This window comes from Sminthopsis crassicaudata, chromosome 3 (genome assembly GCF_048593235.1).
Source record: "Sminthopsis crassicaudata isolate SCR6 chromosome 3, ASM4859323v1, whole genome shotgun sequence".
NCBI lineage: Eukaryota > Metazoa > Chordata > Mammalia > Dasyuromorphia > Dasyuridae > Sminthopsis > Sminthopsis crassicaudata.
The window spans coordinates 197,124,574-197,268,752 of NC_133619.1; the positions used below are offsets into that span (position 1 = coordinate 197,124,574).

The window sequence follows — 144,179 nt, forward strand, 5'->3', positions numbered from 1 at the left end:
AAGGATCTTGACTAGAGGAAAGAGAATCTGACTGACTCTAACTAAATTAAATTCAATAAGGATAAATGTAGTCTTTTATTTCAATGTAAAAGAAAATTCAGCTTAACAGGTAAATTTGAGGAAATCATGATTAAATGGGAGTTTTTCTGATAGATTCAGAGCATGAATTTGTGCAAAGGGGGAGAAGCATTTTTAAAAGATCTATCTGGTTGTTTAAAAAAAGACCTACTATATGCTTTCTACAATAAAATTTAATGGGGACTAAAGAGGGGCAGAGCCAAGATGGCGGAGAAGAAACACACGACTCTGTGAACGTCCTCACTCCCTCACAACCAATTAGATAAATTAAGCCTTAGAATAAGCCCAGTACTGATAGATACCACAAGGACTGGAAGCACGACTTACCAGCTGAAGAGAATCTGGAGTTTCAACAGAAAAGGTCAGTTCCCAGGGGAGGAAGAAGAGAGGCCAGCACAGACAGCTGGGTCTAGCATACTCTGCCGATTGCGCTGGGAAGGGCTCTGGGATCAGAGAAGCCACTGAGATAAAGGAATCTGGCACAGGCTATTAGCTCTTCTCTGCTAATTATTTAGCAGTTCAGAAGGTAAATCTAAACACTTTAAAAATTCAGATAGATTAGATTTTCCCCGGATCCTGGGGGTGACTCAGCAGATCTAGGCACCAGGGGGTGTGGCCTCAGCTCCCACCTGAGAATAGTTAAGAGATTGACAAGTGGGTGGATACGGCCCAAGGCAACACACACTGCCTAGCTTAGCTGGAGGGAGTGGAACTCAGCTCCAGGAAGTCCAAGAGAAGCAGAATCTTTGAACTAGGGACCATGGTTTCTGGCAGACACTTCCAGTTTGAGCACAGGGGCTTTTCACGTCACCTGCTGCAGACATCCACGCCCCACAGGGACGCATTGGCTGGGCTTTGTGCTGCCTTTACTGTTCAGCGCCCTCGGGGCACAGCAGCAATAATCACCTCAGAGGCACCTCCAGGGAGGGGGTGGGGAACTCTCTCCCAGAGCTCTATCTTAGCTCAGGTGCAGGAGCCGCTGCATCCATCCAGTCTGGGAGGAAGCTGGTAAAGAAATAAATAAATAATTTACTACCCCAGGGACAGACCCCAAAAGATTTTTTAAATATGAGCAAAAAAGCCAAAAAAACCATAGATTCCTTCTACACAGAGAAAGAGCGGGTATCCAACCCCGAGGAAGTTAACAGCAGAGAGACAGCAGATAACAACCTAAAGGGGAACAATTCTTGCCCCCCATCACATAACTCTCTCCTAGAAGACACTATTAAAAAATTAAGGGAGTTTGAAGAAAAATGGGGAAAGGAAAGGGAAGCTATGATAGAGAATAACAACGTCCTGAAATTGGAGTTGGAAAAAATAAAGAATTCACAGGAGATGCAGGGAAACAAAATTTATGAATTAGAAAAGGTTAAAAAAACACAGGAAAGTAGGATTTCTGAATTGGAAAAGATAAAAAAAGTCTCAAGAAAATAGAATTTCTGAACTGGAAAAAGAAAATAATTCTCAAAAAAAAAATTAGGGAAATGGAAAAAAATTCAATAGAGCAAAATAATTCATTTAAAAACGAAATTGGGCATTTACAAAAAAGAACTAAAAACTGTGAAAGAAGAAAATAACTCCTTAAAAGTGAGGATTGAACAAATAGAAATGAATGATTCACAGAGAACCCAAGAATCAGTCAAACAAAACAAAAAAAAAAAAAAAAAAAAAAATGAGAAGCTGGAGAACAACGTCAAATACTTACTGGGAAAATCTATAGACCTGGAAAATAGATCTAGGAGAGATAATCTGCGGATCATTGGACTTCCAGAAAACTATGACCAAAAAAAGAGCCTAGATTCTATTTTACAAGAAATTATCAAAGAGAATTGTCCAGAGATAAGAGAAACACAAGGGAAAGTAGATGTGGAAAGAATTCATTGAACTCCTTCTGAAATCGACCCTAAAAAAAGAACACCATGGAATATAGTGGCTAAGCTGCAGAATTACCACACAAAGGAGAAAATCCTGCAAGCAGCTAGAAAAAAACAATTTAAATACCAAGGTGCCACAATAAGGGTCACACAAGATCTGGCTGCCTCCACATTAAAAGATAGAAGGGCCTGGAACCTGATATTCCATAAGGCAAAAGATCAAGGACTGCAACCAAGAATGAACTACCCAGCTAAGTTTAGCATCTTTTTCCATGGAAGAAGATGGTCATTCAATGAAACAGAGGAATTCTATATGATTCTAAGAAAAAAACCAGAATTAAACAAAAAATTTGATCTACATCCACAAGACTGAAGAGAAACAGAAAAAGGTACACAGAACCCTTGAGAATTGTAACTCTGTTGTGGGTATATAAAAAGTACTCAAGGATAATTTGATTTTACTGATATAAAAGAAAAAAAGGGGGGTGTAGTAAAGGGAAGGAGGTCGGTTCAGAAAAAGGGGAAGGAATGATAAAAAGAGGGAAACTACATCCCAGGAAGAGGCATAGAAAATACACCATATCTGAGGGAACTTAGTGAGGGGGAGAATCATTGTGTGAATCTTACTCTCATCAGGAGAGGCTCAAAGAGTAAATAATTAACATATTTGTTTTTCAGAGAATTTTCTCTCACCTCATTAAAAGGGGGGAGAGGAAAAGGGAAAAGGAAAAGGAGAATAAGTGAAGGGACTTGGAGGGAGGGGGAGGGATACTAAAAAAAAATAAGGGAGGGTTGTGCGTCACAAGGGGGGTCTGTAAATTAAATATCTGGGAGGGGGATCGGGGGGTCAAGGGAAAAAGCATAATCTGGGGATAATATGATGGCAGAAAATACAGAATTAGTAATTTTAACTGTAAATGTAAATGGGATGAACGATCCCATCAAACGGAGACGGATAGCAGATTGGATCAAAAAGCAGAACGCTACAATATGTTGTCTACAGGAAACACACTTAAAGCAGGGAGATACATACAGAGTAAAGGTAAAAGGTTGGAACAGAGCCTATTATGCTTCAGGTAAAGCCAAAAAAGCAGGGGTAGCTATCCTTATCTCAGATCAAGCAAAAGCAGAAGTAGATCTCTTTAAAAAAGATAAGGAAGGAAACTATATCCTGCTGAAAGGTAGCATAAATAATGAAGCCATATCAATACTAAACATATATGCACCAAGTGGTATAGCATCTAACTTTCTAAAGGAAAAGTTAAGAGAGTTGCAAGAAGAAATAGACAGTAAAACTATAATAGTGGGAGATGTCAACCTTGCACTCTCAGATTTAGACAAATCAAACCACAAAACAAACAAGAAAGAAATTAAAAAAGTAAATAGAACATTAGAAAAACTAGGTATGATAGACCTTTGGAGAAAACTGAATGGCAATAGAAAGGAATATACTTTCTTCTCAGCAGTTCATGGATCCTATACAAAAACTGACCATATATTAGGACATAAAGATCTCAAAATTAAATGTAGAAAGGCAGAAATAATAAATGCCTTCTTCTAAGATCACAATGCAATAAAAGCTATACTCAGTAAAAAGTTAGGGGTAAATAGACCAAAAAGTAATTGGAAACTGAATAATCTCATCTTAAAGAATGACTGGGTGAAAGAGCAAATTATAGAAACAATTAACAATTTCACCCAAGATAATGACAATGATGAGACATCGTACCAAAATCTTTGGGATGCAGCTAAAGCAGTAATAAGGGGAAATTTTATATCTTTAGAGGCTTATTTGAAGAAAATAGAGAAAGAGAAGATTAACGAATTGGGCTTACAACTTAAAAGGCTAGAAAAAGACCAAATTATAAACCCCCAACCAAAAATTAAACTTGAAATACAAAAATTAAAAGGAGAAATCAATAATATTGAAAGTAAAAAAAAACTGTTGAATTAATAAATAAAACCAAGAGTTGGTTTTATGAAAAAGCCAATAAAATAGATAAACCTTTGGTAAATCTGATCAGAAAAAAGAAAGAGGAAAATCAAATTGATAGTCTTACAAATGAAAAGGGGGATCTTTCCACCAATGAAGAGGAAATTAGAGAAATAATAAGGAGTTACTTTGCCCAACTTTATGCCAATAAATTTGATAATTTAAGTGAAATGGATGACTTCCTCCAAAAATATAGGCTCCCTAGATTAACAGAGGAGGAGATAAATTGCTTAAATAGTCCCATTTCAGAAAAAGAAATAGAACAAGCTATTAATCAACTCCCCAGGAAAAAATCCCCAGGGCCAGATGGATTCACATGTGAATTCTACCAAACATTTAAAGAACAATTAGCCCCAATGCTATATAAATTATTTGAAAAAATAGGGGATGAAGGAGTCCTACCAAACTCCTTTTATGACACAGACATGGTACTGATACCTAAACCAGGTAGATCGAAAACTGAGAAAGAAAATTATAGACCAATCTCCTTAATGAATATTGATGCTAAAATCTTAAATAAGATATTAGCAAAAAGACTTCAGAAAATCATCTCCAGGATAATACACTATGATCAAGTAGGATTTATTCCAGGAATGCAGGGCTGGTTTAATATTAGGAAAACTATTAGTATAATTGACCATATTAATAATCAAATTAATAAGAACCATATGATCATCTCAATAGATGTAGAAAAAGCATTTGACAAAATCCAACATCCATTCCTACTAAAAACTCTTGAGAGTATGGGAATAAATGGACTATTCCTTAGAATAATCAGGAGCATATATTTAAGACCTTCAGTAAGCATAATATGCAATAGAAATAAACTGCAACCTTTCCCAGTAAGATCAGGAGTGAAACAAGGTTGCCCACTATCACCATTACTATTCAATATAGTACTAGAAACGCTAGCCTCGGCAATAAGAGCCGAGAAAGAGATTCAAGGAATTAGAGTAGGAAATGAGGAAATTAAACTATCACTTTTTGCAGATGACATGATGGTATACTTAGAGAACCCCAAAGACTCTGCTAAAAAGCTACTAGAAATAATTCAAAATTTCAGCAAAGTGGCAGGATACAAAATAAATCCACATAAATCCTCAGCATTTTTATATATCACTAACAAAATGCAACAGCAAGAGATACAAAGAGAAATTCCATTCCAAACAAATGTTGAGAGTATAAAGTATTTGGGAATCCATCTACCAAAGAAAAGTCAGGAATTATATGAGAAAAATTACAAAACACTTGCCACAAAAATAAAATCAGATTTAAATAATTGGAAAGACATTCAGTGCTGTTGGATAGGCCGAGCGAATATAATAAAGATGACAATACTCCCCAAACTAATCTATTTATTTAGTGCTATACCAATCAGACTCCCAAGAAACTATTTCAATGACCTAGAAAAAATAACAACAAAATTCACATGGAAGAATAAAAGGTCGAGAATTGCAAGGGAACTAATGAAAAAAAACTCAGAGGAAGGTGGTCTAAGTGTACCTGATCTAAAGCTATATTATATAGCAGCAGTCACCAAAACCATTTGGTATTGGCTAAGAAATAGAACGGTAGATCAGTGGAACAGATTAGATACAAAGGACAAAAAAGGGTACATATATAGCAACCTAATCTTTGACAAACCCAAAGATACCAACATTAGGGATAAAAATTCATTATTCGGAAAAAACTGTTGGGAAAACTGGAAATTAGTATGGCAGAAATTAGATATGGATCCACACTTAACACCATATACCAAGATAAGATCAAAATGGGTCCATGATTTAGGCAGAAAGAGAGAGATCATAAATAGATTAGAGGAACAGAGGATAATCTACCTCTCAGACTTGTGGAGGAGGAAGGAATTTATGACCAGAGGAGAACTAGAGATCATTATTGATCACAAAATAGAAGATTTTGATTACATCAAACTAAAAAGTTTCTGTACAAATAATACTAATGCAAACAAGATTAGAAGGGAAGTAACAAATTGGGAAAATATTTTTAAAAATAAAGGTTCTGACAAAGGTCTCATTTCTAAAATATATAGAGAACTGACCCTAATTTATAAGAAACCGAACCATTCTCCAATTGATAAATGGTCAAAGGATATGAACAGACAATTCTCAGAGGAAGAAATTGAAACTATATCCACTCACATGAAAGAGTGTTCCAAATCACTATTGATCAGAGAAATGCAAATTAAGACAACTCTGAGATACCACTACACACCTGTCAGATTGGCTAAGATGACAGGAACAAATAATGATGAATGTTGGAGGGGATGTGGGGAAACTGGGACACTAATACATTGCTGGTGGAGTTGTGAAAGAATCCAGCCATTCTGGAGAGCAATCTGGAATTATGCCCAAAAAGTTATCAAACTGTGCATACCCTTTGACCCAGCAGCGCTACTACTGGGCTTATATCCCAAAGAAATACTAAAGAGCGGAAAGAGACCTACACCCAGAGAAGAAACACTGGGAAGTGAATGTAAATTGTTAGCACTAATATCTGTCTGCCCAGGTTACATGTACCTTCGGAATCTAAAGTTTATTGTGCAACAAGAAAATGATATTCACACACATGTATTGTATCTAGACTATATTGTAACACATGTAAAATGTATGGGATTGCCTGTCATCGGGGGGAGGGAATAGAGGGAGGGGGGGATAATTTGGAAAAATGAATACAAGGGATAATATTATAAAAAAGAAAAAAGAAATAAAAAAAAAAAAAAAAAAAAAAGAAATACTAAAGAGCAGAAAGGGACCTGTATGTGCCAAAATGTTTGTGGCAGCTCTTTTTGTTGTAGCTAGAAACTGGAAGATGAATGGATGTCCATCAGTCGGAGAATGGTTGGGTAAATTGTGGTATATGAAGGTTATGGAATATTATTGATCTGTAAGAAATGACCAGCAGGAGGAATACAGAGAGGCCTGGAGAGACTTAAATCAACTGTTGCTGAGTGAAATGAGCAGAACCAGAAGATCACTATACACTTCAACAACAATACTGTATGAGGATGTATTCTGATGGAAGTGGAAATCTTCAACATAAAGAAGATCCAACTCACTTTCAGTTGATCAATGATGGACAGAAATAACTACACCCAGAGAAGGAACACAGAGAAGTGAATGTAAATTGTTAGCACTAATATCTGTCTGCTCAGGTTACATGTATCTTCGGAATCTAATGCTTATTGTGCAACAAGAAAATGGTATTTACACACATATATTGTATCTAGGTTATATTGTAACACATGTAAAATGTATGGGATTGCCTGTCATCGGGGGGAGGGAGTAGAGGGAGGGGGGGGAAATTTGGAAAAATGAATACAAGGGATAATATTATAAAATATATATATATAATAAAAAATAATAAAAAAAATAACCCTGTAAAAACAAAAAAAAAATAAAAAAAAAAATAAAATTTAATGGGAATCACAAAATTACAGAACTTGAGAGTTGGGAGTAGCCATCTAATCCAATCAATATCAGAAAAAGATAAAACACACCTATAACATACCAACAAATACTTATCCAGATTAGCTTACACATATCTCTTTTGATTCTCACAATTATCTCTCTATGAGGTATATGATATTATTTTCATTCTCATTTTTTTGATAGGCAGAATTAAGTGACTTGCCTAGGGTCACATAGCTACTAAGTGTCTGAGAATGGATTTTAACTCAGGTCTTCCTGACTCAAGGGGAATCACTATCCACTTTGTCACCTAGGCTGCCTCAGGAGTACAGTTCAATCTAAATCAGCAGTCTGCTGAAGCAGTTCAAAATGCAAAATCATACTTGGGCTGAATTAAGAGCAATATTGTTTCTAAGAACAGGGAGGGAATGGTCCTACTATATTATGTGTGCCTTTTTCAGACCTCATTTGCAATATTGTCTTAATTCTGGACACCACAATTTCAATTTAAGAAACAGACAATTATAAAATGACAAAGGACTCTAAATCCTGTCACATGAGAATTGTTTGAAAGAACCAGGCATGTTGTATCTTGAGAAAAGAAGATTTAGGGAAACATAATAGCTGTTCCAAGTATTTGAAGGGCTTTTATTTGAAGGTATTTGACTCGGTATGTTTAAATACAAAGAAAAGAATGAGAGCAAATGATAGAAGTTGCAAAGAGCAAAGATTATTGTCAAAGAAAAAAAAGTTTTTTCTTAATCGTTAAAGCCATTTAAAAATGGAATGGAGATAGTGGGTTCATTTAAGCAGTCTGGATAAGTACTTGTTGGTAAGCTATAGGTTGTGCTTTTCCTTTTTTTTTCTTCCCCTGATATTTGCTGCTCCCAACTCTTGAGTTCTGTAATTTTGTGATTGCCATTAAATTTTAATTAAATTTAAAGCATAATTCCATCCTATTTGAATTTGTTTTTAGATTTTAGCTGTAATTTAGCATGCTATCAATTTACCTTTACTTTTTTATCATCCACAAATTTGAAAATGCCAATTATCCTTTATTAATGTAGGGTGTTTTTTTTTTTTTTACATTGATCAGTCTTTTAAGTATTCCAACAATTGTAATTTTATACTTTAATACATTGATCTTCTGCTCAATTCACTTTGTATCAATTCCTACTAATCTTCTCAGGCTCACTTGAAGTTATATAATATGTGATTTCCTGTAGTACAATCCATATCTCATAACTTGTTTAACCATTTTATGATTGACGGACAACACTTCCATCTGAAACTTTCCATTAGTGATGTCCCTCTGAACTGACATTAAGTTGACATAGTGAACTCTTTGGGTCTGGTGATTTAATCACTTCTAAACCTAGATAATTAGCCTATCATTTAACTCATATGCCTCCATTAAGTCCATTTTGTGGCTGGTAGATTTTTTTTTTCTTTCTGAAGGGCCTTCTTGAAATTATTCTGGCTTCAAGTAACAAACAAGGCAAGGAAATTGGTACAATTTCATTTGAGAAATATTGTTGTAAGAAACATTTTATATAAATAAATATATAAATAAGATAGAAAAATATCTAGAGAATAAGTACAATAAATTCCTCAAGTGCAAAGGCAATAAAAGCTGAGTGAAAACAGTTAGAAGAAATATTTTGAAGAAAAATGGTCACGTTTAGAAAGTCTTTAATAACCAGTATTGCCAGGAGCTCCAAATAGTTTCAAAAACTAGCAACTCTCTTCACTACAAGCACATATTTGCCTTAAAATTGTTTACAAAAATGTTTGGACCATCTTAACTGCCAAAATAGTTTTGGAAACATTTCTGTCAGACAATCAGCAAAGTTCTTGCCAGCGTTCCTGGGCAATGAGAAAACTTGTAGGAGTAGGTGTGAGTAATAGCCAGTTTGTGAAAACTTCCAAGCCTTTTTTTCCTTCTAAAAGTAAACATTTATTTCACTTCCACAATGGTAATAATTTCTTTCACTTGAAAGTATTGGATAGAAATTTATTTGCCTTGGAAATTTACTCTTAAGCTGTTGGGATACTCCTAGATAATGTTTCTAATATAGAAAAGTCTATATATAGCAGGTATGGAAAATTCTAATATAAGAATTATCAAACAGAGTTGAAATGACTATGTTTTCATTGCTATTTCCTTCTGAGAGCATAAGATTCTCCCTGGTGTGAAAGGGAAGAAAGTAATGAAAAGAAGGTCATACTGTGATTTTGGTTGTTCTGATGGTAAGTCGATGCAGGAATTTTTCAAATCTACTTCTTCAAATCCAAATGGCAGGTGAAGAAGGCAATTAGGGGGGAAAGGGAATTAGAAGTAGGTAGATAGAAAGATGTTAGAAAAGGACTTGTGTCCAAATCCGTTGCTTTATTTATGAAGAGCTTGATGTGCATTATAGTTACCAGATTTGCATGACTAGAGAATTAAATCAAAATTTTCTAATTTCAGCTCCAGAATGCTGTTTTAAGAGAGGACATTGAAAAAGTTGGGCCAAAAGGAGATAAAAAGTGAGGAGGTAAAACGATAACTGAGAAGTTATATCTGAATTCATCAAAGCATTTTTCTCATTCCAAAAATATAAATTTATTGACTTTTTTCAAGTGAAATTTTGTTTTGAAAACAACAGATGTTTAATAATTGTTATAATAATTAGTACTGGAGGCAGAAAATTTGATCTCCAAATACAGAACAGAAGAAAAGCATAGGGGCAGCGAGGTGGTGCAGTGATTAGAGCGCCAGCCCTGAAGTCAGGAGGATCTTAATTGAAATTTGGCCTCAGACACTTAACACCTTCTAGCTGTGTGACATATATACAAACTAGTATTTAGGTAGCATTGTAATGTTGATAAAGTCCTTTTTGTAGGTTTTCTTCTGTAGTCTTCACAAAACCTTATGAAATAGGTGTTAAGAATCAAACTTATACTATTCTATTAAGTTTCTTTATAATGTTTTTAGGAATAAATTCTATTTTTACCTTAAATTTGATAAGATTTAGTGATAACATGGATAAAAGCAAAATATCTTTTTATCTTGACAATCCTAGCACATTCTCACCTGTCCATCCCTGACCTCTCTCCCCTCCACACAAATATAAAAGACATGAATGGACATTTCCCAAACGGTACTTATTAAGAGACATATAAGTAAAGAGCAAAAATAGGTACCAAATGAGTGTCACAGACATTAAGTGTCATTAGAGTTCCAAAGAATAAATGAAAGAATTGAAAGTCAGTTAGGCTTCATAGAAAAAGAAGCCTTTAAGTTGACTTTGTTTCACAAATGGATAAGATTTAAACATATAAATATTTGTATAAAGGAGAGGACATAGGTGAAGGTATAAAGAAAAGCCAATGGTTCAATATGCAAGCTTTATTCTGTAGTGTTTCCTCCACAGAAGTAAATATTTTAATGAATCTTTTAAAAAATTTATCTATTTTATTGTGGGTTTTTTTCACATCACCCACATTTTCTATATGTCCTGAAAGCAATCACTTATAGTAAAGAATAAAAAATGAGGAAAAAATACAGCCTTGTAAAACTAACCAACATATTTAAAGGTTCTGGAATTATTTGCCATATTCCTCTACATCTGCAAAGATAGACCTAAGGAGAGAAAGATGAAAGGAATTTCATTCTCATCACTCTTTCTCTAGGAGACCATACTCAGTATAATTTCATAGCACTAAGTTTGAATTTGTTTTTGTTCTTTTACTGTATTGTAGTCATTGTGTATATTCTTTTCCTAGTTTTGTTTACTTCTCCTTGCATGAGACAACAAAAATTTATTAAATATTTATTATGTGACAAATAGAGTTCACAGAAATCTCCCTATACTCCGTATTTGTTAATGTTTATAAGGTTCGTAAACAAGGTATACATTTTAACTAGTCTGTTGTCTTCTTATCCTAGTTATTTCATTTGTGTAAAATCTTTTCAATTTCATATAATCAAAATTGACTGTTATCTCTTATGATTATCTCTTTCCAAAAAAAGTAATTATTAATTGAGCAAATGAAAAGGATTTTTAAAATAAACATGTAGTGATATTCATTATAGTTACACATCCTTATCAGCATGAACAAATTATTTTTTTTTTGCATTTTATTTCTTCCCTCCCTCCCACCCCACTTTTAACAGGCATTTAGTATTCCAAGAATCCAATTTTATTTTGATAAGTAATTTGAGATGCAAAACAAAAGTATCTTCAATTCGCTTATATGATGAAAGGAAGCAAAAAGGATCCGGAATTATTGTTGCTCAAACAAGTCTAAAGGTGGGAATTTCAGTAGCATTGGCCAGAAATGCATATCTCTTTCCCTAGAGCAGTGGTCCTCAAACTTTTAAAATAGGGGGCCAGTTCACCATCTCTCAGACTGTTGGAGGGCCAGACTGAACAAATTCCTATGCATGTTGCATATATCTTATTTTGAAGTGAAGAAACAAAATGGGAACAAATACAATATTTAAAATAAAGTAAAATTAAATCAACAAACTTACCAGTATTTCAATGGGAACTGTGGGCCTGCTTTTGGCTAATGAGGTGGTCAATGTCTTGTTTCATATTTGTCACTGCTAGTCGTAACAAGTGATGCAAGTGTGGATCTGTTAGTCTTGATCTGGTTGGAGATTTCAAATGTTTCATTCTTGAAAAAGTCTATTCACAGACATAAATGCTGCCAAAGATGGTTGCCATTTTGAGTGCATGGTTTCTGAGATGAGGATATGTCTCAGAGGGGAAAGATATATAGAAATTATGAAGGCTGCTTCACTTGAATGCGTCTTTTAGAGAGTCACAATTCTGCAGTTCAGCCAGTTCTATTTGGTAAACTGTATCCACATTTTCAATGTCAATAGAAAATGGTTTACGGAAAAGTTGTATGTCCTATTCATGGAGATGAAGCTCTTTAAATCTAATTTGGAACTCCTTTTGCAATTTTTCCAATGAATCCACACATGTTTTGTTTGGGAATGCAATCAGAAGTTTTTCTAACAGATTTTGAGTTGTGGGGAGATGGCAGAAGTTTTCCTCCTTCACTTCCTTTGATGAGGAGGCCTAATTTTACTTCAAATGCCTTGACATGTGATTGCATATCACAGATGAGCTTCCCCTTTCCTTGAAGTTGCATATTGAAACTGTTGAGGAGCTCTGTTACATCTGTCAGAAAGGCAAGGTGCCATTTCCATTCTGCATCATTGAGCTCTGGTACTTCTTTGTTTTTTGAAAGCAGAAAAGTTGTAATCTGTGAAAGCAAGTCATAGAAATGTTTCAAAACTTTTCCTCGACTCAGCCTTCTTCTGTGTGATATAGAACATCTTCATACTCAACATTTAGCTCAGACAGAAATTCCTGAAATTGTCTGTGATTTATTGCATTAGCTCTAATGAAGTTAACACAAGATACCACAATTTTCATAACAGAGTCCCACTTCAGTGATTTACTAAACAGCACTTGTTGGTGGATGAGGCAGTGTATGGCTATTGGATGAGAATGGTTATGTCTGTCCATCTCTTGGTTAATGCGAGCAATTATTCCTTTCTTAAACCCCACCATGCTAGGGGAACCATCAGTTGTCACGCTGGCTAGTTTAGCCCGGTCCAGCTCCAAACCATTAATAGTTTGGCAAACCTTTTCATAGATATCCTCTCCTGTAGTTGTTCCTTTGATGCTTTGCAGTGCAGCAAGCTCTTCTGTGACTTCAAAATAATCATTCGTCCCACAAACAAAAATTAGAAGTTGTGCAGATTCACAAGTATCATTGCTTTCATTAAGTGCCAAGGAAAAAATATGAATTTTTTGGGGGGGAGTTTTGCAAATGCTGATGCAGATTGTCTCCCATTTCTTCAATTCTCCATGTAATTGTAGGTCCTGAAAGACTCACTGTACTAAATAAATCGGCCTTCTCTGGGCACATCTCTTTGGCAATAGAAAGAAGGCATTCTTTAACAAATTCTCCTTCCACAAATGGTCTGCCAGTGCGTGCAATTAGCTTAGCTGCTTCTGCTTCACAAAAATATTTTGTTGAGTTGTCAATGTATTTTTCAGTTTTAATATTTTATCTTTTCTCACTTCTCCAACCAAACAATCATATTTATCTTTAGGTTGAGTTTGATAGTGTTGACACAAATTATATTCTTTGAACACAGACACTATATTCTGGCATATTAGACATACAGCTCTTTCCTTGTACTGCATGAAAAAGTAATCATAAATCCATTGTTCTTTGAATATCCTACACTCCAAGTCAATTTTTCTTTTTCTTGACATCATTATTTCTAAGGCATTCCAAGTTGCTAATAGTAAAGTACATACATATATATATATATATATATATATATATATATATATGTGTGTGTGTGTGTGTGTGTGTGTGTGTGTGTGTATGTATGTATGTATGTATGTATATACATACACACATACATATACATATATATATATATATATATATAAAACAGCATTACAAAACCAACATACCAGCAATAACTTTGCCCACACAGAGACATACAGACTGCAAGGTCCAACTTCCTCCAAGCTACCTCTGTGCTATAGTACCTCCATTTCCCGCACTATCTCTCCCATTTCAGGCCTTCACTGCACACAAGTCACTGCTCAGGCTGCCTTCCCAAATGCCCTGGCTTCCTCTGAAGCCTGGGATCAATTCTCATGATCCAGTCTGGCTGCATGATCGACATGCTGCACTTGTAATTTATCATAATTGCAGCAAGACTGTGCATATATATATAAAACTGCACGATATATTGTATGTGCAGAATAAGCTTCAGTGACAAATTGTACATTGGGGCTTCCAGGGGAGGTGATCATGTGACTTGAAGCTGCACAAGCATATGGGGACCTTAAGAATCTGGAGGGGGATGAAGCAGTACACCAGCTCTGCACCCCCTCATACTCAGGATAAGTGGGGGGGCACTAAGGTCAGACCCTCAGTGATTATAAGGTGATGACATATATTAGCAATATTCCATCTCTTTATGAAACTACAGAACATACACACAATGATAAAACTGATGACCACAACAGCCAGACACGAGGTCTCTATGGATACAGGGCCACGGCCTGGGACCAGGAGCCTCACTCTGGGCGACAATAGCAGTCAGTACCGCAACATGCACTAGAGAGGAAGCCGTTACATTGTCATTACAGCATAATAACAATGATAGAGTCAAGCTGGGATTTGTACTAACTGTTACTATACCCGTGCACCAGATACAGCCCATATATTCCCCCTGCAGGGGCCGTTACATGCATAGTATGCACTGTACCTCCCTCATGCCTGTCTGTTGTGGTGGCTTCCGTTACTTTACAAGGCCACAGGCCATTAGTTCTCTGTCTTCTGCATTTCTCTCCCTTCCCCACACCATACACCCCGGCCTGGGAACTCACCTCACCTCAGTATCACTTGACACTCTGTCTCCAACATCTCAGCCCAGTGCCAGAAGTGTGTGTTGCTAAGGAGAGTTTAGGTCAAACGTCACTTCCGGTCTGATTTTGCCATAACCTGATGGGCCGCAAAAATATCCTCAGTGGGCCGCATGTGGCCCACGTGCCATAGTTTGAGGACCCCTGCTTTTTAGAGTGTTTCTCTTAATTCTATGCATATCATTTTTGCCAGATCATCTTAGCAAAATAGACCAAGTTCAACTTCTCTTTTGTTCTCCCCTATCCAAAATCCCCTACTTTTGTTTCACACCCCCAGAAAAAGGAAAAAAAAGTTAAAGCAAGCAGAAGAAAGGTTGATGATCACCACCAGAAGAATGTGGGCGAATCAAATGTGGGTGAAGAATGAAAACCTAGTTCCAGTTTCTTTCCTCTGTGGAAATGGAAATCTCAAAGGGGTTTGATGAACCTCAGAGCAAACATTTCCATGAAGAAACAGCAGCTGGGGACCATGAGAAGAACATTCTGCAGTGACAATTCCATCACTTCATTTACTCATGGGCTCTCCAACTAACAACCCCCTCATCCTCTTCTATCATCTCCCCCTTTCCTTACTATTTTCACCCAGGATACAAAATTCCCTTTTGTCTCTAAACCATCAGCCTTATCTCAAACACACTCTAACAGCTGCAAAAGTTTTCAGTAACACTAATCCCACTTTCCCTTCCATCTGCCTGCAGATGGTATAAATTTGACCCCTCAAAAAAAAAAAATCCTACCAAGAGGAAATTGCAGTGATTATTAATTTCCTATAAAGAAAATGACAGCTTTATGATTTTCTGAAGAACCCTCATAATATAGATTATGTTGAGGTTTTGACACTCTGTGGACATAAAGGTTTTGACACTCTTTAGGTCTGAGTTGCTAATATTCCTTTTAGATTTATTCAAACTGTCAATCATAGTCCCATAGAAAATACTCAGAAATGTCAACCTTAAATGCTGTAGGAATGTACTGTTTTCAAGGCTATTAATGCTGCTTTTCTTTCTTTCCTTTTTTTTTTTTTCTTTTTAAAAACATCTTTCGGGGCGGAGCCAAGATGGCGGAGAAGAAACACACTACTCAGTGAACGTCCTCACTCCCTCACAACCAATTAGATAAATTAAGTCTCAAAATTAGCTCAGGACTGATAGATACCACAAGGACTGGAAGCACGACTTACCAGCTGAAGAGAATCTGGAGTTTCAACAGGAAAGGTCAGTTCTCAGGGGAGGAATAAGAAAGACCAGCACAGACGGTGGGGTAGGGGCACACTGCGCCCATTGCGCTGGGAGGGGCTCTGGGATCAGAGAAGCCACTGAGGTAAAGGAATCTGGCACAGGCTGTTAGCTCTTCTCTGCTAATTATTTAGCAGTTCAGAAGAGAAAGCCAAAATATTTTAAAACTCAGATTAGATTCCCCCCCCCCCCGCCCCCACCCTGGGGGTGACTCAGCAGACTGGGCACCAGGGGGTGTGGCCTCAGCTACCTCCTGAGAATAGTTAAGAGACTGACAAGTGGGTGGATACGGCCCAAGGCAACACACACTGCCTAGCTTAGCTGGAAGGAGTGGAACTCAGCTCCAGGAAGTCCCAGAGAAGCAGAACCTTTGAACTAGGGACAGCGGTTTATGGCAGACACTTCCAGTTTGAGCGCAGGGGCTTCTCACGTCACCTGCTGCAGACACCCACTCCCCACCCGGACACATAGGCTGAGCTTCTTGCTGTCTTTACTATTCTACGCCCTCAAAGCACAGCAGTGCTAATCACCTCTGAGGCGCTTCCAGGGAGGGGGTGGGGAACTCTCTCCCAGAGCTCTCTCTTAGTGCGGGCTCAGGGGCCGCTGCATCCATCCGGTCTGGGAGGAAGCTGGTAAAGAAGTAAATAATTTCCTACCCCAGGGACAGACCCCAAAACATTTTTTAAGTATGAGCAAAAAAGCTAGAAAAACTATAGATTCCTTCTATACAGAGAAAGAGCGGGTACCCAACCCCGAGGAAGTTAACAGCAAAGATTCAGAAGATAACAACCTAAAGGGGAACGATTCCTGCCCCCCATCACATAACTCTCTCCTAGAAGAAGCTCTTAAGAAATTGAGGGAGATCGAAGAAAAATGGGGCAAGGAAAGGGAAGTTATGATAGAGAATAACAACGTCCTGAAATTGGAGTTGGAAAAAATAAAGAATTCACAGGAGATGCAGGGAAACAAAATTAGTGAATTAGAAAAGGTTAAAAAAACACAGGAAAGTAGGATTTCTGAATTGGAAAAGATAAAAAAGTCTCAAGAAAATAGAATTTCTGAATTGGAAAAAGAAAATAATTCTCAAAAAAAAAAAATTAGGGAAATGGAAAAAAATTCAATAGAGCAAAATAATTCATTTAAAAACGAAATTGGGCATTTACAAAAAGAACTAAAAACTGTGAAAGAAGAAAATAACTCCTTAAAAGTCAGGATGGAACAAATAGAAATGAATGATTCACAGAGAACCCAAGAATCAGTCAAACAAAACAAAAAAAATGAGAAGCTGGAGAACAACGTCAAATACTTACTGGGAAAATCTATAGACCTGGAAAATAGATCTAGGAGAGATAATCTGCGGATTATTGGACTTCCAGAAAACTATGACCAAAAAAAGAACCTAGATTCTATTTTACAGGAAATTATCAAAGAGAACTGTCCAGAGATAATAGAAACAGAAGGGAAAGTAGATGTGGAAAGAATTCATCGAACTCCTTCTGAAATAGACCCTAAAAAAAGAACACCACGGAATATTGTGGCTAAGCTGCAGAATTACCACACAAAGGAGAAAATCCTGCAAGCAGCTAGAAAAAAACAATTTAAATACCAAGGTGCCACAATAAGGGTCACCCAAGATCTGGCTGCCTCCACATTAAAAGATAGAAGGGCCTGGAACCTGATATTCCGTAAGGCAAAAGATCAAGGACTGCAACCAAGAATGAACTACCCAGCTAAGTTTAGCATCTTTTTCCACGGAAGAAGATGGTCATTCAATGAAACAGAGGAATTCTATATGTTTCTAAGAAAAAAACCAGACTTAAACAAAAAATTTGATCTACATCCACAAGACTGAAGAGAAACAGAAAAAGGTACACAGAACCCTTGAGAACTGTAACTCTGTTGTGGGTATATAAAAAATACTCAAGGATAATTTGATTTTACTGATATAAAAGAAAAAAAGGGGGGTGTAGTAAAGGGAAGGAGGTCGGTTCAGAAAAAGGGGAAGGAGTGATAAAAAGAGGGAAACTACATCCCAGGAAGAGACATAGAAAATACACCATATCTGAGGGAACTTAGTGAGGGGGAGAATCATTGTGTGAATCTTACTCTCATCAGAAGAGGCTCAAAGAGTAAATAATTAACATATTTGTTTTTCAGAGAATTTTCTCTCACCTCATTAAAAGGGGGGAGAGGAAAAGGGAAAAGGAAAAGGGGAATAAGTGAAGGGACTTGGAGGGCGGGGGGAGGGATCCTAAAAAAAAAAAAAAAAAAGAGGGAGGGTTGCGCGTCACAAGGGGGGTCTGTAAATTAAATATCGGGGAGGGGGATCAGGGGGGTCAAGGGAAAAAAGCATAATCTGGGGATAATACGATGGCAGGAAATACAGAATTAGTAATTTTAACTGTAAATGTAAATGGGATGAACGATCCCATCAAACGGAGACGGATAGTAGATTGGATCAAAAAGCAGAACCCTACAATATGTTGCCTACAGGAAACACACTTAAAGCAGGGAGATACATACAGAGTAAAGGTAAAAGGTTGGAACAGAGCCTATTATGCTTCAGGTAAAGCCAAAAAAGCAGGGGTAGCTATCCTTATCTCAGATCAAGCAAAAGCAGAAGTAGATCTCGTTAAAAAAGATAAGGAAGGAAACTATATCCTGCTGAAAGGTAGCATAAATAATGAAGCCATATCAATACTAAACATATATGCACCAAGTGGTATAGCATCTAACTTTCTAAAGGAAAAGTTAAGAGAACTGCAAGAAGAAATAGACAGTAAAACTATAATAGTGGGAGATCTCAACCTTGCACTCTCAGATTTAGACAAATCAAACCACAAAACAAACAAGAAAGAAATTAAAAAAGTAAATAGAACATTAGAAAAACTAGGTATGATAGACCTTTGGAGAAAACTGAATGGCAATAGGAAGGAATATACTTTCTTCTCAGCAGTTCATGGATCCTATACAAAAATTGACCATATACTAGGACATAAAGATCTCAAAATTAAATGTAGGAAGGCAGAAATAATAAATGCCTTCTTCTCAGATCACAATGCAATAAAAGCTACATTCAGTAAAAAGTTAGGGGTAAATAGACCAAAAGTAATTGGAAACTTAATAATCTCATCTTAAAGAATGACTGGGTGAAAGAGCAAATTATAGAAACAATTAACAATTTCACCCAAGATAATGATAATGATGAGACATCATATCAAAATCTTTGGGATGCAGCTAAAGCGGTAATAAGGGGAAATTTTATATCTTTAGAGGCTTATTTGAAGAAAATTGAGAAAGAGAAGATTAACGAATTGGGCTTACAACTTAAAAGGCTAGAAAAAGACCAAATTATAAACCCCCAACCAAAAATTAAACTCGAAATACAAAAATTAAAAGGAGAAATCAATAAAATTGAAAGTAAAAAAACTATTGAATTAATAAATAAAACCAAGAGTTGGTTTTATGAAAAAGCCAATAAAATAGACAAACCTTTGGTAAATTTGATCAAAAAAAAGAAAGAGGAAAATCAAATTGATAGTCTTACAAATGAAAAGGGGGATCTTTCCACCAATGAAGAGGAAATTAGAGAAATAATAAGGAGTTACTTTGCCCAACTTTATGCCAATAAATTTGATAACTTAAGTGAAATGGATGACTTCCTCCAAACATATAGGCTCCCTAGATTAACAGAGGAGGAGATAAATTGCTTAAATAGTCCCATTTCAGAAAAAGAAATAGAACAAGCTATTAATCAACTCCTCAGGAAAAAATCCCCAGGGCCAGATGGATTCACATGTGAATTCTACCAAACATTTAAAGAACAATTAGCCCCAATGTTATATAAATTATTTGAAAAAATAGGGGATGAAGGAGTCCTACCAAATTCCTTTTATGACACAGACATGGTACTGATACCTAAACCTGGTAGATCGAAAACTGAGAAAGAAAATTATAGACCAATCTCCTTAATGAATATTGATGCTAAAATCTTAAATAAGATATTAGCAAAAAGACTTCAGAAAATCATCTCCAAGATAATACACTATGATCAAGTAGGATTTATTCCAGGAATGCAGGGCTGGTTTAATATTAGGAAAACTATTAATATAATTGACCATATTAATAATCAAATTAATAAGAACCATATGATCATCTCAATAGATGCAGAAAAAGCATTTGACAAAATCCAACATCCATTCCTACTAAAAACTCTTGAGAGTATAGGAATAAATGGATTATTCCTTAGAATAATCAGGAGTATATATTTAAGACCGTCAGTAAGCATAATATGCAATAGAAATAAACTGCAACCTTTCCCAGTAAGATCAGGAGTGAAACAAGGTTGCCCACTATCACCATTACTATTCAATATAGTACTAGAAACGCTAGCCTCGGCAATAAGAGCCGAGAAAGAGATTCAAGGAATTAGAGTAGGAAATGAGGAAATTAAACTATCACTTTTTGCAGATGACATGATGGTATACTTAGAGAACCCCAAAGACTCTGCTAAAAAGCTACTAGAAATAATTCAAAATTTCAGCAAAGTGGCAGGATACAAAATAAATCCACATAAATCCTCGGCATTTTTATATATCACTAACAAAATGCAACAGCAAGAGATACAAAGAGAAATTCCATTCCAAACAAATGTTGATAGTATAAAATATTTGGGAATCCATCTACCAAAGAAAAGTCAGGAATTATATGAGAAAAATTACAAAACACTTGCCACAAAAATAAAATCAGATTTAAATAATTGGAAAGACATTCAGTGCTCTTGGATAGGCCGAGCGAATATAATAAAGATGACAATACTCCCCAAACTAATCTATTTATTTAGTGCTATACCAATCAGACTCCCAAGAAACTATTTTAATGACCTAGAAAAAATAACAACAAAATTCATATGGAAGAATAAAAGGTCAAGAATTGCAAGGGAACTAATGAAAAAAAACTCAGAGGAAGGTGGTCTAAGTGTACCCGATCTAAAGCTATATTATATAGCAGCAGTCACCAAAACCATTTGGTATTGGCTAAGAAATAGACCGGTAGATCAGTGGAACAGATTAGATACAAAGGACAAAAAAGGGTACATCTATAGCAATCTAATCTTTGACAAACCCAAAGATTCCAACATTAGGGATAAAAATTCATTATTCGGAAAAAACTGTTGGGAAAACTGGAAATTAGTATGGCAGAAATTAGATATGGATCCACACTTAACACCATATACCAAGATAAGATCAAAATGGGTCCATGATTTAGGCATAAAGAGGGAGATAATAAATAGATTAGAGGAACACAGGATAATCTACCTCTCAGACCTGTGGAGGAGGAAGGAATTTATGACCAGAGGAGAACTAGAGATCATTATTGATCACAAAATAGAAGATTTTGATTACATCAAACTAAAAAGTTTCTGTACAAATAATACTAATGCAAACAAGATTAGAAGGGAAGTAACAAATTGGGAAAATATTTTTAAAAACAAAGGTTCTGACAAAGGTCTCATTTCCAAAATATATAGAGAACTGACCATAATTTATAAGAAACCAAACCATTCTCCAATTGATAAATGGTCAAAGGATATGAACAGACAATTCTCAGAGGAAGAAATTGAAACTATATCCACTCACATGAAAGAGTGTTCCAAATCACTACTGATCAGAGAAATGCAAATTAAGACCACTCTGGGATACCACTACACACCTGTCAGATTGGCTAAGATGACAGGAACAAATAATGACAAATGTTGGAGGGGATGTGGGGAAATTGGGACACTAATACATTGCTGGTGGAGTTGTGAAAGAATCCAGCCATTCTGGAGAGCAATCTGGAATTATGCCCAAAAAGTTATCAAACTGTGCATACCCTTTGACCCAGCAGCGCTACTACTGGGATTATATCGCAAAGAAATACTAAAGAGCGGAAAGAGACATATATGTGCCAAAATGTTTGTGGCAGCTCTTTTTGTTGTAGCTAGAAACTGGAAGATGAATGGATGTCCATCAGTTGGAGAATGGTTGGGTAAATTGTGGTATATGAAGGTTATGGAATATTATTGCTCGGTAAGAAATGACCAGCAGGAGGAATACAGAGAGGGTTGGAGAGACTTAAATCAACTGATGCTGAGTGAAATGAGCAGAACCAGAAGATCACTGTACACTTCAACAACAATACTGTATGAGGATGTATTCTGATGGAAGTGGAAATCTTCAACATAAAGAAGATCCAACTCACTTCCAGTTGATCAATGATGGACAGAGGTAGCTACACCCAGAGAAGAAACACTGGGAGGGGAATGTAAATTGTTAGCACTAATATCTGTCTGCCCAGGTTGCATGTACCTTCGGATTCTAATGTTTATTGTGCAACAAGAAAATGATATTCACACACATGTATTGTACTTAGACTATATTGTAACACATGTAAAATGTATGGTATTGGCTGTCGTCGGGGGGAGGGAGTAAGGGAGGGGGGGTAATTTGGAAAAATGAATACAAGGGATAATATTATAAAATATATATATATATATATATATAATAAAAAAAAATTAAAAAAAAAAAAACATCTTTCAACTACAACAGGATGATACAAAGGCAGAATGTTTCTGTTTATTGAAATGCCATCTGGATTTTCTTTATTAATTATATAATTCACATTTTTAGAAGACCTTTCATTTGAGAATTGCAAAGTACTTTAAAAAGATTATGTCAATAATCATTACACTTTAAAGAGATTATCTCTTCAAGCTTATGTGACCAAGCTAATGTAGAAATCAAATAGAAATTGGACTCCACAGAATAGAGTTTTAAGTTGTTAGTTCAGCAAACAATCTTTGTGTTGCCTCCAAGGCAATGTGCTATTAGATATCAGCAATATAAAGATGACATAATTCTTCTATTCAAGGAGTTAATAATCTAGAAAGAGGTAAGTACAGCAAGCTCAAATAGATATAATACAAACTATAGTGTGAAAGTACAGAAGGTACAAAAAGCAAAGTATTCTGAGACAACAGTGCTAATAAGCATTTAATTTGAATCAAAATAATAGCTACTAAATCGCACATAAGGATCCCTTAAGGATGCCTACTGATTTAGAAAACCACACATTAACATCATCTATGTTTTATTTGAGCAGGAAGCAAGGTGGTATGGTAGATAGACCTTCAGGCCCGGAGTCAGGACTCATCTTTCTGAATTCAAAACTGGCCCCACATTTATAGCTATGTGACCCATGACAAGTCACCTAACTCTTTTTACCTCAGTTTCCTCAGCTGTAAAATGAACCAGAGAAGGAAATGTCAAAATTCTAGAGTATCTTTGACAATAAAACCCCAAAAGGGATCATGAAAAGATTGAAAAACTACTGAACAGCAAAAATCTCCATTCCTTCTTTTTTCCTTCACTCTCACAATCACTACCTTATTCCATATGCTTATTATTTCTTATGTAAATTCTTCACGTAATTTTTCTTCCTAATTTAATCTGAAAATTTTTCTATTTTTCATGAAATTTCTAAGATAATCTTAAATTCATAGTTGTGAGTTTGAAGAAACATTTGAAAGTTTCTATTTAACCCTTTAAAGTAAAATGGTTTTTTGTATTATTTATTTTGCTGAGTATTTTTCAATTAAAATTTAATGTTGTTCAAATTTCACTCTGGATTTTTATGGACCACATGCTGCTACATGCTGTTTGACACTTCTGATCTAATTGAGACCTCATTTTAGAGGTGACAAAACTGAGTACTCAAAAGTAAAGTAGCTACTCCAAGGTCACCAAACCTGTTAGTAACTGAGCAGATCCCAGAACACTGGATTGCAAGGTTAGGTGGGAATTAAATTATATTCCTAACCTAATTTTCCTTCCATTAGAGTATTTATGGGATGAATTAATCTTTACAGGCTTTCTTATTTTGCAATTTTTTATGGTTGTTTTATATATATATATATATATATATATATATATATATATATATATATATATATATATATATATATATATATATATATATATATATATATATATATATATATGCATATCTTATCTCCCCAACTAGACTACAAACTCCTTGAGATTAGGAATTTTCTTTATTAGCAATATTATATTATGAGCATAGATCCATAATTAAAAGAGACCTCAGAAACCATCTAGGACAACCTTTTCATTTACAGATGGAGAGACTGAGATCTAGTGAAGTTAAATGTTAACGTCAGATAGGTAGGAACGTTTGAAATCTAATCCTCTGACTCTGAACCTAGAGCTCTAGTACTATTTCTACTAGACAGCATCTTCATTCTAGTTTTAATTTTTATCATTGTCATCCTTATATTCCTTCTCAATATCATTCATCTACCACTAATACTATCACCACCATCTTCACCACCACCACCACCATCACCATCACCATAATCTTTCTAGCAACTAGAGTTCTAAAGGAGGAATAGGCTATATACAAGGAAGTAGTGAATTTCCCTTCATTGATAACATTTAAGCAAAAGCCACTTGTTAAGTATATTCTTGGTATTCTCATCTTAATTGACCTAGACTCTGGAATTCCTTCCAAGTCTGAGATTCTGTGATTATGAGCCATATCTTAATTTACCAGCCAAGATAATCTGATTATAAGTTTCTATTTTGTGCAGGACCTGTGAAATTCACTAAGAAATATAATTTCTTCAAAGGTATATGCCTTCAAGTGTTTGCAGGTTATCATGTAAAAGGGGTTTTTATTGGGACAGAAGAGCAGAAAAGTGAACAATTATGGAAGTTGCAAAGAGAAAAACTAAGGTTTTATGTCAAAGAGAAAACAAAACCAAAAAAAAAAAACCTTTCTAACAATTAGAGATATTCAAAAGTGAACAAGGCTGTCTCAGGAGGAATTGGGTCAGCACTTCAAACCAAAGTGGATCTATATTTGTGGATTATATTGAGGTGATTCTTATTTAGAAATTCATTCTTTCTCTCATCTGTGGCTCCAAGCTCAATAGCACCACCACTGTAAAACATCCTCTACAGCCTAGCCAAACCCAGTTGAGGATAACTGGTCTCAAAATCATTAATGCATTATGGAGATATCTATCCTGAAGATGTAAAAACTCCTCTGGCAGAATGGGTGAATGAGAACAATTTGTTCCAACAGCCATGAAAGGGGCTTGAGCAGGTGCTGTGGAGTGTTTAGAGCTTGGATATTTGGACAGATGTCAAAGATGCTAAGGTCATTCATTGCATCCTGGACCATCATCAGTTATCTTGATTTTTGTCTTGCCACTGGACTTTGATAACTCTGCCAGAGAGAGTCAGGCTAACAACTTTGCACAATTCTGCCTCATTTAAATCCAATTCACACAGAAGTCAAGACCATCCTCATTGGCCCACTTCAAGAATAAAAGGTGAATCACAAGAACAACAATTTAAACACAGAGTGGGCTAGATAATCTCTAAGAATCCTTCCAATCCTGAAGTCTTATGGGAATACCTAGTATCTACCATGAAAGAACTTACAGACTCTTAACAGCAAATGTCCTCAATGCAAGACAGATAAGTTCCAGTGCTGCTCAGTGAAAGCATGCCTCTAGAACACTTCTAGAAGATAGTTATATCTCCATTCTCAACAAATCTCATATGTATACTTTCAAAGCTCAGTGCTAGAACTCCCTTCTAGCAGAGCATTTAAGAGGTAGTTCAAGTGAAACCCTCAGTGCTAATTTGTTTGCTATATTGTAAATTACACAAAGTTTCCATCATTTGGCAGTTAGGAGGTATATGACAATGGACAAAGACTGAATTATAATCAAAAAGTGAAGGAGTGGGGGGGTGGAATGGGGAACATGCATTTATGAAGTACTTAGTAATTGCCAGTCAATTGTAAGTACTTTACAAATATTATTTCATTTGATTTTATAATAATCTTGTGAAGTAGGTGATATTATTATCCCTATTTTATGTTGAAGAAATTAGGACAAACAGAGATTACTTGACTTGCCCAAACCCAGTTTATAAGTATCTGAGGCTATATTTGAACTCAGGTCTTCCTGACTACAGGCCTTTAATGTACAAGAAGACTCCATTGCATCTCATGAACTTCCTTAAGACTATGATTTATAGATGGGAAACAGCTTTGGGACTCATTGTGGTAGAAAGAGCATAGAACCATGAAAATTTCAGGCTATTCACTTACATACTACCAACTGAGTAATGCAAATAATAAACACTATAAAAATAGTCCCTCTTCTCTTCATTCTCTCCCTCTTTCTTTTTTTCTAAGGTTCTAGACAAGACCCAAGATGAGACTAGAGATATACAGTAGGTGACCCACAAATTTGTTGAAAAAAAAAAGTCATAAAGATAACTAGGAAAATAATTGCATTTGGGGAAAACAAATAGATGTCAGTATCCTTATTCATCTTGGGGATACTCTGGAGAGCTCTATATAATCATTTGCTACTTCTTTTTTTAGATACTAATTTAAAATTTGATGAGGAAAATACTTGGGCTTTACCACCATTATTTACAGCATAAAATTGTTTTATATGTAGCTGATGTCAATTTTTTTTTTGATGAGGCATTTAGGATTAAGTGACTGACCTAGGATCACACATCTAGTAAGTGTTAAAGTATCTGAAATTACATTTGAATTCAGGTCCTCCTGACTCTAAGACCAATGCTCTATTCACTATGCTATTTAGCTGCCTCTCTGATAACATTTTCTAAGCTAAAAGGTTTCTTTGAAATCATATTTTTTTCAAGGCTATCTCAGTTTATTTCTCATATTCTCTATAAATGCAATACTTTTACACGAGGGTCTCTCTTAATAAATTGACACAAGGATCTCTCTTACTCTGCTTTCTAACTATTCTGTTGAAATATGAAATACATCATAGGTGAGTTCTGAAATCAGATTTGTTTGTTGTTGTTTTTCAATTATTTGTTCATTTGTTTTAGGAAGGTACAACAAAATGATGCAAGTCAGAGTCAAATAAAATTACTATGCCTTTTTGATAATCTTTGTTCAATTATTGGACAATTAATCAAATTATGACTTTTTTTGTCTATGACATTACAGACTTTTTAAATGAGTATAGCACTCATGATTGTAAGTTTTTTGAAGAACAGAAGTATTCTTAAACATTTTCTTCCTGACCACAAGCACAGTAGATGCTGATAAGATGATTGTTGATGGTAATATAAAATGCTCAACCAATCATTCCATTATTTCTAATTGCAAAAGTTCTCCATTGTAGTAATAATCTCAAACCAAGACTATGTCAAGGGAAGGAATATATTTATTTACCTCATATAATTGAGTAGATAATAATATGAAATACTGAGGTAAAAATAACTCCTATAATTTCTAAAGTTATTTTTGCTATTATTATTGTTCTAGTTATTTTTGCTATTATTATTGTTGTTTTCTTGGATGTTTTAAAAATTCAGATCTATGCAACATTAATATTTACCACATCCAAAGTACTATGCTAGGCACTGGGAATATGAAGACAAAAATAAATTGTTCATTGTCCTTTTTTGTTTGATCTAGCTATTTTAAGGAAGTGTTTTGTTATTAAAATTACCCTAGAAAGAAATGCAATGAACATTTTGAAACTGCTAAGGATATTATATTTTAGTATTTATTTTATATTTTAGTATTGATAGAACATATGCATGGGTAATTTTTGTAACATTGTCCCTTGCACTCACTTCTGTTCCAACTTTTCTCTTCCCTCCTTCCATCCCCTCTCCTAGATGGCAGGCAGTCTTATACATGTTAAACATGTTAAAGTATTTTTTTTTTTTTTTTGAGGCTGCAGTTAAGTGACTTGCCCAGGGTCACACAGCTAGGAAGTGTTTTAAGTGTCTGAGACCAATTGAACTCGGGTCCTCCTGAATTCAAGGCTGGTGCTCTATCCACTGCGCCATCTAGCTGCTCCCATTAAAATATATCTTAGATACTGTATATGTGTGCAGATCTGTACAGTTCTCTTGTTGCACAAGAAAAATTGGATTCAGAAGGTAAAAATAACCTAAGAAGAAAAACAAAAATGCAACTAGTTTACATTCATTTCTCAGTGTTCCTTCTCTGGATGTAGCTGATTCTGTCTATCATTTATCAATTGGAACGGAATTGGATCTTTTCATTGTCAAAGATATCTACTTCCATCAGAATACATCCTCATACAGTATTGTTGATGGAGTGTATAATGATCTCCTGGTTCTGCTTATTTCACTTAGCATCAGTTCATGCAAATCTCTCCAAACCTCTCTGTATTTGTCCTGCTGGTCATTTCTTACAGAACAATAATATCCCATAACATTCATATACTACAATTTATCCAACCATTCTCTAATTGATGGGCATCCATTCAATTTCCAGTTTCTAGCCACTTACATAAAGGGCTGCAACAAACATTTTTGCACCTACAAGTCCCTTTCCCTTCTTTAATATCTCTTTGGGATATAAGCCCAGTAGTAACACTGCTGGATCAAAGGGTATGCACAGTTTGATAACTTTTTGAGCATAGTTCCAAATTGTTCTCCAGAATGGTTCACAACTCCACCAACAATGCATCAGTGTCCCTGTTTTCCCACATCCCCTCCAACATTCATCATTACCTTTTTCTGTCATCTTAGCCAATCTGACAGGTGTGTAGTGGATATCTAATGGAGAATTTTCTAAATATAGATGGAAATAATTATACACATGAATGAGAGGAGGTCTGAATAACTTTTATCTCATTCACATTTTGTATACTGGCATAACTTCTCTAAGTAATTTATCAACTAAGAGTATGCAATTCATAAATTTTATTTATGTTTTTATATTTATGTTTGATCAGAGTTCATTGGCTAATAAAAGAAAATATATTAGACTATATTCATCCTTTATTTTTTCATGGCTATCAGTAATAATATAAAAAGAGAAATAAGATACATGCTAGATTTTAGCAAAGAAACAGAGTCACAGCATTTTATTAGCTTTGACTCTTACTGATCTGACTGATCTCAGCTGGTTGTTTTCAACAATAGCTGTTCTTATTAATAATGATACTATGCCAAGTATGTATATGACAACATCTTGAACAACTCAGATGATAAAAATAATACTAAATGAACAAAGTAGTAAACTTTTATATCAATAACTTTTTCATACAAATAGAATCTCAAAATTCTATAGATCAGTAATGAAACTCAAAGATAAGTGATAAGAATTGAAGTGGAGGGGAGATCATTCGAGATATGGACAAAGGAAACAATATTTTCAAATAACATTTGAAAAGTGATAGCTGACAGGGAGTGATGAAAAGAAAAAAATTATTATGATATAGAAAGAACTTGATCAAAGAGGAAAGTGATATTTGAAAGGAAGAGAACAAATTAACATATTTGAGGGTACAGGCTCAACTTAAAGTATACTTACATTTCTGAGACAGGGAAGGAAAAAAAATCAACCTCTTATGACAGATACTACAAAACCAACCTGTCACATACGTTATTTATGTACAATGGATAGAGTTCTGGTCCTGGAATAAAGAGGGCTCGAGTTCTTTCTGACCTCAGACACTTACTAGCTATGGGTAAATATCATAACTTCTCTCTGCTTCATTTTTCTTATCTGTAAAAATGGGAATAATAATAATACCTACATCATAGCATTATTGTAAGGATTTATATGCAGTATTTGTAAGGTACTTAGCATAGTGTCTGGCACAAAGGAGGTGCTAAATATTGGCTTCTTCCTTGTCCTTTCTATGTTCATGTGACTCAGTACAATTCCTATATTCAGACATAACCCTTCTCTATCTGTACCAATTACCTACAGTAGTTACTCTGTCTCTTCACTGTAAGCCCTTAGAGACTCAAGGAAGAGATCTCATTGAAAGAAATCTGTTCCTATCACATTTGTAATCTAGAACATGGGAACAATAAAATTTACCTTGCCTATAATTTGATTGTTAGAGAATAAAATAGAATAATACATGTAGAAATGTTTTAGAAAATAGAAATCAAATTTATAGATATTATTAGGGACACAGAGTTCTTGATAACTAGAATATATATTCTAATAACCAGAAAGATATTTAATCTATTGTGTATTTACAAAGCAGTATTCTGGCTTATGAATCAGTTCCCTCAGAGCCCAGGCAATACTTAAAATAAAATAAAATTTCTGAGCTTCCAACCTGAGAATGAAACCATAATAATACTATTAAAAACCATTCATCTCTGCAACTCCTTCATAAACATCTATGAAGCTCTTACCCATGCTAACTGTAACAGGTAGTAAATGAAGTTGACCAAATTGAGAAAAAAATTAACAGAGAAAAATTATTTCTATGATAATTTATGGATAATTGTTAATTGAGCTAGAAGGATCTTAAATATTAATATAAATGCTAAGAAATACTTTGGCTTTGGTGGTTTGCTAAATTCAAGGCATTATGTAGCAAGCACAAGAAGGCAGGGACTAATAAATTCTTAAATATATTAATGTCACAGAAATTGAGATAATCACACCATTTATTTATATGATCCTGAAAAGCTGTTCTAGGAGACTAGAGATCATACTGGCCTGAGAATGGGTTCTAATATGATTTTTTGCCTCACTAATATTCTTAGCAAGTCGTTTAAGTTTTTTACATTTGTTTACTTACTGGTATTTAACTGCATGCTCTTCAAGGATTTTCCTGTCTCTGTCTCAGTAGGATTTCTTTCTTTTGTGTATTGGGACAGCCTTAGCAAAACACTTTCCTGAAGGAAAGAAGAGAACCCCTTTTCCATTGGACTTGAGGTCAAATCCCACCTTTGATACTGATTCCCTGTGTAACCAAGGATGATTCACTTACCTCCCAGTTTCCTCATTTATAAAAACAAACCATTATTGCAGCCACAGCAATAACAACAAAATAATAGTCAGCACTAAAGTTTTCAAAGCACTATTTTTATCTTCACTACACTTTGAGAGGTTGGCACTTTACAGATTAGGAAACTGAGGCAGACAGAGATTAAGTGGTCTGCTCAGAAGCACAGTGTGAAACCAATTTGTAATGAAAGGGTTGGAATAGATGATATGTCTTTCAGTTCTAGATCTATAATCCAAAGAATTAAAATTCTATTTCATTCTTCTCTCCTTCACCCAGAGTCTAGATACCAACCTGAAAAGATTAAATCATAATAGATATTAGCAGAATTAAGGTCCCAGAGGACAGAACCCAATCCATTTTTGTCTGCATATCCTCCCCATCTACCACAGTGCTTTACTATTAATAGGTATATTTAATAAACATTTGCTTTATTTTTAAACCAGTGACTGCTTACAAGGCCATAAAGATGGTAAGTAATAAAATCCCTTCAGGGTAGTTGGAAGGAATAGTAGCTGCTACCATAACAAAGAAATTACTTACACAGCTGTTCATTCTGCATTTGATGCCCACTTGCCTTGTCTCTACCCCATTTAGGATAATGGGCTTGAAAGAGAACATAAGAATTTATGATTCTACAGTAAAATGTTGCTCTTTTGAAAGTGAGAGATAGACTGTCCTCCATAGGGTATATTGTTCTGGGCATAATATTTCTCATAGCCAATTTAAGAGATTCTATTCTATTTAGACTATAGTAGTCCTCCTATGTCCATGAAAAGATTAAACGTACACTGAAACACTGGAAAAAAACAATAATAAATTTTGAAGATAAAAAAAATCATGTTATAAGAAATGAAGGTAATAAAACATGACTATCAGAAAAATTACAAATAGAGAAAACTATGCTAGGGATCCATATATACTTGACAGAATTAGAGAAATGATAATGAAGAACATTTTTGGCATAAGTACTGTGTTCACTTAGCTTTTCCTGGACAGCACCACATAACACATGGGGAACAGGTAGGTGGGCACTTGATAAATGTTCTTTGATAATGATGATGATGGTAATGGTAATAATGATGATGATAAACTATTCTTTATGGCAAAAACTTGAAGGGGAAGGGATGTACTGGCATATGTTTTAAGCAGGAGAAATTTAAACTATCATAAAAGGTTTTTGACATTGAAATCAAGAAGATTATTATATGGTTTCCTAGAGGAAGTGATGGAGCCAGGTAACACGAACAGTTTGAAATTAGACTAGACAAATCACCAGAATAGCATATTATAAACAGACTATGCTTTTGTGGAGAAGCTCTGGCTGATCTGTTTTGTTTTTTCATGATATGTTTTCTATGAATGTGTGTGTATTGCAAAATGCAAACATATTGGAATTAATTAATTTTTTTGAAAAGTACATTTAAAAAAAATTCCAACACCATCCAGACTAGCCCCAAACAGATAAAATGGGAATGTGATAGGATGTGTCATCTTTATAAACTGTTTTTTTAAAAGGTTATAAGAAATAAATTCTCTAAATAATCCATGCTTTTGGGTTTTCTTTTTATATGATAGAAACAGAGAGTAGTTTTACAAATGATCTTAGTAGCTCTCATAGTCACAAAGGGACAGCTGAAATCTTCTCAATAACTGACTCTGAGATAGAATTCTCCTCTCAATTTTCTTCCAGTTTTCTCCTTCCTCCAAATAAAAGACTTATTTAGTTTCCTCAACAATGCCATCACTTCAAATATTCATTGTTTTAAGGTACATATCTAAGTAAATCCTAACTTAGTTTTTAAGGTTCTACTTTAAGGAATTAAATGATCATTTGTAAAACTCATCTGTGACTTGATAATCTCTTCCCTTACCCTGCTGGAAGTCTTTTTCCCTTTGGTTGCAGAACCCTGGAGAGCTTAGTCTAAGAAATAAAAAAAACAACCAAAAAAAAAGGTCATCCTTTTGATCTCAAATAACAATAAACCACAGATAATTGGAATAAAAATAATTAGAATTACAAAACAATTAGCAGTTGTAATGTCCAGGCTAGCTTTTTGGAGGGCCTTGGGACCAGCCCTGGTCTCAGCAGAATAATCACCACGAGAATAGTCAAGAATAGAGTCCAAAGTCTTTATTGTCCCCTTCACAGTCTGTGACTGTCATAGTCTGACCCAGTCTCCTCTGCCAGTCTCCTTTATAGTGCAGGAGTTCTGAGAGCCACCAAGAGGTTGGTCAAAGATAGAATGTTTCTCTTCCAGTCCTTCTTAGCTGTTATATACCTTATTATAATTACACCATTACAGCATACTGATTATGTGTGAACTTAGAAAACCATTACATCACCATATTAAGTATATATGTGAACTAGAGAACCATTATCTCATCAATTCCACCAAGTTAACATCTTGTTTCAAGTATACTTCTCCAGAGTTCCAGCTCTCTACAAACAATAATCAAGTGCAGAAAAGGAAATGGTTGTGTGTTTTTTTCCAGCTTCTCCTAATAGATGGAAGGAGGACAAAAGGGAGTAGCATTTCTCACCCACTCTCTTTCCTTCAATCAAGTTACTGCAATCTTTTCTAATTGCTGTGGATGCTGCTGCTGGGCATGCCAGAATTGTCCTGTTACTTTTTACTTCACTAAGCATTATCTGTCCTGCTTTCTGGTCCCCACTACAATAGTTGGAACTTCTATATAAAGTTGACTTTCAGCTGAAAAAAACTCTTTAGCTCAAGCTCTCTATGCTTTTAGATCATACATTCTCTTTATCTCAAACCCCATTGATTTCAACTCCTCTTGCTACAAGGATCTACATTCCTATCTTAGGAAGTTTATACACATCCACAGATGCAAACATGTACACACATACACAACACATATATATACACACACATATATATATACACACACATATATACATTTATATATATATATATATATATATATATATATATATATATACACACATATATTTATAATATGCATCTCCCTTTGGTTAATATTTTTCTTAATACTGTTTACAACATACTTTTTCATGAGAACTATAAATTAGGTAGCACATACCTAATTAATGCATATCCATTTTAAATGTGGAAAAATTGAAACTGAAATGTTAAATAACTTTCTCTTGATCATACAACTAATAAGTATTTAAGGTCGCATCTGAATTCATCTTTCTATATCTGTCTCTATCTTTGTGCTTATCTATCTGTTTCTCTTCTCTCTCATCACATTATCTTTTTTCACATATTCAACCAATCTTTTCAGTAATTTTTATCATCTAGTGAGTGGGGAAAAGGGTTCCTAAAGAGAAACCCACAACTTTTTCAAAAATAATTAGGAGCCACTTTTCCTAAGGAAAATTCTATCACAGAAGATATAAGATGTCCAGGATATGATCATGTCTACTCTTATTAACTTTTTACTCCTCCAAAACTCCTCCAGAGATCCTTTAGTTCAACTTCTATCTGATATATGTTTTATGATACCTAACTTCTTTGAGAAGTTAGTTCCTTAAATCAAAGCTTCTTAAATTGTGGGTTGTGACCCCATATAGGGTCACATAGCTGAATGTGGTCATGAAAAAGTTGGCAATAGCAAAAGGTTTTTTAACCCAATGACCAAAAATTAAATCAAAATCAAACAATCCTAGGTATTTCTGGAAGATCTTTCTCATGTTGTATTACATGACTTCACTACAGCCTTGGTTCTCAACCCATAACAAGCATACTTTGCACTGTGTATGCACAAACACTTCCAAAAACACCACAGCTCAGATTCAAGACTGGGTCATGTATAGATTTCTCAGGCAAAAAGGAGTTGCAGGTGGAAAAAGATTAAGAAGCCCTTTCTTAAATAAATGAGGAATTGACAGAAAACAAACTAAGAAATTCCTTTTAGTATCCTCACCACCACAACCTCCTCTGTGATATTAAATTCTATGCAAATAGCAAAGTCTATGCTGATTAGAGAAGATTAAAAGAAAAGGGTGATAAATTTTGTCCCACTTCCCCTCAAACATTCACACCCACACTCCTACCATAATAGACGGTTTGTCCATATATATATGGATATATATGGGAAATCTTATTGTAAGTAACCCAATCACAATTGCAGCTATATATCTGTCTTCATTAAATATCTCTTAAAATGTGTTCCTTTCAGATTTTGTGGATTATATGGAATGAAAGGGGCAAAGATAAAACAAATGTGAGACTTGTTTCTGAAAAACACCAACATAATAGCCTATAAAGATAATGCATTTATTCAGGGAAACGACCGAATTAGTACCTCTTTCTAACCAGATTCAATTTGTATGTGACCAAAGGGAAAACTTTGAAGTTGATGACTGGGGTACTCTGAATGCCAGGAATGTTTTGTTATTATTGGATAAATGTGGATCTCATAGTTTTAACATAGCTGGCATAGTTAAGGATTTAGTAATATACTGGTTAATCATTATTTACTATCTACTATATAGTCTGGTTTGGTAAAATCAGAAGATTAAAACATTTGGAACCATATATCAATACCTTTAGATATAACAGTTTCTTATCTTAAACCAAAATAACTCTTAATATTTTAATCACTATAATTAAAAGTCTTTATGAAAAAGTTATAAAATAAGCCATCTCATCAAGGTACTGGAGTAATTCTAGTTCCTTGTCTTTAACTCTATCTGATCTTCTAAAACTAAAACTAAAACTGCTGGAAGTTAGGGAGGGAAAGCCATAAAGTAAAGGATAATTGGAATTTCAGGTAGAAAGATTACTTTTTGCCATCTTATTGTCTGTCGTATTTTTTGTTGTTGTTGTTGTTTGTTTTTTGCTGAGGCAATTGGAGTTAAATGACTTGCCTAGGGTCACCCAGCTAGGAAGTGTTAAGTGTCTGAGACCAGATTTGAACTCAGGTCCTCCTGACTTCAGGGCTGTAGCTCTATCCACTGTGCCATCTTGCTGCCCCTGTCGTATTTTTAAAGTCAAATTATGCAACCTGCTATATTTGACTATCCCAAAGTGGATAGGATAGAGCTTCAAATGAAATAGAGGGAATTGGGTTCAGTGGGCAGGGACTGAAGAATAAGAACGATCCAAATTGATTTGGTTTAAAAAAGGCAATCAAATAATTCCAAATTACTTTTCAATCCAATTATATAGCACTTTAAAAAATAAGTAAGAACCAAGGAGAATACAAAACATGGGGATCTAGCTGTAATAGTTTAGCATCAGAATCATGCTTAATAGGACATTATACTATCTTCCTTCAGTAAGATCACTTCATGTATACAAAATCCAAAGAGTCTATCTTTGCTGACTATGGAGAGGAACAGGATACTTTCTATCTAAAGCTATGGAAGGCAGAAAAATCTTTCTGCTGCTCCTGGAGTAGTAATAGGGAGAAATAGAGACAATTCCTTGCTTAAAAACATAGGGACAGCTTTCATAAGTTTATGACAGCCTAGCTTTGAGCCACAAATTGAATTGATAGATGCTTTGATCATTTTGCTGTTTCTGGATAGTATTGCACCCATTCTACAGATAAGGAGGCAAATGCTTTGGTTTAGAGAGCATAACCCGCATAAGGAAGAGTCTTACTCCCATATCATTTCTATGGCTAAAATTCCAGGATGTGAAACAAAAAAACAACAAAAAACAAATACTACCCAATACCCATGTAAAGTGATAATCTCCCTTTACATAGCCTTCCTAATGTGACATTAAAAAGGAATAATTTTGATCTAAAGCTAGCCTTAATCTTTGAAAGAAAAGACTAAGAATCAATTACAAAGAGATTACTTTTAAACTGTAAGATGTTTCTAAATGTTGTATCTAGACTTTCCCCTTACTTAGTACCCAGTAGTTGCTTAATTAGCAATTGCCTAACTGAATTAATTTAGTTTAGAGGATTATTAGTATAGTAGAAGGAACTCTAGATTTAGGGATGGAGGAAAAGGTTTGAATCCCAACTCTTGTGCATACATACATTCTACTGTTTGTGAGTTTGGGCACAATTATGTTAACTTGTCAAGCTCTTAGTTTTCTTTTATGTTGTTGTTTCTTACTGTTTTCCCCTCATAATTATTTTTTTTTAATTTTTAAATTTATTTTTATTTTTTAAAGCTTTTTATTTTCAAAACATATATATAGTTTTCAATCTTCTTGCAAATCCTTGTGTTCCAACTTTTTTTCCCCTTCTTTCTCCTACCTCCTCCCTTAGAGGGAAAATAATCCAATATATGTTAAACAGGTGCAATTCTTCTCTATATATTTCCACAGTTATCATGTTCCATAAGAAAAATCAGATCAAAAAAGAAAAAAAATGAGAAAAACAAAATCCAAGCAAATAACAACAAAAAAGTGAAAATACATCATAATCCACATTTATTCCCCACAGTCCTCTCTCTGGGTGCAGATAGTTCTCTTCATCACAAGACCAGTGGAACTAGCCTAAATCACCTTGCTGTTGAAAAATCATGTAGGCTCTTAGTTTTCTTATATATAAAATGAGGGAATCCTATGATTCCTACATAGACTAGGTGGGCAGATAAAAAGACATCAAATCAATATTCAGGCATGATTTGGTTTACTAATCACTTATTAGGCAGTCCCTAGGGACTGAGGGAAGATTAGGGAAAAGTATTAAACCCAGTGTTTTTAATACGAAAAAGATTTGACTGAGGAAACTTTTTCTACCAATTCAAGAGCACTATTTGGTTTTTTGACTTACAAAAGGTCATTATGTCAGAGGCTTGCTCTATCTACTTTTCAATTAGGATTCTGAAAGCTGTTATAAACCAACCTCTAGAACTGCCTTTTTTTTTTTTCAGTGAGTTCAATGTTCCCCCCTCCCCAAGCTTAGCATACTAAATTTTGATATTCCTTCTAACTACCCTAACTTCCCAGATCCTTAGTTTATTTATTTTCCTATATTTTCCTAGCTTTTTCACCTTCACTATTTAGTGAATAAGTTCAATTTCATACTATCTTTTAATCTTATTTCTGATATTGTCTTGCTAAGCTCCAGTGCCTTCCCACTCTGTTCATATGTTGCTGAATAAATATGGAGAAAATTACATATCTTACTGAGCAGGTTCACTATAAATCTGTTATATCATCTCAATTGTAATATTTTAGCATACTTTAGCAAGGTAATCTTTTTATACTTTCCTAATTGATCCTTCCTTGTCTCTCTCCACTCTCTTCTTTGAGAATCTTGTTTCATATATCCCTGAAAAAAAGAATTAAACCATTTCTCAAAAGAACTGCTCCTTTCCTTCTTTCTCATCTCATATCCCCCACTATCTATTCCACTTTTACCCTCATTTAAACATATTCTTCAAAGCCAGATTTATTTACATTTTTCTTTCTTGCTTGCTTGCTTTCTTGCTTTCTTGCTTTCTTTCTTTCTTTCTTTTTTTTTTGGATTAGGGGAAAGAGGAGATTTTTTTGCCCCAGTTGCTGCTTAGCCTTAATCACTGAATGAATGTAGTCTCAGTCAAACTGAGACCTGTTCAAGACTAGCTTAAAAAGTCAAAGGTTTCCCATTTCCTCTCGGGCTATCTTTAGTCATTTCTGATTTATATCTAGCCATTGGATCCAGGTGGTCCTTGAGGAGAAAATGTGGCAGGTGACTTTAAATAGCCCTCCTTCACTTAAATATAATTCACTTGCATGTCATGGCATGACCTCCCTAATGTCATGGTCCTTTTCTAGAACAAAAAACAAACAACTTCAAAACCATTCTTTTCAATAAGCCATATCCCTCTACATTCCCAAGTTGGTTGATTGTTGTCTTTTATTCTCAAAGAGGATCACTTTGTTAGATTTATTGTGTACATTGCATTTCTGGTTCTGCTTGTTTCATTCATTATCAGTTGATGTAAATCTTTCCATGACTTTCTAAAATCAGGTTGTTCATTCTTTTGTATAGAACAATAATATTTCATTATCTTCATATATCACAACTTGTCCAGCCAATTCCCAATTGATGAGCTCATCAATCCAACTCATCTTCCAATTCTTTGTTACCACAAAAAGACCTGCTACAAACATTTTTACACATATGGTTCCTTTTCCATCCTTTAAGATTTCCTTGGGATATAGATTCACTAAAGGCACTGCTGGTTCAAAGGATATGCACAGTTTTAGATATGTTCCTAATTGCTCTCCAGAATGGTTGGATCATTTTACAACTCCACCAATAGTGCATTAGTGTTCCAGTTTTCTCATATCGCATCCAACATTTATCATTATCTTTTCCTGTCATCTTAGCCAATCTGAGAGGTATGAGGTGGTACCTCATAGTTGTTTTAATGTACTTTTTTCTAACCAATAGTGATTTAGAGGATCTTTTTTCATATAACTATAGATGGATTTAATTTTGCCATCTAAAAACTGACTATTCCATATCCTTTGATCATTTATCAATTGGGGAATGATCTGTATTTTGTAAATTTGACACTGTTTTTTATATAATGAAATCTTTATCAGAAATACTGATTGTAAAGATTTTTCCCCCAAAATTTGTTTAGATCTGACTTTGTGTGAGAAGTATTTTATAATTGTGTTCATGTAGTTCTTGAGTTTATCTTGGCAGGTAGGCCCCCACATATTTTGTCTACAATTATTTTTAATGTAATTTATCTTTCTATCTCTTGTTGATGAGATGTCAGTAACATATAGAAATATTGATGATTTGTGTAGGTCTATCTAGGTTGCTGAATTATGTCCAGATGGAGGGTTTACTAGAATCATCTACCAAAAGCAGATTTGGAATTTTAAATACCTTAAAATACTGTAAATAATACCTGATAAATTCCCTTTTAAAAGTGCAATTTCATAGCAACACAAAGTAGATGATAGCATAAACTGGAAAAATCGTAACTTTGTCTCAATCATGCTTTTGGTTTGTGTCAACTATTCATTGACTGTGCCCTCAACTTCCAAAGACAATTCTCTTTTTAGATATTCCCATGGTTTCCATTCTTCCTTTGTTAGTTTGAGAGATCGTGTGTGTGTGTGTGTGTGTGTTGTGTGTTTATATGGAAATTACCTTCAGACATAAAAAATAATTTACACAATCATAAGATTTAAAGCTTTTCCCAAAGCACTTACATCTATTCAAACATTAACAATAATTTTATCTATGAATTTAAGAAGGCAGTTATTATTGCTCCCCCTTTTTAACAAAAGAGGTAGAGAAGTAGATAAAGTTATTACAGTATTTGAAACGCTGTCATGAGGGAGAAAATTTAGACTTTCTCTATTTGGAGCATTTGAATAGAAACAGGAGCAGTGGGTACAAACTGCCAAAAGGAAAGATGTCAGGAAATAAATTTCCTTTCAATAAGAACTGTCTAAAAATATTATGAATTACTTGAAAAGTAGTAGGCTCCATTCACTGGAAGAGAAGGAAAGAGTAAGGGAATAAGTGTTTATGTAACATCTACTATATGCCAGGCACTTAAAAGATGTGCTTTTGTTTGATTCTGGACATATTCAAACAAAAGCTGGATACCCACTTGTCATACATGATTTAATGATTTTTTTTCCTTTTTAGTATGAGTTTGACAAAGTAGATTTAAAAGACCCTTTCAACTTTCAAATCTATGATTCATTAAAATTTCCCCTCCCAACCTTCAACTCCAGAACACTTTATGAAAACAAAATTCAAAGAGAATAGTAAAATTAGATTGAATTGCTTAGACAATATCAGGTGTCTGGTTTTTGTTAGAGCACTTATCATATTATCTCAGGTCTTCTCTCATTTTTCTTTTACCTTAGCTTCAGGAACACATACTGATTTTCAAGACAGGATGAATTTTCTGATTTTATGATACAAGATGAAAACAATTCTAGGAAGATTATTCCTTGTTCATTGGGGGTCATCACTGTTTAAGACCCATTTCCAATAAGACTTTCCTTTCCATTCTAATGACAAACTTTAATGGAATCTGGCCTCCAAATCATCCGGGTTGTGCACAAGCCTGGTTTTAGCACAAGTCCAAGCAAGTTCCCTAAAGTTCTGTCTTTACAACATCATGTAACTCAGAAAAATTCCTTCTAGGAACCACCTACCTTTTCCAGTGGGAACCTAGTAAAATAATTCTTTTGAAAAAGGTTTGTTGAAAGAGAAAGGACTGAAGGGGAAGCATTATGTGTATGGTGCTTGAGAAGATGGGAGAGAGGAAAGAGGAAAAATAAAAATGACCAGCAAAGATGAAAAAAAAATAACCACACTGCTACCAAAATATTCCACTCATGAATGAGAAAATACCCCCTACAGCTGTTAGAACTGTCCTGCATGTTTTACATATTTACATACATCAAGTATTTCCAAATAGCCTGGTGTTTATTTTAAAATCCCACATTGAGATGTCTTGTAAAGCAGTCACAGTGGAAATCTCTTTGCTTGGTGAGTGTACAAAATTGTTTTCAATATACTTCACATATACACAGAAGTCATTCCTTAATGACCTTAAAGCATTCTGAGAGTTTCAAACCCAGGAAAGTACTTTGTAAAGAAACCAGAAGCAAAGTTTAAATTGATATAATCAATTAATAGTAGTTATTCAAAACAAAATATGACCAGTGTGTAGTTTTCATTGCTTCTGTTATTGCTATTCCTATTGGTGGTGGTGATGCGGTGGTGGAGATAGGTGGTGATAATGATGATTTCAGAGGGGGCACCTAATTCAATTAAAATTGATTCACTTTATTGCTGTCCACATTCTGGGATTTGATTGTGATTTCTGATGAAGGAAATGACAGAACAGAATGTTGTCATATTCCTTTTTATAACATATAACCCACAAAACCACAGATGGGTCATTTGAAAAAGATTAGAGAGCTTCCAACAGAAGGAATAGAGTCATTTAAAGCTGTATTTTCCTTTTAGTTTGATCCACAAGAAAAGGATAGAATGTCATGCTTAAAGGGGAACAGATTTTTTTTATTTTTTTGGCAAGATACAAAATCCCCTGTTGCTATATTTGGCTCTCTACAAATAGTCTCTTTCTTATATAAGTGTAAAGAGAAAGCTCAATGCCAGAGCCCTTCATTTAGCCATAGCCAAACTTGGTATGGAAAATCAAATATTTGTATTTTACTAGTTTATGCTAGCTCAGACACATAGATTATGTATTGATTAGCAAAATTCCAAGACATGGATATCTGCTTTACACATTAAGTGGATCAAAATGTTTTCTTTGCTTTTCTTTAAAATTTATTTTTTCCTCTCTACTGGTTAATTCATAGCAGATGTACTGATTCAGTTTGGGTAAAAGTGCAAAGCTTTACAACTTTCTTAACAATTTTATCAATTGTTTATGAGAAGGCCAAAAGGGATGTTTGGGAATTTGGAACATTGCAGAATGGACATACATTCCCAAAAAAGGAAGCAAAACAATTAAATAGTAGTTGGTTATCCCCAGAGAAAACACACTTCAGCTATGAAGAATTCTCAACAGATGTCTTGATCTCCACCCTACTTAGCGCCTGTCTAGCATAAATACACTGTAACCCTTTGGATTCTGAAATATCCCTTAAAAATCATTTGAAAGAAAAATGAAATAGAGTTTTCTTTAATGAAGTAACTGGACATAAAAGCATCAAAGTTCCCTCTCCTCTCTTTTGTGGCCATACTCCATTTGTCTAAAATATTCACACTTTTGAAATGCTGACAGTATGATGAAAAGAACATCAAATTTATTGTCTGAATTTTGACTGTACCTTGTATGACATTTGTTAAATTTATCACTTAATCTCCCTAGCCTAAAATTTTCTCATCTGTAAAATGAAGCTAATTGACTTTTAAAATTCCCTTTGGCTATAAAAGAATGATTCTATGATTAATGATGGTTGGAAACATAATTGAAATTTTACATTAGCATAATAAAAAAGGAATTATGACAACATTTTATCAGAAAACCAACCAATGTATCTAAATTTATCTAAAATAAACTTTAATTTTTTCAATACACAGATTTTTACCTAATTAAATATTGATACTGTGAGGAGTTGCATATCTCCATGTAAAGAGTCTGAGTTCTGCAATTCTTGTGAACTTAGGCAAGTCTTTTACCTTCTCTGGGCTTCACTATTTTTATTTGTAAAATGAGGGCATTGGTTTTCAATTTCATCAAGTTTCTTGCCAGCTTGACATGCTATTATTCTTTGAAACCAGATTCCCCAGGATTTCAGTTCACTCCTTTACATTTCTATTGTCTTCTTTTGTGTCAGCAAATTATAGAAAAGGAAGAGTGATATTTTGGAATTAATTTTTATGGCCACAATGAACATTAGATTTAACAAATATAAAAATACCTCCCAAAGAATCAGCTCTTAACTTTGGAAGAACTCTCATGGAAGAACTTTAATTACAATGTCCCATATGTGATTTATATAGCTGAACCTCACTAATATTTCTAATGTAAAGACTATCTGCTTCTTTACTGAATTGGTTCTGGAATTAATCTTATCTAAAAAAAAGAACAAGACACTGCAACTTACAAAGATATTTATGAGTTCTTTTGTTGAATATGAAGAAAACAAGAGCTTAATAGCTAATTGTCAAGAAATACAGAATAAAACAAAATGTTACATTAAAATATAATCATTAAAAATTCACATTAAATTACTTATTAAACAATGACACTTTTTAAATACAAAGTTCTTCATTTCATATCATTTACACATACTAATGGCAGTTTCATTGAAGGGATGATCAGAATTTGTAGGGGCAAGGGGAATATGGAGGTGTTTTTTTTTTGTTGTTGGAAAAAAACCCGTTATTTGTAATTCAGCTTTAAGAGACCAAAAATCCTGTTGGTTTAAAAATGTTATAATTATAAAATTAATTTTAAAAAATCCTGTTGGTTTGATTCCATAGATATTCAGTGCTGCTGAGAAGTGCAAATCTTCCATCCTAGAAATGCAGACTTCAACTAGCACAAAAACTGTTTGTAAACCTAACTTGGATTTACTTTGTCTACCAATATTGGTAAATATGTTTTCTATATTAGCTTATAGCTTCCCAAAGTGATATAATATAAATTATAGCATTTCCACTGTTAGGTAGCAATTCCTTTTGCCAATTTTGGTTTTCCTACTCTAAAGTTAAGAACTAAAAAGAATCCAGAGAACATTTTTCCTTAAGAATAAAAAGGAAAATCTAATTCTGTGTTGTAACTTTTAAAATTATATGTGTGTATTTTAATTTGTGAATTAGCTTTTTTTCAAGATTCTAATTATTTTCAGAAATCAAAATCCATATAAATTAATAATTAGTGATTATTGGCCTAACCCATTACATAAAGAAATATACTCTATTAAGAGGGCAAAGAAAATTTCTTTGGATTATGTTTTATAAAATTAAGTTAATTTTCCTTCTAAAAGAGAGATCATCCATGAAATATATCTTTCCCGATTTTTTTTTCAAGAATAATGTTTGCTACTAAATAATCTCCAGTCCCCTTCATTTGTGTCCAATGTGCTGTTACATTGGCACATTATACTTAATGATCTAGGACTGATGCAAGCAAGAAGGAAACAAGAAGCCATACTGAATTATTGGGGCATATCAATTACACTAATAGGTATAAGAAGAAAACTAGTAGATGCAGTTTTTTGACACTTTTAGACAAAAATGAAAAAAAAAAGATTAAAACATTATTATGGAACATAAAAGAATGTCTATGCCTTCTCATAAATATTAATAGATTTTATATCATAGTAGAGAGAGTGCCTTTGGTACAATTAATTCTCAGAAAGGATTAGAGAAAAAGCCTATCAAAAGAATCTTAAATTTCAACTGTGTGAATGGTAATCTCACATAAATAATATCTTCAAAAACAAGTGTTTTCATCATGGGTCTAAAAGTGTTTTAAGATTATTTTATTACAGAATGAAAATGACTTTTCTCCAAAGATAATGACTGACACCAATGTAAGTAAACATATAAGAACTACTTAATCTTTCATAAAGATATGACTATCTCTAGCCCTGTTGAATAAAAGGGTTAAGTATTTGCTTGTATTATGTATTAAAACTGGTAAGGTACTTCCAATAATACTTTTAAAAAGATTTGCCTTCTCCTCTCTGTTTGAAAAGATGATTAATCATAGTATTTTTAACTGCCATCCTTTGGATGGCATCCTTTGGAACTGGAATGGTAATAGTGAACTCTTTCCATCTTCAATAACAGACCTATTGTATACATCTGCTTCTAATAGTTTCTTCTTTCCTAAATTTATTTATAAAATATTTCTCCCTCCCCTCTTATGGAGATTTTTTTCCCTACCAGATATTACCACCTTTCTTCAAGCTTGTAGATAAGCAAATTAATGGCCAATTACAAATGCACTAATTTTTGATTCAGCTGCCAAGAAAATCTAAAGCAAAGGGAGAAAAAAATCCCAAATCTTGATATGCTAAGTCAATTAATTGCATTAGCTACTTGAGGCAGAACTTTGGAGTCCCTAATGAATACAAGTAAATTACATGAAATACAGAATATATATAGAATATAGAATTATCCACCATGAAAGGATTCATTTCTTTATGAAGTCGTAGTTAAGAAACCAGAGCATACATTGTTGTTGGTTTTTTGTTTTGTTTTTTGTTTTGTTTTGTTTTTTGTTTTTTTATCTCACCTAGTAAAAGAATGGAAATTCAAGTTCTTAAAGTTTGACTTATAGAAAATAACCAGGAAATAGGGACTGACTTGTGATTCCCAAGATGAGAAACTTCCTTCTACTAATGTAGCATGGCACTTTTTCTGCAACCTATAGCTTTAGAGAGTGGCCTAGAACATTGTTAGAGTAAATGATTTGTCCAGAGTAACACAGCAAGTATGTATCAGAGACAATATTTGAATCTAGGACCTCTTGCCTTAACTATAGAATAATGTCTGTATTTTTTGATAGAATTGGAAAAGGGGCATTCAGAAACACTCTTTTATAATTTGTTTTGCCAAATTAATAATCCAATGATTAATTAGTGATATATTGTAATCAAGGCTCTCGTATAAATCTTTGACTTTTCCACTGCTAAGTAGAAATGATGTTAAAACATATGCTGAAAAAATATAAGGATATGTGTAAATGGTTATAATGTAGTTTCTTCAGAACATAGCTTCCACCTATCATTCTGAATAACAGAATCAACACTATTAACCAGGCTATAATTTCCTAAAGGGCAAGCCCATATCCTACTGAGTGGGAGATAGCTAAGTGGATGAGTAAGTAAGCACTGAACTTGGAAAGAGTTCAAATTCCATTTCATGTACTAGCATCACTTAACCTCTGCTTCAGTTTCCTTACATGTAAAATGAGCACAATAATGAAAATAACATATGTACAGCACTTTGTAAAAATTAAAGCAATATGTAAATTCTAGTTAATACCCATATATGGAAGATACCCTAACTTTGGACTACATCCCAGAAAGAAATGAAGGCAATTTAGAGCATATTGTATGAAAATTGTGTCTAGTTAGAAAGGAAATCATGAAACAGAAACATAGGAAAAAAAGGGAAGGGGATAAGGTAAAGGCCTAGAATCCAAACAATACTTTGGAAAGAATATACAGATTGTAAGATAAAAAGAAGAGTTGCATATAATCATAGATCTGAAAATCAGCTATGAAAACCCAGCCTAGATAAGTTTATGACAGTTTTAACAAACTAAGATCTATTTATCTAGATAGATAGATAGATACATACACACAGAGAGAGAAATATATGCTTCAAGCTTTAAAGTGGTAATTTATTGTACTTTGAATTTCATAAGAGAGAGGAAAATGAGAAATCATGTCAGCAAACAAAAATTAGAAATTCTTGGAGCTAATTTTTGAACTTCGCTCATCTCTGAGTCACCAAAGAAAGTAAACAAGCCTATATTTTAGCCATTGAAAAAAATTAGAAATATCAATGCCTATTTTCCTTTTGCAAATATTGAAGACATCATTCTGTTGGTTGATTCTCAATGCCAGTCCATGTTCTATACAAGGCAATAGCATAAAGTTAAAAATTCATCTGATTTGTTCTGTGCCTTTCCCTTCAGAATCCTCAAATTTTCAGTTTATTAACTTTTCTAAATTATCCTGATTAATAACCCAAATCAAAATTTTCCTTGCTTCAGATCATACCCACAGGTTTTCCTATTCACTTAAGAAAGAAAAGAATGCACTTCAAGAACTTCAAAACTTATAATGGAAATATTATAGAGTATATGTACCCTCTTTAGATGGCATGGACAGGAACTGGACCTATGACTTCACTGACATAGAGACTCCAAAGTGAAGACAATCCCTCTACAAATGCAAGTCAGCACCTTCTCTTCAAAATTTACAAGTTTTAGAAGCTCCTTGGAGCAATGAAGGGTAAAGGGATTTATCCAGGACCCCAGAACCAGTATGTATGAAATGGGACTTGACCCCAGATTTGTGGGATTCTGAGGCAAGGTTTCCATCTACACATCAAGCTATCTCTTGGTTTCAGATATCTGGGTGGGAAATCTCTCCCTCAGATATCTGAGGGAGAAAAAAAAAAGACAGTCTGGATTTTTGAATATTCTTATGAAATAACCATTAAGCTTATAGCTTTGTGATTTGTAGAGCACCTTGCTTACTAAACTTGCAAATTCCCTCTCTAAATCTCTAACAAGGAAAAAGAAATCCATTTAACACAATGGGAATTTATGTTAACAAGAACAGCTAATTTGAAACAATGGAGCTGATTCACTGGAACTAATGGGTTACCAGTCCTCTTGTGGGTCCACATGAATTTTGATACAGTGATGCAGGCTGGACTAGTTAAGACTATAATTACAATACTATAGGAAAACTCTTCAAATGGTACCAAAGAAATAATTCATTTTCTGTTCTACCATGAGCATTAAAGAACGTTTCTCTGAAACCTTATATGCATCTAATAGCTGTACAAGCTAGGGTAAGGGTTGAAAGTTTCAACCCTTCAAAGCACTGTTAATGTGGAAACCATATCAGATTTGATTGCCAATAGTGCTACTGTCTTTAAAAAGAAAAATATCAAACACTTGAGGTAACCTGTAAAAACATAGACACACATCACATCACAGATATCTACAAGTAAGCATTTTTATACATTGTTGCCAGTGCTTCTCTGAGAACAAGTTCTTTAAACAGAACTTAACAATTTTTACAATTAAAAAAAATACATCCCTCTAAAATAGCCCATCAATGCAAGACCACACTTCTGTATTTCTACAAAAATAGATGCACAGAGAGCTACAAAATTGTATTCCTGAAAGGATGAACATTGCCATTGTGGCTTGGCTTTTCCTGACAAACAAGGTGGTTTGTTTAAAATAACAACAACAACACAAAAAAATATTCAAAATTAAATGAAAGTAAACCATGCTGTTGAAAAGATCAAAGAGGAGGAGACTTACACAGACTCAGGTTTGAGAAGAATCAAACAAATAAGATTTTTTTTTCCACTGTTCTAGTCCCATTGAACCTTCTCAAGAAAAAAAAAAAAAAAACTTCAAAATAATATAAAAATGGCTGACTTCATCTTCTCCTTCCATGTATATGTATCTTGTCCTCAAGCAGAAACAAGAAAACACTGAGGACAGCTCCATGCCAGTTGTTCTGGGATTCCCAATTCAGCTTTATTTTGCTGCTGTTGTGTGCTTCAGAACCAAGGAGACTCCTTGCCCTTGTCCTGGTGCTGCAGACCTACATGTTAAAAAGATAAAGGAGGATGCAAAATAGGTAAAACAAGCTGTTCTTGGAAGTGGACATATACTATATTTAGAAATATAAAAAAGTCAAATACACAATATATATAAATTAAATAGATGTCTGTCATTCTTCTGTAGTGTCACTTCCTCTAATACATAGTAATGTGATTTTACCAAAGTCACATAATTTCTCTGTTTCCTTATTTTTAAAATGATTGAAATAATCTATTATTGCCTACTTCACAAGATGGATTTTGGGGCTAAAATGAAATAAAGTAATTTCACTTGTTTTAGTCATGTCTGATTCCTTGTGAGCAAAGATACTGGAGTGTTTTTGTATTTCCTTCTCCAGCTTACTTTATAGATAAGAAAACTGAGGCAAACTGAGTGTTAAATGACTTGCCTAATAAGTGTCCAAGGCTGGATTTGAACTCAGATCTTCCTCACCCCTGGCTTGGTGCTCTATTTGTGCCACTAGCTGCCCTTAGACACACAGATACACATACATACAATCTTTTTTGGGGGGATTGTTCCTGTGATCTAGTCATTGATAAATGGAATTCTCTATGACAAATCTCCATCTATCAAAGCAGGTCACCTTCTAATCTGCCACTTATAACTATAGGAAGTTATCTAGGAACACTAATATAATAAAGAATCTGCCAAAGATCACACAGACACAATATGTATCATAAAGAGTTAAACATAGGTCTTCCTGATTCTGAGACCCAGCGCTATTTCCACTATTCCATGTTATTGTACTGTTATATGCATACCAGTTATTGTGATTATACCTTCTAATATGCCAGAACATTTATTCTCCTATGGAGAGAAGAATCATGCCATAATTTTCAAAAAGATAATGAATTTGGAATAAGGATGAAACTGTTTTAAGAAAAATAGGTGGCACAGTGAGTGACACCAGACCTAGAATAAGGAATATCCAAGTTCAAAACTGGCCCCAGAACATATTAGCTGTGTGAACCTATATAAGTCACTAACCCCTGCCTGCTTCTTCAACCATAACATGGGGTTATTAATAGCATCAATTACTCCCAGGGCTACTAGAAGATCAAATGAGATAAATTTTATAAAGGGCTTTGAGAACTTTAAAGCACTATATACAAGGAAGCTGCCAACCCTTTGGGTTTTCTTCACTGGCGTAGGGTGTGTATAGAGTGGAGGGAGATTTTTAGCCATTGGCAAATTGAGAAAGGCTTTGCTTTCTTAGATACTGGGTCAATGACACCGTGCACAAATAAATAAATGCAAAAAATGTGTGATTTCTACATTTGAAATTCTTAATTGCTGGGCATTAAAGCAACAATCAACAGGAACCTGGAATTTCAGCATGCAAACTAGAGCTGTCACTGTTACTGGAACTGACAATAAAGCTATCAAATCTGTTGAGTAAAATGCCTCAAAAACCTACACTCCCAATTATTGACATTTAAAATAAAAATGGTTGGGGGTATGTGTAAGTATGTGTGTGTGTGTGTATCTCACATACACAGATATTTAGTCCACTGGCAACATGTAATGTTTAAGAAGGCATCAGTGAAAGAAGGGTCATAAAAGCGAATATGTTTCATTATGAAGTTAAGCCTATGGATTGATCAATTTAGACTAGTGGTATCAAATTCAAATAAAAATAGTGACTGACCCTCATCAGTACATAAGGATTCCTATGTGCCACATTTTGACAGTTTTAAAATGCAGCATTATCTATGTTTTATTGTATTTTTATTTAATTTGTTAAATATTTCTCAATTACATTTTAATCTAATGTGGCCACACTCAGGACTATTATGGGCCATGGATTTGGCACCTCTGGTTTAGAACATAGGAAATCAGGATGATAGTTGAAGTTTAAATGCTACTTGAAGCCACCATCTGTTAATCTTTATAATTGGGATGTGACTACAACAACACCATAAGACCCAGACTTTGATTAGTTTCTGTGGTAACATCTTTTGTGATTTGTGGTTTTATGGCCCTAAATACCATACAAGAGCAGATAAAATTGAGTTTATTGTTTTTGATGAACACTGTATTATTTTGCTACATGAAACAATGTCTTGTTATTCTAATATGTAAACTTTGGAATGTGATTGACAGATTGTTTTATGTCTGTACACTCTTTAAATGGTCACTTTAACTTTTACATATTCCCAAAACAGCTACAACAAATCCTTTTCTTATCTTAAGCTTGTCAAAGTATTTCTAAGACAACAGGGAATCATTACAAAAAAAGACACAATTAGTAAGTGCAATGGAGACATGAAAGAGATCTAAAAAGCACAGGGTGGGACTAGGAAATAGACAAGGGGAAAGGTGAGATGTAGAGGCATTGGATGCACTTACAAACACCATCTATGGATTGTGGCACTGATCTTTGTTAAAATCATAACTGCCTGAGAATTGTCTTTCAGAGAGATTGTTGCCACATATAGAAAACAGAAATAATAATTTGTTCTATCCTCTTCCCACATAATGGATCTTGTGCATATCAATCTAAGTTTCCTATATTCATTTTAAAAATCACTTCATGTCCAAAATAATTTGCAGTCTTGAAAGTATCCCAATTGAATAATCTATCCAATTCAAACTACTTTCACTGACAGTTGCTGAGTGCATAAATAATTTTCTCATTATCAAAATGTCTTCTGAATGACTTAGTGATTCCACATTTGAAGACTACATCAATTTATGCAATACTAGAAATACAAATCATGAAGGCTATTGATAATGCCAGGTATTGTGTTAACAATATTTTTTCTCTTTAATTCCATTAAATAAAAACTGCCTACTTATACCTTTTTATTTTTTATTGTTTTGCAGTATCCATTCATAATTCTTATTCAATCGAGACTATCTTGGCAAGTCATTTTGGATGGGTAAAAGTAGCTAAGAATATTACTTAAAAATTAATTACTGTTGTTATATATATTTTAAATGAAATAGTTAATCCTTTCTATAATTCATCAGAAACATTTGAAGCAGATTTCCGCCCCCCCACCAATTAATGATTTCCTTTCTTCTCTTGTTGCATGAATATTTATTTGCTCATACAAAAGCTTTTCAATATTAGGTGTGGTACTATATTGTACAATGTTGTATCTGCTATTATATAAGGTCAATATATTGGTTAGTTTAGATGAACTGATTTTCTTTTGTTTTCTTTTTTTTATTATTTGTTACATGGAATGGCTTAAGGAAAGTGAAAAAAATATATTAAAAAACAAATGTGATATAAAGACAAAGGATGATTAAAATTCAATACAAGTATAATGAGTTAAAGTTGTAAATATTAGACATAGGAAGGCAATATTTATTTACAAATATCTCAAAACCTGACTGATAGAATCTACTTTCCTCATCGTTACTTCATTACATAATTTTTTTTAACTTCTTCTCTTCACCAACTCACAAAAATATCAATTCATACCAGGGCTTGAATTGTCCTTATCAGATGCTCAATGTTTTCTTATAACATAATTTGGAGGAAGACTGGCTATGAGTTCAGATCCTGTGTGTTACTAAATACCTAATGTGAAATGTTAGGACTCAGTTTCTTCACCTGTAAATAAGAGCATTAAAGATCTCTTCTAGATTTCTATCCTATGTTCCTAATGATATGACAGAAACTATGTTATTCTTATACCTAGAATCAATTGTACACAAAACTTTTTATTTTATTTTATAAAACTCATATTGTTAATGGTGATGAGAATGAACTTCTACAAAAAGCTTGGGTTTATCACATAAACTTGACTGAGCTAATAATTGTTAATATGATCTATTTTAAAAAAAAAAGGGATAGCATGGTGGGGTAGCAAGAAAAGGAAAAAATATGAGGAGAGATAAAGTTACATTTTACCTGTGAAGAATGAATTTATGAATAAATCATGGACACTAACAATTTAAGAGCTCCTTCTCCATTATTAATGCTTCAGCACCAAATAAGCATTGTTTTCATTACCCATGAGATTTTTCAACCTTAATTGATCTAGAAGACAAATTACTTATCAGCAGAGAAGAATTCTAGATCCCTAGATTATGTTAATGATTTCTGTAGTTTGTTTGGATTATAATAATAGTCTCCCTACTAGAAAAATGCTTAAAAGTGTCTGAACTTTTTAAATAGACTTTTTTCATTTTTTTATTATAGCTTTTTATTTACAAGATATATGCATAGGTAATTTTTCAGCATTGACAATTGCAAAACCTTTTGTTCCAACTTTTCCCCTCTTTCCCCCCACCCCTTCCCCCGGTTGGCAGGTTGACCAATATATGTTAAATATGTTAAAATATAAGTTAAATATGATATATGTATACATATTTCTACAAGATTAGTATATATGTCCAAACAGTTATTTTGCAGTATAAAAAATAATCAGACTTTGAAATAGTGTACAATTAGCCTGTGAAGGAAATCAAAAATGCAGGCAGATAAAAATAGAGGGATTGGGAATTCTATGTAGTGGTTCACAATCATCTTTCAGAGTTCTTTTGCTGGGTATAACTGGTACAGTTCATTACTGCTCTATTGGAATTGATTTGGTTCATCTCCTTGTTGAAAATGGCAACATCCATCAGAATTGATCATCATATAGTATTGTTGTAGAAGTATACAACAATCTCCTGGTCCTATTCATTTCACTCAGCATCAGATCATGTAAGTCTCTCCAGGCCTTTCTGAAATCATCCTGTTGGTCATTACTTACAGAAAAATAATATTTCATAATATTCATATACCACAATTTATTCAGCCATTCTCCAGTTGATGGGCATTCACTTATTTTCCAGTTTCTGGCCACTACAAAGAGGGCTGCCACAAACATTCTTGCACATACAAGTTACCTTCCCTTCTTTAAAATCTCTTTGGGATATAGGCCCAGTAGTAACGCTGCTGGATCAAAGGGTATGCACAGTTTGATAACTTTTTGAGCAGAGTTCCAAATTCCTCTCCAGAATGGCTGGATGTATTCACAATTCCACCAACAGTGTCCCTGTTTTCCCACATCCCTTCCAACATTCTGCATTACCTTTCCCTGTCATTCTACCCAATCTGACAGGCGTGTAGTGGTATCTCAGAGTTGTCTTAATTTGCATTTCTCAGATTAATAATGACTTGGAGCGTCTTTTCAAATGGCTAGAAATAGTTTCAATTTATTTGTGTGAGAATTATCTGTTCATATCCTTTGACCATTTATCAATTGGAAAATGGCTTGACTTCTTATAAATTAGAGTCAATTCACCTTAAATAGACTTTAAATTTTGATCTAAAATAGGACACAAAACATTAACTGGAATGACTGGAACTGATGTCACAAATATACTTTAATTTATTATGTTATTGTATAAAGTGCAACACCTGCACACCTGAGGCAAGTTTTTAAGCAACTAATTGTTCAAGACCCAAGTATTTCCTACCCCTACACATCAAACCACTCAGCTTTTAGCATTAGCTACTTCCTTTCACCAAACAAAACAGGATCATGGGACCATAAATTTAGAACTACATAATATCTTGAAGTTGATCTACTCAACCCCTCAGTTAACAAATGAGGAAACTGAGATCCACCAAAACTTAAGATATTTGCCTTAAGGTCCACACCCAACCAGCATAGTAAAGCACTGGATGAAGTCAGAAAGATCTCAGTCTGAACCTCTATTTTAAGAAGGACCCATACCAGCCATACTTTATCCTGCTTTTTGAAGGCTGGCTAAGTTTTTTTAATAAAAAACTAACTCTTCCCTGGACTACTTCTCAAACTTTCCCCCATCCTTCTCCTCTTTCTGTTCCATTTTTGGACTGTGTTTCTTTTTGTTTGCATTTATAACCCTGGTGTTTTTCTTTAGTGAGGCAGCTAAATGGCACAGTGGGCAACAGCCAATTTCTTCTTGGAGTCAGGATCTGATTTCAAATCATCCCTTAGATATTTACTAGTGGCTTAACCCCAGGCAAGACATTTAATCTCTCCAATTTCAGTTTCCTCATCTGTAAAATGAAAATAATAATAGTATCTAATTCTCAGGTTGAGAGGATCCAATGTACAGAGCTTTGCAAATCTTAAAATGCTATATAAATACTAGCTGTTATTATTATAAACACAGTGTTTAGCACATAATAAATACTTAATTTGCCCTCCTCCTTTGCTTCCTTACTTCATTCCTTCCTTCCAAAGTTAGCTGTGTGACCTTTGGTAAGTAACTTAACTTCAATGTTCTCCACTGTAAAAAGAGCGTATTGAAATTGATGATCACTAAGGTCCCTTTCCAGCTTTAAATCTATATGACCATGTAATCCATGACATATGCTACATTATACATCCTCTTCTATCTCTTTGTATATCCTCTTCACCTGACAGTAGCTTGTATTCTATCAACCTCCATATATTTCTGGATTTCTAAATGGAAGGATGACATGAAAATATTTTAGCATCAAGTTTCAGCACAAGGCTAAATCATTCCTTTTAAAAGTATTAAAAGTATTCACCCATTTAAAAGTATTCTAAAATGTAAGACAGAAATCATAAATATGAGTTGCTTATTAGTACAAAAAATAAAAAGTGGTTGAGATCATAGTAGATGACAAAAACAAGTATAAAGAAATTAATCAATAGTATCTATTAATTAATTAAAGTGTATTTCAACTTGGAAAAATTTGGAAACTTGGAAAACAATTCAAGGAATGATAGAAAAGAGAGGAAAGAGGAAAGAAGAGGCGGGGGAAGCAAAGGAAAGGGAGGGGAAGAGACTAAAAAATTTCTTCCACAGACTTTCTCCTAGAATTAGAGAAGAACAAAACCAAAAATTTCCTGGATTAAGTTGATGTAACTGAAACCACAAGTTATAGTACTCTCTGGAGAGTCTAACTATCCAAACATCTGTTGAGTAACAAATAGTGCCAAATATGTATCTTTAAAGAGGTTTCTGGGTTATGCAGAGACAGCTTTATGATCCAGAAAACAGATAATCCAACCAAAAGAGGAGTTAATCTGGAACTACTATTTACCCATAAAAATATACTTAAGAACACAAGAGAAAAACAGGAAATCTTTTACCTGGAAGCAGGAATTATCCAAAGATACCTGATTTAAAAATTGGACTTTAAAGCTAGAGTAATACAAATTCATGATTTTTTCAAGTTGAGTTATTTATAAATAATTAAATTCAAATAAATAATTCCATTTTAAGAAAATATAGAGATTTTGGCATCAGATGTATGTGATTAAAATCATCAACTAGTTGGAGAGCAAAGGTTTAAAAAAATCCACATCAAATAGCAGAAAGGACAAAAATGAAAAGAGGACCTATTATTGCAACAGCTTCAATCCAGTCAATTCAAACAAGCAGCTAACATTACAAAAATTAAGTGGGAAAAAATACAAAAATATTTATCAAGATTTCCTGAAAAATTCTGACCAATGCATAGCAAAAGAAAAAAGTCAAGGAAACACTTGCTTTAATTAAGTAAGTAAATTAAACAAAGTAAAGACAAGTGAAACTTGTCTAAACATAAGTTTAGACATAAGTTTAAGTCTAAACATAAATTTAGAAAGCAAACTCATTTACTAAGCATTTCAGAGAACAATGATTAAGAATTATAGGCTGTGATGCTTCATAAAACAATAAAAATCAGTGAAAGTCAAGACATATCTGTAGAAAGCTTGCTATCAGAATCAAATAGACAATGTAAGTTTCATAAACAAACAAATCTAAGAAGCTAACAAATTGATGCGTAATGAAACAGATTTAACTTTACTGTTATAATAATATATTACTAAACTAAATGATGAAGAAATACTTCATTTGAACTTTTAAATCTTAGTGACACCCAGAATCTGCTGGGGCTGGGGGATGGGGATAGGAAGGGGAAGTAAGAAATAAAAAATGAAATTAAAAATAATAACTAGGACAGATCTGAGGTGAGATGATTTTAAAAACCATGGGGATCAAGTTACAAAATGAAATGTCTTTTTTTTAATGGGGGAAATAGTATGCAAATTTAGAACCACAAAAGATAATTTAAAGTGAACTAATATAGGGGAATAAAAATTTCAATAGGTATACATTCTTTCTCATAAGTATAAAATCTTTATACTACAGGAAAAAACATGCAAACTTTCACAGATGATTTTCTGTATTAGGGTATATGTTCATAGTCATAAGACTGAATAAATTAATCATCTGACTAATTAACAAGAAACTATTAAATGTTCACCATATCTTAGGCCATAAGTTATGTCCTAAGGATACAAAAACACAAGAAAAACTAGTTCCTGTCCTCACAAGGAGTTTACAATCTAACTGGAGCAGATAATATCTAAATATATAGATACATACAAAATAGATACCAAATATTTTGAAGTTAATGACTTAAAGGGCTAGCAGCTGGACATTGGAAAAGGAAAGACAATAGAAAGTGGCACTTTTCTTCAAAGGCAACTAGGGATTCTGACACAGAAGTGAGGAAGGAATATGTTCCAGATACAAGGATAGTTAGTGGAAAGGCACAGAAATGGCAAATACCCAGCATAAGAAATATGACTAAAGTCAATTTGACTAGTTCACAGTGTATATAGAGAGAAACACTGAAATAAGAAAGGAAAGTAGATTAGGGCCAGATTGAGGTCTTAAATGCCAAAAGAGAAAATTTTATATTTTATCCCACATATTTATGGCATCTTTGGCATTATTAAGTGGAGGAATTATATGGTCAGGTTTGCACTTAAGGAAAATCAATTTGGCAGCTGTGTAAAGTCTTCTGACTTGAGTCAGGAGAAATGAAGCCTGAACTAGAGTTGGAACATGTGAGCATATAAAAAAAGAAAAGATACAAGGAGGTATAAAGAATATTTGTAGACTCAATATATGGGGTAAATAAGAGTGAGGAATACCGAAAAAATGACAATGAAGTTGCAAGTCTGGAGATAATAAAAAGGAGAAAGTAGCCTTGATGACTTAGAGGTTCATGGTGTCTTTGACTATAAGATGGAAGTTTGGAAAAGGAGAGAGTTTTAGGAGGAAGATAATATCAGAATGATAGTGAAAAGTTGAGATTGACATAAAGGATAAAGAGTGGGTAATAGGTAAATTTAGAAGAGTGATGAGTTTGGGGAATAAATAAGTAGATTGGGATATACTGAGTTAGAGATATCTATGAGCTATCCAGTTCAAAATCTCCAGTAGGGGGAACCAAGATGGTGGAGAAGACACACGCAAGAATCTGAACTCCTCCCACACGCTCATTACCAACTTTTAAAACCAGACTCAAAAACAAGACTAGATTGATAAGGTTCATGAAGATCGGAAGTACAACTCACCAGCTGAAGATAATCTGGAATATCGCCAGAACAGGTTTGTCCTAAGGGAGCAGATCAGCACAGGGCAGGGATGGAATCGGGAGCGGGGTGGCCTCTGCAGTTGGAAGGTTTGCATAGAGCTCTCCGCTACAGCCTGATTGCTTTGCATTGGTGGCAGGGTAGTGGACCAGCAGAGAAATCAGAGCCTAGTGTAGAGGGTACACTAAGGGGCTCCAGAGCAGGATCTGACTGCACCCACCCAGGACCGGAAGTGACTCAGCACAGACCATAACACAGCTCTTCCAGGCATTCTGCAGCTAGGGGCTCTTGTTGGGGGGGCAATCACAAACCTGCAGAGCAGAGGCACAGCCCAGGGCAGCTCTGATCTGGGGGCTCAGCCTGGGGTACTGGAATTTCCCCAGCTTGACTGCACTGCCTAGGCAAAGACACTTCCAGTGCTGTGAGGGACAGGGCAACTGTTAATAAGCAAAGTGGGCTTTTGTGGGGGGCAGTGATGCTTTTGCTGCTTAATCTCTAGCCCCAAGGCAGTCGCTAATCCTTACAGCGGGGCATTGAAAGTAAAAAAAAAAAAACTATTGAACTAATAAATAAAACTAAGAGTTGGTTTTATGAAAAAAACAAATAAATTAGATAAACCTTTGGTAAATATGATTAGAAAAAGGAAAGAAAAAAATCAAATTGTTAGTCTTAAAAATGAAAAGGGGGAACTTTCCATCAATGAAGAGGAAATTAGAGAAATAATAAGGAGTTACTTTGCCCAATTTTATGCCAATAAATTTGATAACCAAAGTGAAATGGATGACTACCTCAAAAAATATAGGCTTCCCAGATTAACACAGGAGGAAGTAAATTGCTTAAATAGTCCCATTTCAGAAAAAGAAATAGAAGAAGCTATTAATCAACTCCCCAGGAAAAAATCCCCAGGACCAGATGGATTTGCATGTGAATTCTACCAAATATTTAAAGAACAATTAACTCCAATGCTACATAAACTATTTGAAAAAATAGGGATTGAAGGAGTCCTACCAAACTCCTTTTATGACGCAGACATGGTACTGATACCTAAACCAGGTAGGTTGAAAACAGAGAAAGAAAAATATAGACCAATCTCCCTAATGAATATTGATGTTAAAAATCTTAAATAAGATATTAGCAAAAAGACTATAGAAAAGCATCCCCAGGGTAATACATCATGATCAAGTAGGATTTATACCAGGAATGCAGGGCTGGTTCAAAATTAGAAAAACTATCAGTATAATTGGCCACATTAATAACCAAATTAACAAAAATCATATGATCATTTCAATAGATTCAGAAAAAGCAATTGATTAAATCCAACATGCATTTCTATTAAAAAGACTTGAGAGTATAGGAATACATGGACTTTTCCTTAAAATAATCAGTAGCATCTATTTAAAACCATCAGTAAGCATCATATGTAATGGGGATAAATTGAAACCATTCCCATTAAGATGAGGAGTGAAATAAGGTTGCCCACTATCACCAATACTATTCAATATTGTATTAGAAATGCTAGCTTTGGCAATAAGAATGGAGAAAGAGATTAAAGGAATTAGAGTAGGTAATGAGGAAACCAAATTATCACTCTTTGCAGATGATATAATGGTATACTTAGAGAACCTCAGAGATTCTACTAAAAAGATATTAGAAATAATCCACACCTTTAGCAAAGTTGCAGGATACAAAATAAACCCATATAAATCATCAGCATTCTTATATATCACTAACAAAATCCAACAGTTAGAGTTACAAAGAGAAATTCCATTTAAAGTAGCTACTGATAGTATAAATTATTTAGAAATCTATCTGCCAAGGGAAAATCAGAAATTATATGAGCAAAACTACAAAACACTTTCCACACAAATTAAGTCTGATCTAACCACTTGGAAAAATATTAAATGCTCTTTGATAGGGTGTGCAAATATAATAAAGATGACAATACTATCCAAACTAATCTATTTATTTAGCACTATACCAATTAGACTCCAAAAAAGCTATTTTAGTGACCTACAAAAAATAACAACAAAGTTCATATGGAAAAGAATTTCAAGGGAATTAATGGAAAAAAAAATCAAATGAAGGTGGCCTAGCTGTACCAGATCTAAAATTATATTAAAAAGCAGCGGTTACCAAAACCATTTGTTATTGGCTAAGAAACAGACTAGTTGATCAGTGGAATAGGTTAGGTTCAAAGGTTAAAATAATCAATAACTTTAATAATCTAGTGTTTGACAAACACAAGGACCCCAGCTTTTGGGATAAGAACTCAATGTTTGACAAAAATTGCTGGGAAAATTGGAAATTAATATGGCAGAAACTAGGCATTGACCCACACTTAACACCATACATCAAGGTCAGGTTAAAATGAGTTCATAATCTAGACATAAAGAATGATAGTATAAATAATTTAGAGGGACATAGGATTTTTTACCTTTCTGACCTGTGGAAAAGGAATGAATTTATGTCCAAAGAAGAACTAGAGATAATTATTGATCACAAAGTAGAAAACTTTGATTATATCAAACTGAAAAGTTTTTGTACCAACAAAATTAAGGCAGATAAGATTAGAAGGGAAACAATAAGCTGGGAAAACATTTTTATAGTCAAAGGTTCTGATAAAGGTCTCATTTCCAAAATATATAGAGAATTGACCCTAATTTATAAGAAATCAAGCCATTCTCCAATTGATAAATGATCAAATGATATGAATAGACAATTCTCAGATGAAGAAATTGAAACTATTTCTAGCCACATGAAAAGATGCTCCAAATCATTATTAATCAGAGAAATGCACATTAAGAAAACTCTGAGATAACACTACGCACCTGCAGATTGGGTAGAATGACAGGGAAAGATAATGCAGAATGTTGGAGGGGATGTGGGAAAACTGGGACACTGATACATTTTTGGTTGAATTGTGAATACATCTAGCCATTCTGGAGAGCAATTTGGAACTATGCTCAAAAAGTTATCAAACTGTGCATACCCTTTTATCCAGCAGTGCTACCACTGGGATTACATCCCAAAGAAATACTAAAGAAGGGAAAGGGACCTGTATGTGCCAAAATGTTTGTGTAGTGGCTAGAAACTGGAAAGTGAATGGATGCCCATCAATTGGAGAATGGTTGGGTAAACTGTGGTATATGCATGTTATGTAATATTATTATGCTGTTAGAAATGACCATCAGGATGAATACAGAGAGGCTTGGAAAGACTTACATGAACTGATGCTGAGTGAAATGAGCAGAACCAGGAGATCATTATACACTTCAACAATACTGTATGAGGATGTATTCTGATGGAAGTGGATATCTTAAACAAAGAGAAGATCTAATTTAGATCCAATTGATCAATGATGGACAGAATCAGCTACACCCAGAGAAGGAATATTGGGAAATGAGTGTAAACTGTTTGCATTTTTGTTTTTCTTCCCAAGTTATTTTTACCTTCTGAATCCAATTTTTCCTGTGCAACAAAAAAATTCAGTTCTACACACAAATATTGTATCTAGGATATACTATAACATATTTAACATGTATGAGAATGCCTGCCATCTAGGGGAGGGGGTAGAGGGAAGGAAGGGAAAATTCCAAACAGAAGGGAGTGCAAGGGGTAATGTAAAAAATTACCCATGCACATACATGTACTGTCAAAAAAAAAAAAAAGGTATAATTATAAAATTAATAAAAAAATAATAAATTAAAAAAGTTATCAAACTGTGCATATCCTTTGACCCAACAGTGTTACTACTGGGTTTATATCCCAAAGATATCTTAAAGAAGGGAAAGGGACCCTTGTGGGCAAGAATGTTTGTGGCAGCCCTCTTTGTAGTGGCCAGAAACTGGAAACTAAAGTGGAACTGGAGAATGGCTGAATAAATTGTGGACATGAATATTATGAAATATTACTTTTCTGTAAGTAATGACCAACAGGATGATTTCAGAAAGGCCTGGAGAGACTTACATGACTGATGCTGAGTGAAATGAATAGGACCAAGAGATCGTTGTATACTTCAACAACAATACTATATGATGATCAATTCTGATGGATGTTGCCATTTTCAACAAGGAGATGAACCAAATCAATTCCAATAGAGCAGTAATGAATTGTACCAGTTATACCCAGCAAAAGAACTCTGAAAAATGACTATGAACCACTGCATAGAATTCCCAATCCCTCTATTTTTGTCTGCCTGCATTTTGGATTTTCTTCACAGGCTAATTGTACACTATTTCAAAGTCCCATTCTTTTTGTAAAGCAAAACAACTGTTTGGATATGTATACATATATTGTATTTAACTTATACATTCACATATTTAACATGTATTGGTTAACCTGCCATCTGGGGGAAGGGGTGGAGGGAAGGAGATGAAAACTTGAAACAAAAGGTTTTGCAGTTGTCAATGCTGAGAAATTACCTATGTATAAATTTTTTGTAAAAATAAAATAAATAAATAAAATCAAAAAAAGAAAGGAAAGAAGGAAGGAAGGAAGGAAGGAAGGAAGGAAGGAAGGAAGGAAGGAAGGAAGGAAGGAAGGAAGGAAGGAAGGAAGGAAGGAAGGAAGGAAGGAAGGAAGGAAGGAAGGAAGGAAGGAAGGAAGGAAGGAAGGAAGGAAGGAAGGAAGGAAGGAGGGAAGGAGGGAAGGAAAGAAGGAAGGAAGGAAGGAAGGAAGGAAGGAAGGAAGGAAGGAAGGAGGGAAGGAGGGAAGGAAGGAAGGAAGGAAGGATTAGCCACCAAATGATACAACTTCAGTCACAATAACTCCTAAAGATTATATACTAAGGGGAAGAAGGATTGTTTTCACATCTGTGAAAGAAACTCCCATGCCATTCAAATATTTATTATTTGATTTACATAGGTAAAAAAAAAAAAAAAAAAGATGTGAAGAATGAGAAAGTTTTATCAATTACATAGTAAAAAGCTACCTGCTTGAAGTGGGAGTTTTGAGGGCATTGCTCACTATATTTCTTTTAAAGGAAGATATGAGGTTATTTTGTGGATTTGTACCTCTGGGTTTTAATACAGTGCTTTGCACATAGTAGATGCTTAATAAACACTTGTTTAATTGATTATAAAAGATTTAGAAAAATCAGATATGATTACCAAAATAAAAAAAAGAGATTGTGTAGACAGCAAAAAATATTAACTTGTACAACTTCTATCTTCTCATCACTATAAACATTTAATTTGAATAATTTAAGATTATAGAATCATAGACTCAGAACTGAAAAAACCCCAGAGGCCAAATAATGCAACCCCTTCCTTTTTTTACATTGAAGGAAACTTAGCCCTGGATATCAATTAAGCCTAGCTTCAGTGTTCTTTATTGGAACCATCCTTGATGAAAATACAAAAAGGTTTTCACAAACATTATTCTGCAGCAGACTATATATTTGTAATGATAAAAGTGAATGAACATTGAAGAACATACAAATCCCTTCATTTTTAATTGTTAGCTAACTCCAAAAAAGAAAGATTCAGTGGAGTTTGTAATATTTTAAAGTCCCTACCTCAATGTGTTTGTCATGTACATTATAAGATTATATAGTATTTTTCACACATATACATATGCATACACATATGTATATACCCCTAACTATATACACAAATATATTAAACTTTGTTGGTCATTTAATCATTGATATAAAATAAAATATAAAGAAATGAGAGCATTTTCCCAAAGGCATTTGTCACTATCATATAGGATGTCAAGAAACAAGTCTAATGGAAGTAGTATTTCATACCAATGGTTAGTCTTCCTAATACTCCTCCTTGTGAATGACATCATTATGATTGAACTGACCTCTGGAACTTTGCACAATCTCCTAAATGTTATCCAAAATCACTCAAAAGACTTTAGTATAACTATCCATGCAGGGAAATAAATGGATAAAAAAAAAATGATTATTTTCCAAACTCTGCTATGCAGTAGAATAGAGCTCATACCATCCCACAAATTTACACAAGCTGTCCCCCCTACTTGGAATAAACTCTTATTTTGTCAGTATCTTTTATCTTGCATCAAATTTCATACATCTTATACATTTACACTTTAGATAGAAACTACAATTGAACAATGAGTTAAGCTCAGAATTGAATAGGAAATGATGTGGTGCTTTCAAATAGTCCAAGCTTCTCCCTGAAATAATCCTATCTTTTAACACTGTTTTTCCCCTAATAATAAATGAGTGTAAATAAGCTATAACATATTACAAATGATGAAATTATGCATAATGTAATATAAATATATTAACAAAATTATGCCTAACAATGTAGTCCAATTATGTAGAGGAAATAAGGGTTGCTCTAGTGTTACTCTAGTAATTGTGTTGTTCTAGTAATACAAAAAGCTGAAGAAAATTCATAGCACAGTGAATGACTAGCAATAGATTAATGGCACAAGTACAAACATTGCACATGACATGAAAGTCATGGAAGTTTTGTAATATCCAAAGAGATAATGGTATCTCCAATTCAACATATTCAATATAACATGTATTAATTCTCCGCCCCCCCAAAAAAATACAACCTCTTCTTTTTAAAATTTCCCTCTTGCCCCTTTAAAATGTTTATCACCATTTGTAAATGTTCCCAGATTTATTGCCATATCATTATCCTTGACTCATTTTCCTTTACATATCTACTCCAGGGATAATCTTGTCATTTCTATCCTCATTACATTTCTCACATTTGATTCCTTCACTATATTTCTATAGACACTATTTCACTTTAGGTACTCACCACCTTTTGCTTATTTCCTAATTCTCTTTATATCTTCTCTCCAATCCCAATACATTCTCCACACAGCTGCCAGAAATCTTTTTAAACTTCTAATTAGATGTCACTTCCTCACTTACTGCACTACTGGGGACTTTCTATTGCCTGTAGGACCAAATTAAGCCTTTTTTATTTTATTTTAAAGCCCTTCAGAATTTGATCTCAATCTATCTTTCTACACTCATTATGTATTTATTCATTTTTCCTTGTTTTCTAGGTCCAGCTACTTTGTATTCCTTTTTTTCTTTGCACTGACAATACATAAAACCTCTTGCTTTCTTTGAGATTCAAGCTCAACTGTGAACTATTTTGGAATTATGTAAATAAAGTGATTAAAATGTCCATACCTTTTGTCAAAGAGAATCCACTGATTCCCCCATAAAGGACACTGTCAAGAAAGCCTTCATATATAACAATATATTTATAGCAATACTATTTGCAATATCAAATAACTTGGGGGAAAAAAGAAAACATCTATCAGTTGGAGAATGCATAACAAAATTTGATATATGAACATAACAATGTTACTGTGCTATAAAATGATTATGATTAATAATGATACTTGAAAAGAGGTACATGAACTGATACACAATAAATTAAGCAGAGCCTAGAAAACAATATCAATATAGTCAATGAATTTAACAATGAAAATGGAAAAAACAAGAACTTTTAAAAAGTAATTTTTCTCTTCATTTTCATTTTTTACGTTTTATAATATTATGTTTCTTATTTGTCTCTTTCTCTCTTGGGAAGAGAAGTGACAAAGGATTGGGGAGTAAGTTGGTGATATAAAGGAAAATTTAAAATAAATCAACAAAAATTATTTTTAAAAATTCACCTCAAATACTTTTAGATTATGCCTTTCTTGATTCCCTCACGTCTCTACTACAACCCATTCTTAGTGGCTTGCCTCACTAATTACCTTGAAATTAATTATCTGATATTTGCATTAATGTATGTATTAATGTATTATCTATTGTCTCTCAGTATAATAAAATTTCAACTCCTTGAGAGCATGGATTGTTTAATATTTGCTTCTGTATCCTGAGCACCTAAGACAGTGCCTCACATATATTTAAGAAATACTTGTCGAGTAAGAATAGAACAAATAATGCTTCCCTAGTGATATAATGATATAATGCCAATCATTATATCATTAGGGAAGCATTATTTGTTGTAAGAACTAGAGAACTCACATGCTAAACTAGATAACCATTGTCTTATCAATTCCACTGAGTTAACACTGTTTCAAATATACTTCTCCAGAATTCTGGCTCTTTACATCCTACATACTGATGTTTTAATGCTTCTTCAATAGATTAGTTTCAAAGGGGTTCTACTAATTATTAATATAATTGGTGTACTTGGTATACTGTAATGATGTAATTGTAATCGAACATATAAATTGGGCACAAACTCAGTCAGAGACAGATTTCAAGATAGAGACTATCCTGGTGGCTCACCTGCGTTCCTCCACTGAAATCAAGACCCATTCCTGAGGGTCTCCAGAAAAATAGCCCTGGCCCCGGTGAAGAAGACAGATTGTAAAGAAGATAATAAAGAATTTGGACTTATCCCTGACTATTCTTATGGTGATTATTCTGCTGAAACAATGCTGTCCCAAGAACTCCAGAAAGCTAAACGAGGACATTACATTTTGGTGCCCAACATGGACTAAGGACCTACATATGTTACCCAGAAATAGGGTGAGTGCAAAAATAGACAAGCAGGAAACTTTGTTGAGGGCTAAACTAGTGTTTCAGCTGAAATGGGACAAATGCTTAGAAAAGAGCCTTCCCTACCCCAAGGGAAGTATATAAAAAGCATAGTTAAGCTGATAAAAAAAAAAAAAAAAAAAAAAAAAAAAAACCCAAGGTTTGATTGTAACTTGGAAACATTTCATTGAACTCTTCAAAATATTAAAATACACATCTCCTTGGTTCTCTAAGAAAGGAAATTAGAACTAGAGAAAGTGGAGTTAATATACCAATCGCTTTTGATCAACTAGCAGGTATGCCATTATACAGATGTTTTGGCACAGATTAATTACCCTTTGATAGCATATGAACAAATTGCTGCTGCTGAATCCTTTGCTGATTTCATGGGAGGTTTGCAGACAGCTGTCATATGAACTATTGGCTAAAATGCAGCAACAATAATAATGATAAAACAACTTGCTAGAAAAATGCTAATGAGGTTTGTAGGAGAATTATACTAGGACTATACAAGGATGCTCCTTTAGAGGAGATCATAAGATCCTGTCCCACAGTGGGCACAAATGCCTTTTATACCCAGACTATGATGCAGATCATGGGAAGACAGGATCCCTCTTGGCAAGGAACTTCCAGAAAGACTTGTCAGTGCTTTCAATGTGGTAAAGTAGGGCATCTGAAAGCTCCATGTTAGCATAGAGATAGAGTGAGAAGACAGGATGAGAGAACAAGATCCAAGACCCTATGTCCAAAATGCAACACAGGCTTCTATTGGATCTCAGAATATAGATTGACTCGAGAGGCAGGGCCCAGCTCCAGGGCCCCAGGCAAAGACAACCACAACAACAACAACAACAACAACAACAACAAAAACAAACAAAAAAAAAAAAAAAACAACAGGTGGAGCATCATGGCAGCTGACATTACACCCAGAGAGTCTTTACAAGTTCAATATTCAGACATGATGATTAATTAGCCAAGAAGCAATCAGATGGGAGAAAGGGACTACAATTAGGGGAAATAGAGTTGTATGCATCTGGGACTATTGAGATATCCCCTGGAGAGGTGAAATCTGTCCCTGTCCAGCCTATGGATCTTTGCCTCCACACACAGTAGGCTTGACCATTTCACCTCCTGAGAGTACTTACAAAACAGTGTTCATCCATACACTGATATGGGAAACTGGAGAATGTGTAGATAATATCCCAGTCACTAACACAGGTAGACATTGGGTGACTTATCAACCAGGAGAAATAGTAGCATCAGGTTTACTGATACAGACTCCTAATAGGCAATCTGGTGATAGTTGCCCAGATTCTGACTCCAAGAAACAGAATCCAGGAATATTCTTGACTGCAGCTGTTATAGCTGACTGACCTATGCTCACTATCTATGTAAATGGTATACCGTTGGAAGGCTTAGTAGACATAGGTGCAGATCGAACAGTCATTAGAGGTGACAATTGACCCAATCATTGGCCAAAGATTAAGGCAGACATCTATATATCTGGCATAGAAGGATCAATAGCAGCTTAAGTTAGTGCTGCCCCTGTGAGATGGACATCTGAAGGTGAACAGAAGTTTTTACTCCTTTTGTAGTTGAAAAAATCCCCATCAATCTATAGGAAAGAGACATTTTATAGCAATTAATATTACAATTAAGTACTTCAGCTCTTTAGGGAGGGCTGCTGTTGAAGGCCTGCCTGCATTCTCACCTGTTTCTATTCAATTGAAAACTGATACACCAGTGTAGGTGGAACAATGGGCCTTAACAAAATCCAGACCTTATTAGATATAGTACAAGAGTAGCTTGACCAAGGACACTTATAACCTTCTCTAAGTCCTTGGAATTCCCCTGTATTTGTTGTAAAATAGAAATCTGGAAAATGGAGGATGTTGACTGATTTAAGAAAAGTAAATGAGGGGCAGCTAGGTGGCACAGTGGATAGAGCACCAGCCCTGAATTCAGGAGGACCCGAGTTCAAATCTGGTCTCAGACACTTGACACTTCCTAGTTGTGTAACCCTGGGCAAGTCACTTAACCCCAGCCTGGGGGGGGGGGGGGGGGTGGAGGGAAGGAAAGTAAATGAACAAGATGGAAACTATGGGAACTCTTCAGCCTGGACTTACATCTCAATTGCCTAGAGAATAGCCTCTTTGGGTTACAGACATTAAGGATTGTTTCTATTCTATCTCTCTAGATAAGGAGGATATGAAAAGATTTGCCTTTTCAGTGCCCAGCGTTAACTTAGTTGAGCCTTATAAAAGATATGAATGCTACAGGGAATGAAAAATAGCCCTACTGTGTGTCAAATGTATGTTGCTGCTGCTCTTACTCCAGAAAGAAAATCATTTCCAAAAGTTATGTTGTTACATTACATGGATGATATCTTGGGGTGTGCCCCTGAGGAGCAAATGTTAGAAGTATCCCTACAAAAGACCATAGAAACACTAAGGAACTATAAATTGCACATAGCTCCAGAAAAAATTCAAAGACATGCTCCTTTTCAATATTTAGGTTATGAAGTATATCCTAGTACTCACAGTACAAAAGCTTTCTTTAAGAACAGAGAAGTTGAATACCTTAAATGACTTTCAAAAATTAGTAGGAGATATCCAATGGATGTGTCCAGTGTTAGGCTAAGCTACCAATCAATTACAACTATTATATGACATTATAAGGTGAGACAGTGCTTTAAACTCACCACACCAGTTTACAAAAGAAGCTCAAGAGGCTTTGAGAGAAGTTGAACTGGCTTTATCCAATGTGGTTGAAAGAGTTACTCAAAACCCTTGGAAATATCAGCTTTTGCTACAAAAGAGGCACCCACAGCAGTCCTTCATCAAGGAGACAGTGTGATAGAGTGGGTGAACCTCCCAGCACTACCAGAATAAAGCCTTCCTCTTTACCCAGTGCTTGTGGCTAGAATTTTATTAAAGGCCATTAAGGGAGCAGTACAATTATCTGGGATAAGACCTGACAAGATATACACCTTTTATACTAATGCACAAATTAATGTATGCTGTGAAACCATCCCAGAGTGGCAAATTTTATTAGCCACGGCTCCAAATTTTACACATAATGTTTCTATTATCTTTAATACCACTACATAATTGGCAATGGATTCTTGAAGAAAAGGTTTCTAAAGTTTCTCTTAAAGGACCAATTATCTTTAAAGATGCTTCCAAAGGTAACATTTGTGCTGACTTAACTATAACTATAAAGAGAGTAGTCAGACCTCCTTTTTAGTCCATTCAGCAGAATGGATTTATGCAATCATGCTAGCTCTTACTTATTATCCAGGACATATAAATATAATATCTGATTCTGCCTATTCAGTAGGCGTGGTACAAAGAATTGCACAGCCCAAATAAAATTTTTAGCTTCTAATATATATCAACTCTTTAAGGAACTTCAAGAGCGAGTGAGAAAACATGCAGGTAAGAGTTATATTTTGCCTGTCCACTTGCATAGTAAACTTCCAGGTCCTATTTTTGATGGAAATTCAAAGGCAAATAGCCTTCTAACTATGTTAGCCAATACTCTTTTATTTCAGGCAGCCAAAGAATCTCATTCTAAATATCATCAGGCTGCCTGAGCTTTATGTTTATAATTTGGGATAACAAAAGAAGAAGCTAGGAGCATAGTAAAAGCCTGTACAGCTCTTGCCTTCCTTTCCACGCTCCTATACCTCCATACAGGAAAACACCTTTGTAGTTTGAGACCAGTGAAACTTGGCAAATGGATGTGACCCATTATAAATCTTTTGGCCTTGTCTTTTATCCATGTTGTAGTAGACACCTTTGCAAGATTTACTTTTGCAATACCAGCAGCAAAAGAGAGTCTGAGTGGCCACTGAATTCCTTATACAAGCTTTTGCCTATGGGTGTGCCACAAGCAATAAAAAATAGATAATGGACCTGCATATACCTCTAAACATTTTGCACACTTTTGTGCACAGTATAAGATTTTATAAATCACTGGCATACCTTTTAATCCTCAAGGACAGGCAATAGTAGAGAGGAGAAACAGAAACATCAAGACACTCCTCCAAAAACAAAAGAATGGGAGAGCCACAAGTAACCGTAGAGAACTTTTAAATTTAGTTCTCTATATATCATTAATTTTTTAAATTTTCGATAAAGCTGCATTAGCTCCAGAAGACAGGTTTTATAACCCACCAGAAGGACTGTGTCCAGTGCAAGAAACCCCACCATCTTTATTTTTTTTTTCCTGAGGCTGTGGTTAAGTGACTTGCCCAGGGTCACACAGCTAGGAAGTGTTAAGTGTCTGAGACCAGATTTGAACTCAGGTCCTCCTTAATTCAAGGCTAGTGCTCTATCCACTGTGCCACCTAGCTGCCCCAGCCCCACCATCTTTAGATAATCACAAGGTGATGTGGAAAGATCCAGAAAGTAGTGAATGGAAGGAACCAGATAAGTTAACTGTTTGGGGGGAGGTTTGCTTGTTTCTCTACTGATATAGAAGGAATCAGATGGGTGCCAATGAGCCACATTTGCCTTCTCCATCAGAGGAGACAGAAAAAAGAGAAAACCTTAAAACAAAGGAGAAAACTCAAGAAACATCGGGTGATTCCATTTCTGACTTCATGTGCCACTGAAAAAACATGACTACTAACCCAATGTGTATGGAAATTGACTCATGAACATAAAAAAGTGTTGATAAGACTTGCAGAACTTTAAATCCTGCAAGAATCATTGGATTCCCCGAGATATGATGAGACTATTGCATGACTTCAAAACTTGCAGAAATCACTGGATTCCCTGACACATAAAGAAATGGACAATAGATTGATTTTGGACTATTTCTAGGACTTATGGAAATTCCTCATGTTTATTCATGTTGTTTGTTACATCATTACTAGTCTGTATTATATAACTATATGTTTGTGTAATACCTCCCATGATGATGGACTTATGTATACCTGTTTCAAGTGAGACCTTTCAGAAACCCACTAATCTGGTTTGACTCCCAATTTCCCTTTGGTGTTTTCATCTCCTTTCCTGAGATGTCAGGGAGGGCGTGATTACCTCCTTTTTGGTGTTTTTACCACTCTTTCTGGGAAATCAGGGAGGGTTTACCACCTATGTTCAAAAACAAAAAAAAAAAAAAAGCAAGAGATGTAGAGAACCAGAACTCTGGAGAAGTGTACTTGAAACAAGGTGTTAAATCAGAGGAATTGATGAGACAATGATTACATGTCTAGTTTACATGTACTTAGTACTTAATATATTTCTACAAGTTTGACACCTATTCTACAAAATAGACTATGATGACCACATTAGCACCCTGGATACCTTAGAACCAGTGGAATCAGGATAAGCAAAAGACTTTATTCTTGGTCTTTAGTGATAGAAGTCAAGGGGATGGACACTGGATTTCCACAACCTCACCTCTTTGTCTCCCGTCCATAAGTGACCCTGGCTAGTCTTACTCCACCCCCTAGTCCCTCCTACAATTCTCTGTATACACCAAACAATTGGGCCAGCACAGGATAGTGGGAAGGGCATATTTTCCAAATATATTCTTATAGAGTATTGTCCAATTGGTAATTAGCCTTTAGTGCTCAATTGTTCCGACCTCAGTGCATTAACTCAAGAGTTTCAGCCCTTTACAATTGATACGTATGATGATATAATAGAGTATATAAGAGCCAATAAGAACTGGGAGAGAGATATTCTGTTTTCATCAAGCTGCTGGTGGCTCTCCTGCATTTTCTCCACTTAAACCAAGACCCATTCTGGAGGGCCTCCAAAAAGCTAGCCGAGCCCTAGGTGAAGGAGACAAACTGTGAAGGTGACAATAAAAACTTTTGGAGTTTATCCCTGACTATTCTTGAAGTGATTTTTCTGCTGAAAACAACGCTGGTCCCAAGATCTCCAAAAAACTAGCTATTATATGTAGAACCCTTAATTTTTTAAGCTACATGATTTTTTAAGCTACATGATATTAATGATAATTCAAAAAATAAATAATTAGTCAGTCAAAACCCTTCAGCACAGTCCTCTTCTTCTATGCAATTCTGAAATCAACTCACTGTTCATTTGCAGCATCTTCCCTAAAATATATTTACTACAATATTAACCTTCCAATTGGATATCATGATCTTGACAGTAGATATAGCCATCCATTTAGTCTTTCATGTATGGTTTGTTATAGTTATAATTTTAAAGTAATTATGGATGTCATTAAAGAGTACCTGCTATATTCTTGGGTTTGATGCATTAATACAATAGTATCAGCAAAAGTATGCATTCAGAGGACCTCATATTAGGGATTTCCTTCTTGATTTCATCCCTGTATAAGATATCCTCCAGGAAAGTGCTAAAGAGTTTTGGTAAGTACACAAGATCCTTATTTCACATCTACCATAATGTACATAAACAGAAAACTGTTGAACAAAATATATTCATTGTAATTTCATTTATCAAAGAATCAAGCACAATCTTAATATGTGTATGAGAGAGTTCTTATTGAATCAAAGTCTTTTAAGTCCTTCATATATTTTTAAAGCATAAGTTAAGACTCATTTCACATTACTCTCTTTCATCTATTTTACATTCCAGTCAATTACAGAATTTCCAGTCTTGTTTTAGACATTCCTTTTCTGTAAATTCATGATGCCCCTCCACCACCAATGCCTTACCAGACTTCCTCCACAGTACAGTCTGTTTAATTTTTTTTTCTTCAAGTCCCCATCCTGATCCCAAAATTAGTTTCATCCCTCCATGAAACGTTTCCTTATCTCACTCTCAGACTCACTAGAAGAGTATAGCTAGCCCCATATTAATTGTATTTTATCTATCTATTTATGTATTTATATCTTGTATTTTTACTACTTTAATTTTTTCCTAAACAAGGTATCCTTTAAAATGAGACATTCATTATTTATACAAACACACATGTTGTGTGCTTCAATAGAAAATTCATCTTAAAAATGATGGCACCATTATTCATTGAAGATATCTTTTTGGCAGAAATAAAATTAGTAAGACCACATTAGTGTAAGGCGCTAAGGCTTACAGAACAACACATATATATGATCTCAGCATAATCCTAGAAAACCTGGAAAAACTTATTAACCTTTGTTTCTAAAAAGGTTGTACAGAATGGAGCCATGTATACTTACAACTTACAGTAGTGCTCAGTAATGAATATCTTAAATCTGATTCACTGTCTAGTGACTTTTCATACATTTCTCACTTTTTGGATAGGATCTCCTTTAGTTTTTTGCATGAATCTTGGAGATGGTTTCCATTATCATTCTGGTAATGAAAATATCTTTCTGGACACAGGCTGTGTACTGTTTTCCTTCAGTGGAGAACAGACATAATACAAGTCAGGAAAAGCATACATAAAACATTTAAAGCCTTAGAATGACTATTATTAGCCTTAATTGGTCAGATCTTGATAAATCTGAAAAGAAATAATGTAAATATTGTTTGAAGAGAATCCAATTTTTCATGAATTTATGAGGCTCCTGGCCCTTGGAGTACATTTTTTTGGACATCTTTCTTTATTGTTGTAAATGTATATTAGTATGACCTTTGTTGTTGTTGTTTATCCTTCCTTCTTGAAGAGGACTATGACTTGAGGTAGGTGGTGCTATGACATGCAAATCAATTGGATTGAAGCTTGAGGGAGGGCTGTACAAGGTCAATTGCCTCACTTTCCCCTCCAGCATCATTCTGGGTCCAGGAGCAAGATATATATCAGGGTGACTAGAATAAGCTAAGGTTTTTAACAGGTTCCACTTTGACTGAGTTACCCTCATTCAGTGATTAAGAGTAGATAGAAATTGAGGCAAAGAATGGCCAAATATATCTATTAGAACATTGTTCATTATGTAATTATACATGTAAACCTAAGAGAAACCTTGACAGATCGAATCTGTGCATGTATGTATGTGTGTGTCTGTCTCTCCTCCTTTCTTTTCTTGTCTCTGTCTCTCCGTCTATCTCTGTGTATCTGTCTCTCTGACTTCATAGGATCATAAATTTTATAGATGAAGAATTCATCATTTTAAAGAGAGCTTATTAAGTTAATAAGCTAACAGTTATAAGCCAAAGGTTAGAAGGGACTAGTATTCAAATCAAAATTGATTTTAAATGCAATACTCCATTGTACTCCATTAAGATCTTGATCTTAAGCTCTCCCAGCTAGATAAACATTCATTTAATCTTTTTAAAATACCACTAAAAAAGATTCCATTGGGGAGGATTCTGGGAAGACAGCTGAGTAGGTTGATAAATTTCAAGCTCTACAACTTTCCCACACAAATAGAACAAATTTGTACCTCAAGGGGAACACAGAATAGTGAAAAAAAATCAACACTTAGGGCAAGAACAGGGGTCCTCCTGATTCATCCTGAGAAGATACAAAGACTAACCATGTGAAGTGGAATACCTCCTGGCTAGCTCCATAGAAACACCAAGTGGGGACTTCTGGGACTAGCTAGGTGTGGTTGTAACCTCAACCAAAATCACATAAACTTTCACCTCCTGAACTGTTTGTGGAGTCAGGATCTGAGCCCTGGAAGATTCAGAGAACCTTGGCTGATTAGAAATGCAGGGCCCAGATATGCCTCAGAGACAAGAATGTGGGTGAGAAGGAACCAGCATACTCAATGAGTGCAGAGGCCGTGAAGCAGGAATGTGAGCACTTGGTGGAGGGTGGAGCTCTTGGTTTGGGGTTCAAGTCAGGAGGGATAGTTAAAGTGAAGCTAGAGGCACTATCCACCCCCAACGGAGGATTAGAGGTGCTTACTAGAAGTATCTCTATACAATTAGGTATCTTTTATTTAAAAAAAAAAAAAAAAGAATCAACAAAGAAGAACCTCACCATAAAAACATACTTTGAGAACAGGGAAGACCTGGATTCATCTTCAGTAGAGGACACTGAAGTAAAAAAAAAGCTTTTACCCCCAAAAAGTAACGTGAAATTGCTCCCTGCCCAGAGAGAATTTTAGAAGAACTAAAAAAAGAATGTAAAAAATCAAATGAGAGACATTGAGGAAAAACTAAAATAATAATAATAATAATAATAAAAACCATCCAAGAAAAACAAGATTATTAAAAAAAGGTAAACAACTAGAAAAAGAGATACTGAGTCTCAAAGATGAAAATAAGTCTTTGAAAATTAGAATTGGGCAAGGCGAAGCTAGTGAAGCCATGAGAGATCAAGAAATAATAAAAGAGATTGAAATAATGAAAAAACAGAACAGAATGTGAAACATCTTACAAGAAAAATAAGATATCTGGAGAACAGATCAAGAAGACAAAATATGAAAATAATTGGACTGCCTGAAAATTGTGACCAAAAAAAAAAAAAAAAAAAAAACACCTTGACACAATAATGCAAAAAATAATCCAAGAAAATTGTCCTGGAGGTAGACATGAGGGAAAGTAGAAACAGAAAAAAATCCAATGATCACTATCTCAACAAGATCCTTCACAGAAAACACATAGGAACATTATTGTCAAATTTCAAAACTCCCAGATCAAAGAGAAAATTTTGCAAAAAACAAAAAAACCCAATTCGAATGTGCTGGAGCTACAATTAGAATTGTATAGGCTTTATCAGTAGGTACCATAAAAGACTGGAGGTCCTGGAATCATATCTATCATATGATATCATATCAAAAGAAGTAGGCCTAAAACCAAAAATATTATATCCAACAAAATTATCTATAATATTGAATGAGAAAAAAAAATAGGCATTAAATGAACTTGAAGATTTTCAGAATTTTCTATCAAACGCAAACTTTAACACATAAGAGCCAATATATGAGATCAATTTCAAAGGAACTCAACGTGGACAATTTTTTTTTCTTTTACATGAGAAATGAATACCATATGTTTAAGATTGACATCAATAATAGGATAGCTCAAAAGAAAGATTGGGGCAAAGTTAAGGTAAAAATAGTAATCATGTTGACCAAATGAAATGCAAAGTAGAATAGCCATGAAGGCATTAAAGAAGGGAGGAGGGCTCATAGTTCTGAAAACCTATTCAAATCAGGAATGGATTAAATAGGGAACATATTTGGGGGGGGGGGAGGTAGAGTCAAGATAGCAGAGAAGACATGCTACATTTTGAGCTCCCTTACTTACTACTATCCTTACTTACTAATTACCTAATTTAGCCTCAGAAATAGAGCTTGACTGGTAAAAATCCACAAATAATGGGAGTACAACAAATTACCAACCAAAGATAACTTTGAAAATCACCAGAAAAAGTCTGTGTTGATGAGGTGGGAAGAAGCCAGTGCAGGTAGGGAGGCAGACCACAGAGGCTAGCACACTGAGTAGACACAGTCTCCACAGGTGGAAAATTTGCAGGGAGGACTCTACCATGGGTTGGCTGTTCTGCTTTGGTTGCAAAGCAGTAGATCAGCAGAAAAGTTATACAAATGTCAAAGGTAGAGTGTACCCCCCTCAAAAAAATGAGAGTTTAACAGGACCTGGCCACATCCACCCAGCACCGGAAGTGACTCATCAGGGACCACAGTACTCAGTGCAGGGCTCTGCCCAGGGCAGTTGTTTCACAGAGCAGGGTTCTGCTCAGAGCAGTGACACTTCCCCTGCTCAGCCACTCATCCCAGGGCAGCTGCTGTTCTACACAGGGGGGCTCAGCCCAAGGCAGTAAAACTTGCACAGCAAGGCAACCTTCCCAGACTGTTCACAGGACAGCTATTCTCCATATATCCCTGTTCTGTAGAGGAACCTGAGAATCTCCTTGTGCTGAAGGTAGACACTAAGGGCTTTTTTAAAAAAATGAGTATAAAAGCCAAGCAAACTCCAACTATTGATAGCTTCTATACAAAAAGAGAGCAGATTTCCAACCCTGAGGAGACTAATAACAGACAGACCCCAGATAAAACCCCAAAGGGGGATATAATCTGGTCCCCATCACACAAAACTCTCCTAGAAGAAATTACAAAAGATCTTAAAAGAGAGCTAGAAGAAAAATGGGGAAAGGAAAGAGAAGCTCTGCAAGAGAGTATGGAAAAGCAAATAAATAACTGATTAAAAGAAAGATTTGATCAAGTGGAATAAGAAAACAACTTCCTGAAATGTGAAATGGAAAAGGTAAAGAACTCTCAGGGAAACAGAATTAGTGAATTGAAAAAGATAAAGAATTCCCAGGAAAGTAGGATTATATATATATATATATATATATATATATATATATATTGAAATGGAAAAAAAATTCCATAGAGAAAAACAACTCATTTAAAAAGTCAATTGGACATATACAAAAAGAAGTAAAACAACTTAATGAAGAAAATTACTCAATAAAAATCAGAACTGAACAAAGAGAAATGAATAATTCATTGAGACATGAAGAATCAGTCAAGCAAAACCCAAAAAATGAAAAAATAGAAAACATGTTAAATATCTACTTGAAAAAACAACAGACCTGGAAGAGATAATCTGAGGATTATTGGAATTCCTGAAAATTATGATGAATAAAAGAGCCTAGACACTATTTTAACAGGAAATCATCAAAAAGAACTGCCCAGATGTAATAGAATCAGAAGGTAAAGTAAGCATTGAAAGAATTCATAGAACACCTTCTGAAAAAAGACCCCAAAAATAAAAACTCCAAGGAATATTGTGGCTAAATTGCAGAACTATCAGATGAAGGAAAACCTACTACAAGTACCCAGAGAAAAACAATTCAGATACCAAGGAGTCACAATAAGGATCACTCAGGATCTAGCAGCTTCCACTTTAAAGGAACAAAGGGCCTGGAATATGGTATTCCATAAGGCAAAAGAATTATTATTTTTTTTTTTTTGAGGCTGGGGTTAAGTGACTTGCCCAGGGTCACACAGCTAGGAAGTGCTAAGTGTCTGAGACCACATCTGAACTCAGGTCCTCCTGAATTCAAGGGTGGTGCTCTATCCACTGCGCCACCTAGCTGTCTCCAGGCAAAAGAATTTGGAATGCAGCCAAGAATAAACTACCCACCTAAGCTGAGCATTTTCTTCCAGGGAAGAAGATTCAATGAAACAGGTGAATTCCATTTATTCCTAATGAAAAAACCAGAGTTAAACAAAAAAATTTGACCTCCAAATAAAGGATTCAAGAAAAGCATAAAAGATAAAAAGAATTCTTGAGAACTGTATTTCTGGGCATGTGTATAATTTGATTTTACTGTTATAATATTAGAAAAAAAAGAGGAAGCAGAAGTGAAAAAGGGACTGTATCAGAAAAAGGGAAAAGGGGAGATAAAAAGAGGGAAATTACATCACATGAAGAGGCAAAGGAAACCTATCACATCTGAGGGAATTAAGGGAGGGGGAGGAACACTGTGTGAATCTTACTCTCATCAGATTTGGCTTAAAAGAGAAAATATTAGACATATTTGGTTTACAGAGAAACTTCTCTCACCTCATTAAAAAGTGGGAGAGGAAAAGGGAAAAATAAAAGAGTAGGCTAAATACAAGGAAATACAGAAAAAAAAAAAAAAGGAAAAGATATAAGAAAGGGGAAGGGACTCAAAGAGGGTGGAAGGGATTCTAAAGAGAAAGAGCTGTGTGAGGCAAGTGGTGCCCATAAGTTTAATTCTGGGGAGGGGGGTAAAGGGAGAAAGAAAAAGAAAAGTATAATCTGGGGATAGTAAGATAGCAGAAAATACAGAATCAATACTTTTAACCGTAAATGTGAATGGGATTAACTCTCCCATAAAGCAGAGGTGGATAACAGACTGGATCAAAAGACAGAATCCTACAATATGCTATTTGCAGGAAACACATTTAAAGCAGGGTGATACATACAGAGTAAAGGTAAAAAGATTGGAGCATAATGATTCAGGTAAAGTTAAAAAAAAGCAGGGGTAGCTATCTTTATCTCAGATCAAGCAAAAGTAAAAACTGATCTAATTAAAAGATATAAGGAAGGAAACTATATCTTGCTAAAGGGTAACATAGACAATGAAACAATATCAATACTAAACATATATGCATCAAGTGATATAACATCTAACTTCCTAAAGAAGAAGTTAAGCCAGTTGCAAGAAGAAATAGACAGCAAAACTATAATAGTGGGAGATCTCAACCTTGCACTCTCAGAATTAAATAAATCAAACCACAAAACAAATAAGAAAGAAATTAAAGAGGTAAATAGCATATTAGAAAAATTAGGTATGATAGATCTTTGGAGAAAACTGAATGGAGAAAGAAAGGAATATACTGTCTTCTCAGCAGGTTATGGAACCTATACAAAAATTGACCATATAGTAGGACATAAAGACCTCAAAATTAAATGCAGAAAGGCAGAAATAGTAAATATATTCTTTTCAGATCACAACACAATAAAAATTGCATTCAACAAAAAGCTAGAGGTAAATAGACCAAAAAGTAATTGGAGACTAAATGTAATAATCTCATCCTAAACAATGAGTGGGTGAAACAGCAAATCATAGACACAATTAACAGTTTCACCCAAAAGAATAACAACAATGAGAAATATACCAAAATTTGTGGGATGCAGCCAAAGCAGTAATAAGAGGAAATTCTATATCTCTAGAGGCTTACTTGAATAAAATAGAGAAAGAGGAGATCAATGAATTAGGCTTGAAATTTCAAAAGTTAGAAAAAAGAGAAAATAAAAACTCCTAATCAAATACTGAACTTGAAATTCTAAAATTAAAAGGAGAAATTAATAAAATTGAAAGTAAAATAACTATTGAATTAATTAAAAAAAAAACTAAGAGCTGTTTTTATGAAAAAACCAACAAAATAGATAAACCTTTGGTAAATCTGATTAGAAAAAGGAATGAGGAAAATAAAATTGTTAATCTTAAAAAATGAAAAGGGAGAACTTTGCATCAATGAAGAGGAAATTAGAGCAAAAATTAGGAGTTACTTTGCTCAACTTTATGCCAATAAATTTGAAAACCTAAGTGATATAGTTGACTACCTTCAAAATTATAGGCTGCCCAGATTAACAGAGGAAGTAAATTGCTTAAATAATCCCATTCAGAAAAAGAAATAAAACAAGCTATTAATCAACTCTCTAAGAAAAAATCCCCAGGACCAGATGGATTTACATGTGAATTCTATAAAACATTTAAAGAACAATTAACTCCAATGTTATATAAACTATTTGAAAAAATAGGGAATGAAGGACTCCTACCAAATTCTTTTTATGACACAGACATGGTACTGATACCTAAACAACTTAGGTTGAAATAAAGAAAAAAAAATTATAGACCAATCTCCTTAATGAATATTGATGCAAAAATCTTAAATAAAATATTAGCAAAAAGATTACAGAAAATCATCTCCAGGATAATATACCATGATCAAGTAATATTTATACCAGGAATGCAGGACTGGTTAAATATTAGGAAAACTATTAGCATAATTGACTATATAAATAACCAAATTAACAAAAGCCATATGATCATCTCAATAGATGCAGAAAAAGCATTTGATAAATTCCATCATCTATTCCTAATAAAAACACTTGACAGTATAGGAATAAATGGGATTTTCCTTAAAATAGTCAGTAGCATCTATTGAAAATCATCAGTAAATATCATATGTAATGGGGATAAACTGGAACCATTGCCAATAAGATCAGGAGTGAAACAAGGTTACCCACTATCACCAATACTATTCAACATTGTATTAGAAATGCTAGTTTCATCAATAAGAGTTGAGAAAGAGATTAAAGGAATTAGAGTAGGTAATGAGGAAACCAAATTATCACACTTGGCAGATGATATGGTGGTATACTTAGAGAACCCCAGAGATTCTACTAAAAAGCTATTAAAAATAATCTACAACTTTAGCAAAGTTGCAGGATATAAAATAAACCCACATAAATCATCAGCATTTTTATATATCACTAACAAAATCCAAAAGTTAGAGTTATAAAGAAAAATTCCATTTAAAATAACTTTCCATAGTATAAAATATTTGAGAATATACCTGCCAAGGGAAAGTCAGGAACTATATGAGCAAAAGTACAAAACACTTTTCACAAAAATAAAGTCAGATCTAACCAATTGGAAAAATATTAAGTGAATTTGATAGGTCAGGGAAAATATAATAAAGGTGACAATACTACCTAAACTAATCTATTTAGTGCTATACCAATAAGACTCGCAAAAAACCTATTTTAATGACCTAGAAAAAGCAACAAAATTTATCTGGAAGAACAATTGGTCAATACTTTCAAGGGAACTAATGAAAAAAAAAAAAAAAAATGAAGGTGGCCTAGCTATACCAGATCTAAAACTATGTTATAAAGCAGCAGTTACCAGAACCATTTGGTATTGGCTAAGAAATAGACTAGTTGATCAATGGAATAGGTTAGTCAATAATTTTAATAAACTAGTGTTTGGCAAACCCCACAACCGTAGCTTTTGAGATATAAATTCACTGTTTGACAAAAACTGCTGGGAAAACTGGAAATTAGTATGACAGAAACTAGGCATTGACTCACATTTAACACTACACCAAGATAAGGTCAAAATGGGTTCATGATCTAGGAATAAAGAATGAGATTATAAATAAATTAGAAGAACATAGGATAGTTTACCTCTCAGAGCTGTGGAAGAGGAAGGAATTTGTGACCAAAGAAGAACGAGAGATCATTATTGATCATGACATAGAAAACTTTGATTATATCAAATTAAAACCATTTGTACAAACAAAACTAATGCAGACAAGATTAGAAAGGAAGCAATAAATTGGGAAAACATTTTTATAATCAAAGGTTCTGATAAAGGCCTCATCTCCAAAATATATAGAGAATTGACTCTAATTTATAAGAAATCAAGCTATTCTCCAATTGATAAATGGTCAAAGGATATGAACAAACAATTCTCAGATGAAGAAATTTAAACTATTTCTAGCCATATGAAAAGATGCTCCAAGTCATTATTAATCAGAGAAACGCAAATTAAGACAACTCTGAGAAACCTGTCAGATTGGCTACAATGATCGGAAAAGATAATGTGGAATGTTGGAGGGGATGTGGGAAAACTGGGACACTGATGCATTGTTGGTGGAATTGTGAATGCATCTAACCATTCTGGAGAGCAATTTGGAACTATGCTGAAAAAGTTATCAAACTATACATACCCTTTGATTCAGCAGTGTTACTACTGGACTTATATCCCAAAGAGATGTTAAAGAAGGTAAAGAGATCTGTATGTGCAAAAGTGTTTGTGGAAGCCCTTTTTGTAATGGCCAGAAACTGGAAATTGAGTGGATGCCCATCAATTAAAGAATGGCTAAATAAGTTGTGGTATATGAATGTTATGGAATATTATTATTCTGTAAGAAATGACCAGCAGGATGATTTCAGAAAGGCCTGGAGAGACTTACATGAACTGATGCTGAGTGAAATGAGCAGGACCAGAAGATCATTATATATTTCAATAACAATTCTATATGATGGTTAATTCTGATGGACAATGAGATGAACCAAATCAGTTCCATTTGTTCAATAATGAATAGAACCAGCTACACCCAGCAAAAAGAACTCTGTGAAATGAGTGTGAACCACTACATAGCAACATCCTTCTGTTTTTGTCCCCCTGCATTTTTTATTTGCTTCATTGATTTCCTTCACAGGTTAATTATGCATTATTTCCGATTAAGTCCGATTATTCTTGTGCAGCAAAATAACTGTATGGATATTTAAACATATATTGTATTTAATATATTTAACATGCATGGGTCTACCTGCCATCTAGGGGAGGGGGTGGGGGAAGAAGGGGAAAAGTTGGAACAGAAGGTTTTGCAAGGGCCAATGCTGAAAAAGTACACCTATGCATATATCTTGTAAATAAAAAGTTATAATAATAAAAAAAAATTAGGGAACATTACATATATAACATGAAGGGTATAGCACCTTCCAAAATCTATAAATAAACAAGGATGGATAGATGGGGAAGCAAAGGATATGGGTAAAAGTCAAGGGAAGAATCCACAAGTGGGGGAAGTTAAGTAATAGGAAGTCAAGTTAGGAGCAGAATTAAAGCAGAGTCAGCAGTGATAGGAAAGACTTGTGTGTGTACATATATATCTACATATTACATATAAATATATACTTTCTTAAGTATAGCCTACCTGGAGATAGTGAGGACATTAAAGGGGGGGGGAAGAGAATAAAGTAAAAAAGGTACACAGCAGAGAACATATATATATATATATATATATGCTTTCTTGATTTGGCAATTTGTTGTTATATATTCTTAGTCCTTCCTGATGTTCTGTTCTGCTGGGGTTATTACTATGTTTTCTTTTGTTTTGTTTCATTTTATTTTATATTTCTTTTCTGTTTTTCTTTTTTTTTTATTGTTTTTTTTAATAAAATAGATTTTTTTAAAAAGAAGATTCTATATCTGAAAACTCTTCCTAATGTTCACTGGTCTTCCTTGCTAAGATTATATTTGCTCCTAGCATCAACATTCTCTATAAGCAATGTACAGACATTCCCAGGCAATATCATCCATGTTAGAGTTCTGGATAAACTCATTATATATAGTTGCATTAGTCATCTCTCATCTGGAAAATTGATTTAAAAATTCTTCTTAGATTCTACCATTCAATTCTTAATTATTTCTGTTTCCCTTATAAATTCTGGACAAGTTTTCTATAAGCCTCATTAATAGCAGAACTCAATTTGATTATTATCAAAATCTTCTAGATATATGTAACTTATGGTAGGCAGTAAAAAATGAATCTTCAAATTTCTGAGAGCAAGTAGTGATCTCTAAGAGAGACTTAAATTTAAATTCATAAACTTATTGAGAATGTTTCCTTAGCTCTGTGGTAATGCAAAATAAGAAACTAAGTTAGTACAATAATTTAAAATTGATTTAATTTTGGTAGTTCTGTAACATTCGGTCAGTAAGTGATCTTCTGGATTAGTTTTTAGCAACAGTGTCAACTTTTCCATTAGGGAGGATATTTAAAAGATGTCCCACAGAAATAAATATGCCATGAATAAATTATAAAACTTATGTGCATCTTTTCATCACCATCATCCACTTTTGTATTAAGGATTTTAGTATTTTATCAATTATTTCCCTGAATATTTCTGCTCTAGATCCCACTCCTAGAAAAATAAAGATCACTTAACTGTGAAGATGCATGATTCTATCTGTTTCCCAAGTTTCTAGCCTTTTAACCTATAAAAAGTTTCCCTTTATAGTTATAATTCCATTTCATCCCAATTAATTCAATAAGAATTTATTAAGGAGAGAGGCATTGTGATAAGCACTTGAGAACACAAGATGAAAAAATGATATTCTTAAGGAGTTTACTCTTGAGTGAGAAAAATGAGATATGTATATACAAATAAATGTAATGGTTTAATACTTCAAGGTCTAATAATCTGATTGTGTGAATAAACCCCTCCCCCACAATTTTATGGTTATGATGCTTGTCTGTTGTGATAGACAAAGAATTCATAATCACATTACAACCTACATATAGTAGTTTGTTGGACTTGTACCAAAAGTTTTTACAGTTTGGTAAATTCTTTCAAAAAATGTTTCTGTTTGCATAATCCAAAGAAACTACAGTTATCTCTGTAGCACAATGAGATATAGTGGTATAAAATTTTAGTAGATTCATCTCAGATGATTAAAAGAGGTCATAACAGTGAGAGATATTCGAGGAAGGAAGTATGAAATCCACCTAGAAGTGGGGAAAAGGAAGAGAAGAAGTAGTATTTGGTTGACTCATGAAGAAAGAGTAGGATTCTAATATAGAAAATGCCATTCATAAAAAAAGAAGTTAATTACTTGAGAAAATGAATTTTAGAATTTATCAAATTCATATCTCAGAGAGTGAAACATTTCATAAAAATAATAATCTATAAAAAATATAACCAAAATTTTAATTCAGGTCTCTACAACTTATTTCGACAATAGTCCTGTCTGGGTAAGAACAGAAATGGTTTAAAGTTTTTAAAGCAATCTCCATTATAACCCTGTGACTAAATACTATTTATTCCATTTTACATAAGAGAAAACTGAGGTTGAAAGAAATTTGTCATTTAAGTAACAGGGTCATTCAACTAGTTCAAACTCATTTCTTCTTGATTCCAAGTCTACATCTCTATATTTGGCAAGCACTAATGATACTTCTAAGAATTTTTTATGCAGCTATCAACTAGAAAACTTTTGCTAATGATATGAAGATATGATGAGGAGTCAGAAGAAATAGAAATGTATTCAATTTTATCTTTTAAATTCAAAGCTCTTTAACTTGATTGTAGGTGGCAATATAGCTCTTATTTTGGTATGGACATCCTAAATAGGAAGTTTCCATAAAATAATGGTCTGTGCATTGAAATATGACTTGCCATTTAAACAATGTTTTTCATCTTTTTCTTTACTGAGGGATGAAAGCATCCCTGAAATACTGGGGAGAAAGATGAATAACCTGACTGTTGCTAAAATAACACAAGAAAAATAAATCTGTGGTTTTCTAGATGAAAATGGAATATTGAGCAATGAACAGCTTGTGTTTACAAAGAAAAAGAATCACATAATAAAACATGACTGCCTTTGCTCTTGGTTTATAATAAAAAGTAGTAGAAGAAGGGGAAGATGTAAAATAAATGTAGCTTGCATTTTAGAAGATAGAAACAATTAAAAAAAATTTAAATTACTTGAAAAGTTCATTAAAAGTGGCTTGGATATGAGCCACCACATGGTTTACACTAGGTAATGGAATGGCAATAAAAGTAAGTAAGAATGTCATACCATTTCACTGAAGAAAACTGTCTATTCAAGTCTCCTTAAGGATGAGTGCAGATCAGCTTTATTGAATATCTTTATTCAGAAACTGGAAGATATATATTTGGTTCTATTCTTTTCATAATACATATTATATCATTTTCAGAGAGAATTTAGTTATACTAAATTAAGAAGCAAGTGGGATTTGAATATACATCATCTCACAAAGTATGGTGCTCTGTCTTATGAAAAATAAAAAGACAGACAAAAAATGTTCTTTCCTTCTTTCTTTAGAAGGAATGAATTAGAGACTAGAGTGACAAAATTAACTAATGTATATGTAATAATGATACAACTTGTCAGGAAATATGTGATTGGAGAACCAGTGATAGGTTTATAATGAACTACCTATCCAAATTACAGAAAAAAATAAGAAAAGAACAGAGTAGTTTCAAAAATGGAAAGTTTTAGATTCTGAAAATGAATTTCTAATGCATCACAAACTATTATATCTGGTATCAAATACAAAATACAATTTCACTTTAAAGCTCTTTATAACCTAGCCCCTACCTAACCTTTCTAGTTTTCTGGTATTTTAATCCTTCCCTCTAATATCAAGTAATACCATTGACTTCTTTGCTATTATCTGCACTCCATTTCCTGGCTCCATAGGTTATCATTAGCTGTCCTTCATGCCTAGAATGTTTTCCCATCTTACTTCTACCTCCTAGCTTATTTTTCAAATCTTAGCCAAAATCTCATTTTCTGTTCAAAGTCTTTTCTGTGTGTGTGTGTGTGTGTGTAAGTGTGTACGTGTGTATTTTTTAATCTTGTATATACATAGTTACTTGTATATTATCTTCTCTATTAGAATGTGAGATCCTAAAGAAGGAGCTATTTTTGCCCTTTTTTTGAATTCTCAATACTTAATATTGCCAAGAATATTGTAGACATTAATAAGTGTTTACTGACTGTTGACTTATAAAAACAAAACTTTAAGACAATCTAGAAATTAGACCCAAAGGATGATCTACTATTTTATATATGTATCTTTTCAGCCTCTGTGAGCTATGATCCAAAGTACACAAAATTAAAAACATTACATGAAGAAGTGTTTGAACCTTTTATTTTTTTCTAAGTGTTGGTAACAAAGTTCATTGTATCCTGTATGCCAGGCCTGCAATCATAAAGATTTATCTTCCTGAGTTCAAATTTGGCCTCAGACACTTACTAGTTGTGTGATCCTGAGCAAGTCACTTAATTTTGTTTTCCTCAGTTCCTCATCTGTAAAAATGACCTAGAGAAGGAAATGGCAAATTACTCCAGTACATTTGCCAAGAAAACCTCAAATGGAGTCAAAAAGAGTCAGACATGACCAAAATATTCAATAAACATTCTTCTAGGTCTGGTGTTAGAAAGTAGAAGGGAAAGAAAAGTAGGAGAAAAGATAAAAAATGAATGATGGACAGAAACAGAGAGGCAAAGCATAGTAAAGAAAATGAGACTAGAAAACAATTTCACTCCTCAAATGTATTTTCTGTCTCTTTTTAAAATAGTAGACAGTGTTATAGAAATATTGTGATTACTTATAATGAAAAAAGTCTGTACATGCTGAAATGAATACAGAACTCAGAAAGGAAGAAAGAAGAAAAGGAGAGACACTGGCATTTAACAATAGCTGAATGTTCAACATACTCTTCTATTATCATCTCTGAATAATTTGTGTAATTATAGAAAACACCAGCTACAGAATCACATGAAGTTAGAAAAGTTTTCATATTGTATAGAAATATAAGTCATCTAGAAATTCTAGGACAGCACTAAAGATCGAGGATCAGATCATTTGTATAAAGGAATGGCAGCAAACATAGTATCTTTTTTAAAAATCATATGGCCACAAGTTGCTCACAATACAAATTCCCTAAGGAATATAAGAATTCTTATGGGGAGTGGTATATATTTAAAAAGAAACTAGCATAAGTTAATACACATATATGGAATATACCATAAGAAAGAAGTACTTCACAGTATTCTTTTAATTTGTTCTCCTTCCTCCCCCTTTACATACTTCCTGGCAAGAAGATAGAAAACTGTCTTACCTGAATCGAATCCAAAATTTGGCACAATGTCCACTGTTCCATGAAAGGCTCCAGACCATGCTGAGGTAGCAGTGCTAACAGTAGTAGGATCTGTCTTTGTGATGTCCTGGGGAGCAGGAATCCTGGCTGTATGGACTGAAGGCATCAGCAAAGAGCCATAGCGCGGATCCAAGTGGGAGCTGGCAGAAGGGTGGTGATGGTGGTGCATGTGCGGATGGGGACGATGGTGATGCATGTACACATCATGCATGTGTGTGTATGACGGGCTCACCTGAGATGTCAGTGGATAGTGCCAGGACTCTGACACAGGAGGGGGTGGAGGAGGAACAGTCTGATGCAAATTGTGTCCTGGCCAGGGACCAGGATCAGATGCTGCAAAGGTGCCTGGTGCAGTGACCGAGAAGTCAGGGTGAACTCCACTTAAACAGGGCCGAGGTGGAGGCTGGTAAGAGCTGGTCCAAAATGAAGTTGGGAAACTACTCCTCTGGCTTGAAAGAGTTGAGCTGTCTTGAGAGCAGAGGGGAAAAATTTACATAAGTTTCAGTTCTTGAATAAATCTATCTTTACTTGTTCACCAATATTTTAAAAATATTCTTTAATTTCACTGATTCATTATTTTTTAACTTTCATCCAATATCATTTTACAAGTAAATATTATTAAGTATTCCTCTTTGCATTCAAGAATGGATTAACATTAAACATATCTTGTGGCTCCACAGCCACTTCAATTTGCATTGTTTTTCTTCCCTGGACTTGTGACTTTTGCTGCCATGTTCTATATTGAAGTGTACAAGTCCTGCATTTGAAACATTATTTGTATCCTCTTAGGTATTCTTTGCTGCCATGAGGTGAACTATGCATCTAGTTCATAGTCCTATGCCTTTAAAAGTTTGAAACACACACACACACACACCCACACACACACACACAAACACACACACATTATTTATTCAAACAGCTAAATAGTTTTCTTTAAATTGGTCCTGTACTTTTAACTATGCATGAAGCTTCCACATAGAAACTACCTCTCCAGGTAAAAATCAGGAACTTAGAAGCTTTAGAATAATGGTTCTCAATTTTGTCTGTAATTAGTGGAATACTTCCACTTTGAAAGAACACTTGTAGAAAAGCTCTCTAAAATGATTATTTTAATGAACATTAACAAACAATATAAGGTTCTTTAAAAAAAAAAGAAGAAGAAGAAAAATAATTTGGAGTGATCCATATCCTGGGAGCACAGTTTGAGAAACACTAATTTTAACAGTATTAACTGAAGGCATTAAGAGATCAAATGACTTACCAGAGTTACAGAGCCAGTATGTTTCAGATGAAGGACTTGAGTCCCAAGATTTCTGATTCCACTATATCATTTCTATCCATTATATCATATTATTTCTCAATTTTTAAGTTAAATTTTACCTCTAAATTTAAAATGGTAGGTTGAAAGAAACTATAAAATTCATCAATTATACCCATTTTTAAACAATAGATTGTTATTGACTTGACTTGAAGCATTATTGGAAAGTTAGGATTTGAGCTGAATTTTAGAAAGAAGTCAGGATTGCAAAGTGGATATAGAAGGATGAAAGTTGTTCTAATTACATAATTCCCTTTATGCTAGTACATTTTATTTATTAATATCTTCCATTTATCCAGGATATTTATCCTTTATTATTTGTACATAGTTGTTTACTGTGAGCTGCTTGAGAGCAGGGACAATTTTTAGCCAGCTTTTGTTTCCCTACACACAATAGAAATTTAATACATGCTTGTTGATAAAGCTTCTTTCTAAATGCCAGTTACAGATTGTTTCTATGTATAGGGTGCTATAAAACATTGAACCTCTATCTATCTATCTATCTATCTATCTATCTATCTATCTATCTATCTTACTCCAATTGATGCATCTTCGTTTTTGTCTAGTGTTTTTCAAAATGAAATCTAGGATCACTAAGGGCTTTATAGGAATTATTAAGTATTCAAAGATTTGAGATTCCAAAGCAGTGTTTAATATTTCTGAGTTATACACTATTTAAACCTTAAACACTGATATGGTCCTAGAAGTGCATATTACATATACAGGTTAATAAGATCTTGATAACTAGGTGGGGTTGCTATAGAAAGCCTGGAGTACTGATAAGATTATAATACTCCCTGATGGGTACTGAAGGAAATTAGCTCAGCTTTATGAAATCTTAGGAAACTCCACCCTACTATATCCAATCAGAAAGCCAAGTTATGATGTCAAATCCTTAAGGTTTTACATCATACATGTTTATACACATATGCAACATGTGTATGTCATGCATGTATGTATATGCAACTAATGTGTATGTGGGCATATGCACATTATAAATATATACCTAAATCCTCACATACATACATTTATTTTATATATGTTAACAAAACTTAATATTAAGTCAAAAACACAATCAACATACATTATTTTGTGATTTCTAAAAACCTAGATTTTTAAGTTATGTATAAAGAATTAGGCTTGCTTTTAAGTATAAGATTTAACATGGACAGAATTTGAAGAGTAGGTAGAAACGCCTCACTTTGAGAGTGTGGGCTAACCTAAAATTTCATTGTTCTCTTTATATTTTAGATCTTATAGTTTGATTACATTATTACATTAAGAATAGAAATCTATTTTTTTTTTAAATCATTCTGTGAAGAATTTGAAGTTTGCACAGTCAGTATGTCTCTTGAGTTTAATATAAAGTTGCAGGAACATATGCAATCGTTTTTTCAAAAAATGCTGATGTATTTTATAACTGAAAAAAAAAATTCTTGGAAAACAAATTATTTAAGAACAAGTCCATGCTTCAGAAGCATTATTTGTGATTCTGTTTGCTTAAGAAAGTACATAAAGTATAGTGATACAAAGAAACACATGGAGTATTTTGTTTCTTGCCTGGGAATCAGTGTGCTTATATGTGTATGTAAATATTTTTATTATATGGATTTTGCTTATATGTTCTTAATCACAGACACATTTGTTAAATGGAAACTTATCCCAAAAGGGCATAAAATAAGTTATTTCTGTACAAAATTACTTTTCATTTTAGAGATGGCATTTCAAAGCCTGCTAATAAGGACACTGCACAAAGGCTTTGGGCCTTAATGTTACTCAAATATTTAGAACTCTTTAAAATTCCATAATTCTATTTTAAACATCATATTTTGTTTGGTTTGTTTTTGGACAAAAACGCCCACTTTTGGTTCTTTATGAAACGATATGGAAGTTATTTAGGCTTCTAGAGCTTTCACAGTTTTCTAATCTTCAAAATGAGAGGTCTGTGCTAAAAGATCATAAAAAGGGATAATAACTAGGTCCAGTTTGGGTCATATTTGTTACAGAAATCCATCTAAGAATTAACATTTGGGGTGCTTAATTGTTGAGGAACTTCTTAGTTTAATCCTTAATGTGTACTCAAAAAAAAAAAGTCAAATTTATTCTGGGTTGCAATGACAATTTTTAAAAGCAGTTATTTTACCAGGAGAAACAGCTCTAAAAACATAAAATTCCCACTGAAAAGGTAAAACAGATATCAGGAGTGGTAAATATGAAATAGATTTGGGAGAGGACATAGCAAGGAAATGGGTTTTTAACAATTAACAAGGGAAAAGTCAAGTTCCCTAATGGAACTCACAATTAAACAGGAGAAAGGGAATAATCCCTGAGATGGGAGCATGCCATTAACTGGCAGGAATAAATTATTAATCCTAAAAGAATTAGCTACAACAAGGAGAAAAACACCATGAGGTATTGGGGCTAACCTAAAAGAAATTCAGCAAACATGACAAGGCCATGGACAGATTTATAGGAAAATTTTAACCTTAGGGGTTTGACATCATAACCTGGGCACTGTGATTGAAATCAGTAAGGTGGTTTCTCTTAAGACCTCCACAGGGATGATACCTTAAAGCTGTGCTGATCCCCTTCAGGGCCCTTCCCAGGTCTCCTCAGGGAATATTATAATCTTATCAGTACTTCAGACTTTCTCTACTCCAGGTTAGTAATCCAGGACACTGTCAATATTAGTTAAGAAATCTATGACAAAGCATAGAAGAGATCCTGAAAAGTCCTACCCAAAGTTTTTATTATAAATATAATTCTTAAGAATCTGAGAAATATTCTTCATTTGCTACAAAACTTTTATGGGTCTATATTCTCATAGCACAGAGGCTTGCTTAGGCTGAAGCAAATTTCAACAACTCCCTTATTTCCCAGCCTTGGTGATTCTTATCTAAGTATTTCTAAGTATCCATTACAAAGGACATGCCTAATATCCTGGAGGCCTTCCTCAAATTCTTTCAGTTTTATGGGAACTATGAACAGCATTTTGTGGTCCATTTTGCCTACACTAGATACATGATATGATTCCCCTACCCCCCCACACTTCATATTGTTAATAATGTCCTTTTGGTGAAGGGGAAAGGTCACTACTTACATTCAAGCCATCTATGCTAATATGCAGTATGCTATTTGTGCATATTCACTAGGAATATGTTGACATTTGCAATTCTAGTTCTAAGATCAAAACATTCCATGAATTAAAGTGACATCTTGTCAATATGAAGATATTTGTGAGGTTTTTTTTTTGTTTGTTTTTTGTTTTTGTTTTTTTTTTTTAGTTTTTGCTGTAATAAGTAGTTTGGGATCATTGATAACTGGGCAGTTTCTCAGAAGAGATTCAACCATATCTCCTCCTCCTAGGAAATTCTAGACACTAATTCTACACATATTCATTAAATGCAATATTATCAGATTTCATTGGAAAACTGCCATTCTTAAGGAATTTTTCTTCTAGAGACTACAAAACATGTTCTATGATCTAATGAAAGTTTTGAGTTTGTTTCCCTTCAATACCAAATCTGTTGAGTTGAACAAAATTATCTCTTTGGTCCTATTTGTCAAATAAACGTGTATGAATTTAACATCTACATTTTAAACATGCTGTTTGAGGACACTTTTACTATACTGAAACCTTTCATTGAAGTTTTTTCTAACCCCCAGAATAAGCTGCTAACACTGAATTTAAACCAATTATTTCATGATTGGTCTTCAGCAGGAATTATTTTCTGTACTATAGATGAAATCATTTGTATTCTAGCCTTCCTGGAATTTCTCACCTGTATTCAGGTGTTTCTAAAGATAAGGTTTAGAATTGGGGTACCTAAATGAAATTAGGGTTTAATTGAGGTCTAGTGGCAGGTGGGGGTACAGGAAGTCAAATAGAGCTCCCCGCAACCCCTTTGGATTCGACGCAAGGATACAGAGTTAAATAAGGTCTAGTGGCAGTGCAAGAGTTCTCTGTAAAGGAATTTACAGACCCGAAAACCTAGATTGATAAAAGAGATTTATTATGGGGTTTGGAAGTAAAGTCTAGTTAGTAAAGTAGAGATAAGAGGGCAACGGAACCAGTGTTCCAGTGGGCAGAAATCCTTGGTGTCAGGCATAAGGCTGACATGTTTGGGATCTCTGGCAAGAGAGGGCTCCAGTCTGGCTCTTTTATAATAGGGGCTTGTGGGTGGAGTCCCAGGTTGGCTCCTGTCTGGGTTAGAATTTGAATTGAATTCAATGGGTTTCGGGACTGAGCTGTCCCCCATCCAGATAACAAAGAAGAAACTGTTTGTACTTGGATGGAATCCCTTCCCTGAGGCAGAGTAGAAGGTGGTTTTTTCCTTTAAGGATTTTTCAGAGTTTTGGGGTTTCCTCTTCATTCCCTCCTCAAGCAGTCAAAACTTAAAGTTCATTTAAAGGAAAAAGACTTGGGGCAGTGTCCCTTACTAAGGCAGAGTTAAAGGAGATTTTCTCCTTCAAGGATTTTCAGAGATCCAGGGTCCCCTCTTCACTAAGTAAATCTTTTTTTGCAAGATCATCTCCTCCTCCCTCAAAATATAAAGATATTCAGGGTATTAGTTACTTTTCTTATATATTCAGCAAGTTATAATACTTTTTCAGCAACCTGATGAATCACTGAATCACAGCAATTTTCTTTTCTTTCTTCTTTATTGGAATGTAAAATACCCATTTATTTGCAAAAAAAAAAAAAAAAAAAAAAAGTCTAAATTAACAAACACCAGTGAGTAGAAGGGAATAAAATGCTTTGAAAGAGACTTTGAATTGCCCCAAGTAATGAAATGTAATCAATCATTTCATAAGTATTAAATGTCTGTTATGTGCAAGATAGACATTAATATAGTGTCTAATTCAATTTGATTCAGTGTCTATGTATAAGCGATAGAAGTGGCAGAGCTAGTCACAGAGATAAGGAAGACAAAAAAAGAAAAAGGAAAGTAAGGAAATAATTACTTTCAACTAGGGAGGAAGTACAGAATTGTATATAGATAAAGAATTTTTTGGTGGAGTCCATCTTGTAATTTCATGTATCTGAGGAATTTTTAGATTAGAAAATGTTTAGAATAGAGTAGAAAAATTTTAGAGTAGTCTACTGATGTAGACTAGCAATTTATTTATAATTTAAGACTCTTAATAACTTGGGGGGTAGTAGCTTGCTAACGTCATAGGGCTACTACATCAGAGGTAGGCCATAACACATTCTTTTTGATCAAGGCCAGTCCTCTTCTATCCATAAGAAAGCAAAATCAAAGATAAAGCACCAGCCGCAGGGGTGGATCAACTTTGAAGGAAATTGAGATTCTAGTCAGTAGAGGTGAAGAGGGAGGGAATTATATTCATGAGAAAAGCTACATAACAAATATTCCAGTTGTCCTAGAAAGTTGCCTAGAGCACAGAGAAGTAAGTGATCTTATCAGGATCCCATAGCCAGGATATCTCCCAGTCAAGACTTGAACCCATTTCTTCTTGACTTTGAGGCTGCTCCCCTATCCACTATAGTATGCTATCTCTCTAGTATTCATAGGTAAAAAATGTGAAAAAACTAGAAAGGGAGACTGAAGCTGGATTTATGAGACCTTGTATGCCAAATTCAGAAACATGAATTTTATCCTAGAAGTGACACTAAAAAAAGAATGACACTAAAAAGAGAAAAGTAAGGCATGGTTAGATCTACACTTTAGGAAGCTTATTTTGGTAAATGAATAAAATTACAAAACCCATGAGTAATAAAACCTATGAATATTCAAGATGAGAAAATCCCCAAGTTACAAAACTCTACAATTACAAATCAGAGAAACATATGGTTTCAAAAACTCAAACTTTTGACTGATCTCAAGACAGTTCTCCACTTAATAATATATTTATGTCCTCACTATAGAAAAATCTATACCACTTCAAAATACTTAAAAGAAAATTCTATAACTCAGCATTTGGCTAGTATCTTCTTTTTAGCATATCATAGATGTTATCACCAACATATATCTGTTGAGCATTTTGAATTGAATATAATTCTATTAACATGTGTATTAGGAAAGCTTAAAGAGTATAAAGATGATTAAGATATCATAATCCTGACCTCTTGAGAACCTACAAACTATAAAACAAGGCAAAATGCAAATATTTTAAAAGAGGGACAATAGAGAGCTAAGTTATTTAAGGTACATAAGGCATCACTTTTAGGTGTAAGAAGATCAGAAAAGAACTCATGAAGCAGATATTAGAGTAATATAATGGAAAGAGCCTCAAATCTAGATTCAGAAAACTTGGGTAAAAACTGTACCCACAAAGTAATGCACTGGCTGTATGACATTGAGCAAATCAGTTTCTCTGTCTTAAGTTTTCTCACTTATAAAAAAAGGAAGTTGGACCAAATGATCTTAAAGGAACCTTTCAAGCTGTAAATGGGAACAACAAATATTTATTAATGTTCTACTACAAGTCATGCACTTTACAAACCATTCATTTAAACCTCATAGCTTTGTGAAATGTGTAATATTGCCCCCATTTTGTTGTTGAAGAAGCTCAGAAATAGAGATTTGCCTAAGCACACACAGCTAGTAAAGCTCTGAAGCAGAATTTTAACTCAAGTCTTCCTGACTCAAAACCCAGCACCCTATAATTTTTTCTTTTCCTTCTTTCTTTCTCTTTCTTTTTTTCTTTCTTTTTTTCTTTCTTCTTTCTTTCTTTCTTTCTTTCTTTCTTTCTTTCTTTCTTTCTTTCTTTCTTTCTTTCTTTCTTTCTTTCTTTCTTTCTTTCTTTCTTTCTCTCTCTCTTTCTTTCTCTCTCTCTCTCTCTCTCTCTCTCTCTCTCTCTTTTTTTTTTTTTTTTTTTTTTTGCTGAGGCCAAAAATGCAAAGTGACTTTGCATTATATTAAGTGACTTGCCCAGGGTCACACAGTTAGAAATTGTTAAGTGTATGAGACCACATTTGAACTCAGGTCTTCTTGACTTCAGGGCTGGTGCCTTATCCACAGTGCCACCTGGCTGTCCCACCCTATAATCTTGTTACCTAGATGAGACTAGAAAGACAGAATATCATAGAATGAGCAAAAGATATTTCATGTAGAGAAAATGGCAAGCAAAATTGCAGGAAGTATTCAGCTACAGTGAACAGTTTCACATTTGCTAGAGTTCAGCAGAGAGAGGTAAGAGATAAGGCTTAAAGAGACTAAATAAAGTTTTTAATACATGAATGTAATGGAATATTACTGTGCTGCAAAAACTATAAATGTGAAAACTTCAGAAAGGCATGAAAAGATAAATAGATGCAAAAGTGAAATAATCAGAACTAGCAAATTAAAATGTACAATAATGACAATCAAAATGGAAAGAACAATCCAAAGAGCAATAACTAGAACACCGCAAAATTATAAAGGTCAAGTTTCCTGAAGAATTAAAAATAAACTTCTTAAGTTTTTTTACACAGATTGGGGACTATATTGCCTTCACTTATTTTGCCAAATTGTACTTTTATAAACTCTCTTTTATTCTTTGTAACCAATCAATAAATGTTTATTAAATGCCTCTAAATGTCAGACACTAGAAATGCAAAAACAAAACAAAACAAAAAAACGCAAATACACACACACACACAGACACACACACACACACACACGCACACAAACCCCAAAGCAAAAAACTTCCTCTCAAGGGAAAGGAAAAAGGATAGATTTGGGAAGAATGACAATATAAAAACAAAAGTTATCATTGAGTTTGTGTTGTTTTTTTTTCTTAACATAGATGTGATTAACAAGATGTTTTTGGGGATCTTATTAAGGAATGCTGGGGAGTCTGTAATTTCAGTAGGCAATGGGAGGTTTCTGGATGTTTTTAAGCAAGGAAGTGACAGAATCTGGTAATAGTGTGTAGTGGAGAGAGTAAAGATGGAAGATTAGAATTAGAATGCTATTCTAACAGTATAGGCAAAAAGTATAATTAGGACTTTTGTAATGAGTTTGGGGGAGATCCAAAGACACCCTGAACTCAGAATTGGAAGGACTTCATATGTACCATATATGGTCATTTTAAATGAGGTTCAGAATTTAATTTAAAGAAATCAGTAGATGACATGATGGTATACTTAGAGAACCCCAAAGACTCTGCTAAAAAGCTATTAGAAATAATTCAGAATTTTAGCAAAGTCGCAGGATACAAAATAAATCCACATAAATCCTCAAGATTTTTATACATTACCAACACAATCCAATAGCAAGAAATACAAAGAGAAATTCCATTCAAAATAACAGTCGATAGTATCAAATATTTGGGAATATATCTACCAAAGGAGAGTCAGGAATTATATGAGCAAAATTACAAAACACTCGCCACAAAAATAAAGTCAGATTTAAATAATTGGAAAGACTTTCAGTGTTCTTGGATAGGCCGAGCGAATATAATAAAGATGACAATACTCCCGAAACTAATCTATTTATTTAGTGCTATACCAATCAGACTCCCAAGAAACTATTTTAATGACCTAGAAAAAATAACAACAAAATTCATATGGAAGAATAAAAGGTCGAGAATTGCAAGGGAACTAATGAAAAAAAAGTCAGAGGAAGGTGGTCTAAGTGTACCTGATTTAAAGCTATATTATAAAGCAACAGTCACCAAAACCATTTGGTATTGGCTAAGAAATAGACTAGTTGATCAGTGGCATAGGTTAGGTTTACAGAGCAAGATAGTGAATAAAAATAGCAATCTAATCTTTGACAAACCCAAAGATCCCAAATTTTGGGATAAGAATTCATTATTTGACAAAAACTGCTGGGAAAACTGGAAATTAGTATGGCAGAAACTAGGCATGGACCCACATTTAACACCACATACTAAGATTAGATCAAAATGGGTCCAAGATTTAGGCATAAAGAACGAAATCATAAATAAATTGGAGGAACATGGGATGGTTTACCTCTCAGACTTGTGGAGGAGGAAGGAGTTTGTGTCCAAGGGAGAACTAGAGACCATTATTGATCACAAAATAGAACATTTTGATTACACCAAATTAAAAAGTTTCTGCACAAACAAAACTAATGCAAACAAGATTAGAAGGGAAGTAACAAATTGGGAAAAAATTTTTACAGTTAAAGGTTCTAATAAAGGCCTCATCTCCAAAATATACAGAGAATTGACTTTAATTTATAAGAAATCAAGCCATTCTCCAATTGATAAATGGTCAAAGGATATGAACAGACAATTTTCAGACGATGAAATTAAAACTATTTCCACTCATATGAAAGAGTGTTCCAAATCACTATTGATCAGAGAAATGCAAATTAAGACAACTCTGAGGTATCATTACACACCTGTCAGATTGGCAAAGATGATAGGAACAAATAATGATGAATGTTGGAGGGGCTGTGGGAAAACTGGGACACTGATGCATTGTTGGTGGAGTTGTGAAAGAATCCAACCATTCTGGAGAGCAATCTGGAATTATGCCCAAAAAGTTATCAAAATGTGCATACCCTTTGACCCAGCCATACTACTACTGGGCTTATACCCCAAGGAACTACTAGAGAAGGGAAAGGGTCCTGTATGTGCCAAAATGTTTGTGGCAGCCCTTTTCATAGTGGCTAGAAGCTGGAAGATGAATGGATGTCCATCAATTGGAGAATGGTTGGGTAAACTATGGTATATGAATGTTATGGAATATTATTGTTCTATAAGAAATGACCAACAGGAGAAATACAGAGAGGCTTGGAGAGACTTACATCAACTGATGCTGAGTGAAACGAGCAGAACCAGAAGATCATTATACACTTCAACAATGATACTGTACGAGGATGTATGCTGATGGAAGTGGATTTCTTCAACATAGAGAAGAGCTAATCCAATTCCAATTGATTAATGATGGACAGAACCAGCTACATCCAGAAAAGGAACACTGGGAAATGAATGTAAACTGTTATTTTTACCTTCTGAATCCAATTCTTCCTGTGCAACAAAAAATTCGGTTCTACACACATATATTGTATCTAAATTATACTGTAATATATTTAACATATATAAGACTGCTTGCCATCTGGGGGAGGGGGTTGGGGGAGGAAGGGAAAAAATCTGAATAGAAGTAAGTGCAAGGGATAATGTTGTAAAAAATTACCCATGCATATGTACTGTCAAAAAATGTTATAATTATAAAATAAAATTAAAAAAAAAAAAAAGAAATCAGTAAAATACTATAGACCTTAGCAAGAATAGAAAAGTCAGGAGAAGCTAGTATGAGGGGATTATGGTAGGAGAGAATAAACATTTATATAGTGACTTTTCTGTGCTAAGCACTTAACAAATATTAACTTATTTGATGTTCATAAAAAACCTAGGAAGTAAGTACTGTTATCATACTCATTTTAGAATTAAGGAAATTAAAGCAAATGGAGCTTAAAAGATTTGCTTAGGATCACAAAACTAATGTATGAAGGCATATTTAAATTTCCTTACTTCAGTTCTAGTGCCCTCTCTACTGCATCACCTAATTGCATTGAGATGATGATTAAGATTTAATTTGTACTGATTAGAGGTACAAGGACAAGATTTTCAAAAGCAGTTTAGAGTCACTGACCTAGATTTTACTGCTGGTTCTCTGTTACCAGAACATTTAATAATTTATTTTATTTATTTATTTTAATAATTAATTTAATAATTCTGGGCCCTTGTTTCCTCATCTTTAAAATAAATGTGTTAGCTAAACTGGACTTTATTTTAGCAGCTTTAATTGTCATTTATATTAAGGGCCATATTTAGGAAAACTATTTCAATAAAGTACATGAGGTTGAGGTATGAAAATTCCAAGATGAAAAAAGAGACATTCACTCAATGGTGCCTGCCTGTTTCCTCTTCTTTCTTTCCTCTGGGGGAAAAAAAATCAAACTTTCAAGAACCAATAATCTCTTCTCCTTTCATAGAAAGTCACATATCTTTATTGGCTACCAGTGAAAGTAACCAGATGTGTATGAACTTGAATATATATTACTTACTTTCGATTTAAAAAAAAAAAAAATGTACTATAAAATGGTGATCAGTGATTTTGACTCTACTTGATTACTTACACAACCCAGAAAGGATGGTGATCTAAATTTCTTAGGTGCTGTAAACTCATTTTAGAGTTTGACTGGGGTTTGAAAATGACATACTCAATAAAAATAAGAGTTCATTAAGTTGTTTTAATGAGGGAAGAAGAGGAGGAGGGAAGGACAGAGGAAGGGTGATAGAGAAGCAGAGTCAGAAAGAGGAAGGATGAATGGATGGAAGGAAGGAAGGAAAGAAGAAAGGAAGGAGGGAAGGGGAAGGGAGGAGAGGGAAGGGAAGGGAAGGGAAAGAGGAAAGGACTGAAGGGAAGGGAAAGAGGAAAGGACTGAAGGGAAGGGAAAGAGGGAAGGACTGAAGGGAGGGAAAGAGGGAAGGAGGAGGAGAGAGGGAAGAAGGGGAGAAGGGAAGGGGAGGGAAAGATGAGAAAGAAGGAGAGTGAGAAGGAAGAAAGGGAGGAAAGGAGGAATAGAGGGAGAGAAGGAAGGAGAAAGGGAGGGAGGGAAGAGAAGGAAGGAAGAAGAAAGGAGAAGGAAGGAAGCCAGCCATCTCTGGGAAGTTACACTTAGTAAATGTGCACTTTTTTGGTACCAAATCAGCTGTACAAAATTGAGCTTGAAAATAAAGGCAGCCCTACAATATGTTGTTTACAGGAAAAACATTTAAAGGACCAGGATACATACAGAGTAAAGGTAAAAGGGTGGAGCAGGATCTATTATACTTCAGGTAAAATCAAAAAAGCAGGGGTAGCCATCCTTATCTCAGATCAGGCAAAAGTAAAAATTGACCTAATTAAAAGAGATAAGGAAGGAAACTATATCTTGCTAAAGGGTAGCATAGACAATAAAGCAATATCAATATTAAATATATATGCACCAAGTGGTATAGCATGTAACTTCCTAAAGGAAAAGTTAAGAGAGTTGCAAGAAGAAATAGCAAAACTATAATAGTGGGAGATCTCAACCTTGCTCTCTCAGAATTAGATAAATCAAAACACAAAACAAATAAGAAAGAAGTTAAAGAGGTAAATAGAACACTAGAAAATTTAAGTATGATAGATCTTTGTAGACAACTGAATGGAGACAGAAAGCAGTATACTTTCTCCTCAGCAGTTCATGGAACCTATACAAAAATTGACCATATATTAGGACATAAAGTCCTCAAAATTAAATGTAGAAAAGCAGAAATAGTAAATGCATTCTTTTCAGATCATGATGCAATAAAAACTACATTCAACAAAAAGCTAGGGGTAAATAGACCAAAAAGTAATTGGAAACTAAATAATCTAATTTAAAGAATGATTGGGTGGAACAGCAAATAACAGATACAATTAATAATTACACCCAAGAGAATGATGAAAATAAGAATGAGAAAAATTTGTGGGATGCAGCCAAAGCAGTAATAAGGGGAAATTTAAATCTTTAGAGACTTATTTGAATAAACTAGAGAAAGGGTTCAATGGATCAATGATCAATGAATTGGGCTTGCATCTTAAAAAGCTAGAAAAAGAGCAAATTAAAAACCCCCAATCAAATACTATACTAGAAATTCTAAAATTAAAAGGAGAAATTGATAAAATTGAAAGTAAAAAAGCTATTGAATTAATAAATAAAACTAAGAGTTGGTTTTATGGGGAAAAAAAAACAATAAAATAGCTAACCACTTAGTAAATCCAATTAGAAAAAGCAATGAGGAAAACAAAATTGTTAGTCTTAAAAATGAAAAGGGAGAACTTTCCACCAATGAAAAGGAAATTAGAGCAATAATTAGGAGTTACTTTACTCAACTTTATGCCAATAAATTTGATAATCTAAGTGAAATGGATGACTACCTTCAAAAATGTAGGCTTCACAGATAAACAGAGAAGGAAGTAAATTGCTTAAATAGCCCCATTATAGAAAAAGAAATAGAACAAGCTATTAATCAACTCCCTAAGAAAAAATCCCCAGGACCAGATGGATTTACATGTGAATTCTACAAAACATTTAAAGAACAATTAACTCCAATGTTATATAAACTATTTGAAAAAATAGGGAACTCCTACCAAATTCCTTTTATGATCCAGACATGGTATTGTTACCTAAACTAGATAGACTGAAAACAGAGAAAGAAAATTATAGACCAATCTCCCTAATTAATATTGATGCAAAATCTTAAATAAAATATTAGTAAAAAGATTACAAAAAATCATCCCCAGAATAATACACCATGACCAAGTAGGATTTATACCAGGAAAGCAGGACTGGTTCAATATTAGAGAAACTATTAGCGTAATTGACTATATCAATAACCAAATTAACAAATAGCATATGATCATCTCGATAGATGCAGAAAAAGCATTTGATAAAATCCAACATCCATTCCTAATAAAAACACTTGAGTCATGGACTTTTCCTTAAAATAGTCAGTAGCATCTATTTAAAACCATCAGTAAGTATCATATGTAGTGGGGATAAACTGGAACCATTCCCAGTAAGATCAGGAATAAAACAAGGTTGCCCACTATCACCATTACTATTCAATACTGTATCAGAAATGCTAGCTTCAGCAATAAGAATTAAGAAAGAGATTAAAGGAATTAGAGTAGGTAATGAGGAAACCAAATTATCACTCTTTGTAGGTGATATGATGTTATACTTAGAGAACCCCAGAGATTCTACTAAAAAGCTACTAGCAATAATCCACAACTTTGGCAAAGTTGCAGGATACAAAATAAATCCACATAAGTCATCAGCATTCTTATATATCACTAACAAAATCCAAGAGTTGGAGTTACAAAGAGAAATTCCATTTAAAGTAACTTTCCATAGTATAAAATACTTGGGAATCTACCTGCCAAGGGAAATTCAGAAACTATATGAGCAAAACTACAAAACACTTTCCACAGAAATAGTCAGATCTAACCAACTGAAAAAATCTTAAGTGCTCTTGGATAGGTCAAGCAAAATATAATAAAGGTGACAATACTACCTAAACTAATCTATTTAGTGCTATACCAATAAGACTCACCAAAAAAAAACAAAACAAAAACTATTTTAATTACCTAGAAAAAATGATAAAATTCATCTGGAACAACAAATATTCAAGACTTTCAAGGCAAAAAAAAAAAAAAAAAAAAATCAAATGAAGGTAGCCTAGCTGTACCAGATCTAAAACTATATTATAAAGTAGCAGTTACCAAAATCATTTGGTATTGGTAGACTAGTTGATCAGTGGAATAGGTTAGGTTCACAGTACAAAATAGTCAATAATTTTAATAAACTAGTGTTTGACAAACCCAAAGACCCCAGCTTTTGGGCTAAGAATTCACTGTTTGACAAAAAATGCTGGGAAAATTGGAAATTAGTATGACAGAAACTAGGCATTAACCCGTACACCAAAATGGGTTCATGATCTAGGCATAAAGAATGAGATTATAAATAAATTAAAAGAACATAGGATAGTTTACCTTGAAGACCTGTGGAGGAGGAAGGAATTTGTGACCAAGGAAGAACTAGATGTCATTATTGATCACAAAATAGAAAATTTTGTTTATATCAAATTGAAAAACTTTTGTACAAACAAAATTGATGCAGACAAGTTTAGAAAGGAAATAATAATAAACTGGGAAAACATTTTTACAGTCAAAGGTTCTGATAAAGGCCTCATCTCCAAAATATATAGAGAATTGACTCTATAAGAAATCAAGCCATTCTCCAAGTGATAAATGATCAAAGGATATGAACATACAATTTTCAGATGAAGAAATTGAAATTATTTCTACCCATATGAAAAGATGCTCCAAGTCATTATTAATCAGAGAAATGTAAATTAAGACAGCTCTAAGATACCATTACACACCTGTCAGATTGGCCAAGTTAACAGGAAAAGATAATGCTGAATGTTGGAGAGGATGTGGGAAAACTGGAACACTGATGCATTGTTGGTGGAATTGTGAATACATCCAGCAATTCTGGAGAGTGATTTGGAACTATGCTCAAAAAAATATCGAACTGTTCATACCCTTTGATTCAGCAGTGTTACTACTGGGCTTATCTCAGTAGTAACTGGGCTTATCCCAAAGATATCTTAAAGAAGGGAAAGGGACCTGTACATGCAAAAATGTTTGTGGCAGCCCTCTTTGTAGTGGCCAGAAACTGGAAACTGAGTAGATCCCATCAATTGGAGAATGGCTGAATAAATTGTGGTATATGAATGTTATGGAATAGTATTGTTCTATAAGAAATGACCAGCAGGATGATTTCAGAAAGGCCTGGAGAGACTTACATGAACTGATGCTGAGTGAAATGAGCAAGACCAGGAGATCATTATATATTTCAATAACAATTCTATATGATGATCAATTCTGATGGACATGACTCTCTTCAACAATGAGATAAACCAAATCAGTTCCATTTGTTCAATAATGAATAAAACCAGCTACACCCAGCAAAAGAACTCTGTGAAATGAGTGTGAACCACTACACAGCAACATCCTTTTGTTTTTGTCCCCCTGCATTTTTTTATTTTCTTCATTGATTTCCTTCATGGGTTAATTGTACATTATTTCAAAGTCCGATTCTTCTTGTGCAGCAAAATAATTGTATGGATATGTATGTATGTATGCATATATATATATATATACATATATATATATAATATTTAACATATTCTTTAACATATTTAACATGTGTTAGTCTACCTGCAATCTTGAGGAGGGGGTGGGCAGGAAGGAAGGGAAAATTGGAACAAAAGGTTTTGCAATTGTCAATGCTAAAAATTACCCATGCATATATCTTGTAAACAAAAAGCTATAATTTAAAAAAAAAAAAAAAAAAAAAAGTAAAGGCAAACTTTAGCTCAAGAGTAAGTTTCTGGCAAGTCCCCTACCATTTAAGGGAAGAGGGGAGAAGTTTCCCAAAGAGATGCCTTACATCAGGGATGATTATCAGCTTGACCTTTCTTGTTCATCAATGGGACTCTGTGTCTGTAGGTGTGGGTGTGTCTATGGGTGTTGGCACATAATAACACAAGGTCTCATAACTAAAATGCTAAATGAGTGAGCTCAGCAGGAGATATAATATTGGATTCTAGGGACTGCAGGCTATGGAAAAATATCAATGGGATTGATGAATGATATTAAATTGAACATTAACCAGTTCACACAAAATGATTTCTATCTCCAATGTTTTGTTTTACAGTACTGTACTTATCTTTGGGCTTTTCTGAAAATGCTATCTAAATTCTCTATATTTCTCTTAAGATGGAAAATATATGCCTTAATGCAGTATTTTGAACAGAATCCCACTCTTTTTTAAATGAAAGAATTGATTTAGGTGGGTTTTCCCCCCATGTTACACTCTTATTCACACACCCCAGCAGGTGTTTGCTTTTTTAAGACTGTAGGCTGACTCATATTTACTTTGTTATTGACTAAATCTTACCCCATGATCTTTTAGTGTCCTTTCTCCCATGCAGCATCTTATCATGAAAAAAAAAATCATAAATCCCTCTTGGCAGACATTTGATGTACTAGAAATACACAATGAAACTATGCATTTTTCAGACTTGGCCACATTGATTTGTTTTGCTGAACTATACTTATTATAAGAGGTGGCTTCTCTTTGAAGAGAGGAAGAGTTGATAGGTGTTGAAAGTGAGTTTTAAAAAGGAAAGGAAAAAGTGCATAATTGATACATTTTTTAAATGCCCAGAAGAGACCAAAAGGAACTACAGAAAGGGAAAAAGACAGAGTGGCTAAGTCACTGCTATTTTTAAATTGAATATACAGTTTTAAGAAAGTTTCAGTAAAAAGAAGTTAGTAATTGCATATATGGTCTTCTGTTTTTATATATTAAACATTCATGTTTTAATCTTTCTTAATTTCACAACAAAAATAGAATGCTGTTTCAAAGCACTGGATGTCAGAAGACTTGGGACTCAGTTCCCACTATTCTATTAATTAGCTGCTTAATATTGAGAAACCACTTTATCCTTCTGAGTTTTAGATATCCTTTATCCATTAGACAAGGGCCTACATTAGATTAATTCTGATTTCCATAATTTGGTGAGTCAAATATATTTTTAAAATGTTACAATCTGTCTTCCCTTGCCTTATTTTCATTTTACATTTCCTTTCCCTTCTTCCACTTCTTACTTGCCCATGACAGTTGCTATCTCTAACTTAACAAAATCACTTTGAATTCTGATCTTATACTAAATGGTACTAGGATTATTGACTTTAGTTTGGCCAAACATCCAACAGATAGTTAAGTGCCTGCAATATGCATGCCATTATTCTAAGTATTGAGAAAGAAAGTAAAAGTGAAATGAGTGTCTGCAAGAGATGTAGGCAGGGCCACTGAGGCTGAAGGGGCCACAGATATCATTATGTTAGTTGTTAAAAGAAAATTTTCCACCCTACTCTCAATATCCAATTTTTAAAATCTATATTAGTATACTTCATAAAGTATAAGGATCTGCATTTTTTAATATCAGTCAAAACCCCATTTTTACATAATTAACATATAAACACAAAGTATTTCATATTTTTTATCTTATATCATCTTCTACTATGCTAACTCTCTCTCTTTTGCATTAATAAATCAATAAGCTCTGGTTTGTTCTGGTATCCTATACTGAATTTTTATAAAAAGGGAAACAAACATTCCAGACATATCTTTGGACTGCTATAAAAGGGCTCAATTTGATAACTTGTCTTCCCTTCAATGATTTAACACTTTGGTTACATCATGAGTAAGATTTCTTACCACATACAAATTTTTGCTTAAGTTAGTACTCAAGAAATCCCTGTGATGGTTCTTTAAATCAAGTTCAAAAATGAATGCCAGAACCCTCTTTACAAGTAGATGAAGCAGAGATAAGAGACAGAAAGCTATTTCAAGAAGACAAAACATTTTTCAGTGTCTACCCTCAGAAGTCCAGACTCAGATCTCAGTTAGGTCACCACAGTAACACTTTGTGGAATGAGCAATAGCTAATTTCTTAAAAGCTGCTTTAGGCATGCCTATTATTAAGAGATCCAAATAGAGCTATAGGGGCTTCAGGAATGATGCTTTGCAGCTCTCTTCTGCCACTATAAACTCATACCAGTTGCATCATTACTTTCCATAAAGAATTTAAGGGGTGTGACTGCATCTTTTCCAACCCTGCATTCCACATGTGACAAAACTGATCCAGCTGTTTGAAAGAAATTCCTTTCTGTCCTTAAAAATTAAAAAGCAAGTGGATATTTGTCCTCCAAAGGCACGTCTCCAGCTGGATTTTAGTCAGAGACATTGTGAAACAAATACAGTGAGCTGGAGAGCATATGATTTTTTAATTCTTACCTCTCCATAAGGGGGTTAGCCCCATCTTGCTTTTTGAAATGGCAGATTCTGTATGGAAGCTGCTGTGTTGGCCCAAAGCTCTTGAGAAGTGTTCATCCACTACTGAACCAATGTCTCCCTGGAAATAAGTGAAAAGGACACATCGAGAGTTAAGGTACTCCATCTCGGCAGGCTGGTCTTTCTCCTCCTCCTCCTCCTCCTCCTCCTCCTCATCCTCCTCCTCCTCCTCCTCCTCTTGTTTGCTGGGAAGGGTCATTTCCAGAGACTCCTGCATCTTGCTGTATACTGCTAACTTTTTCTGGTATGGAATAAACAAAACACAGTATCAAAGGCAGTTTGTAAAAGATCATTAACTAGATTACTTAAAAAAAAAAATAGAAGTAGCTTCATAGCATGGAATGTTGTTCTTTTTCCCTACTCCTTGCTTATCTTCCCCACTAAAGTTTTTAAAGTTTGATCCTTGTTATGTGAAACTCAGCAAAAAACAATCAATTCACTTTTAAATGCCAAAATTTATTAGGATTAAATGATCATTCTACATATACACACACATACACACACACACACACACACACACACACACACTATATCATGATATAACAAGAATAAGAGAATATGTTTTTCCTTGTTCATTTCAAAGTCAACCTATCTCACCACATCTCCTTTTTCTGTATGTTTTAAAGATGGTATAATGCAATATTCTAATTATGAGCTACAGAACATAGGAGTGTTGGTAGGGAAGGGAAAAGAGAAGGAATGTTTTGTTAAAACATAAGGAATTTAACATTTTATAAAAGGATTTGGCAGATGCTTTGGACTTCTTTCTTTAAAATCAAATAAAAATGTCAGAATGAATATGTGTGAAGATCCATTTTATAAGGAACATATTTTTCAGATAGTCCAGTTACCATTGTTATAAGAAAAAAAAACAAAAAACAAAAAACTACCACTTAAGGATAAATGAAAATGATAGCCATAGAGCTGGGGTGGGGGGAATAATTGCTTTGCCAAAAAAAGAAGGCAGAAAAATTTGGATCATTTAAAATGTCTTGAAATGTTTATGTCTAAGGAAAATTATGATTTCTAAATGATTCATGATTAGTTGAAGTGGTACTATTGATTCTGTTATCTTTGTTACAAAACAAATGATGTAAAAAAATCAGTATATTATGTTCAGTAAATAATGTGTGTATATATATACATATGTATATATCATAGTAAAAATACATGTATATGCATATATATATAAATATTGCTGAAATATATAAACTTGAAGTCTAAGATTCTAGTAGTTATGAACAACAGAATCTTAAAATCTTTTAATCAAATTTTCTTCATTCAATTACTCTCTTTATTGAAGAATATATTATTCTTACTAGATATCATTCCTAAAGAATTTACGTATGAGTTTCTGATGATTTGTAAATAAAGATAATGCTTTGCATTCAAACTTTGTAGCAGTATGGGTTATATATCTATCTCAAAGACATATCATTAAATTTAATCCTTGTTGCTAGTCTCCAAGCTGTTGCAATGATAATATGAATATATTTTCACTTTTGCATAGATGGAAAATGAGGAATCTTTACGCATGTTTCATTTGAATTGTTACAGAACTACAGAAAGAAAACTGGTTTTTAATCAGCAGACCTACATACAATCTTGACTTGATTATTTTTACAGATTCTTTTTAATTTTTTTTCTTAAAAAAAATTAAACTTTTAGACTATATTGACATAAAGCTTGTATAGGTAATAATAATGACTAAAATGACTAAAAATACATTTTTAGTGCAATTTTTTTCTGTATGCATTTTTTTTTCAATTTAACTGTAAGGTACCTCAAAAAATATAGAGGCTTTAAAGAAATCTGTCTACATGATATAAGATTTTCAATATGTGAAATAAAAAGAACCTATATTTGAATCCAAATACATTTTTGCTCTTTACAATTCCTATAGATCACTTTCCTGATGATTTAAGCAATGATCTGTTGCATTTTTTAATGTTTTGTTACTTTATAGTGTCATACCTTTATTTTGTCTATAAAAACTCCAGTATAACTCCAATATTTAAATATTTCTTTAAATTATAAAACAAATTTCTTTTTTCCTTCTTTGCTAGTAAAGATCTTTGCCTATTTGCTTTCTATGGCATAAATTCAACATCTTAACTAACTTTTTACTAACTTTTCTAACAAGATGAATACTCATAAATATTTAACAACCAGCTTTTGCAGGGAAGTTGGAGAATCACACACACACACACACACACACGCACACACACCGGTTTCACTGTGAAGTTTAATCTGTATTATTAACATTTTTCCTATTGCTTTCTAAAATCTAGACAATCAACAAAACAATTAAAAAACAAGACCTAACTTGGAATTTACCATTTCAGAAGTGTAAAAGTTAATACAGAAAACTTAATAATTGGTGCCCCTGAACTGGCTCCAGCACACCCATCTCCAACAAAGAACAGCATCTAAAGCTTGCCAAAGCTCCAAAGCAAATAAAAGAGAAAAAGAAATCACTGTCCCAGAACAATAGGAAAAACATGATGGCTGAACTGATAAGAGTGATATCTGATGAAATAAATTTAGGTCCCTTGCAACAAATTAATTCATATAAAGAAAAGAACTTAAACAGCTATAGAGTATATATTATAATTTACTTATATTATTTAATACCTCTACCCAACTTAAACTGCAATTTTGTCTTAAAGTGTAGAAATCAAAACCAAAGTTAACTGGTAGGCCTTGATATTGATTGTTCCTCTTAAATGTTTATTACTAGGGTTATGAACATAGACATTCAAGGAACAATTTGGAGCTATGTCTAAAGGACTTAAAACTGTACATACCCTTTCATTCTGTAGTATCATTACTGAATCCGTGAACTTATGCTGAGTTAAGTGAGCAGAACCAGGAGGACATTTTACACAGGTCCAGCAAAATTATGTGATGATGAACTATGATAGACTTAGTTCTCAGCATTACACTGAGGCAAGACACTTCCAATAGACTTGGGATAGAAATTACTTTTTGCATCCAGAGAGAGAAAACTATGGAGGCTGAGTACAGATAGAGGCATTTTTATTCATTCACCTTTTGGTTTGCTTACTTGTTTTTCTTCATGATTATTCCATTTTGTTCTTATTTTTCTTTCACAGCATGACTAGTATGAAAATATATTTGGAGTGTATGTACATGTATGGTCTACATAGGATTGCTTGCTATGTTGGGGAGAGAGGAAGAAAAAAAAATTTGGAACTCAAAGTTTTAGAGTAATCAATGTTGAAAACTATCTTTGTATGTTAATTGGAAAAAATAAAATACTATTTAAATTTCTTTTAAAATGTTCCTTACTGAAATTGCATTGGTTAGCTCATACTCTCATGTACTCATATGTATTATACTTTCTTTCCAAATCATCATGATCCTCAACTATTTCTTGAGTTCTGTACTTTATTATTTATTATTGTCCAATTTCTTATTTAATTTTGGTGGCATATATCTAGTTTCTATTTACTTTCAACATTTCAACAATTCCCAAAGAAAGCTTTCCCAAGAGATCACAGTTATAAATTTAGAGCTGAAGGGGATCTTAAAGGTCTTTCAGTTCAACTAAGTTGAGTTAAGGAAAATGAGTCTCAGCTTCAGGTTATATTAGTAAGATGTAAAAGAGATGACTTTCCAAAGAAGCCCTTTCATTTGGAAAAGCACACTTCCCATTTTACCATATTTACCATATGTATACAAGTTACTTTTAGCATATATTATTAAATTATAAATTATAAATTTTTAAGCCAACATTCAAAGCTTAAATTTTGAAGTCAAAGCTTAAATTGTCATATCTGCACAATGTTTTATCTAATTAGCAATTTTATCAAGGTTATTCCTACAACCTATTTTTCAAATGCAAGCTTTAAGAGGACTCCATTTTCAGAGGTTCTTGTTAACTTTGCCATTAGAAAGGCGATTGTGAACACAGAAATAAAGTGGAAATAAATAGAAATAAAGAGGACAGCAAGCAAATAAGCTCACACATTTTAAAAGTTCATTTCTAATTCAAATAGTTCATTTCTATAAGTGCTTGTAATAGTGCCTAATTATACTCCAATAAAAGAACTGAGTTATATAAAAAGAATTATCAGCTAATGGACACAAAGCTGCCTTTTCTTCCCTCAGGTTGTGCAATTACAGTCATCAGGACCAGAATATGGTCTGTTTGCACTGAATATTTCCTTTCCAGACAATTGGGGGAAAAAAAAAAAAAAAAAAAGCTTAGAACATTTCTGTGAAGAAGAGAATGTCTTCTCAGTCAGAAGTCAAAATACTTTTGCTTCTCCAAATGACAAGTGATTATTATACATTATACAAAAAGAAACTTTTTCCTAAAGTTAAAAATATGTCTTAAAGTGAATTATTTAACATGGTTGCCCAGGTTAATTGTCATCCTTACTGATCTCAATACAGTGATAAATTTATTTTAAGACACAAGACTAGGATTACTCCCAGGGAGAAGACTCTCAGAAGATAGATTTCTTCAACTATTGTCAGAATTCTATTATTGTGTCATATTATTCTTCATTTACCTGCTTATCAGGTTTGCCAAAAATTAAAAAAACCCCTCAAAAGTATTGATATTATGTAGCCCTACTTTTGCTTAATAAAGGGGAAAATATATATTTTTGAAAATGTGAACTCTCATTGAGACCACACAAAGTGTTTATGGGTCAATTATGGGTCTCTAGTCAAAGTATATCACCTGGATTATCATGACCATTTCATTATTCAACTTTTAAAACTGAACTTTTTTTTTTAGGAAGTCAGAATATGAAAATATAAAAAAGGACATATGAAAACGATAATTTTGTTATTGCCAAGATCCAATAAACAAGATTCTTGTCTTCAGACAGTAATTGTCCTCATAACCACTTTCTAATTCACATAACTAGGTAGGTATCATTCCTTCATATTTAATATATGATTGAGTTGTTTGTTTGTTTGTTTTTTAATTCAAAAAATGCTACAAACAACCCTGATTGTCCATATCACTCATCCTACTTGTCTCAATGACTTCTGTATGCTTCCAAATACTAAATTGCTTTTTTATGTAAGTGAGTGAGATAGTATAATAGAATAAAGAAAGCTAACTATGAGTTAGTGAAGTAGAAAAAAGTTTGTGTGGTATATTTTGAGTTAGGAACCATGCTCTCAATATCTCTCCCATCCCCCTCACAATGCCTGGAATTCTACTTTTACAGTTTTATGCCTTTCAATCTTGGAGACTGTCCATCTTCAAAAGTCTCCTAAGAATAAGCAAAATAGTAATACCTTAAGCTATAATCAGACAAAGAAAAGAATCAGTCAAAAGCTAGTAAAGCTATCTTTCCTATCATTTATCTTTCCTGGCATTTACGTGTAGGGTTAGTTGTATCTCAATTTTTCTTAGTAGCCTTTTGTAAGACTACATAACTCATGAAACTATTCAAATCACTCAAATCAGTTTGTATTTCATTCTTATACCACCTTGTAACATCAGTGGTGCTGTAGTTAAAAGAACTGGACCTGAAGGCAAGAGACAAGGGTTCAAATTCCAGCTGTACAACTTAATCTACCAACTATATAACCCTGCACAAGTCCTTCTAAATCTCAGGTTCCTCATCTATAAAATACTATTTATCCTCCTTACCCATTGAAAGGAAAGCAATGTTTTGTGTTTTTTTTTTTTTCAATCTAATTCATGGTACTTATCCTAAACTTACCTCACTCAAGTTTCAAAAGGTCCACTCACCCTTGTTAAAAAGTTTTCAGAATCTGATAAACACATTTTACCTTATCCATATTATATATATGATTTTATAGATTCTGATCATTTAACCATCACTTTATGGTATAAATCATTCTGATTTACTATCAGAGAACAATTTAATTTGCTTATTTCAAGTTTTAATTTTCATCCAGGTTTAGATTTTCTGGCTGCAAAGTTATTAGGTGCATGGAACTACGAAACATTTTAAGCCCCTAAATCTCTGTGTCAAGTTTATTTGTGCAGAACTGAATTATAAGGACTGTTCTTCTTCAAAGTAGGCCTGCATGAATTCCTACAAATCCATTTAAGTCCTTGCTTATAGTTGCAAGAAAATTAGATCTTCTGGTTTAAATAAGCTAACAGTATGGTCATCTACTTAGTATATAAAATTCTATTCTCTTCCCCCACTGAAGTAAAATGTATGCTTGACCCAATAACATACTGGGGACTTAATAGTTTTTGTTAATTTTGCTTCCCAAATCTTCATAAAAGTATAACTAGCTATTTTTTTGCTTAGTGGAGTTAATGTCTTATAAAAAACAAATAAACAAACAAACAAAACAAAAACAAAAAAACAAACAGAAAAAGCTTTTTTTCTGATAGGAAAAAAAAAAAATCAGAGCAATTTTGTTCCCAGCAAAAATTTTCAAGAAGTATACTACTAAGGATTTCTGAAGAATCCATAAACTTCAAAGCCAAGGAATCTACTACATATGAATTTTAACTATCAAAAAAGATCATTTTGGGATGCTTCACATCTGCATATGTACACAACTCGTGCAATGTTGGAGGGAAGTTTAAGTTTGAACATTTCTTTCAGATTTATAATTGAACTTCTATTAACAAAAGAGGCAGATTTTTAAAATTGAATTTAATTATTTAAAGATACATTAACTCAGCTATGCCTTTAAAGAGAGCAGAGTCAGAATTAATACCTACAGACTTTTACCAAGCTATGGTATGACCATATTGTAAATACTATTCTGGAAAATTACAAAACACTGTGGCACAATCTTAGAAAACTTCCAACTTAAACCTACTATTTCAAATAAAGGGAATTTTTTAAAATAAGCAAGCTTGTATTTAGATGGTAAGTTCCTTAGATGAGAATGAACTTCCTTATTCCATGATGTATGTCCCTTAGTTTTTCTCTATACTTATTACAAAATTTTATGTGGATTCTTCAAGTTATTGCAGTCTAGTAAGTCCACATATTATGATATGTGGAAATGTCTATCTTTTCTTTTTTTTTCCCTGTTCTTTTTTAGTGGGTGGGTGGTGAGGAGGGCATGGCTGAGTAGTGGTGAGATATAGATGAAGGGAAAGATCAGTCCTGAAGGAGATGATGGGGAGTGAAAGCAATGAGGAGGGGTATACATATGTAGAGGTGGCATGAAATCTATCGGGAAAGTCCCAGATCTTCCTGCAGCACAGAGAAAAACTTCCACATATTTCTAGAGACATTCTGAGGACCAAAACAAAAATTTTTCATTTATAATTCATGCACATTTACAGAACCAGTGGATTTTCCCCAGATTGTATTCTCTGGTGTGCCTGAAAAGCACAATTTATCTAATATGAATAGACTCCCTCACTACAAATTTGAGACACTTTAGTGACACAGCTTAGAGTGATGTTTCTGCAACTGAACATTAACAACTCAAATCCTTCAGGAGAAAGGAAATCTTTAGCTGTGTCTTTTAAAGAAGCCCACTGTGGACAGAAAGTATTGCAAAAGCAAAAACAACTTGTTAAGAATTTCCTGCTACAAGACATTATAGAGTACATTGCTAGATTTTAAGTCAATAGATTTGGTTTTGAATCACTATATCACTACCAAAATGACTGGTGATATGTCTCTTAGCCTCAGTTTTTTAATCTATAAATTGTGGAAATTGGATGATAGATAATCTCTAAGATCCCTTCCAGTTCTATGACTATGATATGATGTATCTGAAGACATCTAAATGTATCTATCTATGCATCCACAGTCTGTAATCTAATGTGTTTTCAAAAAAAGATGAAAGCTTCATTTTTAAACTTAAGACATTTCCTCCTTGAAGAAAGTATGCAATTTTCAAATCATTTAAAGAAGTTATTTGAACTCCCACTAAAAAGAAAGGAAAATATGTAAACAGAAAACACAGAATATTGGTCAGTGTTAATCTATTGGTTTCTAAAGACACCAGCTCAGTACAGATTTTGGAGGAAATCAATTTAGTGAAGCATATTGCCAGAAAAAGGAAGCCATACTAAATTTTGCTTCTCTTTTCTATCATTACACCAGATAGGCTAAAATTAATGGACGGTCACTCTGTCCTTTGGATTATGTCACTTTTTCAATTTCCCTTCCTCTCTTGCTTTTCCATAAATAAGTTTTTGAAATGTATTAGGAATTTGAAAGTTATAGCTCTCCTTTTTTTTAATCTCGTCAAGATGCTATTAGGGGTCACTTCCCATGTACGGAGAAAATTTTCATGGATAATAATGATAAAACCTTATGGAATGCAACAACAACAACAAAAAATGTATCCTCAGATGACTACTTTAGGGCCAAGTCAATATTAGTCCCACTTCACCCATGCACACAAAGTCTAAAAATGCTGGCAATCTGATAAGAATTTCCTGAATTTTTTTTTTTTTAATTTAAAAATACAGGTCATCAAACTAAAGCATAAAACTCTTACTAGCTGATGATGCAAAGGAACAATTTCTTCATTTCAACTAAGCAGTGACAAATAATTACATGATTGAAAATATAGGTCATCCAACACATTTGGGGAAACAGTTAAAACTCAAAGTTCAATTATACACTCAAAATCTCAAATTCAAATTAATCAACACAGTACTAATAAGTCTAATCACACAAAGGTGAAAGATTAACTAACCTGCTCTTGCAAGTAATTTTTAGACATTTCAGACAATTTGGCCAATTACATGAATTCAACTTGTTTTTTGTATTTGTTGTGGTTAACATCATTTGGAAAATTAAGACACAAGCTAATATTTATGCCATGATTTTTTTGGGTATACAACAATGCAGAACCAATTCCCAGGTCATTTCTAATCACATCCTAAATTTGATAATTTACAATTCTGATTCTAAACATTATCTTCTATAAATAAAACTATTTAGTTTTACAAATTATTAGTTAATTATTATTTATTATCATTTAATATTTACAAAAAAAATTTGCCATGCCAAAAATAATCTATAATTTCTAAAAGGAGGTTACTGATTGTTTTACAAGATAAAGAAAAGGAAAAGGTGTCAACTTCTTGTACTATTTGATATATATATATATATATATCATACATATATATATACATATATATACACATACACATACACATACACACACACACACACACACACACATATATGTGGCAGAAGGTAAGAACACCTAAATATTTATCCATTTCTGATATTGTCCTTTTATGTATATATTAACAGACAACTCATTGTAACTACACTGACTGGGTTTGTTGTCTTCTGGTACAGGATCTTGACAAGAAACACAATTCATGGTAAGCATCTCTTTTCTATGTTTCCTTTACCCAGCTCTGTGCTTAGTTACAATTACTCATGAAATCATTTACATTTTGAAAGAAAAAAGCCCTCACCCTTGTCCAGAAATCAAAGTTGTGGGTGGTTGTTTTTTTTTTTTTTTTTCTCTTATCACAGAGAAGGAATTTAGCCTTAAAATGTTCAGAGATTAGGGTAAGAAACAATAAAATATAACAAGCTTTGGCCAACTTCATTAAATGAAATACAAACACTAATCCTCTTCTGCCAATTAGTGAAATTCCTGAACAGACTTTTGTCTTCCTTTCCAAATATTAGTGCTGATATCTACCAAGGACTAGTATGAGTGGCTTAACAGTTTTTAAAACGGGAGGATGTATGGAGAGGCCGTTTGATAAAAAGCAGAAGAGCAAATTAATCTTGAACACCTAAGTATAAATGTTTTGAGGATACATTTTCCTTAACCCTGTCTCATATTTTGGTGGAGTTCTCATCATAAAATATGCTGGTTCAGATCCTCCAAATAAACTCCCTGACCCCCAAAAGCTGAAGATATGATCGTTGTCTTGGTGTAACCGCTTGTGACATACCCTTTTTCTATATGCTACCTAGGTTATGAAACATACACAACCAGTGGCTTTACTCACTGGCTTCATGGGAGGAGGGTAGCCAACTATTTATGCATTCCCTCAAAATGCATTCCATTTCTCTTGCTTAAGCTCACAGTTTCCTTCTGGTTCTCTAATCTTTGATCTATCTGGCCCTACCTATGTCCAAGGATTATTATTCATGTGAGCCTTCCCTGGGACTGAATGGATATTTTAGTCTACACTATGTGGTCATTCCTTGCTCTACTCCTCTAGCTCTCGTAAGGCCCAGCTTTAATATTCATATTCAAGAGAAGTGGAGATTAATTCCAGGGACCCACTTCCCAGCCCAAGGGCCCATTTTCTAACTCATTCCGTTACTACGTTTTTGACATCTGAATTTGATAGTGTGTCATTATACCTGCACGCCTGAATCTCCTTTTCAATTGCAAAAAAACCAAAATATGTGATTAAAAGAAGTTTGTTTTATTTGGGGGTCTTATTGTTTCAGCCTCTGCAAAAGACTCCTTACCTGCTGAGTTTCAAAGAAGCTCATGCTAGGAACTAAAATCTGTTTTTGAAGTGGTCTATAATTTCTCCGAGACACTTCAAAGCAGATTCCAGATGGATAATCCCCAACAATAGCCCTCAGGTGCTTTTCCAAACTTTTATAATCTGGCTCACCCCAGTCCCTACGTCAGACCTCCCTCCACCTGTTCCCTTCCTCTTCGGGTTGAATCGCCACAGTGAAGCCCTCAGTATCCTAGGCAGCGTCTATCTCCTCATTTCCTGGCTAACTGTCCCGAGAGTGTTCAGTAAGTAGAACAGATCGCAGCCTCCAGATTCCCTATCCCAGTTACCCCAGGACGACTCACCTGCTGGCTGTTTTGGGAAGCAGTATGGTAATAAGCTGTGGGGCAGGCTGCTGCTGCCACTGAGTTGGGCAAATACTGGGTTGCTCCATATGGCTGAGGGTGATACATCACCTCCGCACAACTCATGGCAACTGTGGCAGCAGCGGCCACAGAGCTAATGCTAGTGCTACTGTTGCAGTTGCTGTTGGCGCCGCTGCCGCCGCCGCTGCCGCCACTGCCTCTGCAGCCACAGCTGCTACCTTGGTAGCTGCAACCCAGGCTGCTAAAACGGGTACTTCACAGTCTCCGGCTCCGAGCTGGACTCCGGCTTGCGCTAGTTTGACATTCGGCGGTGGTCCATGCACGGACACCTTCATCTTCAGCCCCCCTCCGGGTCTTCCTCTCTCATACTTATACAGCAGTCCGGTGGGTCAGCCACCACATAAGAGTACCAAATTCCCCAGCAAAGGCAGGAGCGTAGGCAGAGGCGGCGACAGCAGCTCGGGTCCAAACTGCGCCCGGTGAGGAGAGGTTCTCATTTGCATATACACAGTGAATGCCCAGCGCTCCGCCTATCAGTGGCTCCTGGGGCTGGGCAAGAACTATGGAATGCCTAGGGGCGGGGAGAGAAGAGGGTGTGGAGGCTGGAGGCGGGAGGCGTGGGAGTAGGGTCGTGCTCGCCTCCTCTGGTTAGAGAGGGAAGCTGCGGAAAAGTTTCTCCAACTGCCTCCCGGGTGGGTGCATATCCTCCAGCAGGGGGACCCCACAGGAGGAGCTGCGGCCCCGATTGGAGCAAAGTTGGAAAGCCCGCTCCTCTTTTTCCCTGGAGGAAAGTCAGAGGGAGGGAGGGGAAGGGTTAGGAAGGGATGAGGTGGGGGGATGACTCGAGAGTCTGTGTATCTTCTTCGATTCTCGGGTTCTCCCCGCCTAGTAGACGCTTCACTTCGCTGCCCGATTTGGGCGTTGCTTTCTTTTACCTGATTGCTATGCTGAATATAACTGCGAGTTAACCCAAAAGAGAGGGCCAAGCCGAGGAAAAGATCTCCCGAGGGATAAAGTTCCGGACTCAGTACCCCAAAGTGAAAGTTAACACGACTTCAAGTATGAACAAGTCCAGAATACTATGTACTATTCTGTGCGCAATTTCCATTTTAATTTTACAACCTCATGGTCTGGCATACTTGTGGGAAATCAACTTTTCTGGCTTTTCAGGCAATGCACTATAGAGCAATAGAGCAGGAACAGTTGATTAAAACCATTTTACAAGTTAATATGCTGCCTATTTCCAAGGAGCTCAAAACCCTTTAATGGGAGTGGAGGATGGGGGAAATCTCTTTCAGACAGCATTATTGTGTTATGTTCAAATACTAAAATAGATCTGTGAGCTCATTAATTCGGCCCTTTCCTCCAAAGATGTAGATTGAAATCCCTCCATGCCTTACCATCCTGCTCAAAGCTGGCCATATAGGGTCCACCCAACTTGCTGGAAACTTTCCTCACTTTCTCCTTCTTTTAGAAGGGTGTTTGTGAGTCCATCCGTCATGCCTCTTTCTTGCCAAGTGACCAATCCATCTTATTTCTTATTGTGACCTTTGGCTCAAAGGACCAATTCCATAGTACTGTTATATTTTGCACTCCTGTTCTTCCTAGTATAGTGCCTCCACATTGCTCTGGATGATAGTCATTTTTTAGTTCTTCAGAGGCAGTTGTATTCCATGTCTCCAGTCTAGAATACACCACCACTAGAATGTTAGTATTGACATATAGACCTTTACTTTCTTTTTGAAAGTTTTAATATTTTTTATTTTCTCCAGTTACATGTAAAACAATTTTTACATTTGTTTTAAAAATTTTGAGCTCGATTCTATCCTTTCCTTCCTTCCCATTATGAAGGCCCATGTGAAGTTGTGCATTACATTAACATAAAAATCATGTTGCAAAAGAAAACATACATCTCACCCCCCAAAAAATAAAACTTCAAGGGAAAAAAAAAGTTTCAATCTGTATTCAGACATAATCATTTCTTTCTCAGTATGGATAACATTTTTCATCTTAAGTTCTTCAGAGTAATCTTGGATCATTGTATTGCTGAGAATAGTAAATTCATTCACAGCTGATAATCACACAACTTTGCTATTATTATATACACAGTACATAGTACTGTACTATGTACACAGTACATTTCACTTTACTTGAACTCATGGAAGACTTTCCAGATTTTTCTAAGAGCCTCCTGCTCATCATTTCTTATTTCAGAAACAAATATCACAATTTATTTAGCCATTCTCCAATTAATGGTCATTTCTTAATTTCCAATTCTTTTAGGCCTTTGTTTTTATGGGAAACCTTGGGAGGCAGAAAAGCAGTTTTGCCATTTCCTAAAATTAAATAATCCAGCTTATTTTCCTTTTCCAGGTCAACTCTGTGTCGATCTATGTTTGCCTGTCCATATATATGAGAGTTGCAAGAAGAAATAGACAGTAAAACTATAATAGTGGGAGATCTCAACCTTGCACTCTCAAATTTAGACAAATCAAACCACAAAACAAATAAGAAAAAAATTAAAAAAGTAAATAGAACATTATAAAAACTAGGTATGATAGACCTTTGAAGAAAACTGAATGGCGATAGAAAGGAATATACTTTCTTCTCAGCAGTTCATGGAATCTATACAAAAATTGACCATATATTAGGACATAAAGATCTTAAAATTAAATGCAGGAAGGCAGAAATAATAAATGCTTTCTTCTCAGATCACAATGCAATAAAAGCTACATTCAGTAAGAACTTAGGGGTAAATAGACCAAAAAGTAATTGGAAACTGAATAATCGCATTTTAAAGAATGACTGGGTAAAAGAGCAAATTATAGAAACAATTAATAATTTCACCCAAGATAATGACAATGATGAGACATCATGCCAAAGTCTGTGGGATGCAGCTAAAGCGGTAATAAGGAGAAATTTTATATCTTTAGAGGCTTATTTGAACAAAATAGAGAAAGAGAAGATTAATGAATTGGGCCTGCAACTTAACAAGCTAGAAAAAGACCAAATTATAAACCCCCAACCAAAAATCAAACTTGAAATACAAAAATTAAAAGGAGAAATCAATAACATTGAAAGTAAAAAAACTATTGAATTAATAAATAAAACCAAGAGTTGGTTTTATGAAAAAGCCAATAAAATAGAGAAACCTTTGGCAAATCTGATCAGAAAAAGGAAAGAGGAAAATCAAATTGTTAGTCTTACAAATGAAAAGGAGGATCTTTCCACCAATGAAGAGGAAATTAGAGAAATAATAAGGAGTTACTTTGCCCAACTTTATGCCAATAAATTTGATAACCTAAGTGAAATGGATGACTTTCTCCAAAAAATATAGGCTTCCTAGATTAACAGAGGAGGAGATAAATTGCTTAAATAGTCCCATTTCAGAAAAACAAATAGAACAAGCTATTACTCAACTCCCCAGGAAAAAATCCCCAGGACCAGATGGATTTACATGTGAATTCTACCAAACATTTAAAGAACAATTAGCCCCAATGTTATATAAGCAATTTGAAAAAATAGGGATTGAAGGAGTCCTATCAAATTCCTTTTAGGACACAGACATGGTACTGATACCTAAACCTAATACAGATCGAAAACTGAGAAAGAAAACTATAGACCGATTTCCTTAATTAATATTGATGCTAAAATCTTAAATAAGATTTTAGCAAAAAGAATTCAGAAAATCATCCCCAGGATAATACACTATGATCAGGTAGGATTTATACCAGGAATGCAGGGCTGGTTTAATATTAGGAAAACTATTAGTATAATTGACCTTATAAATAATCAAATTAATAAAAACCATATGATCATCTAAATAGATGTGGAAAAAGCATTTGATAAAATCCAACATCCATTCCTACTAAAAATGCTTGAGAGTATAGAAATAAATGGACTATTCCTTAGAATAATCAGGAGCATATATTTAAGACCTTCAGTAAGCATAATATGCAACAGAGTTAAACTGGAACCTTTCCCAGTAAGATCAGGAGTAAAACAAGGTTGCCCACTATCACCATTACTATTCAATATAGTACTAGAAACGCTAGCCTCGGCAATAAGAGCCGAGAAAAAGATTCAAGGAATTAGAGTAGGAAATGAGGAAATCAAAATATCACTCTTTGCAGATGACATGATGGTATACTTAGAGAACCCCAAAGACTCTGCTAAAAAGCTATTAGAAATAATTCATAACTTTAGCAAAGTTGCTGGATACAAAATAAATCCACATAAATCCTCAGCATTTTTATATATCACCAACAAAATGCAACAGCAAGTGATACAAAGAGAAATTCCATTCCAAACAAATGTTGAGAGTATAAAATATTTGGGAATCCATCTACCAAAGAATAGTCAGGAATTATATGAGCAAAATTACAAAACACTTGCCACAAAAATAAAGTCAGATTTAAATAATTGGAAAGACATTCAGTGCTCTTGGATAGGCCGAGCGAATATAATTAAGATGACAATACTCCCTAAACTAATCTATTTATTTAGTGCTATACCAGACTCCCAAGAAACTATTTTAATGACCTAGAAAAAATAACAACAAAATTCATATGGAAGAACAAAAGGTCGAGAATTTCAAGGGAAGTAATGAAAAAAAAAAATCAGATGAAGGTCGTCTAGGTGTACCTGATCTAAAGCTATATTATATAGCAGCAGTCACCAAAACCATTTGGTATTGGCTAAGAAATAGACCAGTCGATCAGTGGAACAGATTAAGTACAAAGGACAAAAAAGGGTACATCTATAGCAATCTAGTCTTTTGAATGGATGTCCATCAATTGGAGAATGGTTGGGTAAACTATGGTATATGAATGTTATGGAATATTATTGTTCTATAAGAAATGATCAACAAGAGAAATACAGAGAGGCTTGGAGAGACTTATATCAACTGATGCTGAGTGAAACGAGCAGAACCAGAAGATCATTATACACTTCAACAATGATACTGTACGAGGATGTATGCTGATGGAAGTGGATTTCTTCAACATAGAGAAGAGCTAATCCAATTCCAATTGATTAATGATGGACAGAACCAGCTACATCCAGAAAAGGAACACTGGGAAATGAATGTAAACTGTTATTTTAACCTTCTGAATCCAATTCTTCCTGTGCAACAAAAAATTCGGTTCTACACACATATATTGTATCTAGAATATACTGTAATATATTTAACATATATAAGACAGCTTGCCATCTGGGGGAGGGGGTTGGGGGAGGAAGGGAAAAAATCTGAATAGAAGTAAGTGCAAGGGATAATGTTGTAAAAAATTACCCATGCATATGTACTGTCAAAAAAATGTTATAATTATAAAATAAAATAAAAATTAAAAAAAAAAAGCAATCTAGTCTTTGACAGACCCAAAGATACCAACATTAGGGTAAAAATTCATTATTTGAAAAAAACTGTTGGGAAAACTGGAAATTCGTATGGCAGAAATTAGATATGGATCCACACTTAACACCATATACCAAGATAATATCAAAATGGGTCCATGATTTAGGCATAAAGAATGAGATAATAAATAGATTAGAGGAACAGAGGATAGTCTACCTCTCAGACCTGTGGAGGAGGAAGGAATTTATGACCAGAGGAGAACTAGAGATCCTTATTGATCACAAAATAGAAGATTTTGATTACATCAAACTAAAAAGTTTCTGTACAAACAATACTAATGCAAACAAGATTAAAGTAACAAATTGGGAAAATATTTTTACAGTTAAAGGTTCTGATAAAGGTCTCATTTCCAAAATATATAGAGAACTGACCCTAATTTATAAGAAATAAATTATAAGAAATCAAACCATTCTCCAATTGATAAATGGTCAAGGGATATGAACAGACAATTCTCAGATGATGAAATTGAAACTATTTCCACTCATATGAAAGAGTGTTCCAAATCACTACTGATCAGAGAAATGCAAATTAAGACAACTCTGAGATACCACTATACACCTGTCAGATTGGCTAAGATGACAGGAACAAATAATGATGAATGTTGGAGGGGATGTGGGAAAACTGGGACACTAATACATTGTTGGTTGAGTTGTATAAGAATCCAACCATTCTGGAGAGCAATTTGGAACTATGCCCAAAAAGTGATCCAACATTGCTGCTATTGGGCTTATATCCCAAAGAAATACTGAGGAGGGGAAAGGGACCTGTATGTGCCAAAATGTTTGTGGCAGCTCTTTTTGTTGTAGCTAGAAACTGGAAGATGAATGGATGTCCATCAATTGGAGAATGGTTGGGTAAATTATGGTATATGAATGCTATGAATATTATTGTTCTGTAAGAAATGACCAGCAGTACGAATACAGAGAGGCTTGGAGAAACTTACATCAACTGATGCTGAGTGAAATGAATAGAACCAGAAGATCGCTGTACACTTCAATGCTGTATGAAGATGTATTCTGTTGGAAGTGGATATCTTCAACATAAAGAAGATCCAACTCACTTCCAGTTGATCAATGATGGACAGAAATAACTACACCCAGAGAAGGAACACTGGGAAGTGAATGTAAATTGTTAGCACTACTGTCTATCTACCCAGGTTACTTACACCTTCGGAATCTAATACTTAACATGCAACAAGAAAATGGGATTTACACACATATATTGTATCTAGGTTATATTGTAACACATGTAAAATGTATGGGATTGCCTGTCATCTAGGCATCTAGGGGAGGGAGTAGAGGGAGGGAGGGGATAATTTGGAAAAATGAATACAAGGGATAATGTTATAAAAAAAATTACTCATGCATATGTACTGTCAAAAAAATTTATAATTATAAAATAAAAAAAAAAAAGAAGGACATTAGGAGGAGTCCTTTAATCAGAGGGAAGAGGAGGCTGAAGAGGTGGTATCAGTTAAGATTTAGCAGCATGGAGATGAAATCAGAGTAATAAACATAAGCAAGTAAAACCATGGGTGGAATTGAAACTGGATTGAATAGTAGAAGATAAATATATGCAGATTGGTCACTTAGACCTGAAAATATATCGCAACCTAAAGGACCCACAAACATGCAAATGTAAAGTCTTGGCGAACTCTCTGGAGGGCCTCAGGATCAGTCAGTTTGGATCAAAGTCCTTGGTATTTAGGGAGAGAAATGAAGGCAGCAGGCAAGCTGCCACGTGGCTTGCCAAAGATGTATCCTGGATTCTGGAGTCCAGACTCTCCAGCTTCTCTCATCCTCATCCTGCAGCCAAGTGATCCTGACCTCTCTCCCTCAGCCCTTCAATCATTGCTTAGGATTATTTCACTACCACACATTCAGTAAGCACCAATGGGGAGAAGAGCCATCACATTACCATATCATCTAAGTATATGCTTATAGAGACATTATCTCACATCCAATATGTAATTATCCTTAAGTGCTCTGCTGTCTGATTCAAGTATACCTTTTCAGAGTTTCAGCCCTCTTTATGTGAAGGTTATATAGAGTTAGAATACAAGCTTTTTATAATTGGTTTTATACATTTCTCTCCTATTTTTTCAATAATATTTAGTGTTTGGCCTAAAGGATCTCTTCTCCAGCCTTACCATGTTCTTAACATTTTCTTAATATTTTTCTTAACAGAGCTAGGAAATGGTGAAGGTACAATTTAATTCAAGGTCTTATGTTTATTTTGCCTTTTTTGTGTGAGACAATAGGGGTTAAATGACTTACCCAGTATCACACAACTAGTAACTGTCAAGTGACTGAGGTCAATTTGAATTCAGATTCTCCAGTGCTAGGGAATATAGCAACAAGAGTGCTAGGGAACAGAATAACAAGAGTCTGCATTAATCTTGTGACCCTTCACTGTGTACCTTGCACACGATGCCCCAATTGCATTAGCAATAAGTCTGTGCAAAAACAAGTCTTGTGCTACCTCACCCTTGTGGTCTGTGGATCTTGGTCAACACACTCTTGGGAACAGATGTTGAGGCCTCAGATGTATATTTTGCCTGGCTGACTACAGGTCCAGGGCATACCCTGTAGATACGTCAGGACAGGCATCGAGCATGCACCAAATCGAGATAGCCCTACTGTCTCAGGAGTTGGGCTCCTAGATACACAAGCTATACACATACTTGTTGCTGGGGTACATGGGCAAGGGCAGATGGGAGGGGTATAAGTATAGGACAGCAGAGGGAGAGAGGGAAGGAGAGACAAGATGATGTAACCAAGCAATAAAGCTTCTCTGAACTTCATACATGGTGTCTGTCTACTCTGTAGTATGTGGAGATGTCTGAGTGTTATAGAGGCGACGATAACTGTGGATAAATGCTCAGACTCCAGCTGGTGTCAGCAGTTCTGCGCTAGCTGAGGACCCCAACACTCCAGGGCTGGTGTTGTATCCACTGTACCACCCAGCTGCCCCAATTCCAGATCTTTTTTATAAAATCTGCTTGGATTAGGATATTTCTAGAATAATACAATGCTGAGTAGTCAGCAAATGTACTATAAAGTTCATTTTTCACCAATTAAGCTTATCAGAAAGTTTCTGAATCTTACTTATTTTTTAAAAAATAATTTGGTCATAAAGACTACTTGCTAGAGAGATTCTACAAGTGCTTCATGGTGCAATGAGATTCTTGGATTCCTAAAAGTCCTATTACTGAAGCATGTTCTATCAAGTAAGCAAGGCAATGAATATTGATATATGTTGCCCAAAGTCCAACCTAATCTAGAGAGGTTCTTCACTAAAATATTAGATAATAGACAATGAAAGTGAAAAACTTATTTCATGAAGACAGTTCAATATGGTATGTATACGTGGAGATGGGGTTATTATTTAGCAATCTAATTTGTTGGTGGAATATAGATCCACCCCAAGGAAATAAATGATGGAATTTTGGAAATATTCACATACTTTTTTTGTAATGTTATTTTCTCTAAATTGTAATCATTCTCTGGGAGCAGGTTTCTTGGAGGGCTTCTGGAGGCAGCCTTCCTTTCAGTTCAGTTCAATCACCCCTAATACAGCCAGGAGTTAAAATCCAGATTCTTTTTGTATCCTTCAAAGTCCTGAATCTTTTCCTTGGGGCCCAGTTAGCTTTAACTCTTGGAGGCCTATCTCTCTTCTTGGTTCCAAGAGCTCCCTCTGAATGTCTCCAAATCCAAAGTTTTGTCCTTCAGCCTCCAGCCAGCTTTAGCCTCTCGTCCTCCCAATGTCTCCAGCCAGCACAAAGGTGGAAGTTGGAATGAATCTTGACTCTGAATCTCCCAAAGTCCTCCCGAAGTCCTCTTTGGCCTTGAGAGGTTTTTGCTTATACACTGCACACCAATCATTTCATCACTAGGAAACCATTATTTGTTGTAGGATTAAATCAATGTTAAATTAGATTTAACCATTGAGGAGACCCTCAATTCCACTCAGTATCTTGTTTCAAGTTGTGGCCCATAACATCTCCTTGTAGGATCAAATCAATCATACTCGACCACACTAATTATTGTCTCTATCCATTCCACTGACTTAGCACCTTGTAAGAATCCAAACACATTTTTATTTGGAATCAACTCCTGTCAACAGCATAATGTTACCCAGATTCACAAATTTAGTATTATCCTCTGCTTAATCTCTCTCACCAAATCAGCAGCCAACTCTTGTAATTTCTTCAAATTTCCTGCAGATTTGGGCTCTGGAATACCAGGATGCTGAAGCACAAGATTATAGGATCTACTCTCTTCATATAGAATAAGCAATGGAGAGAGAACAAATGGAGGGGCCAAAGATTTTTCACAGGGCAACTTGGCTACTGAAGGGAGAAGATCTGAAGACCTGTCCTTTTGCAGATGCTCTCTCATCAGATGCTGTAAGTAAAGAAATCATTGAGATCTCTGCTTTGTCCCCAGTAGCCCAAGAGTTCTGAAGTGAGAGAATGAGACAATATTTGAAGGTATCCCTAGTACTGGCTAGGCAGTCAGTTGAAAAAAGGTCACTCATAATTATATTAGGTTAGCAAAACAGAAACAGTTACAGAATATTTTCATGTTCTCCACAATTTCTCTAAGGTATTTCCATTCCTATTGTCACATCTCTTCTAGAAAAGTGGTTATCAGCTTTTTACATATAGAGAGATATTATCAAGTACCTCATATACTTTTCAAGCCCGCTACAATCTGTTTCCATTCTACCTATGTATTATGTACACATTACTCTTCTTGCATACTAATGTCCAGCCAAATTAGTTTTCTTGCATCTATAATATATTCTTTCCTTTTCTTGCATCTATAATATATTCTTTCCTTACTTCCTCGCTTACTTAGAATTACTAAGAATTCCTTGCTTACTTAAAATCTTAGCCTCAGTTAACCCTGCTTTAAATTAACTCCATGGATAGAATGCTGGGACTGGAGCCAGAAAGGCCTAAATTAAAATTGAATCTCAGACACTTAACTAGCTGTGTGAGCCTGAGCAAATCACTTAGCCTTTGTTTGCTAGGAAGTTCAGAGGATAAAGCTATCTGAAGTCTGGATCTGAAGATGTTAGGAAGACACAAGGTAAAACCCAAGCTCAGCTACTTATTAGCTGTGATATTTGGCAAGTCACTTAAACTCTATTTACCTTAATCCACTGGAGAAGGAAATGGCAAACAACTCCATTACCTTTGCCAAGAAAAGCCAACTCTCCTTTATGGGGGATAGTATTGACATGCTATGGTCCACAGGTTCATGAAGAATGAGACATGAGTGAATGACTGAACAATGACAACAAGTTAATCAATGGGTACACTGGGCTTGGAGTCAGAAATACCTGAGTTCAAATCTAACCTTAAACACTAGCAGTGTTACCCTGCAAGTCATTTAGCCCTCTTTGCCTCATTTTCTCATCAGGAAAATAACCTAGCAAAGGAAATGTCAAACTACTCCAGTATTTTTGCCAAAAAGAAACTCCAAATGGAGTTGTGAAAAGTTTGACATGAATGAAAACCAAATAAGACATTTAATAAATATTGCTTGACTTGATTTTCAGGCCAACTACAAATGTTGGATTTGAGCTGAATCTTGAACAAATTCAAGGAAGCTAAGGAGAAGAAAGATAAAAGGTATTTCAAGAATGTTGTAAACAATGGCATCTTGTAATGCCAGAGAAACTGAGGCAAAATAGAGATTAGAGAGTTTAATATTTTATTTGGATTTCTGAGAGATCAAAAGGATCCATTTTTGGTCGCAGGGCTAAATCTAACTTTCATCTCAACGAATCCAGCAGGGAATGTGAAGTTCCCATGAAATATATAGACATGTGGCTCTAAGCTTGGGTAGACAAAGGCAGGGGCAGAGTCAGAACACTGAGAGAGGGAATTTCCAGTCAGGGACTGATTCTGTCAGTCCGGTTCTGACAGGTTATTGGGTAGGACCATGAATTCTTACAAATTGAGAGGACTTAGGAGGTGTCCACCTAAATTTAGGACATCTGAAACTTTGCTATACGGAGGATGTCAATTAGGTATCTGAGAAAGGACATCTGGAGTCTTAAGTTTTGGAATTTCAGATCTCTATAGCCTTAATTATCTCAGTTCTAATGAACAGAAAAGGGGGGTTACAACCAGGAGGATTAAGGCAGAATAATTCAAGGAACTAAGGCAGAACAATTCAGGGAAACTGAGGCAGAACAATTTAGGGAAACTGAGGCAGGACAATTTAGGGAAACTGAGGCAGGGCAATTTAGAAAAACTGAGGCAGGACAATTTAGGAAAATTCTGGCACAACGATCTTCCTTGTGTTGATTATCTCCAAGTTATGCTCTATTTGTATATAGTTGTTTATGTTGCCTCCCTCTTTAGATTGAACTCCTTCAGAACAAGGATTACTTTTTTGCTTTTCTTTGTTTTCTTGGACCTTTACCTAATGTCTGGCACATAGTAGGTGTTTAATAAGTGTTTACTGATGACTATTGAGATAAAGTGATTGACATGCAAAAATGCAGAAGTTCATGATAGCCAACTCTCCTCTATGGGATTGATGAATAAGAAGTGAATTAGGCATGTAGTTAAATATGTTTCAGGATTTGAATAATGAGGTTTACTTCATTCTGAATCTAAAAAGAAAATAAACATAGAAACCTGAATTTGTAAAATAAAATAACTTATATTTTGTATTACATAAGATATATCAATTTATGTTAAATAGAAGACCTCATAATGTATGATTCCTATCATGTAAATATATATATAATTTATATATTTGTAAGTAAATACATATTTATATACATAAATGTATAATATGTATATATAATTCATATTTACACAAATATATACATAAATACATGTTTATATATATTTATCATTTTTTTCTAAAAAGATAAGTATAAAGTAAATTTGGATATATCCACAATTCCAAAAATTTGTTTCCCACTAGGGATTCTGCCAGATTTCTGGAAATATCTCTCTTCTTCCTTTTCTGCCTTTCCTTCTCATAAGCAAACAAAGGTTTTCTTTTCATTTATTGGAAATCATTTCAATCAAATTGCTATACCAATTGAAAAAAAAAAAAAACCCAAAAACAAAAAACCTGAGCAATAAACACAAAGCTGATTTCAAGATTTCATAGTATGTTTTATATTTTCTTATGGCTAATTAACTTGTGAATTTATTAATTACTCTTAATTATTCCAGTGTCAGCGATTTGATATCCACACAGACCAGGTAGCTTTTTCCTCTGTCCATATCCATAGGCCAATGTGGAATTTTGATGAGGGTCCTAGCCTTAGAGTCAAGAAGATGGTTCAGATCTCCTCTTGAACATTTACTAGTTGTGTGACCTTGAGGATGTTACTTAAACTCTGTACTTCAGCTTCCTGACATCTATAAAAGGAAGAGTTTAGACTGGATGGTCTGTAAGTTCTCATCCAAGGCTAAATCTAGTATTTTGCTGAAGCAATTGGGGTTAAGTGACTTGCCCAGGGTCACACAGCTAGGAAGTGTTAAGTGTCTGAGACCAGATTTGAATTCAGGTCCTCCTGACTTCAGGAGTGGTGCTCTATCCACTGTGCCACCTAGCTGCCCCTAAAAACTAACTTTTATACCCTTCTCTGGGAGTAATAAGCATTCTTAGAAATCAAAAATATAAAACAAAACAAAAGACAACATTGAAACACATGCATATGACATGAAATCCAAATTTCAATCAGGAATGGTGGAAAAACTGGTTTAATGTGGTTTCTTTGGGTCAGGATCAAACATTCTGAGTCACCCTTATATAAGCAGAAATGTATATCCATGAGCATTATTGTCATAGAATTAAACCATATCAAATTTTTTGTTCCACCCAAGTAACTTACGTACAACTACATTTCTTTAATTTTTTTTTATTTCATATAAGTTTCTTATTTTCAAAATATATGCATGGAAAATTTTTCAACATTCACTTTTGTAAAACCTTGTGTTCCAAATTCCCCCTCCCTTCTCACCATCCCCTCCCCTAGATGTCAAGTAATCCAGTATATGTTAAACATGTGCAATTCTTCTATACATATTTCTACAATTATTGTGTTGCACACACACACAAAAAAAAATCAGATCAAAAGGGGAAAAAATGAGAAAGAAAACAAAATGCAAGGAAACAACAACAAAAAGAGTGAAAATGCTTATGTTGTGATCCATACTCAATTTCCACAGTCCTCTCTCTAGATATAGATAGCTCTCTTTATCAAAAGATCATTGGAAAGGGCCCCAACATCTCATTGTTGAAAAGAGCCATGTCCATCAGAATTGAACTTTGTATAATCTTGTTGTTGCCATGTACACTGATCTCCTGGTTCTATTCATTTCTCTTAGCATCAATTCATATCTCTGCAGGCCTCTCTGAAATCATCCTGCTTATCATTTCTTATAGAAGGATAATATTCCATAATTCATATATGATAACTTATTCAGCCTTTCACCAACTGACAGGCATCCATTCAGTTTCCAGTTTTTTGCCACTACAAAAAAGGGCTGCCACAAACATTTTTGTACACGTAGGTCTCTTTCCCTCCTTTATACTATTTTTGCAATACAAGCCCAGTGGAGCCCTTTGGGCACAGTTCCAAATTGCTCTCCAGAATGGTTGAATTGGTTCACAACTCCACCAACAATGTATTAATGCCCCAGTTTTTCCACATCCCCTTCAACATTTATCATTATCTTTTCCTATCATCTTAGCCTGAGAGGTGTGTATTGGTACCTGAGAGTTGTCTTAATTTGCATTTCTCTGATCAATAGTGATTTAGAGCATTCTTTTGTGTGACTAGAAATAGTTTCAATTCTTCATCTGAAAATTGCCTGTTCATATCTTTTGACCATTTGTCAATTGGAGAATGGCTGAAATTCTTATAAATCCGAGTCAATTTTCTACATATTTTAAAAATGAGGTTTTTATCAGAAACCTTGAATATTAAATTTTCTTCCCAATTTATTGCTTCCCTTCACTGCATTTCTTATATGAAAATAGTACTACTGTTTCTCTGTGATGATATAAGAAATTGAATTGTTTTGCTTAATAGTGCTTTAATATTGATCTAAGTAGCCTGAAATCCTAATGCTCATTGAATTATACTTAGGAAAATCCTGGGTAGGTAAAAGGTAGAATTTTAGGATCATAGATTTAGCCTTGGATGAGAACTTACAGACCATCCAGTCTAAATTCTTCCTTTTATACATGTCAGGAAGCTGAAGTACAGAGTTTAAGTAACTTCCTCAAGGTCACACAACTAGTAAATGTTCAAGAGGAGATCTGAACCATCTTCTTGACTCTAAGGCTAGGACCCTCATCAAAATTCCACATTGGCCTATGGGTATGGACAGAGGAAAAAGCTACTTGGTCTGTGTGGATATCAAATCTCTGACAATGGAATAATTAAGAGTAATTAATAAATTCACAAGTTAATTAGCCATAAGAAAAGATAAAACATACTATGAAATCTTGAAATCAGCTTTGTGTTTATTGGTCAGGTTTTTTGTTTTCGAGTATATATAGAGATAATATGAGAGATGTCATGAAGAAAAAAAGTAAGATTTATAAGTAATTGATTTGATATATGAAAAGAGGAAAACTGAAGAGTTAAAGATAATGCTGATCGTGAACTTTAATATTACTCAAAGAATTGTAATAGTGGTCCAAATGAAGATCAGAAGAGGAAAGGATTATCTAGGAAGATTTTGGACTTATTGACTTCAAATAAAAATGAATTTCAAAATTTCTGAAAGACCATAATGATGAGGTTAGTGGCAGCCAGAGAATTGTCATGAAAGTCATGAAAGAATTCATGAAACCTGAATTATTAATTGGCAAAAGTGAAAGTTTATTGTTGGATAGGAAACCAGTTTCACTAAGAGACTGACTTCTTTAGTGGCGAAGTCCTATAAGGGAAATGGAGGGTGGCACTGAGAAGAAAAAGCCTTCTCAGCAGGCAGGGTCCTAGAAAGCTGCTTAGCACCTTCTGCAAGGAGTGAGTTTAATGAAACTTGTTATTATGGGTAGCTCTTGGTAGGGGCTGGAACAGTCTGAGCTGATCAGACCAAGATTTCTCAATTAAATGAGAATTTAGAATTTTGAAAAGATCAATGGGAGTTGATTTGCTCTTGAATAGAATTGTTTCTCTCATCCTGGGAGGATGGACCCTCTCTTTAGACTCCTTGGAGCCTGGGAGATTTGATCTCTCAGATCAAAAAAGGGACACAATTTCAGAGTGATAATTTTAAAGGAATTAGTTTCCCTCCCCCTTCAATAAAGTCTTTGGTGAAGATATCATATCCAATGACATATTCCTTTACCCTTACCACCTTACTAAACAGGTTTTTTTGCTTTGTTTTTTAATGAGTTGAGCCTACCAAATTCATCATCTGATAAATTAATTACTCCACAGGTCATTAGACTAGTTTTTGGACAACAGATAGTGCCACTGCACTATTTGAATCTTTTTCAACTTAATAGGACATTCAATATACTTTATGCTTTTCTTTAGTGCTTTCGGGATTATATATTTTATATTTTATTACATAATATAAATATGTATAATATAAATAAATATTTATATTATATATACATTTATATTTTAGTGATACATTTTCAGGAATCCTGAGGCTCTTGCACATGATGATGCAGAGGCTAGTTGTACTTTGAAAAGAGTGCTGGCCTAGAATCAGAAAGATCTGAGTTCAAATTTAGTCTCATATATTTAGTAGCTTCATAATCCTAAGCTCGTCTGTTAAACTCTGATTGTTTTAGTTTAATTATGGGGAATTTTCTTAAATGGAATAAAAATAATACCTACCTTTGTGAGGACCAAATGAGATAATAATTATAGACTTAGTATAATGCCTGTGACAGTAATCATTATATAAATGTTAGCTATTATTATTATTAAGCATTGGAGTAAAAATTCAGTAGTGGAAGCACATGTTTCTAATAAGCAGAAAGTATAGTAAAATGGAAGCTTTGTATTCAAATTATTTTTTTAAAAAAAACATGTTTCAGAAACATTTTGATAAAATGTGTGTGTTTTTTTTTTCTTCTGGAATATTTTAGTTCATTTCTTTTCTAGATTTCTTTTTTTATTAAAGCTTTTTATTTTCAAAACATATGTGTGGAAAATTTTTCAACATTGACCCTTGCAAAATCTTGTGTTCCAAATTTTCTTCTCCTTCCTACTCCCTCCCCTAAATGACAAGTAATCCAATATATGTTAAACATGTTAAAATATGTTAATTTTTACATACATATTTTCACAATTATCTTGCTGCACAAGAAAAATAAGATCAGAAAGGAAAAAAATGAGAAAGAAAACAAAATGCAACAACAACAAAAAGAGTGAAAATGCTATGTTGTGGTCCACACTCAGTTCCCACAGTCCTCTCTCTGGGTGTAGATGGCACTCTTCATCACAAGATCATTGGAACTGACCTCAATCATCTCATTGTTAGAAAGAGCCACATCCATAAGAATTGATTTTTGTATAATCTTGTTGTTGCCATCTCCTGGTTCTGCTCATTTTACTTAGCATCAGTTCATGTAAGTCTCTCCAGGCCTTTCTGAAATCATCCTGGTGATTATTTCTTATAAAACAATAATATTCTATAATATTCACTCAGTTTCCAGTCTCTGGCCACTATAAAAAGGACTACCACAAACATTTTTGGAAATGTGGGTCCCTTCCCAGATATCTTTGAGAAGACACTAGCTTTTGGGATAAGAACTCATTATTTAACAAAAACTGCTGGGAAAATTGGAAACTAGTGAATGGAAGAGACTAGGCATTGACCCACACCTAACACCACTTAAGTTCAAAATGGGATCATGATTTAGAAATAAAGGGTGATATTATAAGCAAATTAGAAGAACACAAGGTAGTTTACCTCTCTGATCTGTGGAGAAGAAAGGAATTTGTGTCCAAAGAAGAACTAGAATTCATACTTGAACACCAAATAGATAATTTTGATTATATTAAGTTAAAAAGTTTTTGTACAAACAAAATTAATGCAGACAAGATTAGGAGGGAAGCAATAAAGCCGGAAAATATATTTTTTTTACATTTAAGGGTTCTGATAAAGGCCTCATTTCCAAAATATATAGAGAATTGACTCAAACTTATAAGCCATTTTCCAATTGATAAATGGTTAAAGGATATGAACAGATAATTTTCAATGAAGAAATTGAAATAATTTCTAGTCATATGAAAAGGTGCTCTAAATCACTATTGATCAGAGAAATGCAAATTAAGTGATATGCCACTACCCACCTCTTAGATTGACTAATATGACAGGAAAAGATAATGATAAATGTTGAAGGGGATGTGGGAAAACTGGGACACTGATACATTGTTGGTGGAACTGTGAATGGATCTAGCCATTCTGAAGAGCAATTTGGAACTCTGCTCAAAAAGTTATCAAACTGTGCATAACCTTTGATCTAGCAGTGTTTCTATTGAGCTTATATCTCAAAGAGATCTTAAAGGAAGGGAAGGGACCTATATATGCAAGCATGTTTGTGGCAGTCCTTTTCATAGTGGCAAGAAACTGGAAACTGAATGGATGCCCATCAGTTGGAGAATGGCTGAATAGGTTATAGTTCTGTTTATTATGTTCTGTAAGAAATGATCAGGAAAATTATTTTAGAAAGGCCTAGAGAGATTTACATGAACTGATGCTAAGTAAAATGAGCAAAACCAGAAGATCATTGTACATAGCAACATCAATATTATAGGATGATAAGTTCTGATGAACATGACTCCAACAATGAGATGATTGATGCCCATTACAATGATTTTGTGATGAAAAGAGTCTTCTACACCCAGAAAGAGGACTGTGGGAACTGAATGTGGATTATAACGTAACATATTCACTCTTTTTGTTGTTGTTTGCATGCATTTTGTTTTTTTACTTGTCTTTTCTTTTTGATCTGATATTTTTTTGTGCAGCAAAAGAATTGTATAGATATACTTACACATTGATTATATCAAATCAAAAAGTTTTTGTACAAACAAAACTAATGCAGACAAGATTAGAAAGGAAGCAATAAAATGGGAAAACATTTTTACAGTCAAAAGTTCATTTTCATGATTTCCAAAATATATAGAGAATTGACTCTAATTTATAAGAAATTAAGCCATTCTCCAATTGATAAATGGTCGAAGGATATGAATAGACAATTCTCAGACGAAGAAATTGAAACTATTTCTAGCCATATGAACAGATGTTCCAAGTCATTATTAATCAGAGAAATGCAAATTAAGATAACTCTGAGATACCACTACACACCTGTCAGATTGGCTAGAATGACAAGGAAAGATAATGTGGAATGTTGGAGGGGATGTGGGAAAACTGGGACACTGATACATTGTTGGTGGAACTGTGAATACATCCAGCCATTCTGGAGATCAATTTGGAACTATGCTCAAAAAGTTATCAAACTGTGCATACCCTTGGATCCAGCAGTGTTACTACTGGGCTTATATCCTAAAGAGATTTAAAGAAGGGAAAGGGACCTGTACATGCAAGAATGTTTGTGGCAACCCTTTTTGTAGTGTCCAGAAACTGGAAATTGAATGTTTGCCCATCAATTGGAGAATTGCTGAATAAATTGTGGTATATGAATATTATGTAATATTATTGTTCTGTAAGAAATGACCAGCAGGATGATTTCAGAAAGTCCTGGAGAGGTCTTACATGAACTGATGCTGAGTGAAATGAGCAGGATCAGGAGATCATTATATACTTCAACAACAATACTAGATGATGATCAATTCTGATGGGCGTGGCCCTCTTTAACAATGAGATGAACCAAATTAGTTCCAGTAGAGCAGTAATGAACTGAACCAACTACACCCAGCAAAAGAACTCTGGGAGATGACTATGAACCACTACATAGAATTCCCAATCCCTTTATTTTTGTCCACCTTCATTTTTGCTTTCCTTCACAGGCTAATTGTACACTATTTCAAAGTCCGATTCTTTTTGTACAGCAAAGTAACTGTATGGACATGTATACATATATTGTATTTAACCTATACTTTAACATATTTAACATGTCAACCTGCCATCAGGGGAAGGGGTGGGGAAAAGGAGGGGAAAAGTTGGAACAAAAGATTTTGTAATTGTCAATGCTGGAAAATTACCTATGCCTATATCTTGTAAATAAAAAGCTATAAGAAAAAAATAATAAATAAATAAATATGTTTACACATTTTGGATTTGGCATATATCTTAAGATGTATAACATATATTGGATTGCTTGCCATCTTGGGGGGAAAGAAGGGAAAATCTGAACCACAAGGCTATGCAAGGGTCAATGTTGAAAAATTATCCATGCATATGTTTTGAAAATAAAAAGCTTTAAAAATTTAAAAACAAAAGCAACCTCCCCCAAAAAAGATCTTTTGGTGATATAAACTCTAGAACATTGCTGGATCAAAGGGTATGCCTAGTTTGATAACTTTTTGAGCATAGTTTCAAATTGCTCTCCAGAATAGCTGGATCCATTCACAACTCCACCAACAATGTATCAGTGTCCCAGTTTTCCCACATCCCCTCCAACATTCATCATTATTTTTTCCTGTCATCTTAACCAATCTGAGAAGTGGGTAATGGCATTTCAGAGTTGTATTAATTTGCATTTCTCTGATCAGTAGTGATTTAGAGCATCTGAAAATTATCTTTTCATATCCTTTGACTATCAATTGGAGAAAGGCTTGAATTCCTATAAATTTGAGTCGGTTCTCTATAGATTTTAGAAATGAGGCCTTTTAAACAGGAAGTTATCAAAAGAAGTATTTCTGAAACATAAAAAACAAAGGATTCCTTTGAAGGAGAAAAAGATGAAGAAAGAAAATAACATTTGTGCATGTGGAATTAACTGACTGCCCACCTTAGATTTTTAAAAGACATCTGTTATACTTGAATAATATCCTCTTCTAAATGAATCTTGAAGAAATGCTTTCCCAAGTTCAAGGTGCTTTGTGAATTGACATCCACTTGGATTTGTAGATTGAAAGCTACTGAACAAAACACAATTAATAGAAGGATGATAGCATCTAAGATTTAGAGCAGGAATAAATCCCAGAAATCAGCTGGTCCATTTCACTCTTTATTTGTGAGGAAACTGAGTCCTAGGAAAGTTAACTTTGCCAAGTTAACACAGGTAGTATATATCCATATATATCTAGGGCTCTTTCTTTTATATCATGCTTTGTTGTTGTTCAGTCATTTTTTAGTGGTATCCAACTCTTCATGATTCCCTTGGGGATCTTTTTGGCATTTGCCATTTCCTTCTCTGGCAAATTTAACAGGGTCAAGTGACTTTCCCAGGTTCATACAGCTAATCTCTGAGTCCAGATTTGAACTAAGGAAAATGAATTTTCATAATTCTAGACCCAGCACTCTATCCACTGCACCACACTATCTGGTGTTTTACTAGGCAAGAAACTGAAGGTTTGACATTTCTTTCTCCAGTTCATTTAACAGATAAGAAAATTGAGATAAACAAGATTAAGTGAATTACCCAGGGTCACATAGTTAAAAGATAGATTGGATCTGAACTCAGTTCTTTTGGACCCCAGGCCTGGGATATTATCCACTATGCCACCAAGCTAACCTTATACTGTGATGCCTCTCTGAAGAAAAAAAAAAAAAAAATTATCTGATAAAAGCAGGCCACAAATTTTTTAGTTAAGGGACTCTAATCTAGGACTGAATAACTCCAAACTCAAGCAGAATGCCCCCAGCTAAGATTAAATTTATTATTTGCACTCATTTCCTCCAGCTAACCTTAAAGATCTCTAAAACAAACCTCTATCAGATCTGTGATTAGAAAGTCCTTTCAACTCCCATTTAATTAATTTAATTAAGTCTACATCCTCCTTCAAACTATTTCAAGGGACTTTTCAAACCAATTAAGAATACTCCCTTCAAAAGGATTTTTATAGCCAGTTTTTCTGATAAAGGCCTCATTTCTAAAATGTAGAGAGAATTAAGTTAAATTTTTAAGAATACAAGTCATTCATCAATTGATAAATAGTCAAAGGATATGACCAGACAATTTTCAGATTGTAATAGTCTCTCCAAAATGTAATGTTCTCTGTTGAGGTTTTCTTGAGGTCTCTGGAAGCAGCCTTCATTTCAGTTCTGTAATCACCACAGGAGTAGCCAGGGGGTTAGTCCTTTATTGTCTCCTTCAGATTCTTATCTCCTTTACTTGGGGTTTGGCTAGTTTTCTGGAGGCCTTCCTGATCTTGGTTTCAGTGGAGAAGTGAGGAGGAGAGCCTGCCCCAAAGGTCTCTGTCTTCCCTAGTTCTGATTGTGGCTAAGTTTGTCTGCTCTTATATGCTCTCTTATCATAGTTGTGAATCTTGTGGAACTATATTAAGTACTAAGTACATGTACTGAACTAGAGAACTGTTAAGCACTATGCTAAACAACTATTGTCTCTATCACTTCCACTGAGTTAGTACCTTATAAAAATCCTTGCTTCAAATTTATAGTTCTGGCCCATAATATCAGATGATGAGATTAAAGTCATTTCTAGTCATATGAAAAGATGCTCTAAATCACTATTGATTAGAGAAATGCAAATTAAAACCAGGCTGAGGTTCCATAACATATTTATCAAATTGACTAAGATGACAGGAAAAAATATTGGAGGGGATGTGGGAAAACTGGGACACTAATATGTTGTTGATCAAGTTGTGAACTGATCTAGCCATTCTGGAGAGCAATTTGGAACAGAGGGTTATAAAACTATGCATATCCTTTGATTTAGCAGTACCACTACTGGGTCTATATGCCAAAGAGAGCATAAAAGAGGGGAAAGAACATTTATTCACATGTGCAAAAAGTTTGTAGCAACGTGTGTATGTGTGTGTGTGTGTGTGATGGAAAGAAATTGGAAATTGACAGAATGCTCATTAATTGGGGAATGGCTAGATAAGTTATGACACATGACTATAATGGAATACTATAGTTTTATAAGAAATGACAAGCAGGCTGATTTCAGAAAAGTCTGAAACATGAAATGAAAAGTCTGAAAAGATGAACTGATGTTGAATGAAATGAGCAGAACTAGGAAAATGTATATAATAATAGCAAGATTAGGTGATGATCAACTATGACAGACTTAGCTCTTCTCAACAATACAGAGATTCAAGACAATTTCAATAGACTTTGAATGGAAAATGCCATCCACATCTAGAGAAAGAACTATGAAGATTAATTGTGAATGAGTATACTATTTTTACCTTTGTTGTTGTTTTCTTGTGGGTTTTCCCTTTTTTTTTTCTTATTTTTCCTTGCCAACATGACATATGGAAAAGTGTTAAAAATCTATTGTACTTTTATAATCTATATCATATTGCAAGCTGCCTTGAAGAGGGAAGAGGGAAGGGATGAATGAGAAAAAAAAAATGGAACTCAAAATCTTACCAAAAATGGATATTGAAAACAATATAACATTAAAATAAAAATAAATTTATAAAAAGATCCCTTTCCCTTACCTGCCCTCTCTTACCAAAAAGAGAGCTATGTAGGTCTAAAACACCCAAGATTTCCTCTTTTTTTCCCATTCATTCCCCCTATCAAGCTGTTTATGGGGTATTATATAAATTATATTTAAAAAAAAAATCAAGGAAAGACTTACTAGGTAGAATCTCTGAGAGGCAAATTGCTTTGCCCCTTTATTTTAAATTCCTGACTGACAAGTGCATGTGGCTCTAAACTTCCTTAAATGTGATCATAGAAGCAAGGCCTAGTAATTGAGAATTAATACAAAAGAATTGTGTTAAGTGAATTAAAGCCTAGAAAAAAGTGTATAATGGTAAAGAAAAATACTAAAGAATGAAGAGGGAACTCTAATGAAATGTTGGTAGAGTTCTGAACTTCTGAAAAAATTTTTCTGAAGAAAAATTTAGAATTTTTCTCACAGGACTATTAAACAGTTCATACCCCTTAACCCAGAGATACTACTAGTAGATCTCTACTGTACTGTACTGTACTGTACTGTACTGTACCCCAAAGATAAAAAAAGGAAAAGAAATGATGAGGGGAGCCCTGAACTTCTCTCACTTTCTAAGACTTTGGGGGGAACACTTGAGGCCTTTAGAAGCTCTCCCCTGAGAGAACTGCCCCAGGGACTCAAGATAAAGTGGTTTCATTCTGTTATCTGCTGGAGATTCTAGGACCCTGACTTCTCAGAGCATTATCAGCATAAGATTCCATTTCCCTAATAGGGCTCTGCCACTATAGAAGTCAATCTCTTAGCAAACTGGTTTCTATGCAACAATAAACTTTCATTTTGCAATTAATAATTCAAGAATAAGTGAATTCTTTCATTCTAAATCTGCAGCCTGACAAAAAGGAGAATTTTTTACAACTCTCTTATTGCCACTAACCTCATCACCACCGGGAATTGAGGGGGGATACAAACCTCATCAGATACTTGTTGTACAAAACTATCTACAGCAGCTTTTTCTAAGAATTGAAAATTGAGGCTATGTTCATCAACTGGGGAATGGCTGAACAAACTGATATATGATTATGATGGAATATTCTTATATTCCAAGAATACATATAAGCAGGATGGTTTCAGAAAAAAAAAAAACCTGGTAAGTATTAATATGAACTCATGGAAAATATGGTGAGCAGAACCAAGAGAATATTGTATGCAGTAACAGCAATTGGTAAAGATGATCAAGACTTAGGTACTCTGATCAAGATGATGTTTTAAGACAATTCCATGATGGAAAATACCATGAACCTCCAGAGAGAAAACTCATGAACTCAGAGTGCAGGTTGAAGTATACTTTCTCTGCTTTGTGTGTGTGTGTGTGTGTGTGTGTGTGTGTGTGTGTGTGTATGTATGTGTATGTATGTGTGTATCTGTGTATTTCCTTTTTCAAGATGGCTAAAATGGAAATATGTTTAGTGTGACTTCACATATATGAATGATATCACATTGCTTCTCTTCTTAGTAGGTGAGCCGGAGAAAACTTGGAACTCCATTTTAAAAATTGATATTATATATTATGTATATATATATGTACATATATATATATATACACATATATATTTAAGTTAAAAAAACAAGAATGCTGAGGGAAATATTAATGCAGTAGAGATTTGATGCTATCTTAGAAAATGCTTTAATCAAAGTGGAGAACAGAAAAGACATTCTTCTAGGAAATAAGAGAATATTTAGACACGCCTCCATGGATTGTACAACCCAAACTATTGACATCTTTGTAGCCTGACAATCTAGACCTAGGAATTTGATTTATTCACATCTAAGGAAGAAAGTGACCCTTATGATAACACAGTCATGTGGATTGTGTTAGGAGAGGAGCTGAGAGACATTTCCTTCCCTCTATTCTGACTTAAAGGCCACAAGACACAAGTCTTAGGTCTTTGTTCTTTTCCTTTATTATCTTCTGTTTTAGATGTAAAGAGTGGAATTTCTGATCTGGACCAGAAATTACAATGATTTTGACAGTCCAAGAACCTAGCCCAGCAGAAACTGGGATGAAAAATGACTTTGAACTTGAATATGATGGGACTGATAAATAAACAGAAACTAAACTAAACTGTGAGCCTCATTCACAAACCCTTCTCCTATAATGAAGTGGTTAGGAACAAAATATTTCCTCCTGCTCATATTGGGAGGAAATATTTTCATGTTTGTTCTTATTCTGTCTTTGAAGTAAATATTCCTTTGTAACACACAATTCAAATACTTCTGAGTTTACACAACAACCTAAGAAGTTTACACAACAACCTACTCTGACTGGTCTTAATTTCCCTCATCTTTAAAATTGGGATAACAATAGTTC

The 144,179-nt window shown here is 34.3% G+C and overlaps 1 protein-coding gene across 5 annotated transcripts; it reads right to left on the minus strand.

Moving 5' to 3' along the window:
* Window positions 1–43,439: 43,439 nt before the first annotated feature.
* VGLL3 (vestigial like family member 3) lies at window positions 43,440–119,389 on the minus strand. Of its 5 annotated transcripts, none has more exons than XM_074299792.1 (5): window positions 118,862–118,995; window positions 108,056–108,353; window positions 88,334–88,840; window positions 61,226–61,318; window positions 43,440–48,648 (listed from the first exon to the last, which is right to left on the minus strand). In XM_074299792.1, exons 1-5 carry the CDS (start codon window positions 118,985–118,987, stop codon window positions 48,605–48,607), a joined length of 1,068 nt encoding a protein of 355 aa, XP_074155893.1. In that variant the 5' UTR covers window positions 118,988–118,995; the 3' UTR covers window positions 43,440–48,604. The 5 variants fall into 5 exon arrangements, with proteins under 5 accessions (XP_074155893.1, XP_074155896.1, XP_074155897.1 ...); XM_074299795.1 differs by lacking the exon at window positions 61,226–61,318 and adding an exon at window positions 87,466–87,531; XM_074299796.1 differs by having other exon boundaries at window positions 108,056–108,173; window positions 118,862–118,993.
* Between the last annotated feature and the right edge of the window lie 24,790 nt (window positions 119,390–144,179).

Bases quoted from the DNA above. Each gene is read 5' to 3' on its own strand.
- VGLL3 (XM_074299792.1), bottom strand. From the start codon at position 118,987: ATGAGTTGTGCGGAGGTGATGTATCACCCTCAGCCATATGGAGCAACC. The intron at 88,841-108,055 runs GTAAGAATTAAA...TCTGCTCTCAAG, and splicing joins GCTAACCCCCTTATGGAGAG to ACAGCTCAACTCTTTCAAGC. The intron at 61,319-88,333 runs GTAAGACAGTTT...TCTTTGTTTAAG, and splicing joins AAATTTTGGATTCGATTCAG to ATATCCACTTCCATCAGAAT.